The sequence below is a fragment of the Miscanthus floridulus genome, chromosome 12 (assembly GCF_019320115.1).
Source record: "Miscanthus floridulus cultivar M001 chromosome 12, ASM1932011v1, whole genome shotgun sequence".
In the NCBI taxonomy this organism is placed as follows: domain Eukaryota; kingdom Viridiplantae; phylum Streptophyta; class Magnoliopsida; order Poales; family Poaceae; genus Miscanthus; species Miscanthus floridulus.
This window is the reverse complement of record NC_089591.1, coordinates 50,498,057-50,639,390: the sequence shown is the minus strand read 5'-3', so window position 1 is coordinate 50,639,390 and position 141,334 is coordinate 50,498,057. Positions and strand designations below refer to the sequence as shown.

The following is a 141,334-nucleotide window of genomic DNA, read 5'->3' as shown; positions in this document are numbered from 1 at the left end:
CTTATACGCATGGATGGCGCTGAGGTTTCCACTGGATTAGGCAGCAGCTTGTGCCTCAACAAAACCAACATCCTCTTTAGTCAATCATGCTGAGCAAAGCAGGTGATTTAGGTGGCTTTGACAATTAATCGTAGGCACCAACTAAAGCTCCGCTGCGCATTGGTTGACCCTGCAACTGCTCTCGCTCAAATGAAATTCAGAAGTTGCAAATACTTTTATGTCGATCTCAACAGGGCACGATCTTTAGCACGTTGCTGAACCCAAACTTGAATGTCTCGAATCCTGGTCCATTCCTACTAGTGGTAGTACAGAGCTAGCACTGCTCTTTGAACTTTGTTGGGTTTCCATTCCATCCCAGCTGGTCTGGCTTCATCCGCGTTGAATTATGCAGTCTTTTGGTTTGATTAAAGAATGTTTGTAGTCATGTAGTGTGATGGGTTTTTTTTTTTTTTTTGACAACAAACATCTTTATTTCAACAGCAGGCAGCTGATAGAAGCCTTACAGAGTTTAAGGCTACAGAATGAAGTGCCTCCTGAAGCGGGCACTGGGTTACATGTGCTACATTAGAGCAATTACAAGGCAAGTCTGAAGATGTAGGCTGAGAATATAGAATTGCTTGCCTAGCTAGCTCATCAGCCGTCTGATTTTGTGATCTTTGTATACTGAGAATTCTTGCATCTCTGTGCTTTGTAAAGTTTGTGAACATCTGAGGTGTTTGATCCTCCACTCCGGTGGATTTGTTTGATCCGGTGCATTGAGGAAATGCACAAGCAGTTGATTGTCTGAAAGAAATATGATTGGCTGCATGTTGAGGCGGTGAGTAATAATAGCAGCAAGCGTCAATGCCGTCGCCTCAGCCATTAGCACCGATGTGGTTCCTGTCATCCTTGCCTTGATGTAGATGGTTTGCGCCGGTTGAACTTGGGTATTGATGATGAACACACCAATTCCTGCATTCCTAGGTATAAGAGAGGGGCTATCGGGAGTTGTAGATGCGTCGGTGTAGCACCTGACGCCCTGAAGAAGACCTGGCAGCCGGACCAGGTATCTGTCTTGCAGATGAGTCCGGGATCTGTACATCTGGTGCATTGGTGTGGTACTATTTCCTGCATTGGAGACAGACATACCTGACTGCCGCTGTAGTTGACTTTCATCTGCTCATGTTGTGGTCGTTGTACTTGTACCTGAAATGTGATTTGCATAGAAGGGAGACATACCTTGCATTCCTGTGTCGACGGCTGTTGAAGTTGCGGTGAGAGGCGTAGCCCCAGGCCCCCAACTTCAGGGTCATCTCCCAACACACAGTCCTGTTCACCCATTTGGAAGGTAGCTAAGTTTGATGTGGTAATATATGCTGCCACAGCATGGTGTACCTGCCATGTAGTCCATGTTTCCCTTCCAAATCTTTGCTCATTTCGAGTTTTCCATAGGTACCACAAAGTTGTTAGGATTTTTTGCATTAAAGAATTGTGAACTGAATCGCTAATTACTAAAGGAAGGAAACCTGTACCCCATCATCCTCGAGTGGAAGAGTATCTGTTCGAAGCGGCGGCGTGGCTAAAAACCAAACTGCACGTGCAAAATCACAGTGAAAAAATAAGTGTGCATTAGTTTCAATTAGACCAAAGTAGCTGCAATGTTCATCAATGTGGGTTGAGTATCTTGCAGCTCTGCAACCAGTGGCTAGCGCCCTTCGGATGAGACGCCAGGTGAAAGTCTTGATGAGAGGAGGCGGAGTTTTGAGTTTCCACATTCGTTGAAGGATTTGGTTGGCCTGTTGTTGAATGCTTCTTGATCCAGTCGTCGGTAATTGTACCTGAACCTACGAACTTAAAGATCTATATATATTCTTAGTTGTGCAGTCTCCTTTTTTTGCCGAAGTCCACTGCAGGATGTCCTGGTGCTGGCTGTCCACCGTTGTGACTTGGGAAATGATTTGAACAGCGTCAGGGTCAAAGATGGAGGAGAGGAGATCCAGGTTCCAATTGCAGGTATTGGGAGACCAAAGATCAGAGACCACACTCGGCAAAGGGGAGTGGGTAATAGCAGGGAAAAAATTATTGGCCGAAATCTCCTGATATTTCCGATATATCCTTTTTATTCGTAGGTGCCGATAAGAAAATATATATCTTTTTTTACAAATTTTGTTTAAATTTATTTAAATTTACTTAAATTCAAATTAAATTTTAATTGAATTTGGTCTGATATTTCCGATATATCATGTTTATCCTCTTTACCTGTGACCCCGATAAATTTTAATGAGACTTTTCCCTATGTGCCCTTATAAAAGATCGTAATCCCCTGTGTGCCCCTGAAAAAATTCAGCGGTCTTCAGCGCCACTACTCCAACTTTTTCGTGTCATCTATGCCACTTCCGTCAGTTTGGGCTCTAACGCCGTTAAACTGCAGATGTGAAAAGACGAAAATGCCCTTAAGTTCAAATATGTTATTAATTTTTTTGAGCATCTTAACGACTTCAAATGAAAAAACTCAAAACTAGAAAGTTGTAGATCTCGTCGAGATCTATAATTTTCATATAAATTTTTTTTCATTTAATTTCGCAAAAAAAATAATATGATTTTTCTAAGATATATTAATCATATCAAATCATATTTTTTTGCGAAATTAAATGAAAAAAATTTTATATGAAAATTATAGATCTCGACGAGATCTACAACTTTCTAGTTTTGAGTTTTTTCATTTGAAGTCGTTAAGATGCTCAAAAAAAATTAATAACATATTTGAACTTAAGGGCATTTTCGTCTTTTCACACCTGCAGTTTAACGGCGTTAGAGCCTAAACTGACGGAAGTGGCATGGATGACACGAAAAAGTTGGAGTAGTGGCGCTGAAGACCGCTGAATTTTTTCAGGGGCACACAGGGGATTACGATCTTTTATAAGGGCACACAGGGAAAAGTCTCAATTTTAATTTCCGAAAATGAAAACCTTGGGTAATAGGCAAAAGAAGGTGGTTGTGAATCGAATCCCAGATAGGGCACCAAGGAGAAGACCAAATGGAGGTGTTGCCATTATGAATTTGATAGATGACATTATGGACAAGTTCTTTTTAACCTGAAGGATAGAAGACCAGAAGATGAAGTGAGGGCCATCTGGCTTGGCCGTCCAGAAAGAGGTGCTGTGAAAATATTTGGCCTTAATAATGCTAGTCAAGAAAGGATTTTTGCTAGTGGCAATATTCCAGGCAGCATGGATGATAAGACTTTTGTTGACAGTGTAAAGGTCTCTGATTCCAAGACCCCATTCTCTTTGGATTGACAGATATCCTCCCAGAAACGAAAGGCAATGGGATTAGTGGGGTTATCATCCTGAACACATGTCCACCAAAATCTACGGATGATAGCATTGATCTTCTCCACAAAAGTTTTGGAGAAAAGAACCGTAGACATGTAGTAGACAGGAATTGGAGGCAAGGACAGATTTGATGTAAGTAAGTCTGCCAGCGTGGTTCAGTTTGTTGGCCCTGACAGTGGTAAGCTTAGAACGAAATTTGTTGAGGATGAAATCATAAGCTTTGTTCCTGTCCCTGTGATTGAAAATAATGGGGTGACCGAGGTGCATGGTATTAGGAAGCAGACCAGCGACAGGAAAGATAGCTTTAATTTGGGTTTTGGTGGCACTGTCAACATTCTTATTGAAAAGAATGGAAGATTTCTGGAAATTCGGAATTTGACCCGAGAGCTGGGAGAAGTGGTGGAAGATGGAATTGATGGTCGTGGCCTCAGCCACAGAGGATCAAATCATCTGCAAAAAGGAGGGAGTGAATTGGTGGACAGCCGGGCCCAGATTGACACCGGTAAGGTTCCCGTTCTCCAACTCAGATTGCAACCGGATGGATAGTTCATTTATAGCGATAACAAAAAGATACGGCGACAGAGGGCAGCCCTGCCGAATACCACGCTGGTAACGAAAAGTGGCAGAGGGCTCGCCGTTAACCAAAATAGAAAAGGTAGGAGAGGAGATGCATGCATGGGTGGGGTTAATAAAATGACCACGATACCTTTGACGTCGGAGGGCGGACTCAATAAAACCCCATTCTAGTCTATCAAAAGCTTTAGCTAAGTCTAATTTAAGAAGGAAAGCCTTCTGGTTCCAGGTTTTAAGGTTGAAGGAGTGAATAATTTTCTGAGTAATGATTACATTAGAAGAAATATGTCTGTTAGTAATAAAAGCAGCTTGAGCATGATTAATGTAATTGGGAAGGTGAGGCTTAATCCTATTAGCAATAGACTTGGCTATGATTTTGTAAATAACATTGCAAAGACTGATAGGCCTAAAGTCCTGAGGAATTAGGGGCTGATCTTTTTTAGGTATTAGAGCTATGAAGGTTTTGTTAATGTCATCACTGAAATGAGCAGAGGAATAAAATTATGTCCCCAGTTTGCTGACATCTTGTTTGATCCACGGCCACGCCGATTTATATAAGGCAGCATTGAGGCCATCAGGTCCCGGGCTAGCGTTGTTCCTTATGTAGTGTGATGGTTGGATGATGTCCTTGAAGATGTCATCATCTGTTGAAGCAGTTCAGCATCACACCAATGCAATGTGCTGTATTTGATGACGAAGGCACTTTCCGGGAGTAGGGCATCAATTCCTGCTTTCCTGGGCTTTCTGCCATCGCATCTCATTCTGACATTCTTGGACCTGCACCGTACCGTACTGGGCTGCAACAAAATTCCAAGTTCCAACCCGCGTACTCCGACTTGATATAATGATATGGAGAAAGCCCGGTCAATCTTTCTCCAAGGCCGTCAGGATCCTAAATAAGAGACGCAGGAATTTCATAGGAATTACACAAGAATTTTACAGGAATCAATTCAATGGCCTTGTTCGCTGGTCTGAAACTTGACTGAAACTGACTGGTTCTGTGAGAGAAACACTGTAGCGACGGGTTGATGAACAGTGTTTTGTGAGGGGAGTCAGCCAGCCCAGCGAACGCACCAATTTCACACGAAAAACGCAGGAACAGAGAAAAAATCCCACGTTCCAAACATGAAGCCTTTTTTAGATAGCAAATAAACCCTGAATTAAGAAAAACTTCAATCCTTTGATCTTCTCTAATGAATTTTTAAAAATCGGTAATGCTACGTGTCTTACATCCGACATGAGCAAAGCGTCCGACGCTCCCGCAAGCCCACGTCTTGTTACTTGCGCTTTTACCCTGTCGCTCGCTCTACCCACGAGTTTATTAAAAAAATCACCCATCCTTATCCCTTCCGCTCCCTCCTCTCCTGTCACGTGTGCTGCTCACTCCCTTTCGTCGCACGCACGGTGCTGATCCGGCCGACCCAAGGCCGGTGCTGGTGGTGCTCGCGTGCGCTGCAACTCGCCACCGGCTCCCACCCCGACGGCAGGAATTTACTGGCGCATGCGCTCCCCCTCCCCTATGTTGCAAATATATATTTCAAGTGTTTTCGATGTTTTAGAGGTATATTGCAGTTGTTTGATATGGATGTTGCAAAAGTAGATCATGGGATGTTGCATATATTGCAAGTATTTCATAGACATGTTGCAATGTTCAAAATGTTTCATCTGTTCAAAACGTATGTTGCAAGCGTTTTAACCTAGATGTTGCATATGTTTCACACATATGTTGCAACAATATGTTCCAAATGTTTCATCTGTTCCAGTCTTCCGTTTCAGCAAGTGTTTTCATGTTGCAAGTTGCAAGTGTTCTATCTGGATGTTGCATATGTTTTCACACATGCATTGCAAGTGTATTTTTCAAATGTTTCATCTATTTTAGACGCATGTTGCATTGATGTGTTTTATGTTGCATGTGTTTCATGTTGTTCGGAGAGTCAGAGGCGCGAAGGAGTGATGGTGGCACGGCACGGGCGCCGAGGAATGGGGCGCGGCAAGCTAGTGGCGCGCGGCGCGCTTGGGACCGGTGGTCTGGGGCACAACAAGGCGGGTGCACTTGCCAGGCGGGGTGCGCATGTGGGTGGGTCGAATCGAGGCGGACGGGACGGATTGCGAGCGAGTCGTACGTACGCGACGTCGGCACGATGCGCATGCGGGCAGGGTGAATTAGCGGACAGGGGGCATGCTGAGCAGACACGTGGGAAACGGCTATCCAATCCGACGTCTAGGTGCTAGCACGTCCAGGGGCGGAGCTACCCTGCAGATCCAGCATGTATTAGAGTATATATACTGTATTTGAAAAAAAAACAAAAACAAAAGAACACTTACATATAGGCTAGAGAACTGAAAATGAACGCAACGCTAGCAACCCAGCTTTGTCGAGATGGCCTTTGCGGATTTGCTGCTTTTGTCTAGGTCTAGGCCCATGCGCCCACAGTCACACGGATGGGAGATCCAAGAGTCCAGGTCCTGTCGTGGTGACACCTAAGCAAGTCCTGACAACTAACGCGGTGACGCCTTGGCTTCTAGGATCCGACGCACCATCTTCCCTCATCTATTCTTCTACCGCAAGATTGTAGCTAGGGAGTTCGGTTGTTGCCTGCGTGCATGGCTAACAAGCAAAGCCGACTGTCCTTACTCTTTTCTCTTTTTTTTCATGTAGAAAAATCTTGTCTACTTTCATTGTTAACGACATTGAGTCATCCCTACGTTGCAAATTTTATCACTGCTATTGAATTACTGTTACCAAATTATGTTGCAAATTTCACTATTGTTACCGAATTACTTTGCCAATTTTACTACCGTTATCAAATTGCTAAATGATTTGCCGAATTGGATAGAAAGTTTTTTAGGCGGCATACCTGAGGCAAAATCCTAGATTCTAAAAAAAAATTCTCTACTTTCAGACACGGAACAGAACCAAAACTCTGAATCTTAATATAACATGATACGACTCTTGCTGGTATAAACAACCCGTTTCCTCGATGAACATTGAAACGGATTTTTCGCCATGAATCTTAATATATGTTCAGATTGACCATCTGAATGTCTCAAGAGCAAGTTCTGCTCAGAAAGAAATTGTCAAGTGACCTCTCATCCCGAACCGACACTTCCCAAACTTGAAAACAGCACCCCGACCTTCCGAGCCCTTCATAAGCTGACTCCGTGGCCCCTCACCGGCGCTACAGCCGTTGACTTTTCTGCTTTAATTCCCCATCCCCAGCCCCCAAATCTTTCATCTCGTCTCCACACGCAACAGCATCCATCCAAGTAGAGAAGCCAGAGAGCAATCGGCAAAGAGGACAGGAGGCAAGAAGCGGCGGCGGCATGGACCGGAACCTGAGCGGGTTCCTGATCGGGTGCGTGGGCACCGCCGTGACGCTGCTGGCGTACCAGCAGACGGTGGTGACCAGCACGCAGTGCGTCGCCGCGGGCTTCATCGTCCTCCTCTTCGCCCTCTTCGTCAAGGAAGGATTCATCTCCCTCTGAATCTCTGGTGCGCCTCAGTCATGAGCCCAGGAGGCATCATCGCCCCTTCGTCTCCGCTAGCTGCTTGTATTTTTGCTTGCTTGCTAGTTCAGTCCCGCAGCTGCGGCTGTGCTCCTCAGGTTCTTGGAAAAACACTGTAACTTTTATGTAGTGCTTGGTTCAGTCATGTGACACGGATGATTGTTGCTGGTTTCAAGGGTCTACTCTGTCGGAATCGATGTACTATCTTACTAGTATGTACTTGATCGAAGAACAGCAGACTGCAGACCAGCATAGTTCTTGCTTGCCTTTGGCTAATTATTGGTACACGAATCCTGATTGTATTGAGCCTGGTGTTGCCGTTGTTCGTTTCCTACTGATACACTTTGGCTTGCCAATTCATCTATATATGTTTACTTTATATAGGAGTACAAGTATAATAACTGCTTGTAAGTGAGAATTTTTCCTCCTTTGTTGGCATGAATTCCCCAAAAAGATCGATGTTGTTTCCCACAGTTTTTAGCCTCAGCTACAGGAACCAGGAAGCGACTGCAGTTCTTCTCACAACTACAATGAAACAAAGTTCCTCAGTTTACCTACTCACCTGTCGCAGCAGATTCGTTTAAAGTGTCCTACGCAAAATGAATACAGCCTTCTGTATTTGGTTTAATGTTTATGGAACGAGAAATTCTATTATCATCTAACTTCTCAGTTTTTATAGTCCGTGGAATGGAATAAGTTGATCTATCACAGCTTCATTTCTCGTAAGCTAATAATTAGTACTAGCAGGAGTAACAAAGTCATTCCACTAAATCTAAGAGATGGATTCATGATGCATTACCTTATCTAGAATAAGTTGATTCCCTAAACCAAACACTCTATTACAAAAGAAGTCAATGGATAATGCTCAGCCATACATGCCTCAAGATGAAATAGTAGTACACTGCCGTACACGCCCATATATAAACAGATCACCCTATTATCTTTGTCAGCACAGCACTGTTTCCTCCATCTCCTTGCCTCGTCTACAAACATTACCTTCTACTTGGTTCAAACTAATCTGCTGATGTTGAGATATGGTTCTGCTGATCACGGCAAAAGAATGCCGACTCTGACACTGGCACCGACATTTTCAGACGTGCATCTCTTCTTCAGTAGTCGAGAACAATCTTTTTCACAAAAGCGTACGTCCCAGCTGCCGCAACCACATAACCCAGAACAATAATGGTGGCGATGAGCGCGACCTCCGCCCTGCTGCAGTGCGCCACACCGAAGATCTTGAGGTAGAAGATGCAGGGGAGCAGCATCACGGCCATGACGCTGAGAAGCGAGCCGACGAGCGCCATGAGGTGGCCGAAGAAGGGCACGGCGAGCGCGACGACGACCGTGCAGACGACCAGCAGGGTCCTGACCAGCACGTTGCTTGTGTTTATTTGTTGTGCTGTGACACATATCTTTTCTTCTTCCTTTCCTCCTTTCAGTCTTCTTCTGAATAATGGCTCACGGCAAGCGTCCAAAGGGAGGAAACTCCACAAGCCATGGATCCACCTCCGCGCCTTCGTGTCCCACTTCGTCGCCAAGGGTGAGAGGGAAGGATTTCTTATCCCTATGGCTGACTTGCATTAACCCTTTGAATATGCAGGGCTATCTCTCATGTTGTGGTACATCGACCAACTCCGACGGAGGTTGGACAACAATCGATTGTGCGTGCTATCGAAGCACATCTCGCTGGGTCATCTTCATCCTCCGAGTCACATGGTAGTCAGGATGTCCAGAATCTTATCTGTGAAAGGAGGGAGGTCGGAAACCTGTATTCTGAAGCCACGTGTGAGGTAGGTTGGCTCGAGCTATGTCTCGATGCCATTAAAACAACCCTCTCTGCATCTGAAGAAGGGACCAATGTTGCTCGGATGAGAGCTAATGAAGCTCATGCTAGGGTAGCAGGTAAAATTTCTTTGAATAGTCTTTGCTTTTATATTCATGACTTTATCCGATAACCCTTCATTTTCATTAGATCTTGAGGAACAACTAGCTACTTCTCGTCGTGAGATCGAGGAGGCTCATCGCCGGGAGATTGACCTAGAGAATCGCCACGAGATCCTCCAACGGGCAGCACTTGGCACAGTTGCAGCAGTCAACGCCAGGGGTGTTTTTCTTAAAGATCGCCTATAGGATATCCCGGTTCGTGCCAGGGAAGTGGCAACTCATGGGGTCCGCTATGGTGCCGGTGCCGCTCTGGCTGCAGCGCAACTGCATTCAGGGTACGAGCTCCGTCACCTGGAACCTAGTTTTCCGGACACTGATCGACTAGAAGATCAAGAGGACCTGATTGAAGACTTCACTGATGCTGTCGAGGCTATCGCAGTGATCATCCATACAGAAAATGTTGTAAACAATGTTTTCTTAGGACCCTCATTATATCTAGGGTCTTATATGTAAAGAATCTACTGCTTGAATGTCTCTTTTGATCCTATGTCTTTTACTGTTATTTTCTGTTCTAAAGACGATACTCTAGGTGTCAGCTATTTTGAGCCGATAAGACTCAACTATCAAGCATCGACCCAAATACTTGGGTAGTACTTCTTTACATATTTTCCATTGAGGTCTACGTGATAACAATCCGTATCATACAGCGGTTTGCACATACAAAGCAACATATCTGAGGCGCTGCCATAATCTTGCTACCTCTGAGGATCAAGGGATGCAGATTTGCATCTTGATCCTCCGAGGTACAAAGATTATGAAATCTAAAGAACGACACAGCACATCGCAAAACTTCACCCTCTGTGAGGTGCTCTACCATCTATCTTGCAACCCTCACTGTGGATGCGATCTGCTTCTTGACCGTGAGAGCTACAAGATGGAATATAAAGCACCCAATCTTGAAGAACGAGCACCTTTTAAACTTGAAGCACCCTCAATCCGTTTATGTTTTGTGTAATCTTTTATTAACTTATTTTTTATGTAAATTATTTATTTTATATATTTTCTTGGACTAAAATGGTTTGATAATTATAATAGTATGAATATTTTTAAAATATTAGGACTAACCATCAATGTGGTGTGATGGTGGGGGATGAATTTTTTGCTTCTACTCCCTTCATCCCAAATTACAAGTCATTCTAACTTTTTTGGATATTAAAAAAAGTTTAACTAAATTTATAGAATAAAACAATAACATTTATGATACCAAATAAGTATTATTAGATTCATTATTAATTATATTTTTGTAGTATAGCTATTTGATGTCATAAATCTTTGTAATTTTCTCTATGATTTTTTTTCTTAAACTTAAGATGCTTTGACTCTAAAAAGAGTTTAAACGTGATGGACAATGACTAAATGCTTTCACCTGCGTCAGGCATTGTATAAATGTTAATCGTTGGCACAATGTGTACTACTCTTTTCTGAATGCACATGCGAGAAAGTCTGATACTATTTGATTGTAACGTGCCGAACAATATCTATTACTCTTTTTTTGACTGCACCCGCTGCAACCTGTTGCTTGGAAATCCACAGCAATTAAATTTGTATTAAATTTGCACGAAACCCGGAGAGCCCAGTGTGCCTGGTTTATCCATAAATCTACGAGAAAGGTAAGAGCGAGGCAACCGCTCTTCTCTGTCTTCCTATGGTACTCCTTCGCCTTCTCTCTAGCGTCAAGTGATTCATGTCTTCGGCTAGAGTGATGGACCACGGGAAGCACCTGGTGGAGAACCCTCTAGAGGGGAGCAGGCCTCTGCCGCATCTCTGCTCCCATCTACGGCGCCTTGGGTAAGGCGGTCTTGTTCTTAGTTGTCGAAGTCAGTTCCATTCTGATCTCCTTAATCTTTTTAGGGACATTTCTCACACCGCGACCCTAGAGGTCGGGGTTATCCGGTACCACCCGCTCTCTAGACGTCTACCCTGTGGAACCGAAGGGGTCTTCTCCCCATGGTCGTCGGGAAGTCCATGAGCCCCTCCATAATCGGGATGCGGCTCAGGACCCATGCTCCGACCCTTGTGGCAAGGTTAGTCGGGTTACGCTCTGCCTCAATGCAGTCCAGACTACCCTTGCCACCTCAGACCAGGAGACTGCTGATGCCCTAGCGGCGGCTGCTGATGCTTAGGCCAAGATGATTGGTAAGGTTTTCTTCATCGAGAAGCTCTGTACAAATGTTCACAGCCTTGTTTTGACGATTTTTAGTGTTGTCAACCCTAAAGGAGGAGTTGGCCGCTCTTCAAGAGGCGGCCCTCATCATCGTCAACAATGTGAACGTAGGGGTGTCCTTTTTTAGGACCATCTATGAGCCATGCAAGCTCGGGTTAGGACGGTGGCCCTTAGCGGGGTGCGCCATGGGGCTACCTTAGCCCTAGACGCGGTGCAACTTTGTTTCGGCAATGATCTCCGCCTGCTTGAACCTGGCTTTCTAGTTGGCGCCGATGAGTAGGAGATGCAGGAGCTCACTAGCGACTTTACCGCCACCACGGAGGCCATCGTGGTGGCCATGCATGCAGCAGATGTCATCCTCGCTACCTTCTTTGAGCTATAGATTGTATCTAGGGTCATTTCAATCTTAATGAAAGCTTAGTTTGTTACTTTAATTCGAAGAGCAATTTATGCATGTCGCTTTGTCTTTCATGGTGTTTGCTTCTTGTGCTTGGATGCGATCGGCTTGTGCGGCCAACTCGGATGAGGTGATTTGGATCCTGCCTTCCCTCTAGAAAGGGGGTTGGAGTAGGTTTTAGGGAAGCTTCCTTCCCTCTTATGAAACACCGTAGGTAACTTAGTAACTTCGCATATTTCTATTCTGAATGCTTCCACCTGCGTCAGGCATTGTAAATGTTAATCGTCGGCACAATGTGTATTACTCTTTTCTGAATGCACAAACAAGAAAGTCCAACACTATGCGATTGTAACATGTCGGACAATATCTATTACTCTTTTCTGAATGCGCACGCAAGATTTGATTGCGCATGAAAGAAAGTCCCCTACTCTATGATTGTAACACATTGGATAATAGATTTCGTGTCCAGGTGACTCCTCGATTAGCAATGGGGTTGTTCAACCCTATAGTTCTCTCTTAAGAGGAACGACTCGAGTTGCAATGAGGTAGTCAGACTAGATAGATGTGGCTCATATCGCACTTAGATGTTAGGTTTATTTTACAGTGGCAACATAGTAATAAAAATGGTTCAACATGTACAACTTATTACAGAACCATAAAATAGACATTGTGTCATAAGCAAGACTTCAATTATTACACCAAGAATCATTTTAAATCCAAATTTTGATGCCTACGTGGCAACATAGTGATAAAAAGGGTTCAATATGTACAACTTATTACAGAACCATAAAATAGACATTGTGTCATAAGCAAGACTTCAATCATTACATCAAGAGTCATTCAAAATCCAAATTTCAATGCCTCCGTTCCCTCACCTTCTACCGCATCCCTCCCTTTGATGTTGAACTATCACCAATCTCTTGTACGTCCCTTTCTTGGCAAGGAATCAAGGTGACTATGCATTTAAAGGATGTGGTGATGATAATGAAGTAGGCATCGAAGTCATGATGGTGCTGTTGAGGTCAAACTCGCCTGGTGAGTGCATCTTGTCTGGTGAGTACGCTAAAATCTCATCGTCTAAATCCGATGTCTCATCATGCTTAGTGAAGTGGTTACCTAGACAAATGGTGGACTCTCTGGTCTGCTGAACTGAAGTAGTAGTGTCAGACCCTAGGGTCGACTTAGCTCTATTAATGGTAGGATTAGTAGGCTCGGTGGTCGCATTAGGCTCCGCGATTGTTGGGGAAGCCCTGGGAGGCTCTGTATGTGCCCTTGTGGCATTGCACACAGTATCTGGCCCCTCGACCTAATTGGACAGAGAAGGTCGATTATCCGCTTCATGAGCTGAATCTAAACTCTGCTTATGTTCAACTGTAGTAATACTAGCATTAGCAGGTTCAGGCATCTCGTTCGTTGGAGAAGCCCCGAGAGGCTCTAAATGTGTCCCTGTGGCAGCTTACACCTCGACCTGAGGGGGCAAAGAAGGTGGATCACCTGCCTTATCATAACCTAAAGCTGGCTCAGGTATCTCAGGCATTGGAGAAGCCCTGAGAGGCTCTATATGTGCCCCCATGGTGACTTGCACCTCGACCTGAGGGGGTGAAGAAGGTGGATCACCGTCCTGATCTAGACCTGAAGCTGAACTCTGCTTATGTAGCGTCATCATAATGGGTAACTCTATATGGACAGTTGTATTATCAAGACCAGTCAGATAACCAGGAATGGGGTTAACCTGACTACCACATTGGAACAGAAGCATCTAAAAGTCAGGGGCCTTAACCCCTGTGGCACTGTAAAGTTGATTAAAGCAACCGGTGAACACATTGTACATTAGGTCGATTTTTTGGCCTTATTGGTTGATGGCCTCACAAAAAGCAGATGATTATGGTTCATCTACTCTTTGAGAAGGACCACACTCTCTGCTTGCTTATCAATACTTGCTCTCAAGCACCTCTCTTGTCATTCCATATGCTTCTAGTTTTCTTCCTGGCCGATAACTAGCCTAGCAAGTATCTGTCCAAGCTCCAACGGTTGCTGAACGGACACTAGAGGTGATGCCTACTTGGCTAACGTCTTGGTAGTAGGTGGAACATCGTCCATCTCTTTGTTAGCCACACCACCGGAGGACAACCCTCCCTCGTAGTGGTCATCTGACGTAGGGTCATGGTAGTCACTGTCATCGGAGTCTGAATCTTGCATTCGTATATTCAAGATTCCTCGAATCCTAGACTGGTGCTTTGCCTGCTCTAGGGTTGCATCCACCGTTTCGTGTCTTTCTCTGTCCTGTATGGATAACATCTCTTGAACGGACCTAAGGGCACGCTGTCCACGACGACGATGGTCTAGACTTGCTGGCATGTAGGTCATAACGTCGTAGGTCGACTCGTTGTATAGTGGCCCATTCCTTTTAGAGTTAATTGAGTGTAGCTGATAGCTGATGATGTGAGGGTACATGTGTTGTCATCCAGTACTGATGGCGTCAGCTATCACATCCTCGAACTTAGACAGGAAAAATTATAAGAAGTCAAACTGCTCGCTTCTCCATATTGATAGTACTAGCCAATGTTGCAAGCTGGTCAACGACTCCCTTTTGCTACCACGAGGCAGGACTGTCTTCCTCAGAGCCATGTGTAGAATGTAAGCCTCGGGACGTAGTCTGTCCGGTGTATGCAAGGAGCCATCGGCGAAGGGCTCCATGAAGAGCGGTCGAATCTCCTAGTATGTAGGAAAAGTACCTCCAGCCCTGCTATGACACAGAGGAAGATCTCTGTAGACTATCTGGTGGAGCTTCTTATCTGAAGTGTCAACCCTGAGGAGTTGTTGTAGGCAGTTATAGGACATTCGCTCTGGCCGACCATCGAGCATAAAACCAATGAAGTCATGCTCCGGATGAATCCACACTATTGCATAGAACTAATGCACCCAACTTATCATAATTTGATCAACCTCGCTGAAAAGGTGAACGAAGCCCGGGAACGGCTCAAAGAGGGGCTGAATGGGTATACTAGCTGCTCTCTCAAGCTCATCCCAACCAAGTATCCTTTGGTCTGCTAGTACCGTCTGTCTAGCATGGTAGCTCCTAAAGAAACTCTCCTGAGTCACAGTCCAGAACTGTGATTTTGTGCTAGGCTCTTTGAGGAGTGAAAACCAGAACTCAATATCACAGAACCTGATGCTCCATATCTTCTTTGAGCTATAATACCGAAAGTCATAGAACTGAAGCATCTCTTTCTTTCTGTCAATATTATTGCTCCTCATAGCACCATTGGCAGACACCAAACCTCCTCGACTGCTCCTCGTACCACTATTGGTAGATATCAAATTACCTCCTCAACTGCTCCTCGTACCACCAATGGTGCCACACATCAAATTACCTCCTCGACTGCTTCTCGTACCACCAATTGTGGCACACATCAAACCTCCATGAGTGCGAGCGCCCGCGCCCCCATGAGTAGCTGCAGATTTGATCCAGGAAGGTGCAAAGCAACTGGTCTGGTTTTTGGAGTGGAACTCGGTCATTTGCTGTGCTACTAACATATTAATACTATGAGTACAAGTCTTGTAGCACTAACATATAATTATAAATATTTGCAGTGTGGGCCAATTGTTGACAGGTTCTACCATGGGCACCATGTGTGTCCATGCACTTCATAGACATGATAAAAGTGTAATAAACCTCTGTGCTACTGAAAGTATATACTTTACATGTTAAAAAATACTAGTCCTTGTGTTTATATAATATCATGTTTGCAGATCGAGGATAAATTTGATGTCCTCTCTATTATCACTGGAGCTATATGCATGCACAGAATACATGTGGACCTGTAACATGTGTATCATGGATCCCTATGGTGAGTTTTTTTATTGTTGCTTCATCCTAGAAGTAAGCAATATTGGTTCCTCCTAGAAGCATTTACCTTAAGCTATTTTCCATGCAGAACCGTCGTTCACTGTTGGCATTAGCTGGCAATGATGGCGTAGTAATTGTATGGGAACTCTTGGACCCTGAGGTACCAAACCTTCATGATCAAAACTACATCAAGGAAATCAATTATTTTCACCCTAAGCGAAGAAGCTTCGTGGGTGAGGCAGCTCAAGAATTTGATGTGGCTTTAATCGAATCAATCATGGCCACCCAGAGCGATGCTAAAGGTGAGGGCACATCTGGTGCCAATGAGGATGGGGATGAGGATGAGGCAGAGCAGGATGTTTCAACTCCTGTGAATTCTAGAGTTCAGAAAGTTCTAGAGACGCAAGCAGACTTGCAATCTATGGTGTCTGAAGTGGTTGACAATGTCCAAGATGCTATAGTAAGGTTGTCTGTTCTAGCTATAATTGCTGATGAAGCTAACGATAAGATATCTAATTTGACTATTGCTAGCAATTATGCTAAGGAGAAGCTTGAAAGCAATGAAGAATTAGTGGAGCAGTTTTTAGAGAAACTGCAGGCCATCGAAGCAGCAATAAAGACTAATAGAACTGAATTGGATTTTGTTGTTAAATAAGTTATTCTTCCTAGATTGACTAGTCTTGAGGCAGCAGTGACACAAGGTGTCTAGAAACTAGTGGACAATGCAGAGATGACACAGAAGGAGAAGCTTGAATTGCTGCTTTTCCAAAGCTGATGCCATTGACAATCAGTTAAAGTTCATCGTATCTCAGTATTACAAGGTGGACACAACATTGCTCCAGAACAAAAATCATTTGCAACGGAGTGTCATAGATAGGGTAACGAAGATGGACAACGCTATGCATTCGAAGCAAAATGATGTGGAACAGACTCTCATAGATAGGACGAGGTAGGCAAAGGAATGTATGCAATCACGCCTAAACGCAATTGAGAAGGAGAATCAAGAAAGACATACTGAGATGATCTCGAGGTTTGATACATTGACGAAGCTCTTGTAGAATTTGGGAAACAAAGCATGACATCCATAATGAGGTATGGAAATTTGTGAGTCAAATTGCTTGTTACGGGTCATCGCATGCTGCTCAGTTTTGTGTGCTAGCCGAGGACTGTGACCACCTAATTATGTCAAGCTGGTTAAGGCTCTCTATGCAGAGCACAATACTTGGTTACTGTTTCTAGTGCTAAAACTCATGGGGAGTGGGCTTGGGTGAGTTAGAGAATGTTTCCTTAGAAAGGAACCTTGTTTTATTTTGTGTTAATCCCCAAGTAGATTATTTGGATAATGATACATTGTTATGCATAATGTTGACTGTAGAGAATATAACATGGCTTTTCAAAGTTCATATGCCTATTTATTCTATTTTAGTTGTACTACGAGTAACATATAAATTTGCTGAGCATGCCTTGCTTTTGCACTACTCAGTGCATTTCATTGTATGTAAAGTGAGTCTTAAATCTAATAGTTTTCATTTGTTGCATTTCATTGTATGTAAAGTGAGTCTTAAATCTAATAGTTTTCATTTGTTGCCTTTCATTGTATGTAAAGTGAGTCTTAAATCTAACAGTTTTCATTTGTGGTCCTTTGTAGCTATGCAAGACGTGGAGGCCGCAAGGAAGGCCACAGGCCATGGATTTTCTTTCACTGTAGTATACTCCAAGCAACCATATTTATATATAATATATTGTAGGCAAAAACATGGTGATTTTTTTGTAAAGTAATCTGCTCCTCCCCTGTATGTGTGGTAGGGATAGGCATCAAAAGGGCTCCCCTGCTGCTGCACTATAGCTGCGACAGGGGCAGGCGTCAAAAGGCTCCCTGGCACACTGTAGCCACAACAGGGGCAGGCACTAAAGTCAGCCCTGCTATCACATCTAGCCACTGTAGCAGTATGGCAGCCTGACATGTCTGTATCCTAGGATTAGATGGGTAGAGCTGTATGAAAGCATCTAGGCCCCTAGTTGGATTTCGGTGATTAATGTCAATACAAGATTACTATGACTAACGTGTGTTTTGCAGAGACAATTAAGTTAGGTCATGGTAATGGAGATCGATTGGGCAATCGAGGTTGTCATGCCCCTACGATGGAAATTGTTTTGGTTTTCAAAGGATGGACGACAAGGTTAAGGATAACTAGTTCTAAGTGTCAATTGGAGTTGGAGAGACACTTAGAGTAGTTTAGGACTTTGTTTTTCCTTTGGCCGTACTATGAAGGGGGGTATGAACGGGTAGCTTGACCTAGTTAAGTCTAGTGAGTTAGGTGTGGTGCACACTTGTTAAAACTAGCTCTAGGTAGCTCCTATGAATGCCTAAGATCTTTTGGAGCAAACTTCATTCACATATGTTCGGAAGATGGAAGTGAATGGAGGGTCAAACACTGACCGGACGCTGGCTCCGGTGCGATCGGACGCTGGCCGCAGGGTCCGATCAGTTCATTTGACCAAGGGGATCAAGTCTGGTGTGACCGGATGCTGGGAGGTCATGTGACGCTGAGGGCCAGCGTCCGGTTGACTCCAGTAAGGGTCCAGACTTGGGAAAGAGTGACCGGACGCGTTCGGTCAGTGTGATCGGACCCTGAGTATCCAGCGTCCGGTCGTTTACAGTAAGCATCCAAGAGCGACTGGACGCGTCTGGTCGGTACTGACCGGACCCTGACAGCGTCCGGTCATCACTTGAAAACTGGTTCATGGGTTGAACTGACCGGAGCGTCTGGTCATCACGACCGGAGCGTCCGGTCATCCCGCAGAGGCTCATAACGGTTCGTTTTTCAGGCTGGCTTATAAATAGAGGCTCCACTCGTGAGTGGAGCATCTTTTGCTCATTCCAACAGCTGAGAAACACGTTAGTGAGTGCCAAGAAGAGCAAGGTCCTAGTGAGGTGTTTGTGATTTGAGAATCCAAGAGAGTAGCCTCACTAGCAAATCAAGAGTAGCAAAGTGTGCATCCATCTTCTCATTAGGCTTCGCGTGGTCAAGTGAGAGTTCGTGCTTGTTACTCTTGGTGATCGCCATCACCTAGACGGCTTGGTGGTGATTGGGAGTTTGGTGTTCACCCGGCGGAGCTTGTGGGTGACCCAACTCAAGTTGTGAGCGGTTTTGGGTGATTCGCCACGACGGAGTGTCGAAGAATCAACCCGTAGAGAGCACTTGATCCTTGCGCGGATCAAGGGGGAGCTACACCCTTGCGCGGGTGCTCCAACGAGGACTAGTGGGGAGTGGCGACTCTCCGATACCTCGGCAAAACATCGCCGCGTTCCTTTCTCTCTCTATTTACTTTGAGCACTTACTTTGAGCATTTACTTTGAGCAATTCAATACTTGTTTTTACATCCATAAGATTGCTTGCTAGAGTAAGTTTGGAACTTAGGTTGCGAGGTTGTTGTGCATTAGTTTGATATAAACACTTTTCTAGGCACAAGGGGTTAATTGGGCTATCCGTAGGATTTGATTATTGCAAGAGGATTTAGAATTAGCCCAATTCACCCCCCTCTTGGGCATCTTGATCCTTTCAATTGGTATCAGAGCCTCGTGCTCACGTTTTTAAGCTTAATCGCTTAGAGCAAGATGTCTCACGGGGATGGTCCTCCTCCTATCTTTGAGGGAGATGATTTTCCATATTGGAAAATCCGCATGGAGGCTTACTTAGAAGCTCTAGATGTTGGAATTCTTAAAGCCGCCTCTCAAGGGTTCCCAGCACCTAGGAATGCCGCACAACTTCAAGGCGATGAAGTGAATTATGAAAAATGGAATGCAAAGGCTCGCAACACCATCTTTAGAGGCCTTTGCAAAGATGTGTTTAATCGTGTAAGGAACCACAAAGACGCCCATGCACTATGGTCGGACGTTTGTGCACTCCATGAGGGAACCAAGAGTGAGCGTGAGGAACGCTATCATCTTGTGATTAAAAAGCTAAATTCTTTTGAGATGTTTCCCAAAGAAAGTGCTAATGAGATGTATTCTCGATTAAATGTTCTTATAGAGGAAGTCAATGGGCTTGGACTCACTCAAATGTCACCATCCGACATTGTGAGAAAAATCTTGAGTGTCCTCCCTATTGACAAATATGGGCACATTGTGACCGTGCTACATCAAGGTGATCTTTCCGCCGCTACACCGACACAAATCTTGGGAAAGATAAATGCTCATGAGATGTACATGCACATCACACCACAAGATGGCTCATCCTCTACAAAGAAGAAAGAGAAAGACTTAGCATTCAAAGCTAGTCAAGACAAGGGCAAAGCAAGACTTGAGTATGAGAGCTCAAGTGATGAAGATGATGAAGAAAGCCTTGCCCTCATGGTGAAAAAGACCACCAAGATGCTAAAAAGGCTAAACAAGAGTGGCATCAAGTTTGATGGCAAGAAGAAGAAGTTCTTCACTAGCTCAAGAAGAAAGCCAATCTCCGAGATGGATTGCTACAATTGTGGCGAACTTGGTCATCTAGCTCATCAATGCACAAAGCCCAAGAAGAACAAGTTCAAGAACAAGGGCAAGAAAGATGATTCAAGTGATGAAGATGAAAAGAAGAAGAATAAGCCATACAAGAAGAGAGATGGCAAAAAGAGGGAGTTCTACAAGAAGAAGAAGAGTGGCAAGGCCTATATTGTCGGTGATTGGCTTACGGACATTGATTCATCAAGTGGATCATCCGATGATGATAGTGATGATGAAAAGGTGGCCGCCATTGCTATTGATCTTGCATCTTCACCGCCATCATCGCCATCATCCTCTACACACCTATGCCTTATGGCCAAAGGTGAACGCAAGGTAACTAAGAGTGATGATGAACATGCTAGTGATGATGATAGTGATAGTGATGATGATGACTCACCTACATATGATGATCTTGTCAAAATACTAAGAAAATATACTAAGATCATTAGAAAAAGTAGAGCTACAAATGAAAAACTTGATGCTAAAAATGATTCACTCTTAGCTAAGTGTGATACATTAGAAAAGGCTAATGATGAGCTCAAGGAAACAAATGATTCTATATCATCCAAACTCAAGGAGCTCAAATCTTCTAAGAAAGAACTTAAAGATAAAAATGATAAACTTGAGTGGGTGCACAATGAGCTTATCACTAGTCACAATAAGCTAAAAGATGAATATGCAAATCTAAAGATCAATTATGATACTCTTATCATTGCTCAAGAATTCTTACCAAACGAGCCACATGATGCTACTAACCATGTTGTTAAGATTGATATAGCTACCTCATGTGATGATTTAATTGATGAAAGCATTGAGCATGGACCTAGTAGCAAGGGCAAGCAAGTGGTTGAGTGCAATGACTATGATGAGTATGTCAAGCTCAAGAGTGAAAATGAGAAGCTCATGAAAGATCTTGAAGAAATGAAAAGTCACAACACCATTGTGCTAGAAACTCTTGATCATGACAAAGAGATGATCCTTGAGAATGAGAAGTTAAAAGAAGAAATCAAGAAACTCAAGGAGGAGAAGAACAATGATATTCTCAAGGAAGAGAACAAGAAGCTCAAGATGGAGAAAGAGCATCTCAAGGTGGGATTGAGCAAGTTTGCTAGAGGCAAGCATCTCCAAAGTGAGCTACTCATGAATACCGTCATGAAGATGGATAGAAGTGGCATTGGATATATAGCAAGTGTAGAGAAGAAGAAGGCTCAAGCTCAACACCAACAATCAAAGCCAAAGCTAAAGCCAAAGAGATGTTTTGAGTGTGGACAAGAAGGCCACTTTGCTCATGAGTGTCAAACTCCACCACCACAACCCTTGCCCAAGCATGCTAGACCCTTTGCTTTCAATGCTCACTACATGCTTAGAAAAGATTCGAGTGGAAAGATGAAAGTCATGTTCTTAGGTCCCCCCAACAAGAGTAGGCCTAAGAAAATTTGGGTGGCTAAGTCACTTGTTGAGAAGGTGAAGGGCCCTCAACAAGCTTGGATCCCTAAAGCTTGAATCTATTGTGTGTAGGTGAACTACAAGACCGGTGGAAGTCATTGGGTTATTGATAGTGGTTGCACTCAACATATGACCGGTGATCCTCGTATGTTCACCTCACTAGATGAAGAGGTAGATGGACAAGAGAAAATAACATTTGGAGATAATTCAAAGGGCAAGGTCAAAGGATTGGGCAAAGTGGCAATATCAAATGATCATTCCATCTCAAATGTGCTCTATGTTGCTTCATTGAGTTTCAACTTGCTATCCGTTGGACAATTGTGTGATCTTGGCTTCCAATGCTTGTTCACCGAGAAGGAGGTGGTTGTATCTAAGGTAGATGACAATCAAGTGATATTCAATGGATTTAGATACAACAATTTATATCTAGTTGACTTTACCTCTGAAGATGCAAACTTGAAGACTTGCCTATTCACCAAAACAACACTTGGGTGGCTATGGCATAGAAGGCTTGCTCATGTTGGGATGAGCTCACTCAAGAAGCTTATGAAGAATGATTTGGTGAGAGGATTGAAGGATGTGAAGTTTGAGAAGGACAAACTTTGTAGTGCATGTCAAGCCGGCAAGCAAGTTGCAAACACTCATCCAACGAAAGCTTTCATGTCAACCACAAGAGTGCTAGAACTCCTACACATGGATTTATTTGGACCAACAATATACAAGAGTTTTGGAGGAAATCTCTATTGTCTTGTGATTGTGGATGACTATTCAAGATATACATGGGTGTTCTTCCTTCATGACAAATCCAAAGTTGCATCTTGTTTCAAGAAGTTTGCCAAGAGAGCTCAAAATGAATTTGAAGTGAAGCTCAAGAAGATAAGAAGTGACAATGGCAAAGAGTTTGACAACACAAATATAGAAGCTTATTGTGATGAAGTTGGAATCAAACATGAAGTCTCCGCAACCTATACTCCTCAATAAAATGGTGTAGTTGAGAGAAAGAACCGGACTTTGATCACTCTTGCAAGGACAATGCTAGATGAGTACAATACCCCCGAAGCTCTATGGGCGGAAGCAATCAACACCGCATGTTATGCATCCAACCACCTATTTCTTCAAAAGTTCCTTGTCAAGACACCATATGAGTTGCTCAATGGGAAGAAGTTGGACGTCTCCTTCTTTAGGGTGTTTGGTTGCAAGTGCTACATCTACAAGAAGCGGCAACACCTAGGGAAGTTTCAAAGGCGTTGTGATATAGGTTTTCTTGTTGGTTACTCATTGAAGTCCAAAGCATATAGAGTATTTAATCATGCCACCGGCTTGGTTGAAGAAACATATGATGTGGAATTTGATGAATCTAACGGCTCCCAAGGAGCACATGAGAATCTTGATGATGTAGGTGATGAACCATTGAGGGAGGCTATGAAGAATATTCCGGTGGGAGACATCAAGCCAAAAGATGATGAAGATGATGTACAAGTCATTAACCAACCTTCTTCATCAAATGTACCACAAGATGGTGAAAAAGTTGGGAGAGTAGAAAATGAAGATACTCATATCTCCCATGAGCAAATGGTGGTACAAGCACAAGATGTTGATGCTCTACAACCTCCTCCTCAAGTGGTCAATAGAAGAAATACACCTCTCCTACAAGATCATCCACAAGATCTCATCATAGGGAGTCCAACAAAGGGGGTGATGACTAGATCTCAAAAACTTACCTCATTTATTGCTCATCACTCTTTTGTCTCTTGCTATGAGCCTACCAAGGTAGAAGAAGCTCTAAAAGATCCGGATTAGATCAATGCCATGCATGAAGAGTTGAACAACTTCACTCGAAATGAAGTTTGGAATCTTAAAGAGCGACCAAAAGGTGCAAGAGTGATTGGAACAAAGTGGGTGTTCCGCAACAAGCAAGATGATCAAGGTGTTGTTGTGAGGAACAAGGCAAGACTAGTGGCAAAGGGGTTCTCTCAAGTTGAAGGTTTAGATTTTGGAGAAACCTTTGCACCGGTTGCAAGATTAGAAGCCATCCGTATCCTTCTTGCATATGCATCACATCATGAAATGAAACTATATCAAATGGATGTGAAAAGTGCATTCTTAAATGTCTTTATTAATGAACTAGTCTATGTTGATCAACCTCCCGGGTTTGAAGACCCTAGATATCCTAATCATGTTTATAGGTTGTCCAAGGCACTATATGGGCTTAAGCAAGCCCCAAGAGCTTGGTATGAGCGCCTTCGGGATTTTCTTATTGAGAAGGGCTTCACCATTGGGAAGGTCGACACCACACTATTCACCAAGAAGCTTGATGGGCATATCTTCATTTGTCAAGTATATGTTGATGATATTATCTTTGGATCATCAAATAAAGACTCATGCAAAGAATTTGGTGAATTGATGTCTAAGGAGTTCGAGATGTTAATGATTGGTGAGCTTACATTCTTTCTTGGTTTTCAAGTCAAGCAAATGAAAGAAGGCATCTTCATCTCTCAAGAGAAATACACAAACGATCTTCTTAAGAGATTCAAGATGGATGAATGTAAGCCAATCAAGACCCCAATGCCTACCAATGGACATCTCGACCTAGATGAGGGAGGTAACTCGGTTGATCAAACTCTCTATCGTTCTATGATTGGTAGCTTGTTATATTTAACCGCATCTAGGCCCGACATCATGTTTAGTGTGTGTATGTGTGCTAGGTTTCAAGCTAGTCTTAAGGAAACACATTTAATTGCTGTAAAAAGAATCCTTAGGTATCTTAAGCACACGCCAAGCATTGGCCTTTGGTATCCCAAAGGAGCTTTATTTGAATTAATTGGCTATTCCGATTCGGATTACGCTGGATGCAAAGTTGATAGAAAAAGCACATCCGGAGGGTGCCATTTGCTTGGTAGATCACTTGTGTCTTGGTCCTCCAAGAAACAAAATAGTGTGGCTTTGTCCACCGCCGAAGCGGAATACATTGCCGCGGGTGCTTGTTGTGCACAAATATTATACATGAAACAAACTTTACTAGACTATGGAGTAGTTCTAGAGAAAGTACCTCTTTTGTGCGACAATGAAAGTGCGGTAAAACTTGCTAATAATCCGGTTCAACACTCTCGCACCAAGCATATAGATATCCGCCATCACTTTCTAAGAGATCATGTAGCTAAAAATGATATATCACTAGAAGGTGTAAGATCCGAAGATCAATTAGCGGACATCTTCACTAAACCGCTAGATGAGGCTACATTTTGTAGATTGCGGAACGAGCTCAATGTACTTGATTTTAGTAACTTCACTAAAAATTGAGCTTGTGTTGTCCCTTGCATTCATTGTAATATACAACATGTTTAATTTGTGGAAATGCATATAGGGCTTGTCTAACATGGTTAAGATAACCACCGAAAAGCGTGTGAAGAAGCTTAACCTTGGATCAAACTTGACAAGCAACTAGATTTACTTTCAAGTATTACATATGCATGAATGTTGTTTTGTCGTTTTGTTCCATTTGCTCTCTTGTTGCCTATTTTCTTAAAAAGAATTATAGCCTAAGGCAAAATATTTTGAAAAATATGAGGGTTTGAGAGAGGTCACTCACATCAGTCCCAATTGGTGTTTATTTGGATCTTTTTCAAGTTGGGACTTGATTGGGAACAGGCAGCGCGAAGGAAGTTTAAAGATTTGCTGGAAAAGGTGCACCGGACGCTACATCGGACGCTGCTGTCCAGCGTCCGGTCAGTTCACAGGAGGTGAACTGCTGTTGAAGGAGTGACCGGACGCTGCGTCTATGCGTCTGGTCAGAAAGGGTTCAGCGTCCGGTCGATCGGAGGAAGATCAAGTTGTACTGATCGGACCCTGCCTGCGTCCAATCATGGACCACCGGATGCGTCCGGTCCCGATTCCAGAGGATTTGGACCTCTCTGGAATCGACCGGACGCTGGGTGGTAGCGTCCGGTCGCTACCACCGGAGCGTCCGGTCAGTGGATCTCGCGCGACTTCAGAACTCTTTTCGATTTCCTTTTCTGTCGCGTTTGGGGGGTTATTTATCCGAACCTTTCCTCTTCCTTAACCTAACCAGCGCCGCCGTGACCTAGCCCAAGCCGCCAAGCCACGCCACCGCAGCCTCGCCGAGTTGCCGCCATCCCTTGCGCCACCACGCTCGGCCCCCTCGCCAGCCACGCGCCACCGCGCGCCTCTGCAGTGCCCCCGAGCCCGCAGCCGAGCTAGGCGCCCCGGCCTCGCGCGCCACTGAGCCCCGCGCCAGCTCATCTCGGAGCACCGCCGTCCCGCGTGCCACCACGCCTGCTCTGCACCTCGCCGGCCTCCTCGCGCCCAAGCTCGTCACTCCACCGTTGCTAGGGCTGCCAATCTTCGCCAAGTGCTCTTGCCCTATCCTCCCATTGATTGGTAAGGCAAATCTTGTGTTTCACTCTTGATCTCCACAATTGTGACCTAGATCATATTCTAAATGCACTGATTCCCAATTGCATTCAGGGCGTTTGACCTAACCCTAGCCCGGTTCTGAGGATCCCCCGCGTGATATCTTATCTCTTCTCGGATCGCTGATCGTCAGGTAGAAAGCCACTCGATTCAAGTTTGCATCTACATTGCTTTCTCTATTAGGATTTCGCATCTATTAGATATATGGTATTTATTTGTATATCCATCTATTCTATCGTGCAGCGAGTCGGTTCCGTTGTGTTTCATCTGGCAGTTGGCAGTTAACTCGGAGCCAAGCTCGCGAGTAAGGATCGAGGCCAAGCCTCGAAAGCGGCAGTTTAACAGTTGATCTTCATCAGCGGCAGTTCACCATCTTGTCAGTTCAGATGGCTCGCACCAAGAATGTTGGTGGTGGCCCAGGTGATGATGATAGGAGGCCCCCGCCTCGCCAGCCAGCCGGATCTAAAGGCAAGTCAACCAAACAGGTAACATCCAAGAAGCGGAAGTACCTCGACGCAGAGATAGCGAGAGCAGCAGCTGTTGCAGAGGCCGCAGAGCATGCCGAGAGAGGTGGTACCCGCAGCGGAGTTGTCATTGCAGATCAGCCAGTTTCACCCGCAGTCAGAGCTGCAATTGAGGACGTTGAGCGTCGTCACGGTAGTCCAGCCGGGACTGCCATGCTTGCAGGACGACGGGTTGCCATTGAGGAGGGTCCGTCAGCACAGCAGCAGCCCCCACCAGCAGAGCCTCAGCCAGCCCAGGAGACTCAGGAGAGTCAGGAGACCGAGTCGGCACCTCAGCTACGCCGCTCAAGTCGTACCAGTGCTGCAGTTCCACCGAGGCCAGTTACACAGCGCAGGGATTCACGCCCTCCGCCCAGACCACATGGTCTGCCTCTAGTGGTTCACCTCGACTTGAGGGCCGCTACAGCTAGGCAGGTTCAGCAGCTGTGGTTTGTTGAGTTTGAGGTTTGGTTTCCTCCGAGGAGGGATGAGAGAGCAGCTGAGGGGTTCTACACGCCACTGCAGGAGGATTTCTACAATGCATATCTTAACAGTGGGGCAGTGTTTAGATCACAGAGGGTCTATCAGATAGAGTCCATTGTGGCAGCAGCCGGAGAGGGCATTCGGCAATACTTGTCATATTTGCCAGGACTGTCGGATCGAATTGGATGGACAGGAATATATGTACCTTCTTGGGTCCGTCAGTTTTATGCCTCACTCTTCATCGATCCACATCATAGATTCATTCACTTTGCTTTCAACGACAAAGACTATAGAGTGACGAGTAGCAGGGCCAGAGAGATACTGAGACTACAGGAGCAGCCTGTAAAGATGCATGAGGTTTGCTATGGACATCAGGAGCCTCCCAGGCGTCCTCATGGAGGGCAGGTGCCCCCTACAGATTTAGTGCGGCATTGCTTCAAGGAGCCTTTTGGTGAGGGGTCGAGCAGGAACCCCAGTGACTTGACTCCTACAGCGAGGATACTAGAGGCCATCATCAGGAGGACACTGCTTCCCAGGTTGGGATATAGGGAGGGCCTGACTCGCTTATAGCTCTGGCTTCTCAATGCCATCATGCAGATGATAGTGTTTGACATCTGGGACCTCCTTCTTTCAGAGATGGAGGATACTATAGCTGAGGGATTCAAGGGTCGCAGGCAGCTTCCCTATGCTCACTGGATCACGTTCCTCATCCGCAGAGTTGTGATTGATAAGCCCCCTGGCATGATGGATGAGTATACAGGTGCCACTACAGAGTTCCCAGCTTACAACCTGTCACAGAGGATCAGACACGCCACTCCTCAGGCACCCAGACAGCTTAGCCGTCGTCCCGACGTGCCAGAGTCCGCAGCTCAGCAGGATGAGATCATCAGAGGGATTGCAGCCACTGAGGAGGAGGAGCTAGAGGCACAGTAGGAGGTGAGCGAGTACAGTGACAGCTCTGACGACGACTACCAGCCTGTACCTTAGATGCCTCCACGCAGACACGATGCAGAGGCAGGTAGCTCCAGTTCTGCTCCACCTGCTCCATAGACAGACCCCGCTCTCATTGCTATTCTTGAGTGGATGCAGCAGGATCAGACACGACAGGCACAGGAGACAGCTACAAACTTCGCACAGTTTCAGGCTCGTCAGGACGAGTTTCAGCGGCAGCAGCAGCTCCTTCAGCACCAGCAGTTACTTATGCAGCAGCAGCTCATGGGATTCATGCAGCATGTAGTGACAGCCATTAGGATCCCACTGCCATAGACTTCGCCCCAGCTTGCACAGCCTCCTACCACTTTGACGACTCCAGCAGTATAGCCCATCGGGCTTCAGAGTCAGGGACAGCCTCTAGCTCAGTTTCCTTCACCTCCTGTACAGGTGTCCCAGTGGTTAGCCTCACCTGGTGTAGCCCCGCAGTTCACTCCTTATCACACGGGTTTCTCACCAGAGCAGACTTCCTCACTATTCGTGCCTGAGTCGTCAGTCTCTAGAGTCTTGGAGCATCATTCAGTGAGTTGACCGGCATGCCTACTCCGCCTCACATGCATACTGCCGGTCCGTCTACAGCAGCTATAGCTATCATGACTACTCAGAGGCTCCCCTCGTCTGTCGCCTCGTCAGATCCTACGACAGACATACTTGTAGCTTCACAGGCAGCACTAGCTCAGACCCAGACCGCTTCAGCGACACTTCCTGCTTCAGAGGGTCAGTCAGTTCAGAGCTCAGGGTCAGATGATGATGGCGCCCAGTTCCATCTTGCTCCACGTACTTCAGCGCCCGACTCGTCCGCTGCAGCCCCACCATCCGACCCCTAGGTTTTGGTGTTTGACGCCAAAGGGGGAGAGGGTTTGAGTATGTAGACTTAGGGGGAGCGAGTTTCAGGGGGAGCTAGTTATCTAGTATTAGCTTATTATATACATTTGGAGTTTTATTTGTGTGATACACTATTACTTATGCATTCGTGTGTTTACTTTCATGCATACTATTATATATATGTGATAGTGCTATCTATGTGATTGTGATATTTGACATGTGTGACTTCTACTTTGCTTTATCTATATGTCATATCACTTGTGTAATGCTCATTTGTTTTTGCTTCCGTGTTTATACTTCGAAGCAAATGAGCTTTATTTATTTGTACTCATGCTTAATTCATATTCTTTGAGTACATTGTGTTGGCTTGGGTCATATAAGCGTGACTAACTCTTTTGTTCTTATTGACAAAAGCTTATATGAACCAAGCCCGTCAAAAACCTCACTCCATAACATACTCGAGGTGGTATTGTCATCAATCACCAAAAAGGGGGAGATTGAAAGCATCTAGGCCCCTAGTTGGATTTCGGTGATTAATGTCAATACAAGATTACTATGACTAATGTGTGTTTTGCAGAGACAATTAAGTTAGGTCATGGTAATGGAGATCGATTGGGCAATCGAGGTTGTCATGCCCCTACGATGAAATCATTTTGGTTTTTAAAGGATGGACAACAAGGTTAAGGATAACTAGTTCTAAGTGTCAATTGGAGTTGGAGAGACACTTAGAGTAGTTTAGGACTTTGTTTTTCCTTTGGCCGTACTATGAAGGGGGGTATGAACGGGTAGCTTGACCTAGTTAAGTCTAGTGAGTTAGGTGTGGTGCACACTTGTTAAAACTAGCTCTAGGTAGCTCCTATGAATGCCTAAGATCTTTTGGAGCAAACTTCATTCACATATGTTCGGAAGATGGAAGTGAATGGAGGGTCAAACACTGACCGGACGCTGGCTTCGGTGCGACCGGGCGCTGGCCACAGGGTCTGGTCAGTTCATTTGACCAAGGGGATCAAGTCTGGTGTGACCGGACGCTGGGAGGTCATGTGACCGGATGCTGAGGGCCAGCGTCCGGTCGACTCCAATAAGGGTCCAGACTTGGGAAAGAGTGATCGGACGCATCCGGTCAGTGTGACCGGACCCTGAGTATCCAGCGTCTGGTCGTTTACAGTAAGCATCCAAGAGCGACCGGACACGTCCGGTTGGTACTGACTGGACCCTGACAGCGTCCGGTCATCACTTGAAAACTGGTTCACGGGTTGAACTGACCGGAGCGTCCGGTCATTACGACCGGAGCGTCCGGTCATCCCGCAGAGGCTCATAACGGTTCATTTTTCAGGCTGGCTTATAAATAGAGGCTCCACTCGTGAGTGGAGCATCTTTTGCTCATTCCAACAGCTGAGAAACACGTTAGTGAGTGCCAAGAAGAGCAAGGTCCTAGTGAGGTGTTTGTGATTTGAGAATCCAAGAGAGTAGCCTCACTAGCAAATCAAGAGTAGCAAAGTGTGCATCCATCTTCTCATTAGGCTTCGCGTGGTCAAGTGAGAGTTCGTGCTTGTTACTCTTGGTGATCGCCATCACCTAGACGGCTTAGTGGTGATTGGGAGTTTGGTGTTCACCCGGCGGAGCTTGTGGGTGACCCAACTCAAGTTGTGAGCGGTTTTGGGTGATTCGCCACGACGGAGTGTCGAAGAATCAACCCATAGAGAGCACTTGATCCTTGCGCGGATCAAGGGGGAGCTACACCCTTGCGCGGGTGCTCCAACGAGGACTAGTGGGGAGTGGCGACTCTCCGATACCTCGACAAAACATCGCCGCGTTCCTTTCTCTCTCTATTTACTTTGAGCACTTACTTTGAGCATTTACTTTGAGCAATTCAATACTTGTTTTTACATCCATAAGATTGCTTGCTAGAGTAAGTTTGGAACTTAGGTTGCGAGGTTGTTGTGCATTAGTTTGATATAAACACTTTTCTAGGCACAAGGGGTTAATTGGGCTATCCGTAGGATTTGATTATTGCAAGAGGATTTAGAATTAGCCCAATTCACCCCCCCTCTTGGGCATCTTGATCCTTTCACTGTATATATAGCTTCTCACTACAACTCAGTAAAGTAAGAGAGTTTAGTTTTGCCATCTCCTCTGCAGAGCTCCGGCCAATGCTGGTGCTTGTGCTGTGTGTGCGTGCTCTGTTCTCCCTCCCTCTTCAACCTCAAGCCGTAGTGTGTGGGCGGCAACGACGGTGAGCGGTCGGCTCACCCGTGCAGGAAATCTCAGGACCAACAAGTGGTATCGGAGCCGTACAAGCGCCATCACTAAACTAACCACTGGCGATGACGGATGGTTTGGAGATGGGCGACAACATCGGCGCTGCTGTGGCTACCCAGACATGACAGGGGTCATCGTGCACACGGTGCGGGAGGCCAGCGACACTAGTTGGCTGATGCTCACTCGCACCAACTATGGCGAGTGGACAATGACCATGAAGGTCAAGCTCAGAGCCCGACGGCTCTAGATGCCATTGACAAGGGTACCGACAATGAAGAATACAACATGTCAGCGTTGGAGGCTATCGTCGCTATTGTGCCAGCAGAGTACAGAGAGCCGTTGGGGGGCGACGAAGTCTACTAAGGAGGAATGGGAGGCCATTGCAGTGATGTGCGTCGGCTCCGACCATGCAAAGAAGGCGACGGCCCAGCTGCTGAAGCAGGAGTATGCCAACCTCAAGTTGAAGGATGGTGAGTCGGTGGAGGACTTCTCTCTCCGCCTACAGTCGCTCATCAGCAAGCTAAGGAGCCATGGCATCACCATCGACGAAGAAGAGGTGGTCTCCAAGTACCTCCACTTCATGCCGGTTAAGTACATCTAAATTCTCTATCCATAGAGACGATGCTAGACTTGTCCACCCTCACCATTGAGGATGTGATAGGCCGTCTATAGGCGGTGGATGAGCACATGGAGCAGTCCATAGCAACGATGGATAGCGGCAAACTGCTGCTGACAGAGGAGGAGTGGGCTGCCTAGATGAAGAAGTCTAGGGAAGCCTCCTCCAGCCACGGTGTTGATGGCAAGCGCCGCAGTAAGGCTTCTTCAGAGAAGAAGAAGAAGGTCGATCCCAACGTCTGCTGGCGCTATGAGAAGAGGGGCCATTGGGCAAAGGAGTGCCCAAATCACAAGCAGGAGAAGAAGGCTGAGGCTCATTTAGCACAGGCTGATGAGGATGATGAGGCCACTCTTCTGATGGTGACATTCTATGCACTGCATGGCATTGAGGCCAAGGAGAAGGGAGAGGTGATGGCGGTGGAAGAGCATGAAAAGGCTCTAAAGGCTATCAACCTTAATGAACCGTGTGCCCAAGTCCACCTCGGAAGTGTGGGCGGCAAGCAGGAGCAGCGGTGGTACTTGGACTCCGGTGCCAGCAACCACATGACGAGCTCCAAGGAAGCCTTCTCTGAGCTTGACGGCAACATGACCGGCATGGTGAAGTTCGGTGATGGCTCAAGGGTGGTGATCCGAGGGCACAGCACCATCATGTTCAGGTGCCAGAACGATGAGCACCGTGTGCTAACGGATGTGTACTACATCCCATAGCTATGTTCAAGCATCATCAGCATCAGGCAGCTGGACGAGCGCAAATGTGAGGTACTAATAGAGAGCGGGATCATGAAGATTTGGGATCGGGAGCGATGTCTTCTTGCAAAGGTAAAATGCTCATGTAATCGATTATACCTACTCGACTTGAAGGTGGAGCAGCCAGTGTGCCTAATAGCATGACACACTGAGGAGCCATGGATGTGGCATGCCTGGTTTGTCCATCTTAGCTTTGATGCGCTCGGTCGGCTAGAGAAGATGATCCGAGGACTACCCCACATCAAGCATGTAGATGAGTTGTGTGACAACTACCTGGCCAGGAGGCAGAGGAGGCCGTCATTCCCAAAGGCGACCAAGTATCGCGCAGCGAATGCTCTTGAGCTCATCCACGGTAATCTATGTGGGCCAATCACGCCAGCCACAAACAATGGTCGATGGTACTTCCTCTTGCTCATGGATGATTACAATCGCTATATGTGGCTGCAACTCCTGACGAGCAAGGACAAGGTGACGGACGTGATCAAGAAGTTCAAGGCGCACGCAGAGGCAGAGAGTGGCAAGAAGCTACATGTGCTATGGACTGATCACGGTGGCAAATTCACTTCGGTGGAGTTCGCTACGTACAGCGCGGATCAGGGTGTGGTGCAACACCACACCATGCCGTACTCGTCACAGCAGATTGGCATGGTGGAGCAGCGGAACCAGACAATGGTCGACATGGCTCAATCCATGATGAAGGCCAACAGTATGCCGACAAGGTTCTGGGGTGAGGCAGTGACCATGGCGGTGTTCATCCTCAACCGCGTGCCCACCAAGGCCCTAAAGGGCAAGACACCATTTGAAGCTTGGTATGGGCGCAAGCCAAGCATGTCCTTCCTCTAGACATTCGGATGCATCGGCCACGTCAGGAAGACGAAGTCGGTCCACACCAAGCTAGAGGATAGGGGCTACGAGGAAGGTACCAAGGCATACCAGCTCTATGACCCATGCAGAGGCAAGGTGGTTGTCTCACACGATGTTGTGTTCGGCGAGAAAGCGGCCTAGGACTAGGACAGTCCAAGCATGGGGGAGCTGGCGGCTTTACCAGCACCTTCGTCGTCGAGCACTTGGTCATCCATGGTGGTGGAGACACTGGAGAGGAGGTGTCGACCACTCCAGTAATAGAGCCAAGCACTCTTGGGGCAGTGCTGAGCACTCTGGGAGGGGTGCTAAGCACTCCAAGAGTGGTGCTAAGCAGTCCTACAGTGATGGCGACCACTCTAGGACAGGTGCCGAATGCTCTCGTAGCGGAGCCAAGAGGTCTTGCAGTGGTGTCGACCACTCAAGACTGGTGCCGAGCACTCTTAGGGCGGTGCCAAACACTCTAGGAGTAGTGCCGAGCACTGCAATCGTGGTGCCGAGTACTCTAGGTGTTGTGTCAACCACTCCGGCGGAATAGGGGACTCGACGCCGATCAAGTTTGCCTCACCTCCAAGCGACATCACTGAGTTCGTGGATGCCTTCCACGATGGTGAGGAGGTGCGGTTCCACAGGTTGGACGACCTCATCGGCGACACAGGGTCCTCAGGCCTAGTTGGTCGGCTGCTCAATGACCCAGAGCCACTTCTCATCAGTGTAGAGGAACCACCCACATTCGCGCTGGCCGAGCGTGATGCAAATTGGTGACGGGCGATGCTGGAGGAGATGAAGGCGATCGAGGAAAACAAGACTTGAGAGCTCGTCGATTCACCTCTAGGATGTTGTCCGATCGGCCTGAAGTGGGTGTACAAGGTCAAGCGGGACGAACACGATGCCATTGTCAAGCACAAGGCGTGCCTCGTCGCCCGAGGCTTTGTCCAACGCGAGGGCAACGACTTCGAGGAAGTCTTTGCACCGGTAGCGTGCATAGAGTCTATCCAACTGCTGCTGGCTTTAGTAGCAGCGAAGGACTGACGCGTCCATCATCTGGACGTAAAATTAGCCTTTCTTAATGGCGAGCTGGCAAAGACAGTCTTTGTCAGGCAACCTCTAGGTTTCGTCATCAAGGGAGCGGAGCACAGGGTGCTCCGACTGTGCAAGGCACTCTAGGGCTGCGGTAGGCTCTGTGAGCGTGGAACGTCAAGCTTGACGCCACGCTGGGTGAGCTTGGGTTCACCCAGTGCGCAACCGAGCACGCGCTCTACACGCGGCAACGAGGGAAGGAGGAGCTCGTCGTCGACGTGTATGTGGATGACTTGATCGTCACCAGCACACGTGTGGAGGACATTGATAGCTTCAAGCGCGAGATGGCGGCTCATTTTCAAATGAGCGATCTTGGCGCACTCTCCTACTACCTCGGCATCTAGATGAGACAAGGGAAGGAGGTGCTCACACTCGGTCAGAGCGTGTACGCTTCGAAGCTGTTGGAGTGGAGCGGCATGGCTGAGTGCAAGCCGTGCGTGACTCTGATGGAGGAGCGGCTGAAGCTAACGAAGGCCAGTACCATGGCGAAGGTAGATACAACACTCTACTGGAGCATCGTCGATGGTCTACGCTACCTAGTCCACACGAGGACGGACATTATGTTTGTCGTGGGCTACGTCAGCCGCTTCATGGAGGATCCCCGAGAGGATCATTGGGTCACGGTGAAGCGGCTGCTATGCTACGTCAACGGGACGGTGGATCAGGGGATCGTCTTTCTAAGACCGGCGGAAGTGGGTTGTAGCTCACTGTGTTCAGCGATGTAGATACGACGGGGGACATCGACAGACGGCAGAGCACCTCTAGCGTGCTCGTCTTCCTTGGGTCGGCTCCAATCTTGTGGCGATCGCAGAAATAGAAGGTGGTGGCGATGTCCACGTACGAGGCAGAGTATGTGGTGGCGGCCACAGCGGCGTGCCAAGCTGTGTGGCTACGTCGGATGCTGGGCAAGCTGACTGGTGTGGAAGCTCACCCACCAGCACTGATGGTGGACAACCAGCCCGCCATCGCCATCGCGAAGAATCCGGTTTTCCACGACCAGAGCAAGCACATCGATGTCAAGTTTTACTTCCTCAGGGACTGTGTCGGTGGAGGACAAATCATCATCGAGTTCGTCGAAACTGGTTGGCAGCTCACGAACGTCCTCACCAAGCCATTTGCCCGTTTTCGGTTCACGAAGCTGAAGAAGATGATCGACGTGGAGGTTTTAGGGTTAGCAGCAGGATTATGGGAAGAATTGTAAAGTAATCTGCTGCTCCCCTGTACGCGCGGCAGGGGCAGGCGGCGAAAGGGCTCCCCTGCTGCTGCACTGTAGCCGCGGTAGAGACAGGCGTTGAAAGGCTCCCCTGCCACACTGTAGCCACAGCAAGGGCAGGCACCAAAGTCAGCCCTGCTGTCACATCTAGTAACTGTAGCAGCATGGCAGTCTGGTATATTTGTATACTATGATTAGATGGGTAGAGTTGTATATATAGCTTTCCGCTGCAATTCAGTAAAGTGAGAGAGTTCAGTTTTGTCATCTCCTTTGCAGAGCCCCGACCAAGGCTAGTGCTGGTGCTGTGTGCGCGCGCTCTGTTCTTCCTTCCTCTTCTACCTTGAGCCGTAGTGTGAGGTCGACAACGACGATGAGCGGTCGGCTCACCCGTATGGAAGATCTCGGGACCAACATTTTTTTGGCAGCTGTTTGAGTCGGCAGGACTATGGTGAAGAATATGAGGGCCTTAACATAATCTAGGAGTACGTCAATACACACAACATACATTATTTCAGCACGTGGAACATATGGCAATAAATTAGAACTGGGTTTAAAGTCGGGCATGATTCTGGGGCTTGCTAGGGAATTAGAATAATTCAAGTGCAAGCCAATGAGTGATGTGAACGATTTGGATATCTCAGCCCCTGTTTTTAAGTGCTGTCCTTTGGTTTTAATGCAAACCATCAAGAACTGGTATTCTGCTTTTTTGCCCTTGTTATTACATGCTGTTATGCTGATTCGTGTCACTGCCCATTGTCGTGGGTGGTTTCTGGTTTGATAAAAAAAAGTCGTGGGGGACTGGGGCCTCGTGATTTGGTTGATCGATCTTGTTTGGGCTAGTGACAGCTGCCGCCGGCATTTGACCACTGGCCGCACAAGTGAAATCGTTGTAGATCGTCAAAGTTACAGAGTTTTTCAACTCCAAATTCTGCTCCGTTTCTGTGTTTGCAGGATTTGTACAAACTACGACAATTGACCATCTGAATGTCTCAAGAGCAAGTCGAGAGCAGTAAGCAAGTTCAGAAGTTCTGCTCGGAAATTGTCATCCCGAACCGACGCTTCCCAAACTTGAAAACAGCACCCCGACCTTCCGAACCCTTCCCCCTCATCAGCGCCGCAGCCGTTGACTTTTCTGCTTTAATTCCCCATCCCCAGCTCCCAAATCCTTCATCTCGTCGTCTGCACACGCAACAGCATCCAAGCAGAGAAGCCAGAGAGCAACTGGCAGCGAGGACAGGAGGCAAGAAGCGGCGGCGGCGGCATGGACCGGAACCTGAGCGGGTTCCTGATCGGGTGCGTGGGCACCGCCGTGACGCTGCTGGCGTACCAGCAGACGGTGGTGACCAGCACGCAGTGCGTCGCCGCGGGCTTCGTCGTCCTCCTCTTCGCCCTCTTCGTCAAGGAAGGATTCCTCTCCCTCTGAATCTCTGGTGCGCCTGAGGCCTGAGCCATGCGTGAGGCATCATCGCCCCTTCGTCTCCGCTGCTTGTATTTCTGCTGCTTGCTAGTTCAGTCCCGCAGCTGCCGCTGTGTGTGCTGCTCAGGTTCTTGGAAAACACTGTAATAAGTACTGTAGTAACTTTTATGTAGTGCAGGGTTGAGTCATGTGACACGGATGATTGTTGCTGGTTGAAGGGTCTACTCTGTCGGAATCGATGTACTATCTTACTAGTATGTACCCGAAGAACAGCAGACTGCAGACCAGCGTAGTTCTTGCTTGCCTTCTTTAGCTAATTATTGAAGAAAAGTTCAAAGTTACACGAATCCTGATGGTGTTGAGCCTTGTGTTGCCTTGTGTTAAGCCTTGTGTTGCCTTTCGTTTCTCTTATAATCCGTACTTTTCGACCTATCTTTTTAGTCGGAACAGTGTTTTTCTCTCCCAACGAATTAACGGGAACAGTGTTTCAGCTTGTTTTTTCAGCGAAGCGAACGGGTATATATGTTTACTTTATATAGGAGTACAAGTATTAGTAACTGCTTGTAAGTCAGTGAGTTTGTTCTCCCTTGTTGAACTAATAAAATTGGCATGAATTCAACCAAAAAGATTGATGTTGTTTCCCACAAGCTTTTAGACAGCTACAGGAACCAGGGAGCGACTGCAATTCTTCTCACAACTCCAATGAAACAAAGTTTCTCAGTTTTTTTTTAAGGTCGTTTCTCAGTTTACCTACTTACCTGTCGCAGCTAGCAGCAGATTCGTTTGAAGTGTCCTACGCAAAATGACTGCATCCTTCTCTTAGAGGGTGGTTGGTTCATGAAATGAGAGTCTATCATACAACTCAGTTTTTATTAGATTTATGGAATAGAATGAGTTGATCTACGATGACTTCATTCCTCGTAAGCTAATAATTAGTACTGATGGTGGTGCTGCTAGCAGGTTGGCTGGCTATCGGGTTTGGTTTTAGGTGAGGAGGGTCCTGATATGGTTAAATGGGGTTTGGAAAAGAATGGGCTCTTCTCTACCAAATCTTTGTATAGATTCATTACTGATGGTGGTGCTGCTAGCAGGTTGGCTGGCTATCTCTGGAAATGTAAAATCCCCTTGAAGATTAAGTTTTTCCTTTGGCAAATTTTCAACAATAAATTGCAATGTGCTTAAAGTCTTTGTAAGAGAGGTTGGAAAGGGGACGATAAATGCTGTCTGTGTGGGTGCACTGAGTCAGTAAATCATATTCTTTTTTACTGCATAGTTGCTAGGATGATCTGGGGCTTTTTAAGAGAGATTTTTAAATGGCACGATCATCCTACTTCTGTGAAGAAGCTGTCTGAAATGTGGCTGATGGGCAAGGGGCCCCTTCCTGTGAACTTAATTCTCTATACTTTTGCAGGTTTTGCTTGGGCCATGTGGAACAATAGACACAAGATGGCTATTGAGCACAAGTATCCAAAGACCCCATCTGACATCATCTATGTTGCATTATCATATCTGCAGAAATGGAGGGTGCTTCTCAAGGAAGATGATCGCCAGCAGATCGCGCAAGTGAAGGATGAAATTCTACGTTGGATGAAGGAGTTCAAGCCTAGCTCTGTGACCTCTTCGGACGTCTATGAAATTTAGCTCAGTCTAGGCTTTCGTTCTATTTTGTTTCTGCTGTTTTACTGAGAAACTGGCTTCCCCAGTCTTGTATCAAACTTTGCTTTCTTAAAAGCTGAGGTAAAACTCTCGTTTAAAAAAAAAAAAAGTCAATTGCTAATGCTCAGTCATACATGCCTCATGATAAAATTGTAGCACACGCCCATATATAAACAGAACCCCCTATGATCTTGTCAGTACAACACTGCTTCCTCCATCTCCTTGCCTCGTCTACCAACATCAAATGGTTCAAACTAATCTGCTGATGTTGAGACATAGTTCTGTGGAGATGCTCCACTCGAGCCCCCGCGTCGTCCCTCCTGTGGTGACTTGGGGGGTATCCGCCGCCGCCACCGAGGGAACCTCCCGGGCCGCCCTTCCGGCCGTCGTCGCCGCCCCGTCCTGCGTGCGGTGGCAGCGGCCCACGGTACTGCTGCTCAACAAGGCCGCAACCGTACCTTCCTTCTGTAACACCTCTAGTGTTATGAGCTCGTTTAGCACCGTGATTTAGGCCTAAGAAAAATTTTTGAAACGATTTTCTCGGATTTTAAAATTTAAAATATTTGAGCTTATGTTTAAAATATCATTTTTGGCAAACTATATTGAGCAAAGTAATTAAATAGTGCTTAAATATTTTATCTCTATGGGTTAGTGCGAAGTACGAACTTTGCGTGAAATAATTATTGGTGGAAGTTAATTGGGTTAAAACTTAAAGTAAAATAAATAGGAATGAGAGTGGTAGGTGGAGGAAATATTTTTGTTCGTAAGGTGGGGGCCCGCTTCTTGGCTTTTTGCTCGGCACAGGAACGCTTGGCAGCCCACACCCTGCTGCTGTCCTTGTCTCACTGTCGGTCCTGGCCGCTTGAATACGGTGGTGCGTTTCTCCTGCTCAGAATCAATTATCGGAGTTATTAGCGTCGCGCCGCGCTGTCGAGTCGTTGTTTGCTCTTTCTTTTTCTCTGCTTGCCTGCGTCGGCTTGTCTCTTCCCTGTGTACTGGACGAGCGCAGTAGCTTCATTTACTTTTCCTGGCGCGGCGTGAAGCGTACTCGTCCAGCATTGCAATTATGCACCGTCCTCCCGTCGTGGCTCTGCATTGCAAAGCCTCCCCATCCACCCGCATCTGAACTGGTCCACTGCATCGGGCGTCTGTAACAGGAGCATGTGGTTCTGCCCCTGCCCTCGCCATGTCCTTTCACGTTCTGTGCACGCGCAGCTGACGGCCATGCTGCGTTGTCTTTCCCTGTCCCCTCATCGTGCTTGAAATTGGTGGAGAGTTCGCACTAGTTTCCTTGCTCTTAGGCTATCTCCAACATCAACAACATATAAAATACAAGACTCATTCGTCCTTTGGATAGCGCTACAGGCAAAAGGTTCAATCCTTATTCGGTATCTTCTCCAACAACAAGACCCAGAAGATAATCCTTTCTGTAAATGAGTTTCCAAGAGAGAGGATACTCATATTTAGGTTGTGCCTCTCAGGCAACCCAAAATAGGTCTCCCGTATAGGTACTCTGTTGGAGGCTGATTTTGGGTCTCTTGCTACCCATTTTGGATTTGGGTCTCCTTATTGGAGACAGTCTTACTCTCGCGCCGATTTTCCCAGTCTCTGTCCGCTCTCTCTCTCTGTTGCCAATCCCCGGCGCCGCTCCATCTCCGCTGTCGCGTCCACAGCGCCCCACCGTGGTCGCGCCTTCGTCGCCGAGCCACTGCTTGCCCATTTCCTCCCTCTGCTTGCCTCCTGCCGTCTGACGCCGGTTTTCCCCTCCCGCGCGAACGCGCGCCTAGGCCCATGTTGCCCCGGGCCGCTCCCCTTCCGGGACGGCCGTAGCACCTTGCCGCCTCCAGTAGCGCCTGCTACGCCGTCACCCATCTCCTCGCGTGCGCGCGTGACCCCCCATGGCCCGTTCTGGACTGCTGCCTCTTTCGCGTGCCCGCGGCACCACGGCCGCCACCCGCGTCCCGAGGCTGTCTGGGCGGCGCCCGTCTTGCCGCTACCCTGCAGTACCCGCCGTTGCGCCCTGCTGCTTTCTCTCCCCGCGCTCATTCGTCTACGCGCCGCAGCTCAACGGCGTCCGCGCGCGGCTCTGCCTCGCCTCGCTCTTCCCCGCAACCGTGGCTCCTTCCATCGCCCCTTCCCTTTTCCCCTTGCGAGCGCGCGCATACCCCCGGTCCCGCATTGGACCCGCTGCTTCTCGGCACGCCATGGCCGCTCCGCACCGCGACCGCTTCCTCCGTCGCTGCGCAGCGACCCGTGCCGTGCTCCGCCCCGGTCGTGGCCCCGCACCTCCCTGCGCCCGACCAAACCGCCACAGTGGGTCGCCTCCAGCAAAGTTGCACCCTACCTGGAGCGCGTACGAGGCTGCCGTGGCCCCCGCGATAGCACCGCGCCGACGAGCCGCCGCATCGGCCGGTGCTCTGCTCCCTCGGTTCGTGCTCTGCTTTTTATGGAGGGAGAAAAGGTGAGAAAAGTGAATAGAAGCTAATACAGGGTTCTCGGTGTAAAATACGTGACCCAGGTGAATAGTGATGTTGTACTGCAGGGTGAATTGTTAGAAGCTCAGGGGCCTCTTCGCAAATGTGCCGACGCCCGGACCGCGTGGGCTGCGGCCTGCTGGGCTACGGCCTGCCTGTTGCTTGGGCTGTCCACGCCGTTTGCTGATTGCCGCCTGGGCCGCTAGTTGAGCGTGCCTATGGGCTCGCCCGCGCTGGGCGTCTACGGGCCGAGCCGCACTCGTTGGTAGTGGGCCATGCTGAGGCCACGTAAGGGATGCTGGGCCGAAAGGGGTGGCCACCGGCCCTTTCCATTTCCTAAATGCTTTTTTAATATAGGTTTCTAGTTTAACTTGTAAAATCAATATAAAATAGTATAGGGATCCAAAAATTAGGAAACCAGTTTTGTTGAGTTTCCAAAATCACGATCTATCTAATAGTGTATTTTGTTCGTATAGATTCGGTATGTTTTTAGGGTTGCTTTAATTATTTTAACATGCTTAATATTGTTAAAAGGTGAACTTGTTGGGATTTTCGTGAAAAATCAGTGATAGTGTTGACTCTAAAAATTTTATAGTAAATTACTAATATTATTATCTGCTCACTGTAATTTTTGTAGCCCCAGAATAATTAGTTTGCTAGATACATAATGATGCTATAGTTCAAATAAAGATTAAATCTATAGAACAGAATAACGAAGCAACTTGAGTTTGTATAACTAAAACACTCGTTGAGAAATGACATCTTTCTCGATGATGTTGATACATAGATTAGTATGGTCGTCGTTAGAATTAGCTTGTTAACTTGAGAGGCATAAATCGTATTTTTACGAGTCACGATTGCAGTCGATTAATTACGTCTTTGCATTGCATCGCATTACATATCATATAGGTACGATGATGGATCAACGGATTCAATTGAAGGATGATTGGAAATTCGAAGATGGTGTAATGGTATTCTCTCTAGGAGATGATGCAATGGGCTTTCTATTCAGTTGATGGTGGATGATCTGAAGATGCAAATACTAAATTTTGGTTATATTTTACCCAGGCAAGCCCCGGTGCATAACCCCTACTTTTCTGCACTTTAAAGTATATTTGTGCATTAAGTTTTAAGGAGTTGAATGAAACCCACTTGCATATATAAATCTTTATCCTATGGGCCTTACTAGTATGACAGGATCATGTAGATTGCTATGCTATAGGACTCTGATAGAAGTCGAGTGATTGTCTGTCACTCGCGAGAGATAGAAAATATATTACTATATTATTATCACTTGGAATATATAAAATGATGGAAATGAAAATGGTCACCAAGCAGGAATATGGTTTAGGTATTGGTGGGTGTAAGAGGTTGTGTCCTGCGGCCACAGGGCATAACTTGGTTACACTGCTTTCCTGTCTGTGTCAGTTAAGGATCGACCGTTGCATTGGACGCTAGGCAAGTCATAGACTTATTATCCCGAGTACATACTTGGGTATGGGCGCTTGGAAGACTTGTTACTCTCTTATCATGGGTTTCGTCTCTTTCCGGACCGACTATCATGGTGGTTTTTGGGTTAGGAGGTCCTTACACCGCACTGAGTCCGGGACTCAGGGGCAGGGGCTTAGAGTCCCAGTTTAGACAGGGACCTGGACCCCGTGATTGGAGGGTAGTGGGTTGGTCCTGCTTGTGCCGGGGGTACAAGCGGGGCGTGTGTTTTCAGGATACCCAGCTGGGGCATTGATTCGTGAATCGTCGGCGTTCTGGTACGACTTATCTAAACTCTAGCACCGTAGTAAAAACTGAAAGATGAAAAATGGAAAAAGATAATTTAATTGCTTACCACCTGCTTGAAAGTAGCACAGGTGCTTACATAGAATGGTTAGTTAATGAACTAATGCACTGCTAATAAAAATCGAATATAAGGACACACATTTAGTAATGCTTCCTGCAGATGCAATAAACCATCAAGCCAAATAGCCTTGCATATCCTTGAACTCTTTTTCTTTCCTCCTGTCGGGTAAGTCTTGTTGAGTACAATTGAGTACTCAGGGTTTTATTTTCCCTTGTTGTAGGTGACAGGTGGATGCTAGAGCTGACTCTTGTGTATGGATTTCTCCTGGTGGGCTCAGAGAGGATTTTCTTTACGTTGCAATCATAGATTTTATTTATAACTCTCACTAAATATTTTATTAAATGAAATATTTATAATTTGTTGTCATAGTTTATTTATTAATATTTCACCACGTCATAAATAGCTGTTAATTTTCGTTGTAACTCTATTCACATGTTTATATTCCGCTGTTCAATTAAATTATTCATAACTCTGATAACATGATAATATTCTACTATTATCTACAGTAAAAAATTATACTCTGATGTTGTATTAAAAGTGATGTAAGAAATGGTTAATTATGATGTAAGCTTTATTCTCTCATTTGTGATCCTGATGGAAAATATGGATTTTTGGGTTCTCCCTCAGGGTGTGCCCGACGGAACTACGTAATTTGGTGTCCTCCCTTGAGTACTTAGTGTCTAATGGAAGACAAGTACTCCTAGGAGATATTAGATTAGGCGGTTCTGCCCCACCTCCCCACCCCACCACTTCCTCTCCTCCCCCTCGCCCTTCCCGACATCTTCCTCATCCGACGGTAGGACCTCAGTGGCCAGCGGTGCTCCTAGGTCTAGGCATCGAATCTGGCTTGTTGCGGCTGTGTGGTGGCGGCGCCCCCTCTCTTGTGGCTGGATTTGGCTTGGGCTAGGCCATGGCGAGCCGGTGGCCGTGCCTCCAAGCACGTGGCGGCCGGATCTGGCGGCCAGGTCGCCAGGAGGCCACATCCCGCGCACACTCATGGCCGGAGGCGGCAGAGGGATGCGGTGGCGGCGGCCTGCCGAACCAGCCCATGGGCGCACCCTAGGTCCACGCCTCCGAGGTCTCCGTTGCCTGCGGCCTGCTCCTCGTGGCACACCACGGCAACGTCGAAACGATGGGGGTGCGTCGGGACCGGATCTGGTGGACGGCAGGCGCTGCAGCCAGTGCTGCACGCCAGCCACAACTTCTTGGCCTCCGCACCGGTGATGGGCTTCTTGGCCTCCGCACCGGCGGCGGGCTTCTTGGCGGCCAGGGGCAGCGGCCTTCTGTGGCTGGTCGGCTCGCGCTCACGGCGGTCGGCGTCGGAACCGCGAAATGGAGTCGGTGCCCCTGCTGCTGCTCTTGGGTGCCAGTGGGATATGCATGGAGTTCTGGGTGAAAGCTCAGCTCGGCTTTGGCCAGGGCGGTGACGGTGACGCTTCGGGCTCCACATACCTTCTTGGAGGCGTCGTTGATGAACCCATGCTCCCTGACGGCGGCGATGGATTCTGGGCGAAAGCCACGCCTTACATGTTGTATGTCCAGCGGCGATGGCATCCACGTTTCTACCCTTGGGTGTCACCACCTTCCTGAAGGCGTTGCTGAAGAATCTGTCGCTTGGCTCCATGTGGTCGCCGGCTTCCGTGGCTCCTTCTGTCGGTTTGTGGTGGAGCTCCTCGCTGTGCCTGCGCCTTTGTTCTACTCGTGATGGTTTGTCCTGTAGCTATTGACCTTGCCTTCATCGCTGGGCTTTCATAGCGGATGCTTTGCCGCTACTGGTCGCTGGCCTCCCTCTGGCAGATGCTTTGCTGCCGAGTGTATCATGGTCGCCCCCCTACGGATGCTTTGTCGCAGTGGGCATCTTCTTCGTTGGCGGATGCTTTGCCGCCGTTGCTGTCGTTGGCCTCCACTCTAGCAGATGCTTTGCTGCCGAGTGTGTCATGGGCGTTCCCTGCGGATGCTTTGCCGCAGTGGGTGTCGTCGCTTCTTCCCTGGCAGATGCTTGGCCGCCGTGGAATCCCGGACAGATGCTTTGCCGCCGTTGCTACTTGCGGTGGATACTTTGCCACTATAGCATTGTCTTGTTTGTAGGCGACCATTGCGTTGTTGTATCTTGTTTGCAGGCTCAGTTAGTAGGTTTCGGGTTTTGAGGGCAGTCACTCTTTCTTTTCTTCTTTATTATTGTTCTTATAAGTATTCCAAGTCACTTACCAGTTGTTTGATGGTTTGTAATCTATGTTACGAGGGCTCTCTCGTAGCTGCATCATGTAATTCTCTCCGTCTTAACGATAAATGGGCTATATTCTCCGGTCGCGAAAAAAAAGACATAGTTCTGCTGATCGTGGCAAAAGAACGCCGACTCTGACACTGGCACCGACATTTTCAGACGTGCTTGTCTTCTTCAGTAGTCGAGAACAATCTTCTTCACAGAAGCGTACGTGCCAGTCGCAGCAACCACGGAACCCAGAACAATAATGGTGGCGATGAGCGCGACCTCCGCCCTGCTGCAGCGCGCCACGCCGAAAGATCTTGAGGTAGAAGATGCAGGGGAGCAGCATCGCGGCCATGACGCTGAGGAGCGAGCCGACGAACGCCATGAGGTGTCCAAAGAAGGGCACCGCGAGCGCGACGACGACCGTGCTGACGACCAGCAGGGTCCTGACCAGCACGTTGATGGACCTCTTGCTGCTGCCGCGGCCGGAGCCGGAGCCGGCGGTGAGCAGCAGCCTCTCCTCCACCGCCGTCGCGAGCGGCGTCACCATCAGGGCGTACTTGGAGAAGGGGTTGATCAGCGTGGTGTAGATCGCTAGCTTCGAGCCTATCTTGCCCTCGGGCAGGTTCAGCGTCACCTGGGACTTGACGTCGTCGCCGTACATGAGGTAGCCGAGGATCGCCATGGATCCGTAGTTGAAAGTGCACAAGACGAAGCATATGACAAGCACCTATATGCAAGCAAAAGAGACACGTACAAACTTCAGTCTAGTCTTGCATACTGTAATGTATAACTGCATATGCATAGGGATAAAGTATACTACTGTCCAGTCACTATCATATATTTTTACGCCTCCTATTGTTGAATAGTGAACCATTGTGGTAGAAGACAAAGCATTTGACGCATCAGTTTGGAACCACACACTGAGATGGCAGCGCAGGTGACTCCGAGGCACCAGATGCAGTATCATACTCGGCCAGTCACTGAGATGGCTGCTACTGAAGGCAATTTGTTTTTCTAAGGAAACCTATACTGATTGTTACTCCTACTTCACAGCCAGTCAGTCAGGCATTGAGTTCCCTCTTTTGGTATCTGGAACTTTTGCTCAGGACAAATATTACTTTGACTTTCAACACAAAAAATGCAGTGGTGGAAGACTGGAAGTAGAATGAACTAAGGAAGCAAGCATTCTGTTTTCAGTATGTCTTACTCTTTGGGGCCATGACCATGAGAATAATGCACAGCTACTCACCCTGGAGAACCTTTTCTTCTCCTTCATGGAGTTGCAGAGCGTCGGGAAAATGGCGTGGCCGCAGTAGCAGAAGGTGTAGAGGCCCAGAGCAGTGGGGAGGCCACTGACGTTGAGCATCTTCCCCTTCGCGCGGAACCCGACGCCGTCAGCCACCGCGGTCCACAGCACGCAGACGACGACGACGGCCGAGGCGAGCACGCCGCTGGCGGACACGTAGGCGAGCACGCCGAGGCTCCGGAGCCACGTGGTGGGCAGGATGACGAGGGCGACGAGCACGACGAAGAGCTGCTTCCCGGAGACCACGAGGGTTGCGGCGCCACCGCCGTCGCCACCGCGGCCGAGGCCGAGGCTGATGCTGGTGCCCGGGAACAGCTTGTCCAGGTTGTCCCCTTCCAGGATAAGGAAGCCGATGGCGACGAGGTAGAGCTCAGCGTAGAGGAACGCGGACGCGGCGAGGCGGCGGCCGCGCCCGAACGCGAGCGCGCCGATGTCCGGGTAGCCCCGCACGGCCGGGGACGCGTCCATGCACCGCTGCAGGAGCAGGCCCGTGTAGCAGCACGCCGCCGCGACGACGAGCAGCAGCGCCAGGCTCAGCCACCCGCCCTCCGACAGCGCGTACGGGATGGACAGCAGCCCGACGCCTGAGAGAAACCAAGAACAACCAACGTTGGCATGGCAACGCCCTGTATAACTCCAGTAGAAACGAAGCTGGCAACGCAGGCCGCAAACGCGACGTGTACACACTCACCGGAGAGGCCGTTGAGGCCATTGAAGCAGGTCCGCACGAAGCTCGCGCCGCCGTCGGGCTCCGCCGGGCCGAAGCCGTGCGCCTCCGGGTCCTTGCGCTCCTCGTAGGCGTGGAGGAGGGGCTGCTGCACCAGGCCCCGCAGCGCGGCCGGAGAGCCGTCGGGCGGGCCACGCGACGCCGCTCCACCATTGGCCATATCTTATCCGCCCGCTTCCGTTGCAGCGAGCGACTCGTTTTTTTCTGCCCGTGGCCGTGGGCACGGTGCCACGGTGACGACTGACGAGACGGGCACGGCCATGAGTTAGCTGGGTTTTTTTCTGCTCGCGGCCCGTGCGGCCGAACTGGCGAGTGGCGACCCACCGAGGTTGCGATGCGAGCTACCATGCAGCTGCACTCGAATCGGCCACGTGAGATACACAAGGGGCTTCCTCTGTCTCCCCTGCCTCACTCTTTTCCCCCTACAACGGATGTTGTTGCCGACTTGGCTGGTCTGGTAACAACACAATCTCCCCTAATACGTCTTCTATTGTTGCTTCTCATATCATCACCGTGACTTTGCTACCAACTTTACCATCCTCCTGCTGCTAATAGCTCTGCAGGCGCGACCTCACCGTCTCATAGGCACCACCCATCGAACCATCGTTGTGCCGCGACCTCTAGGCTTTGCCAGGTGACACGAAGGCACTAGAAACTCTTGAACCCTAGTCATAGACCTAACCCAACGCCCTCTCACCTTCTTCTCCGATGCCCCTCAAACTCTTCTTTGATGCGGTGAAGAGGGGATAGCAGGTGGTACGCAAACACGATTCATGTCAGAATAAATTTCTCAGTTTTCACCATACTAGATCGTTCATTTTATCCTATGGGAGAACTAGCTAGCTACATGAGTATCGCCCTGCTGATGTTAACGTGGTATGTTGAATGATGTGATAGGTTCATGACGAAACGGCAGAACGGTCGGATGAGGATGGTAACAAGCTATGGATCATCTACATACGGTTGATACAACCGCAAGCTTGAGCTTGATTATTCGACAACCTGGTTGTGACTGTCGATGTTTCACCACCGATAGCCTGCCACGGGGGTACCCGGGGCAGTATGTTCGGGCTTCGGCGTATGCTGAACTCGATGGTTAACGCAAGAGACAGTCGATTTATCCTGGTTCAGGCCCTCGATCGTAGATCGAGTAATAACCTTACGTCCAGTCGGCGTTAGCCTTTGCGTTGGATTGATTGTGATATGTTGTGTTGTACAATTGTCGTCCTCCTCTCTCAGGAGCCCTGCCCTCCTTTATATAGTCAGGAGGTCAGAGTCGTAGTCGGTTTACAATGAGATTTCCTAGTAGGATTACTTAATAGTTTTACTACTAAGATTACATGGGAAGAATCCTAGTTGGACTAGATCTTCTCTCTCCCTTGCGGGGTATCCTGTGGGTCCCGCATCGACAAGCCCCCGAGCACTTCATGGTTGAGCTCTGAAAGTCTCGCTTTGCTCCTTCAAGTCTTGTTGAGTAGGAACAAAATGTCATCCGAGTGTTTTTCTAGAGTGAAATCTTGTAGCGCTTCTTGGGATCTTCGAGTGGTGAGTGCTTTTTGAAGAAAAAGTACATCCATCTTGTTGTAGCCCCCGAGCCTCTTGCTATTTGGAACAAGGAGCTGGAGGATCTTGTCTTGAAGTTGCTCTGATTGTTCGTTGAAGTTTTATCAAAAAGAACTCGAATATGGCTCGTTCCGAGTTCTTTTTGTCGTAATGTCTTGAAGTGGTCTGCGTTGAGGAAGTCTTTTGGTGACGTGCGCTTTTTCGAAAAAAGTGCACTCACTGAGTGCAGCCCCCAAGCCTCTTGCTATTTGGAACAAAAAGTTGGAGGGTCTTGATCCTTTATGTTGTTTGAAAATTTGTGTTCTGAAGTAGTCCTCGAGACTTGGATTATGTCATCATCCTAGTAGTTTTGCGGCATCTTTCCGAAGCGGCCCTTTAGTCTTGGATTAAACCATCATCCGAGTAGTTTTGCGGCATGCAGCCTCCGAGCTTATGTCCGGGTTCTTTTTGGGTGGGTGCAATTTTTCGTAAAAGTTGCACTCACTGAGTGTTGCCCCCGAGCCTCTTGCTTTTGCTTGCAAAAGTTGGAGGGTCCAGATTCATGTCTTCAAAAAATTCTGGGGCTATGTATCCTACAGCCCCGTGCTTTCTCCGAGTTCTTCTCTTTAGAAAAGAAGTCGGATGAAGAGTCTTGATGTGTCGTCGTCGTTGTAGTCTTGAGTTTCTTGTATTCTTGGTCCTTTGTCTTTGGTTCCGAGCCTCCGGGAGTAGTTGAAATGAAGGCCGAGCTCCCTAGCTTAGTGTTGATTAAGCTATGATGCTGGTCGAGCCCCCGAGCGTATATCCGTGTTGTTTTGTTCAGGAAGAACTCGGATGCGAGGTCTTGGCGTATTCTTTGATAGTCTGCTGTTGTCAGATGTAGTTGTATGGTGGTGGTTGAGTGTAAATGCCTTTTGTTCACGGGTTGTACTATGCTGGTATATTCTTCCGAATATGCACGTCTTCGAGTACTGTTTCCTCTCGCCTGAGTCATCCATTATTGAGTCCTGTCTTTTTACTGTGTCCTTTGTTAGGCTTATTTTGTTGGTACTCCTAGTCCATGTGCGCCGCTCCTTTGGTCTATAAATACTGTCCCGGAGTGCTTGTTTTCATCTATTGGACATTCTGTTGAAATCTTCGTGGTCATGAACATGGTAGTTTGTGAAGTAGAGCAGCCCCCGGGCATATTTTGTAGTTCCTGTGTGTCTTGTCGTAGCTGAAGGAAGTCTTGTGATAGGGATTAGAGGTAGGCTAATCCCGCGATAGCATTGTGCCAGGATGTACGTGACGGTAGTTGGAGGAAGTCTTGTGATGTGGGCTTCGTTTCTTCATCGGGCAGTTCTGGGTTGATCCTCATCGCCTGTCCTGAGACTGTCCGGTGCAGATCAACATCATATCCAGCATCACATCGGTCTTGGGTAGACAGATGCCCGCCGGCCTTCTCTGCTCCATGTTGTCTTGTCATGCTGCCGATTTCCGCCTTGGATGCACTGCGTCCGTCTTTTGAAGAAAACAGTGTAGCTGATGGCGGTTTGTCTTTCCGAGTAGCAATTTGGGACACGTAGTCGTTCCAGAGCCTAGTCGTGTCCGTGTTCCTCTTTGCTACTTTGCTTTTTGTGGTGCCGAGTTCGTTGGGTCTTGTAAGATTTGTAATCTTCTATTTTTGAAGTCGCTTGTAACGTAACGAATCTTATCTTCTGAGTTGTCTTTTACTTTTCTGCTGTGATCCCTGTCGTTCATGAGATTACCGGGTTCTTTCTTTAAATAACCGGGTTCCTTTGTTCCTTGCAAGGTAGCCCTTTCTTTCTTCTTGGTTTGACGAGTTGTTCTTGTAGCGATCTGATAACCCTACCGTGGTGCTGGATGGACAAGTCTGAAATCTGCCTATTGGTTTGTACCGTTGTGTGGATTCGTGCCCTCCGTCGTTTTAGCTGCGTCGGTAAATGGACCGTTGCGTTCTCACACTATGTTTTAACGGGCCTAGTGGGCCGTTTTTATTACTGAAAAATCTATTTAAAGACCTTTCATCTTCCTTTCCTTTGTTGCTCAGCTCCTGCCTTTAAACCCTAGCTTTCAGAAATCCACCGCCGTCATCGTCGTCGTCACCCGAGCACCACCATCCTAGCTTCATCTTCCCCAATGCCTTTTTGCTTCCGCTAGTTCATGGGAAAGAAGAAAACCGCAAGCAAGTCTCAGGCGACCTTCGTGGACGAGGAGACATCCCTTTCTTTGATCGAAAACCAGGAGTTCGTGGCCATGAGGGCTGCTCAGAAGGTTTGGCCAGCTCCAACAACAAGCGAAGACCAGCTGTGCGAGCTCGTTAGCGATGGCTTGATCCAAAGCAAAGTCATCGCTGAATGGAGAGTTCCGGGTGAGCATCGGGTTCCAGCTCCGGGTCCTGGTGAGATTGTCCTCTTCATTTCCTTTGTCCGCGCCAGACTTTGCCTTCCTGCTTCCGCCTTCCTTCATCAGTTTCTTGGTTATTTTAGGGTTAGTCTGAACCATCTAACTCCCAATGTCGTTCTCCATCTTTCTGTTTTCGTTCATCTTTGTGAAGCTTTCCTTGGAATCCCTCCTTCTCTATCTCTTTTTCGCTTTTTCTTTCATCTGAAACCTCAACCCCGCCGTAGAGAAACCAGCATTCTTGGCGGTTGCGGGATTCAGTTTTGCCAGGGTTTCAAGATTAAGTTTTTTGACTATGACCTGGTCGATTCTGTGAAAGATTGGCGTGCCAAGTGGTTTTACGCTGCCAATTTGATCCCTTCCCTTGTCGTCCACTCTGGATCTGGTCCTGTGGTGAATGACCGATGGGACAAGAAGCTTGAGTCACCTGCTGAGATTCAAGTGATCCAGCCACTCCTTGATAGGATTAGCATGCTGAAATAGCAGGGTTTGACCGGCTTCGGTATTGTTTCGAGCTTTCTTCGTCGCCGGGTTCAGCCTTTGAAAGAGCGGGAGCATCTTGGCTTTGAGTATTCTGGGGCCGAGGATCCTTCACGCATGGTCCCAGCTCTTGAGCTGACCGGTGAGGAGGTACTCGAGCGTCTCCAGAAGATGCTGAAAGGAGTGAGCGTCATTCCTCCTGCTGTCTCCGAGTTCTCAGCCAATAACCCGCCCCCAGCTGTGAGTTGTCTATCTTTTTGTTTGAGTACTTTATGTAATCTTGCTGCATCCGTTCTTGCTTAGTTTTTCTTTGTCTCGGTGTTTTATCCTTTTTCGTAGGAGCTTGGGCGGAACTTTGTCGACCCGATCCCTCTTGATGTTCTCCCCGTCGTGGCGGAGACTGGGGATAAACTTGCTGGAACTTCTACAATTAGTAAGTCCCAAACCTCTACCGCCCTTCCTGGGGTTTCTTTCGGATTTGTTGATGTATATGAAGAATATGTTCCTCGTCTAGTCCCTCGCGGTCCTCGCAGTGTCCCGAAGAGGGGGCGAACGGATGGGTCTTCATCTAGCCTGCCTGTCTCCAAGAAGCCTCGCAAACCAAGTACTCCCTTAGGTACTCTAGTTGTTGCTAGCATGCTCTTAGGTGAGCACATTTAATACTCTTTGTTCCTTTATTTTCCTGTTTCTCTCTTGAACCAAGTACTTTTTATCCTCTTTTTAGCAGGTGCTCTGGTTTCCTTGGCTGAGGAAGAAGAGGATGATGAAGTACCCCTCATCATGCGGCGGTGAGTTGTTTTTCATATTCCTGTTGTATTGAATTTCTCTTCTTTGTCTTGACTTTTAGTCTTGAACTTTTTGAAGTAATCGGAGGTCGGGTGTGAGTTCTTCCGAGGCTCCCGTGCTGACTTCTTCTGAAGCTCCGGTGCTGAGTTCTTTGGTAGCCTCGGTACCGAGCTCTACCGCTCTTTCAGTGCAGAGTTCTTCCACGGCTCCAGCCCCGACTTCTTCCGCGGCTCCATTGTCGGCTATCCCGCTCCTGTCGCCGGGTGGCGGGGACAGTTTTTGCCGTCGTGGTTCCCCCTGCGAGGCCTTCTTTTGGCTTCGCGAAGAAGAAAGTGGTCGGGTGAGTAGATTCTAGCTTTTATCTTTTTTGGCTTCTATCTTCCTTCTTCTGGTTCTTATCGGTGCTTCCTTTTATCACTTTTTAGTGTTTCGTCTTCTCTTGTTTCTTCATCGACTTCTTCTTTGCCTCCCGCCGTGCCAACGAGTTCCGAGCCTCAGGACTCACAACATTCTGTTGATGAGGTTGCTACGGGGGCTTCAGAGGTACCTGGCGAAGTTGCGGACTTGGCCGCTCCGGAGGTGACTGTGGCCGTCGTGCCGGGTCCTTCTAAGGGTTTGGCTCCGGCCTCCCTGGAGGTTGCTTTGGTTGCTCCTTCTTTGCCCCAGCCGGCCTCTCCTTCCCCTTCTCTTGTTTCCGGCGGTCCCTCTTTTTCCGGTGATGTGGTGCAACAGTTCGACGCCACCCATCGGTTATCAGAGCTGACCATAGACTGGGGGAGCTTGTCGACCCTCGCGACTTCTTTTGGTGAAAAGCTCTAGGTAGGTTTTACTGCCACTCCTTTTTTGCGTGCTTGTTTTTCTTCTGTCCTTACGCCTTGTTTCTCTTTGCCTCTTTTTGCTCAGTCTTTTTCTCGTGATCATTCTGGCTTCTTTTTCTCATCTGAAAATGAGAGAAAGTTGTCTTCTGAGGTGGACGCTCTGAAAGCCGATCTCGACCTTCTCCGGGCTGAGTTGGAGACAGAGCATCAAATGCACCAAAAGGAGGAGAAGACCCTTCGTGCCCGGGTAGTGGAGACGGAGAAGCAGAGAGATGCCGCGGTGGAGTCTACGAAGAATGAATGCAAAGGTGCCATGGGTTCTGCCTGTTTCTTCTTGTATTTTGACTTCTTTTTTCGCTGACTTGTTCTTGGGTGTCTTGTCTAGTTCTCTGAGTTGAGAAGCAGAAGCTCTCAGAGAGTATCGATGAAATGAAGGCTCTTGTCCACTCTAGTCATAACAAGGCTGAGGAGGTAATTACTCGTGCTGAGGAAGAACTCGCCCTTGCTAAGCTGATTAGGTGTGGAACTGACAGAGATCTTGTGTAGGCCCAAAAAACTATTGAAGGCTTGTCTAGGAAACTGGCGACGGCTACTGAAAATTGGAACGTTTTGTGGAAATCTTTTCGTTCAGTAGCTGATGTTCTCCGGACTCCAGCGGATGACGGGCAATCTTGGGCTCAGTTCATTCCTCGGATTCCAACTCATTTCCAAGAGTTCGCGAAGAAGTGCGCTCAAGTATGTACCAAGAATGTGCTGGCCCAGGCCCGGGTCCTTGCTCCAGAGGCGCCTCTATCCAAGATAGCGGAGGAAGCTGATAGCCAAGAATACCTTTATGCTGTTGAGAGGATGGAGTCTGAGGTCGAAGGTTTAGCCAGTAGGGTTGTAGACAGTCTTAACATTGATATTTCCCTTCCTGATGACAATGCCTGATCCAATTGACCAGCCTCTTGTAATATTACACTCCTCTTTAAATGAAGATTCTTTATTTTCGTTGATGTATTCTTTGCCCGGGTGTGGTCGGATTTACTTGACTTGCTGAGTACTTTGTCCTGTTTTTGTCTCTGCTCAACTCTGTGTGTTATCCTAACGAAATCCCTCGATTTGTCGAGTACTTTTTCTTCTTCCTCTTTTGTGATCCGCCGAGTACCTTGTCCGTGCTTGGCAAACTTCGGCAGACTTGTTAGGTGTAGATCTTTGCATTGACAACCTTTCGTCTACGCTATGTAAAACGACTTGGCATTGAATGTTGCCTTGACAAACTTCGGCATCCGAGTGCTTTCTTGAGTGGTGCTTGTGCTTTTCTGAGGAAAAGAGTATTCCTATCTAGATGTAGCCCTCGAGCCTCTTGCTTTTCGAAACGAAGAGCTGGAGGATCTTTTTAAGCTTAATTTTGGTTGACTGGTTTTGGGTGTTAGTTTTTAGCTACCCTCATCAGCGGGTTCAAGCGTCTTTTCAGCTATTTTGTTCTCGGCCGGGATGCTCATGTAACACCCCTGGTGTTTGCCTTACATTGGTGCATCACATAAGCACATTCATATCATTACCACATGTGCATCATTCTATGTTTCCATGTTGCAACACGGTGTTCTTTATTGCTCATGTATGTTTGTACCTTCTGTGGTGTCTGTGTGTTATGCCTAGTACCCTAGAGGGGTTGTACATGTCCCATGTACTAGGGTCCAGTGTTTCAACGAATTGTTTCGCTTGTTTCGAGTTAACATTCCATGTGTTGCAAATGCATGTTTAAATTGATTTGAGAAGCTAGAGCAATTGCATCACATGCAAATGAATGTGGTGACCCACCAAAACACCCTAGCTACATTTATACTGTCATTAGGAACAATGTTCATAAAGGTCATTAGTCCAAATTAGGTTTCTAAGCCCTAGTTGACTCATGTTGACCCTAGAACTAGTTTTGTTTGACTATTTAAAAAGTGTAGCTTGGAGTGTTTGCATGGAGGAGCACCCTTAAGCAAAGTTGTAGTAAACTTGCTAAGGAACGAAAGTTGCTTTATGGTCATCTCATGAAAATGATCAGAACACCCTCAAAAGTGGCCCACATGGCAGAATTGGGGCTGTTTTAGACTTAGCAAATTTTGCTAAGTGTTAAGTTGTTTTACAGTTTCGGGGTTCATACTTTGGAACAATGTAACTCCCAATCTAGGTCGATCCAGCTCTAACTCATGTTGACAAAGTTGTAGTTCCCATGTAGCTCTACATCTTGTATTACTGAAATTGTGGCAAAGGACGAACAGATTTGGAGTTATGGATCGTTGAAAATGGAGTTTCAGTCGTAATTTTGCGGTAGTATTAGTTCCTTCAGTTTTTTGGAACGTCTGAAGCTCGTCATGGCCGACCGGCCACAGCACTTCGCTGCCGCGTGGCCTTCAGTGCTCGTGCCCGTTCGCCAACTCGCCCAAGCTCGCGACGTGTTGATGCCGAGCTGCCCAGATGCCCCTCACTTGCCTCCCCACTCCCTCTCCATTCTCCTCCTTCGCTCAGCTGCCAGCGCCATGGCGGGCGCGCCCATGGCTGCCACGGCAATGCCCTGCCCCATCCACCCTCGTAGCTCGTCACCTCCACCATCTGAGCACCCAGTTCCATGCCCCTCCAGCGTCTCCTCGCGCCGTCCTCAACCAGCAAAGCCATAAAGCATTGCCGCCGAGACCGTGCCCGTCAGCCGCCGCATCCCGCAGCTGCCGGCCAGGCTGCCGGCCAGGCCGAGCCGGCTGAGCCTCTGGCTGCCACTGGCTGCGCCAAGCTGGCCGCCGTGGCCCTTCCCCTTGGCCGCTGGAGCCCCTCCCCAGCCGGCCAAAGCCCTCGCTGGCCGGCCCGACGACGGCCCCAACGCCCAGCTGGCGGCCTGTCCTCGTACCGCTCGGTCTTTGGAGAAGAAGGGGTGAAATGCGAATAGAAACTCTTTACCATGTTCACTTTGCAAAATAGCCAGACACATACATTTACAAATCCGGGCTTGGTTGATTTGTGGAAACTCCTGGGTTCCCGATGCAAAATGTTTTTGTTTTTTTTTTCGGTTTAATCTATTAATTGCAGATTTCTATGCTCAACTTTGAAAATTCATAGCAATTTGTAGAAAAATCGTCAAATAGTAAATGAGGACTTTTTGGAATCCTTGTGAAATTCTCTATACACTAGATCTATAATATTATATGTTTTACTTTAAAGTTTTAGCTGTAAAAATATATTTATGCAGCTAGGTTTGTAATGCTAGTGGTATTTGTCTTTTTTATAACTGTAGATCTAGGGCTCCAAATGAAGTGAAATTTTTGTGGCATGCTACTCATGTGATAGTTGATGTGTGGTAAAAATTTCATGAGTATTGGATGAAGTATGAGTGAGTTATTGGTTTATCTTGCTCTCACATGATTTCTTGCTTTAGCAACTTGTCTTTTTCATAGAGGTTGCTATACATATTCAAATGGAGTGAAATTTGTACAGTAGACTATTGAGAGGATATGTGAGCCACTGTAATTTTTGTAGAATTTATTGTATACTTTTAGTATATGTTCATTAAGTCACCTTGTTATCTAAAATAAATTAAGAAAGGCATTAAAAGAATTTATTTGGTCATGGACACTAGGTTTTCTGGTGTTCTTTAGTCATGTGTGACATGTTGATAAAGTTGGTTTTGCCTAATTATGTGTTTGCAACATAAGTTAATATTTATTTTCTTGCCGATGTGGTTTATGGACAGATCTGGGAACTTAGCAAAGTTCTTCATGACAATGTGCTTTGTTGTGAAACTTGTTTATACAAAAGTTGTAGATAATTTATGTATCTAGCTGCTGTTAAAATTTGGTATCATTTGGCCAAGTAGTTTGTGAGTTATGCCTATTTAAAGTTGGGTTTCAGAAATGGCTGCTCTCTGTCAATTGTGGACTAGTTTCTGTAAATGTATAATTTCGACCTACTTAACTTGGGAATCATGCTGAGATGATTAAAGATGAAATGTAGATAATTTCCTAAGCTTTCCAGAATGTCTTGTTTCATATCATTTGGATTTATAAAACTCCAGATATGATTGATTTATGAAGCCGCTGTTTGCAAGTCTAGAAATTGGCATATTCCGGTTATAGTTGTTGCTTCACCTTGACTTGCTTTGCATGTTGCTAGGTGTGGTTCACGTCCTTAGTAATTAAGTTAAATACACCTGAGATCTTGTGAGACTTATGTGCCATGTATAATATTCTTTGTTATCTTAGCATGATAGATTGTGTGATGTTAAGTTAAGCATCGCGAAGTACTTAAGTGTGTTAGTGTAAACTATGCTTGTCTTGCTTGCTATTTTGTGATGCGTCTCATGGTACTATTCTTCATATTCATGCACTTGCATCTTGCATCTCATCTAGGTACGCTAGATGCACCACGTGAAGGACAAGATGTTGGAGCCAAACCTGAAGATGGTGTTGGTGGATCCATCTCGAGAATGGAAGGACCCTGGAGTGCATGCCTAGAGTGGAGACGTCGTCAAGACGGAGCAAGCTAACTTGACTGATTCGTGTCGGATCCCAGGCAAGCCCCGGAGCATTCTAAGTCTCCAATGTTTTTACAAATATCTTGAGTCTTTTTTATTGTTGATGATGCATTAAGTATAGGAACTGGTTGGAACCAATTGTTGCATTATATCCTTACCTTGTCCTGATAAAATCCTATGAACCCTAATTAAGTGTAGGATCGAATGATGCTTAGCTATGCTTAGACCGGTAGAAGTCGGGTGATTTCCTGTCGCCTGCGAGATGTAGGATGAGCTCCGATCACGGTTGGCTATAATTGCTATCATGGAAAAGAACCATGTGTTAATAATGAAAAGAGACCGGACGGGATGATGGTAGTGCAGCAACAAGGCATGGAGGTCTTGGGTGTGAATCTATCCCCGTCTGTGTCATTTAAGGACCGATTCGCTGTACGTCCTCAGGTCATGTTGAACGCAGCCTAACACTTAGCTGGCCGGATAAGTCGTTCCGACCGCGAAGACGAGTAGCTCAACTCAGGCCAGGAACGCGAGCAGTGGCGGCATTCTAGAGGTAGTAAGGATGTGCGGAGAGCCATTGGCATAAGCCCAAGGCGGGTTAGAGTCCCGAACAACCTTGGCAGAGTGGTTCTCTGAGAATGCCGATCTGTTCGGACTCGCGACTCCTGAATTGTGCCAAAGGTGACTTGTTTGCGACCCTGACGGGGGAAGCAGGGTTTGTGTTAGGAATACCCCTCCAGCTGGATAGGAATCGATTCGAATCACCGTCTCTCCCGGATAGTGAGAACTTGACTTGAGCAGCGGCAACGTAGATTCACTAAATATAAAGATATGGTTAAATGATGATGATAATGATGATGAGAATGATGATGAGCCATGAAATACCTGATATGGTTATTATTGTTTGCAACTAAATCAAATGATTGATTAGTATAGGTGCTAATATAGATGGTAGGAAATGGCTAAAAGTCACTGCTAGTATAGGCGGATAATGATTATGATTACTCAAGCTTTTATGCAAAAAGGTTGTCAGCTCAGCTCCATCAAATAAAGCCTTGCATAATCCTTGGTGTCACTTTATTTCTGGTTTACGATGGGTAAGTCTGGCTGAGTACATTCTCGTACTCAGGGTTTATCCCACCATGTTGCAGGTGAAGTTCTCGGCCTATTGAAGATGGTGGCTAACCACCGGTGGGCTCGGTGATTCTATACTTACTTCTCATCTATATGCTTTTGTCGGATGATGTCACTTATGCTAGCAATATATTTGGAACTTATAGTAATGTAATCATTGGAAAGCTGTGTTGTTTTCGCTAAGCGGTTTTAAAACCAAACTTGTACTATTATTTGTAAATCCATTTGTAATATTATTTTCTGCTGCAACCCTGTGTATGTGATGTGTATTTGCTTAATCCCGCGATCTTGGTTGTGACGTTGATTTACCGAGGTCTTTCGGGACACTCGGCGGACTACCGGGTTTATATGAGTGAAAGTATGCGCGTGTCAACGTGTTAGCGGGGACAGCCGTACTTGATCTTGTATAAATTGGGCGGTTCCGTTACAGCTTAGGCATGTCTTCAGCCATCTTGCTTCTTGTTTCGGGTGTTAGCTTTTAGCTACCCTCATCGGCGGGCTCAAGTGTCTTTTTAGCTATTTTGCTCTCGGCCGGGATGCTCAGGCATGTTTTCAGCCATTTTGCTTTTTGTTTCGGGTGTTAGCTTTTAGCTACCCTCATCGGCGGGCTCAAGCATCTTTTCAGCTATTTTGCTCTCGGCCGGGATGCTCAGGCATGTTTTTAGCCATTTTGCTTTTTGTTTCGGGTGTTAGCTTTTAGCTACCCTCATCGGCGGGCTCAAGCGTCTTTTTAGCTATTTTGCTTTCAGCCGGGATGCTTAGGCATGTTTTTAGCCATTTTGCTTTTTGTTTCGGGTGTTCGCTTTTAGCTACCCTCATCGGCGGGCTCAAGCGTCTTTTTAGCTATTTTGCTCTCGGCCGGGATGCTTAGGCATGTTTTCAGCCATTTTGCTTTTTGTTTTGGGTGTTAGCTTTTAGCTACCCTCATCGGCGGGCTCAAGCGTCTTTTCAGCTATTTTGCTCTCGGCCGGGATGCTTAGGCATGTTTTCAGCCATTTTGCTTTTTGTTTCGGGTGTTAGCTTTTAGCTACCCTCATCGGCGGGCTCAAGCGTCTTTTCAGCTATTTTGCTCTCGGCCGGGATGCTCAGGCATGTTTTCAGCCATTTTGCTTTTTGTTTCGGGTGTTCGCTTTTAGCTACCCTCATCGGCGGGCTCAAGCATCTTTTCCGCTATTTTGCTCTCGGCCGGGATGCTCAGGCATGTTTTCAGCCATTTTGCTTTTTGTTTCGGGTGTTAGCTTTTAGCTACCCTCATCGGCGGGCTCAAGCGTCTTTTCAGCTATTTTGCTCTCGGCCGGGATGCTCAGGCATGTTTTTAGCCATTTTGCCTTTTGTTTCGGATGTTAGCTTTTAACTACCCTCATCAGTGGGCTCAAGCGTCTTTTCAGCTATTTTGCTCTCGGTCGGGATGCTCAGGTATGTTTTCAGCCATTTTGCTTTTCGTTACAACAACTCGTTGAAAGTCATGACAAAAGATGCTGTGGATGAATATCATCTTTATTGATCATGAATATAAACTAATACATATGTTGTCAAAGAATATTGTCCTTCGTCGATTGTGAACATTGGTCCCTTGTGACTTGCATATCCGTTTTCTCTTGAGTTGTTTTTACGCGTAGAATCTTCTTAGCTGGCTGATGTGCCATGTATTGCTGATTTCTCTTCCATCTTCGGTTATTAACTTGTATGTGCCTGGTCTGGTGATTTTTGTGACAATGAACGGACCTTCCCATGGACTGAGTAGCTTATGTCGTCCATCAGTCTTTTGTATCCTTCTTAGCACTAAGTCTCCGACTTGTAATGATCAAGGATGGGTACTCTTGTTGTAGTGTCGTCTTAAACCTTGTAGGTATCTGGCTGATTGGAGGGTAGTGTTTATTCTGACTTCTTCTGAGCTGTCGAGTTCTAATCTTCTTGTGTGTTCTGCTTCTCCTTCATCGTATTGTTCTATCTTTGGTGATGTCCAGATCAAGTCGACAGGTAGTACGGCCTCTGTCCCGTAAACTAGGAAGAAGGGTGAGTAGCCTGTTGCTCTGCTCATTTGAGTTCGTAGCCCCCATACTGCTTTAGGCAATTCTTCAATCCAATTGGCTCCATAGTCCACTAGTTCTTCGTATAATCTTGGTTTTAATTCGGCTAGTATGAGTCCATTAGCCCTTTCTACTTGTCCGTTGGCTTCTGGATGTGCAACAGACGCGTAGTCTATACTGAAACCACAGTCTTGTGCCCAGCTTTTGAATTCTGTAGCCGTGAAGGGGGAACCTAGATCTGTGATGATTCGATTAGGAATCCCAAAGCGGTGTATAATGTCTTTGATGAACTCGACTGCTTTTGCTGCGCTGTATTTTGCGAGTGGTTTGTATTCAATCCACTTGGTGAACTTGTCGATTGCTACAAAGATGTACTCGAAGCCGCCTTTTGCTTTCTTCAGAGGTCCTACTTGATCCAGCCCCCAGTAGGAAAAAGGCCAAGCGGGTGGGATGCAGATAAGATTGTGAGCTGGCACATGGGCTTGTCTTGCAAACATTTGGCAACCTTTGCATTTTCTGACAAGTTCTTCTGCGTCTTTCAAAGCGGTTGGCTAGTAGAATCCGGTGTGAAATGCTTTGCCAACTAGTGTTCTTGAAGCGGCATGATTTCCATAGCAACCTGAGTGTATTTTGTCTAGGATCTCTTTTCCTTCTTCAAATGAGACACATTTTAGGAGTACTCCTGATGATGCTGCTCTTCTGTAAAGTCTATCTCCTACTAGAACATAGTTTTTGCTTTTGCGAACAACTTGGGTGGCTTCTGCTTTATCTACTGGCAATTTATTTTCTTTGATGTAGTCGATGAAAACTTGGCTCCATGAAGTGTTGATTACTAAGATCTGAACTCCTTTAGCCTGAATTTCATGGGTTGTTTCATCGGGTTGTTTGATAGAGGGAACTGATAGCTCTTCTATGAATACGCCGGGTGGAACCTTCGCTCTATCTGATCCGAGCTTGGCGAGGACGTCTGCTGCAATGTTGGAATCGCGCAGGATGTATAGAATTTCTAATCCTTGAAAATGTTTTTCAAGTTTCTGTATTTTAGCACAGTAAGCACTCATGTTTTCTTTGGTGCAATCCCAATCTTTGTTGACTTGGTTGATGACTACTGCTGAATCGCCGTATACGAGTAATCTCTTTATTCCGAGAGTAATTGCCACTCATAACCCGTGGATGAGGGCTTCATATTCTGCTTCGTTATTTGTAGCTTGCCATAATATCTGAAGGACGTACTTGAGTTGTTTTCCTTCTGGAGAAATGAGGAGAACGCCTGCACCGGCCCCGCTTAGTTTGAGTGATCCATCAAAGTACATCTTCCAGTGGCCAAGGATTGTATCTGATAAAGGCTGTTGAATCTCTATCCACTCAGCCACAAAATCGGCGAGGGCTTGAGATTTGTTTGCTTTCCGCGGGGTGAAATCGATGTTAAGAGCTCCGATTTCAACTGCCCACTTGGATATGCGCCCTGTGGCATCTTTATTGTGTAGGATGTCTCCGAGTGGAAAATCTGTCACCACGGTAATCTTATGGCTTTCGAAATAGTGGCGAAGCTTGCGTGAGGTGATGAGTAGAGCGTAGAGTAGTTTTTGTACATGCGGGTACCGGATTTTGGATTCTGACAGTACTTCGCTGATATAGTATACGGGACGTTGCACTTTATACACGCGCCCTTGTTCTTCTCTTTCTATGACTATTGCCGTGCTGATTACGGTAGAAGTCACCACAATATATAGCATCATATCTTCGTCTTTCTTTGGAGGTGTCAGGACAGGCGACGAGGTGAGGTATTCTTTAAGTTTTTTGAAAGCTTCGTCGGCCTCTATTGTCCACTCAAACTTGTCTGTCTTCTTTATTAGTTTAAAGAAAGGTAACCCCTTTTCGCCGAGTCTTGATATGAAACGGTTGAGGGCCGCCATGCATCCTGTTAGTTTCTGCACATCTTTGATACTTCTAGGTGGGCCCATTTTTGTTATAGCTCGAATTTGCTTGGTGCTGGCTTCGATCCCGCGCTGACTGACCAAAAATCCGAGTAGTTGTCCTGAGGGAACTCCAAATACACATTTGTTTGGGTTCAATCTCCATCTCCATCTCTTCAAGTTTTCGAAGGTTTGCTTTAAATCTTCAATCAGAGTGTCTGGGTTCTTTGTTTTCACCACTACATCATCCATGTATGCTTCCACATTTTCACCGATTTGATTCCCAAGGCAAGTTTGGATAGCTCTTTGGTATGTGGCGCCAGCATTCTTTAGTCCAAACGACATGGTCTTGTAGCAGTAGGCACCAAACGGGGTGATGAAAGATGTCTTGCTCTGGTCTTGTTCTTTTAGTGTGATCTGGTGATACCCTGAATAGCAATCAAGAAAAGATAATAGTGCAGATCCTGCTGTTGAGTCAACTATCTGGTCAATGTGTGGTAGCCCGAATGGATCTTTTGGGCAATGTTTGTTGAGATCTGTGTAGTCGACGCACATGCGCCACTCGTCTGTGTTTTTCTTCTGCACAAGGACCAAGTTTGCTAGCCAGTCTAGATGAAGGATTTCCCTGATGAATCCGGCTGCCATCAGTTTTGTTATTTCCTTTTTAATTGCTGCCTTTTTGTCGGGTGAGAATCACCGTAGCCGTTGCTTTACAGGCTTGGAGCTTTCATTAACATCAATTCTGTGCTCAGCCAACTCCCTTGGGACTCCTAGCATGTCGGCCGGCTTCCAAGCGAAGATATCTTTGTTGTCCCGAAGAAAGTTGGTGAGCGCGAGTTCCTATTTTGCCGAGAGGTGAGCACTGATGGTTGCTGTCTTGGAGGTATCGCCTGTGCCTAAGTCGATTTGCTTGACGTCGGCTTCTTTTGGTGGTGTGATGATGCTGGGCTTTTTAGCCGGTATTTCTAATTCTTCTTGGCTTGTCTCTGCAGCGATTGCGGCTATTTCTTTTCTTCCATTGTTGGCTTGTGCTTTAGCTGCAATTTTGATCGTCTGAACGTCGCAGTCAAAAGCACGCTTCAAATCGCTTCGAAGAGAAAGGATACCGTTGGGTCCTGGCATCTTAAGCAGTAAGTACGGATAATGTGGTATTGTCATGAATTTAGCCAGTGCTGGGCGTCCGAGGATTGCATGATATGACGAATCGAAGTCAGCGACCTCAAATTTGATAAACTCTATTCGGTAGTTTGAAGGAGTTCCAAAAGTAACGGGTAAAGTAATTTGTCCAAGTGGCATGGCTGCTTTGCCGGGTACTATTTCGTAAAAAGGTGTGCTTGTTGGCGTGATTATCCCGGCGAGTTGTAGTCCCATTTTCCTTAGAGTTTCTGAAAAGATGATGTTGAGTCCAGCCCCCCCATCGATTAGTACTTTGGTGATGGTCATACCAGCAATAGTTGGATCTAGAACCAGTGGATAGTGGCCTGTGTTTCTCACGCTAGTCCATTGGTCTTCTCTAGTAAATTGGATAGGATACTGTGACCAATTGAGATATCTTGGGGTAGCCGGTTCTGCTGTCATAATGGTCCGTAGTGCTAGTTTTTCTTGATGTTTGCTTCTGCAATCCGGAGCCCCTGAGAAGATCACTGCTATCGTTCCCCTGGGTTTTTGGAATCCTTTGTCCTCGTGGTTGTCTTCATCTCTTTTCTGATTGTCCTCTTTGGTGTTTTTCTTACTATCTTTTCTTGTGTATCGATCATTGAAAGTGTAGCAATTTTCGATGGTGTGCCTCCCATTAGGGTGCAATGGGCAACGTATGTTTTCAATGTCATCATATCTTCTGGGTTTGGAAAACTTCTTTGATTTGTCGGCCATTGCCATAGTATTGTCTGGTCTACGTTTTCTTTCTTGATGTCTGCTATTTCGGTGATTTTGCTTGTCCGAGTTGTCCTGGTTGCTTCTGTCCGGGAACCTCTCTCGTGTTTTTTCTTCTGCAGTAATCATCTTTTCTACTGTTCGTCTGAATTCTTCATTGTTTCTCGGATTTTCTTTGCAGAAGTCTTGAAATTGCCACCTAGCCATGATTCCATGAGAGAAAGCTTCAATTACTTCTCGTTCGGTTATGTTATGCACTTGAGCTCGTAGTTCGCCGAATCATCGATAGTAATTTCTAAGACTTTCACCTCTCTTTTGCTTGAGTCCTTCTAGTTCTGCATGAGTGATTGGGTGTGTAATGATTCCTGCGAAATTCTTACAAAAAGCTCTTTGCAAATCCTCCCAATTTCTGATAGATCCTGGATTCAGTTTGTCGAACCATTGGAGGGGCATGGCTTCCAGTGCCATGGGAAAGAACAGGGTTTTGATATCGTCATCTCCTCCAGCTAGTTCAATTGATTGTGAATATATTCTGAGCCATTGCCTTGGTTTAGTTTTGTCATCATACTTGGAGTGGTTAGACGGTTTGAATTTGTGAGGTAATCGTACCAATGCAAGCCTATTCGCGAAATAGGGGAATATGTCGTGTGTTCTGGTTTCTTTGAATTCAGATTCGGCACCTTCTTCTGGCCAACTGTCGTTTTGATGGGAATAATCTTGTGAGGTTGTCTGGGTAGGCACCCTACTCCTGGTCTTCCTTGGTCGTTCAAATCGGTGGCCTTGATTATGTTCCTTCCTACTTCCTCCGTCATGGCTTCCACCCGGCCCAAGTCTTTCGAAAGCAGATTTCCTTTGATTTTGATCTTCTTGCCTGTGGGTTGTTGATCTGGCGGGTAGTCTTGATCGAGCTCTCTCTTCATGCGTTCTCGGGATCATCGATCGGAGCAAGTCCTGGAGATGTTCATACTTCTCACCGGGATGTGAAGTTGCTCCGAGTTCTTCTAATGCTTCTCGAATCTTATCGTAAGGCGTATTTGCCGTGCGTCTTCCTTCGACTTCTCGCTACGATTTTCTTTTGTCGTACTCAACCAACTCTGACTCATATCTGATCCAAGCTTCCCTGCGCTGCCTAGCACGGTGTTGGCGCCCTTGCTTCAACTTGTTTTTTCTTTCTCTAGCTTGTTTCTGACTCTCGGTTTCTCCCTCGTAGCCCTGGGCAAAGGGTGATATGTTGGATTCTGATTCATCTGATGACCTGACATCGGGTGCTTCCGGGGGATTTAATGGTGACCGAGGACGTCGAACCATGAGCACTTCTCGTGCGTGAGCCGTTCTGTTATTGGCGTTAGTTCTCATGCTGTCAGAGTCGCTGATAACTTTAGTAGATGCCTCGATGTCGTAGATCGAGTCTCCTTCTTGGTAAGGTAGAATAGCTGTTGTTGTTGTGCCGACTAGTTGGGTTCCGCTATCTTCAGGAACGGAACCTGGCCAGTGGATGATACAGTCTTGCGATGTTATCGTTAGCACGAGACCCTCCTGGGCTCCTGTCAGTGGTATCCCGAACATTGGATTAAAGGATCTTTCGAACTGTCCCTGATAGGATTTTGCCATGTTGTCGAGCCCAAATGGAAAAGAACTCGACTTCTTGAAAGAACTCTGAGGGTAATCCAAGTTGTTTTGGGTTGTGCTCTGGAATCTTGCCAAAAAAGAACTCGGTTTCTTGAAAGCACTCGGATAAAACTTCACCTTGGAACTTGAATTCGAATCGGATACGCGTGGCCGTGAAATCTGATTTGAATCGGATACTATGAGCTGCGCGAATCTTCTGGTGAGCTGATTTGTCGTAGTTGATGAAATAGGAAATTCTTTATGATGATCTGGATCTTTGAGGAGATGGCCCTGAAGCTTGCCGTTGTTGTCTGCCTCGTAGATCTATGAGCCGAAGATGAAAGTTGATCCCGTCGGGAAGATTATGTTGTCGAGGTCCATCGAGCTCTCGGATGCAAAGTCGCCGAAAGCCCCTACCTGGCGCGCCAGCTGTCGATGTTTCACCACCGATAGCCTGCCACGGGGGTACCCGGGGCAGTATGTTCGGGCTTCGGCGTATGCTGAACTCGATGGTTAACGCAAGAGACCGTCGATTTATTCTGGTTCAAGCCCTCGATCGTAGATCGAGTAATAACCTTACGTCCAGTCGGCGTTAGCCTTTGCGTTGGATTGATTGTGATATGTTGTGTTGTATAATTGTCGTCCTCCTCTCTCAGGAGCCCTGCCCTCCTTTATATAGTCAGGAGGTCAGAGTCGTAGTCGGTTTACAATGAGATTTTCTAGTAGGATTACTTAATAGTTCTAGTACTAAGATTACATGGAAAGAATTCTAGTTGGACTAGATCTTCTCTCTCCTTGCGGGGTATCCTGTGGGTACCGCATCAACAGTGACTAAGATATACTACAATACTACAACGATGAACGATCATGGTGGAGACTGGAGAGTGGGCGTCCTTGCCTTTGAGTTTGCGGGCGGCCATGTGCTCGGCGAGAGGCCGAGAGAGAGAGAGAGACATGCCAACCAGAGTCAATCCAGATCCCCTGGTCGGATTGGCTGTTCCACGAATCATACTGTTTCGTCGCGATCGCCCCACATAACGCAGATGTTTTGTCTGCGAACGAGATCCATGTGGTATACTGGTAGTTTTTATACCTATCTACTGCAGAAAAAAATGTTTATTCACGACGCACGGAGCTCGACGGAGACTTGAGAAGAACCCAAGTGTACGTGAATGAAGACACTGCTGCCTGCTGGAGAGCGTAGGGCGGCGACCTCACGTGGTGCCACTGCCACCTCAGTCCTCATCCAATCCACGTGGTACATAGAGAGCCAGGAAGAAAAGACGGAAGCTGCTTCGCGTACAAACCATGCATGCCTATCGGTTGTAAATTGTAGCCGTAGCCCCTGATGAATGTCTTGAGCCCAAGACACCTGTCCCTGTTCGTTCTGCTTCGGTGAGCTCGGCCCGAAGGCCCAACCGCCAAAGCATTGCAACCCGGCCGACCTGTTACGCCAACAGAGAGGAGTCGATCGACCAGGCGCGCCCAGTCGAGATCACCGGCTAGTCCCGTACTCCCGTTAGCCGCCGCCAGGTCAAAGAGGTCAGAGGTGTGGCGGCCCAATTTTTGACAATTTGACTCTTTTTTTAAAAAAAAAAATTACGTTTGACTCTCTAAAAGACTTAAACTCATCTTTGGACCCTGGGGGTTGGCGCCAAAACTCATGGCGCTAAGGCAACACGTATTGACGCCACAGATCTTGGCTCCGAGATGCCTAGCTGTGCATAGCAGGTCATCCTAGGTGGGGTTGACGTGGCCGGTACGCCGGGGCCAGAATACATGGTGCCGAGCTCGGCGCCACAGATCTTGACGCCGAGCATGGATTCAGAGCGCGGTGGAGGTCGTTGAGGTTGACTGCTCACTAGTCACTGCTCATACGTTGCATTCATGTTGCTCACTGGTCACTGCTCACACGTTGCAGCAATAACGACCCCCATAAGTACCACTACCATGGTACCAGTTCTGCCGACCAGAAGCACCGATTGGCCGCTTTACCTTCTGCGAAGCAGCACAGAGCAAACATCAGAGAAGCAACAAGAACAAATTACTGTGCTACTTAACTACACTAATTAACTAGCAGCTTAAAAAAACAATTAACTAGCAGCTGATACTGTGCTACTTGAAACTTGAAATTTTGACTAAGCTTTCAGGTTGATGTACATGCCCGGGGATCGGTGACAGGTGGCCACTGCATTTTCTCGACAAATTAATGATCTATCTCATCAGTTTTTAATTCTACTGTGATTAGATTGAGATACCCTAGTTGGTTCTCTTGGAGCATGGCGTCACGACTGATGAGATAACATTAAAAACTGACCACAACGTATACCCAATAATTTTATCAGAATGGAATGAAATGCTAGAAACAGTATGTGTCATTTTCGATTAGTATATGCGTATTGTACCGTGGCAGCTTGGCAGGGCTGTAAGTTGCATTGCTTATGTGTTAAGGAATATTAAAGAGCATCGGTGAAATTTTTTTAGGGTAATAATAAAAAGCATCAGTGATAGTGTGCCAGCTAGTACTAGATCACGCATGTGGTACCCGGTATTACTTTCATGTCGTGCGTGAGCAAAGATTGTAGCGAAAAGTGCTTGTTATTTAATCATATTATTGCGGCACAGTGTGTTTGCCTCTAATCGTAGTTTTTGTTGATGCTAGTGCTGGCTAGCTAGCAAATACTTGTATGAGCTACGCATAACCGGGGAAAAAATGAGCTAAGCAAACCTCTCCAAAGTTCAATAAATGTATGCCACCGAACACTCTGGTCGGTGCGCCTGTAAATGCATGCCACCAAACACTCTAGCCGGTGAGCAACATGAATGCAATGTGCGAGCAGTGACTAGTGAGCAGTCAACCTCAGCGACCTCCACCGCCCGCTCCACCGCGCTCTGAATCCATGCTCGGCGCCGAGATCTATGGTGCCGAGCTCGGCGCCATGTATTCTGGCACCGAGGTACCGGCCACATCAATGCCACCTAGGATGTCCTGCTATGCACGGCTAGGCACCTCGGAGCTAAGGTCTGTGGTGCCAAGACGTGTTACCTTGGCGCCGACCCCAGGGTCTAAAGATGAGTTTAAGTCTCCCAGAGAGCCAAACGTATTTTTTTTAAAAAAGGGCCAAATTGTAAAAAATTAGGGTGTGGCGGCCAGCTAGAGCCTAGCGTCAGCCAACACCCGAGGCCACGTCGATCGTACGATGAGACTGAATCCTTGGTTCTTGTGGAGTTGTATATAGTAGATGACACCACCAAAAGTTTTATTTCAAGCCTCTTAGCAATCAGCAAACCGATAATGCTAACACGGTTGCCGCCGAGCTGATAGCATCAGATACAAAACTCAATTTGGCCGCCATTATTAAGTAATCTGCTGCTCCCCTTATGTGAACGCACGGCAGGGACAGACGACGCCGAAAATGGCTCCCTACTGTTGCTACGTAGCAGCTGTAGGGGCAGGCATCGAATGGCTCTCCTGTCGCACTGTAGCCACAGTAGGGGCCGGCGCCAAAGTCAGTCCTGCTCTCACATCTAGCACTGTAGCAGTATGGTAGCTTGACATATCTGTGTACTAGGATTAGATGGGTAGAGTTATATATATAGTTTGCCACTACAACTCAGTAAAGAGAGCGAGTTCAGTTTTGCCATCTCCACTGTAGAGCTCTGGCCAACGCTGGTGCTTGTGCTGGGTGTGTGTGCTTTGTTCTTCCTCCCTTCTTCTACCTCTAGGCATAGTATGTGGTCGGCAACGACAGTGCGTGGCCGCCAACGGTGGTGAGTGGTTGACTCACCCGTGCCGAAGATCTTAGGGGCTAACAAGTGATATCAGAGACGTACAAGTGTCGTCGTTGGACTAACCGCTGGCGATGACGCACGGTTTGGAGATGGGCGATAGCAGTGGTGCTGCTGTGGCTGCCCAGCTACGACAGGAGGTCATTGTGCTCACGGTGCAAGAGGTCAGCGGCACCAGTTGACCAACGTTGACTCGCACCAACTATGGCGAGTGGTCAGTGACCATGAAGGTCAAGCTTAGAGCCCGACGGCTCTAGAATGCTATTGATAAGGGCACCGGTAACGAAGAAGACAACATGTCAGCGTTGGAGGCTATCCTCGCTGTTGTGCCAGCGGAGTACAGAGAGCCGTTGGGGGCAAAGAGCTCTGCTAAGGAGGCGTAGGAGGCCATTACAACGATGCGCATTGGGTCCGACCACACAAAGAAGGTGACGGCCTAGCTTCTGAAGCAGGAGTACACCAACCTCAAGTTCAAGGATGGTGAAGCGGTGGAGGATTTCTCCCTCCACTTGCAGACGCTCATCAACAAGCTGAGGAGCTATGTCGTCACCATCAACGAAGAAGAGACAGTCTCCAAGTACCTCCACTCTATGTCGATGAAGTGCATCCAGATTGCTCTCTCCATAGAGACGATGTTGGACTTATCCATCCTCACCATTGAGGATGTGATAGGTCGTCTGTGGGCGGTGGACGAGCGCATGGAGCAAGCCACAGCAACAAAGAACAGTGGTAAGCTGCTGCTGACAGAGGAGGAGTGAGCTACCCACAGGAACTCCAGGGAAGCCTCCTCCAGCCGTGGTGGCGATGGCAAGCGCCACGGAAAGTCTTCTTCAGAGAAGAAGAAGAAGAAGGTTGACCCTAACACCTATCGACGCTGTGGGAAGACGGGCCATTGGGCAAAGGAGTGCCCAAATCATAAGCAGGAGAAGAAGGCTGAGGCTCATCTGGCGCAGGCTGATGATGATGATGAGGCCACTCTCCTGATGGCGACATTCTGTGCACTGCACGACGTTGAGGCCAAAGAGAAGAGAGAGGTGATGGCGGTGAAAGAGCCTGGGAAGGCTCTGAAAGCTATCTACCTTGACGAACCACACGCCCAAGTCCACCTCGGATGTGTGGGTGGCGAGCAGGAGCAGCGGTGGTACCTAGACTCCGGCACCAGCAACCACATGACATGCTTCAAGGCAGCCTTCTCTGAGCTCGACGACGACGTGACCGACACAGTGTAGTTTGGTGATGACTCAAGGGTGGCGATCCGAGGGTGCGGCACCATCATCTTCAAGTGCAAGAACAGCGAGCACCACGCGCTAACGGATGTATATTACATCCCGCAGATGCATTCAAGCATCATCAGCATTGGCCAGCTGGATGAGCGCGGTAGCGAGGTACTGATCAAGGACGGCGTCCTCAGGATCAGGGACTAGGAGCAGCGCCTTCTTGCCAAGGTGAAGAGGTCTCAAAACCGGCTGTACCTACTTGACTTTGAAGGTGGAGCAGCCGGTGTGCCTGGCAGCACGGCACACCGAGGAGCCATGGCTGTGGCATGCCCGGTTCGGCCATCTCAGCTTCGACGTGCTCGGTCGGCAGGAGAAGATGTTCTGAGGGCTGCCCCACATCAAGCACAGAGGCGAGCTGTGTGACAGCTTCCTAGCCGAGAAGCAGAGGAGACTATCGTTCCCAAAGGCGGCCAAGTATCATGCGGTGGACGCTCTCGAGCTCATCCACGGCGATCTCTACGGGCCAATCATGCCAGCCACAAATGGTGGTTGGCAGTACTTCCTCCTACTCATGAATGATTATAGTCGCTATATGTGGCTGCAACTCCTAACGAGCAAGGATGAGGCGATGGAGGCGATCAAGAAGTCAAGGCCTGCGTGGAGGCGGAGAGCGGCAAGAAGCTACGCGTGCTGCGAACTGATCGGGGCGGTGAATTCACTTCGGTGGAGTTCGCTGCGTACTACGTGGATCAGGGTGTGGTGCAACACCACACTACGCCGTACTCACCACAGCAGAATGGCATGGTGGAGCGGCGAAACCATACAGTGGTCGGCATGGCTCGATCCATGATGAAGGCCAAGGGCATGCCGGCAAGGTTCTGAGGTGAGGCGGTGACCACGATGGTGTTCATCCTCAACCGCACGTCCACCAAGGCCCTGAAGGGCAACACGTCGTTCGAAGCTTAGTATGGGCGCAAGCCGAGCATGTGAAAGGGTCGAGATGGCGACTAGAGGGGGGATGAATAGTCCTTTTTAAAACTTAATTGCGTCGGCTAACCGAAACAAGTGCGGAATTAAAACTATCGGTCTAGCCAAGACTACACTCCTCTATCTATGTTCACTAGCACCTTGCAAAGATACTAATCAAGCAACAAAGGTGCCGGGCTAGCTAGAGCTCACCTAACCAATTCTAGTAGCAAGGTCACACAAACCTATGCCACTAGTACTTTAAGCAACAAGGGAGCTCCTACACATGCTAGTAAGCAAAAGCATAAAGCTAAATAAGCTCACTAGCAATGCTCAATAACAAGGCAACCAATGCCAAATTAGAGAGCGCAATTACTTAGCTACACAAACTAAGCAATGTGACTAACAAAGTTACACAAACCAAATTAGCCACGCAAGGGAGCTACTTATATGCTACACAAGCAAGAAGGTAATTAGCAAGCTACACAAGCTAACTAATTATTAAAGCAACAACACAAGCTCAATGTATATAAAAGTAATTGCAAGCTTGTGTAACGGGAATGCAAACCAACGGGAAGAACAAGGTTGACACGATGATTTTTCTCCCGAGGTTCACGTGTTTGCCAACACGCTAGTCCCCGTTGTGTCGACCGCTCACTTGGTGGTTCGGTGGCTAATTGGCATCACCCACCAAGCTTGCACGTCGGGTGCCACAAGAACCTACCCCGGAAGTGAGGGTAGCTCAATGACACGCTTTACTAGAGTTGCTCTTCGCGGCTCCCGCGGGGCGAGCACAATGCCCCTCACAAGCACTTCTCCGGAGCGCCGCACAAGCTTCTTGCGGGCTTCCACGGAGACCACCACCAAGCCGTCTAGGAGGTGGCAACCTCCAAGAGTAACAAGCACCACCGGCTTGCAACTCGATCACCTAGTGCCACTCGATGCAACCTCACGATGCAATCGCACTAGAATCGCTCACTCACACAATCGGATGATCACTATCAAGTATGTGTGAGATGGAGGGCTCCTAAGCACTCACAAGCATGGACACTAAGTCCCCTGAGGTGCTCCACACCAGCCATGGCCGAAGGCCACTTCTATTTATAGCCCCAAGGGCTAAACTAGCTGTTACCCCTTCACTGGGCAAAAGTCGGGCCGACCGGACGCTCCGGTCGTGTTGACCGAACGCAGGACCTCAGCATCCGGTCGTCCGCAGACGGCCACGTGTCCTGATTCCAACAGTCACTTGACCTGACCGGACGCTCCGGCTAAAACTGACCGGACGCAGAAGCTTCAAGTGACCAGAGGCTGGACCTCAACGTCCGGTCATTTACAGTAAGCTCCTCGAGGCGTATTTCTTCGACCGAACACGTCCAGTCCACCTTGACCGGACATAGACCAGCGTCCGGTGCAATACCCTTGGTATTGTGCCAACCGACCAGTTTGACCGGACGCATGCTGCCAGTGTCCGGTGCTTTCAGACCCAGCGTCCGGTCAGTTGACCGACGCCAGCGTCTTCGCGACTAACTCGTTTTCACTTCTAACTTCTTCACCCTTGCTCCAATGTGCCAACCACAAGAATTTGCATCCGGCGCAATAGAAAATAGGCATTCCATTTTCCCGAAAGCGCCAAATCCATCTCAACCCTGCAAACACCACCTCCTTTGTAGATGTGCCAACACCACCAAGTGTACACCACCATGTGTATGTGTGTTAGCTTTTCACAATCATTTCCCAAAGGATGTTAGCCACTCAACTTGTCACGCCACTCGATCCTAGCAACGATGCAAAGTTAGATCACTCGAGTGGCACTGGATGACCGATATGCAAACAAGTTTGCCCCTCTTGATAGTACGGCCATCTATCCTAAACCCGGTCATAAACTTCTCTACACACCTATGACCGGTGAAATGAAATGCCCTAGGTTATACCTTTGCCTTGCGCATTCCATTCCATCTCCTCCAATGTTGATGCAACACATGCACCAACATGATCAACAATGATATGATCCACTTCATATCATCACGTGATCATATTGGTTCATCGATCTTGACTTTACTTGCTCTTCACCGTTGCCATCGTCCATCGGCACCAAGTCTTGCTCAAGCTTCACCGCCACGTGGTCCATCACTCCAAAGCGTTCGACTTGCCCTTCACACTTGCAACTGGTCCATCAAGCCAAGTCTTGTCTTGATCTTCTCCACCTTAATCCCATGACTCAATATCACGTCTCATGTGCATTTAAGCTCCTTTATCATCATATGTGTGAGCTTTGCAACATTTTGAAGCCATTTTCACCTTCATGGCATATGTTGACTCACACACATGTACCTATGGACTAATCACCTGTGTATCTCACATAAACACAATTAGTCCACCTAGGTTGTCACTCAATTACCAAAACCAAACAAGGACCTTTCAGCGTGTCCTTCCTCCGGATATTTGGCTGCATCGGCCATGTCAGGAAGACAAAGCCGGTCCTCACCAAGCTGGAGGACAGGAGCACACCGATGGTGCTCCTAGGCTACGCGGAAGGTACCAAGGCATACTGGCTCTACAACCCATGTGGAGGCAAGGTGCTTGTCTCGTGCGATGTCGTGTTTGATGAGAAGGTGGCCTAGGACTGGAATAGTCCAGGCATGGGGGAATCTGGCGGTTTCACCAGCACCTTCGTCGTCGAGCACTTGATCATCCACGGTGGTGGAGATGCTAGAGAGGAGGTGCCGACCACTCCAGCAATAGAGCCGAGCACTCCTAGGGTGGTGCCAAGCACTCCGAGAGGGGTGCCGAGCACTCTAGGAGTGATGCTGAGAGGTCCTACAGTGGTGTCGACCACTCCAGGATGGGTGCCGAACACTCCCGTAGCAGAGCCGAGAAGTCTTGCAGTGATGCCGACCACTCCAAGACTAGGGCTGAGTACTCCTATAGTGGTGACAAACACTCTAGGAGTGGTGACGAGCGGTCTAGGAGTAGTGCCGAGCACTATAGCCGGGGTGTCGAGCACTCCATGTGCCATGCAGACCACTCTAGTGGAACAACGAACTCCATCAACGCCGATCGAGTTCGCCTCACCTACAAGCAACATCACTGAGTTTGTGGATGCTTTCTGAAAGCATCTAGGCCCCTAGTTGGGTTTTGATGATTAATGACAATACGTAATTACTATGACTAATATATGTTTTGCAAAGGCAATTAAATTAGGTCATGGTAATGGAGATTGATTAGGCAATCATGGTTGTCATGCCCCTACGATGGAAATTGTCTCGATTTTCAAAGGATGAACGACAAGGTTAAGGATGGACTAGTTCTAAGTGTCATTTGGAGTTGGAGAGACACTTAGAGTAGTTTAGGACTTTGTTTTTCCTTTGATCGTACTATTAAGGGGGTATGGACGGGTAGCTTGACCTAGGTGAGTCTAGTGGGTTAGGTGTGGTGCACACTTGCTAAATCTAGCACTAGGTAGCTCCTAAAAAGCCCTTAGATCAATTGGAGCAAACTTTATTCACATATGATTGAGAGTTGGAAGTGAATGGAGGGTCAAATGCTGACCGGACGCTGGTTCCAGTTTGACTAGACGCTGGCGTAGAGTTCGGTCAGTTCATTTGATCAAGGTGAAATCGTCTAGCGCGACCGGATGCTGGGTGCCAGCGTTCGGTCAACTCCAGTAAGGTTCCAGAGAGGGAAAATCATGATTGGACGTGTCCGGTCATAACTTAAACACTAGATTTTAGGGAGAACTGACCAGAGCGTCCGGTCACCCCATAGAGGCACATAACGGTTCATTTTGAACACGGGTGTATAAATACTTTCTCCATTCGTGTGAGGAGGTACTTTTGCTCATTTCAACAGCTGAGAACCACCTTTGAGAGTGCCAAGAAGAGCAAGGTCCTAGTGAGGTGATTGAGATTTGAGAATCCAAGAGTGAGACCTCATTAGTGAAAGCAAGAGTAGCAAAGTGTGCATCCACCCTTCTCATTAGGCTTGTCGTGGTCAAGTGAGAGTTCATGCTTGTTACTCTTGGTGATCGCCATCACCTAGACAACTTGGTGGTGATTGGGAGCTTGGTGATCATTTGGCGGAGCTTATGGATGACCCAACTCAAGTTGTGAGCGGTTGTGGGTGATTCACCATGATAGAGTGTCAAAGAATCAACCCGTAGAGAGCACTTGATCCTTGCGTGGATCAAGGGGGAGCTACACCCTTGCGTGGGTGCTCCAACGAGGACTAGTGAGGAGTGGTGACTCTCCGATACCTCGGTAAAACATCGCCGCGTTCCTCCTTCTCTCTTTACTTTGAGCAATTCAATTCTTGTCCTTACATTCATAGAATTGTCATGCTAGAGTAGGATTAGAACTTAGGTTGCAAGATTTTTTGTGCGGTAGAACATTAGAAACACTTTCTAGGCACAAGGGGTGAAGTTGGGCTAACCATAGGGTTTTATTATTGCAAAGAAATTTAGAATTAGCCCAATTTATCCTCCCTCTTGGGCATCTTGATCCTTTCACCTTCCACGATGGTGAGGAGGTGCGGTCCCATAGTCTAGACAACATCATTGGTGGCACAGGACCCTCAGGCCTAGCAGGTCGGCTGCTCAATGACCCAGAGCTACTTCTCATTAGTGCAGAGGAGCCACCCACGTTTGCGCTAGCCGAGCGCGATGCAAACTGGCAGCGGGTGATGCTGGAGGAGATGAAGGCGATCGAGGAAAAATAAGACTTGAGAGCTCGTCGATACACCTCTAGGATGCTGTCCGATCGGGCTGAAATGGGTGTATAAGGACAAGCAGGATGAGCACGACGCCATTGTCAAGCACAAGGCGCGCCTCGTCGCCCGAGGCTGTCCAGCGTGAGGGCATCGACTTTGAGGAAGTCTTTGCGCTGGTAGCGTGCATGTAAGGCAGGATAACGAGCCGGCTCGGCTCGTTCTGGCTCGTTAAGATAACGAGCTAGCTTGGCTCGGCTCGTTATCCTAACGAGCCAGAAAGCCAACTTGGCTCGGCTCGTTAAAAGCTCGAGCTAGCTCATTAAGCTCGCGAGCCAGGTATAAAAAATACACAAAATATAATATTTGCATTTATCAAAAGTTTGAGAATAATAATAATACAAAAAAATGCATCTAGATCAGTTACCAGTCAATTTATAGGGTCTAGACCAGTTACCAGTCAATTGTAAAGTGCAAGACATGAAGTAATACAAAAACTAATATAAGTTTTGATACTTTTTTCCTAAAAGCTTGGCTCGTTTAGCTCGCGAGCGGCTCGCGAGCTGGCTTGAGTTAGCTCGTTATAGCTAACGAGCTAAAAGCTTCGCTCGGCTCGGCTCGTTATCATAACGAGCCGAGCCGAGCCGAGCCAGCCACGAGCCGAGCGAGCTAACGAGCTTTAAGTTTTTCGTCTAGCCTTACGCGCATGGAGTCTGTCCAACTGCTTCTGGCTTTGGCAGCAGCAAAGGACTGACGTGGCCATCAACTGAACGTAAAATCAGCCTTCCTCAACGGTGAGCTGGCGGAGACGGTCTTCGTCAGGCAACCTCCGGATTTCACCATCAAGGGAGCAGAGCATAGGGTGCTCTGACTGCGCAAGGCACTCTACGGGCTGCAGCATCCCCCACGAGCGTGGAATGCCAAGCTTGACGCCACGCTGGGCGAGCTTGGGTTCACGAGGTGCGCAATCGAGCACGCGCTCTACACGCGGCGACGGGGGAAAGATGAGCTCGTCGTCGGCGTGTATGTGGACGATTTGATCGTCACCGACGCGCGTGCAGAGGACATCGTAGCTTTAAGCGTAAGATGATGACTCATTTTTGAATGAGCGATCTCAACACGCTCTCCTACTATCTCGGCATCGAGATGAGACAGGGGAAGGAGGCGCTCATGCTCGGTCAAAGCGCGTACACCTTGAAGCTATTGGAGTAGAGCGGTATGGCTGAGTGCAAGTCGTGCGTGACTCCGATGAAGGAGCGGCTGAAGTTGACGAAGGCCAATACTACGGCAAAGGTAGATACAACACTCTACCGGAGCATCGTCGGTGGTCTACGCTATCTAGTCGACATGAGGCCGGACATTACGTCCGCCGTGGGCTACGTCAGCTGCTTCATGGAGGATCTCCAAGAGGATTACTAGGCTGTGGTGAAGCGGCTGCTGCGCTACGTCAAGGGGACGGTCGATCAGGGGATCGTCTTCCCTAAGACCGGCGGAAGTAGGCTGCAGCTCACTGTGTTCAGTGATGCAGACATGGTGGGGGACATCGACGGACGACGGAGCACCTCTGGCGTACTCGTTTTCCTCGGATCGGGCCCAATCTCATGGCTGTCACTGAATCAGAAGGTGGTAGCGTTGTCCACATGCGAGACAGAGTACGTGGCGGCGGCCACAACGGTGTGCCAAGCTGTGTGGCTACGCCGGCTGTTGGACGAGCTGACCGGTGTGGAAGCTCACCAACTAGGACTGATGGTGGACAACCAGCCCACCATCGTCCTCGTGAAGAATCCGGTTCTCCACGACCGGAGCAAGCACATCGACGTCAAGTTTCACTTTCTTAGGGACTGTATCGATGGAGGGCAGATCATCGAGTTCGTCGAAACTGATCGGCAACTCGCGGACATCCCCACCAAGCCGCTCGGCCGTCTTTGGCTCACGGAGCTGTAGAAGATGATCGGCATAGAGGAGGTTCAAGGGTTAGCAGTAGGATTATGGAAAGAATTATTAAGTAATCTGTTGCTCCCCTTGTGTGAACGCACAGTAGGGACAGACGACGTCGAAAAGGGCTTTGTCAGTTTGCATCGCGCTCGGCCAGCGCGAACGTAGGTGGTTCCTCTGCACTGACGAGAAGCAGTTCTGGGTCATCGAGCAGCCGACCCACCAGGCCTGAGGGCCCTGTGCCGCCGACGATGTCGTCCAGCCTACGAAACCGCACCTCCTCACCGTCGTGGAAGGCATCCACGAACTCAGTGATGTTGCTTGGAGGTGAAGCGAACTCGAATGGCGTCGATGGAGTTCCCTGTTCCGCCGGAGTGGTCTGCACGGCACCTAGAGTGCTCGGCACCCCGGCTGCAGTGCTCGACACTACTCCTGGACCGCTCGTCACCACTTCTGGAGTGTTCGGCACCACTGCATGAGTGCCGAGCCGAGGAAGATGATCAGCATGGAGCAGCGGCGGATCCAGGAAATATTTTAGGGGGGACTGAACAACACTGTTGCTCGATCTTAAGTCTCAGCCCCCCTACACTATAGAACTTTGCCTAAAAATTCATAAGGGCTCTACAGTAATTTGCACTGTTTCGGTTTGGGTAGGGGGGGCTTGAGCCCCCCCGCCCCACCGCTGGATCCGCCCCTAGCATGGAGGGTGTTTCAGGGTTAGCAACAGGATTAGGGAAAGAATTATTAAGTAATCTGCTGCTCTCCTTGTGTGAACGTACGGCAGGGACAAACGACGTCGAAAAAGGCTCCCTACTGTTGCTACGTAGTAGCTGTAGAGACTGGCACCGAAGGAGAGCAGCAAATTACTTAATAGCCATCGCCTGGTTTTCGTGGACGAGACGAGGAAATCACCAAGTCAAACAACGGGTTCTTGGAGCCGAGACTCGAGAGGGTCGCCGGACGAACCGCTCCGTTGATGTCTTGATGAGACGCCGTATAGCACGTCGATGAGCATGGCGATGGCAACGTCGCACTCGCACTATGCAAATAGGTCGATGTGATCACCTCCGGCGGCCGTCCTGAGTCCTGACAAGCTTAGGGAGTGGATGGAAGGGACCGCGTCGATTGGACGTGCGGCGGCGGCTAGCCCAAAAGATGAGAACAAGCATAGAAGATTTTAAATTTGTGGCGATATGATTGTATATATAGTTTGGGTGAACATGCGTGGTGTTATTGGAAGCTAGTAGCCAGTTTTTCTAGGGCAATAGGCCATACAAACGTTTGGCATGCAATAGGCGCTGGACATTCACATTCCTGTGGCGTAAGATGGGTTGAAGATGAGAGAGCCTGGATTGACCTCCCAAGAAAACAGGAAGCGGCCGGTGATTCGATGAGGAAATGTTTCGGGCTTCCTAATCTTTCTCGGTTGGCAGTGGCAACAGGCGATGTCACCGGAGATCGGTCAGTGAAGCAATGCAATGCAATAGGACTGGGGTAAATATGAACAATGGACCCTGACGGACGGTCCAAGTGCTGCTGCTGGTGGACTACACCCGTAGTATCTGGGAGTCCAGCTGCAGCAAAACGTGCCTTCTTCTTTCTTGCTTATGTGATGTGATCAAGCCCCTGAGTGGCTGAGTCTGTCGACCACCTTCTTCTTTCTTGCGCCTTCTTCAAGGAACCGTGGTTCTGCAATGGATTGGCCTGCTGAGCAATCTAGTGGATGGACGATGAGAAGGTCTACTGGCTGATTATTAATTGGTGGTTAGCCAAACACAAAGCTGTGCCAAAACAAATTCACAAAAGGATTCGATGTGCCGGTGCTTCTCATGGCTTGCTAATTTTTGTTTTACTAGTAAAGAGAGAGCTTTATTAACTAGGCATGAAGTTTATACAATCAGCATTGATCAGGGCTTCAACACCCGGCGGTGTATGGCTTGCCAAATTTGGAAGCAGTACAATGAAGGTCGTCAGCAGGAGGTTCGACCGGCGACCGGTCAAGTGTTCTAGTGTCTGGTCGAGGAGGGAAATGATTGGTTGCAAACGGGGTTTAGGCACATGGTCTCGCTGATTTTAGCTTCTTTTTTTATATATATAAAATGATTAAGTCAAAACTAAAATCAGTTCGACGGTCGATACGGTCAACCAACTGCCTAAGGCCCTGTCGCGCCACCAGCAGGTAGACGTGCTAACATGCCTATGTTGTGTGCCATGAACGATCATGGGCCAGAGAAGTAGAGTTAAACCATCTAAGTCATTAGCTTTGGTTTCTGATTGACCGTTGTTTGATGGCAGGTGACGGGACCAGTGAGATGGTGACATCCGCTTCGGCTAGAATAAGATCCTTCAGGCTCTTCTTCACCTTGACGGCTCTGTCTTTGTTGACGCCCGACAGCCTAATGAGCAAAGCAAGGGTTTTGCATATCTGAAGTTTCAGGCTCTTCAGTTTAATGAGCAAAGCAAGGGTTTTGGCAATGGTAGAAATCGATCAAGCCTCTGTTATTTGGGGTGAAACTCCAATTGATTCTCTTCCAGCAGTTGCAAGATCTTGTCGTCAACGGCATGTGGCTATTACGATCTTCATTTGAAGAGAAAATCTACATCTATTACCTCACCAGTATGCTTTTAAATCTCTAGTAAGCAACGTGTTTCTGAAAGAAAACAATTTCAGAAGGCCTCTTTGTATTTATTTTCTTTTTTATTATTGGTCGATGTTTGTCAAAATGTTCATTTTCCTTGATATTAATATATATCATATCCGAGACATTTTTAATTTTTTAGTCTCTTTTCAAAAAAAGAAAAAGTGTTTGACTAGAAAGAGTGTTTTTCGTGAGCTGCGTCAATGGTCCAGGCACCTCATGGGACGAGATGAGGGCAAACAGCCAACACTTGAAAACTGGTACGTGTTGAGTGCGCAAAAAATGGACTTCCGTCTGGACTTCCCACATTCTTTCAAAAAGAACGACCACATGATCCTTGTGGCTTGTGAGAACTGGCACAAAAAATACCAATGCTGAGTCCATTCCATCTTATCCCTTCGCATTTCAGAGAACAAATATACTAACAAAAGTGTCAAGCCAGGATTATCCTTGGTGTGCTGGTGGTACTGATAAGATCTGCCTATCTCGTTATCACTCTCTCCCATCCTGTCCATCTCTTACTTCCACCATTCTTCTTCCATCTCTCCATCCGACCACAATTCATTAGTCTTAAGCTTCAAAATTTCATTAGCTCCACATAGCTCAGCGCACAGGGAGACATATTCCACCTTTCTTAACCTCACAAGAGATGCACATAATAGCCACCTTAAGCCAATCTCCATTTCATTTCTCATAGAGACTAATCTTTTATTTTACCTAACATTTCTTATGGGCCTTAGAATTTATTCAACCTAATTGAAATATGGTTAACCACGTCATTAAATCTAACAAAGATAGCTAACTCATTATAATTAGCTCGGACAGATCCAAGTAACCACGTTACCACGCAATGAACTATGCAGGGCACGTTTGCTAGTGAGATACGGGCAACGGTTTGTACGTCGCTACTTCCACACTGAATCGCTGAGGAATCGGAGTGCAGGGACGCCTTTCACCTCCATGTCAAGGAGCTGAGCCTGGATCAGCTTCAGGCCACCAAGTTCACGGTCCTCCAGTATCGCACGGAAGGCACGTGCTTCTTCCTGAAATTGTAAGTTTTGCACTCAGACAGCTGCATCCTTATCCAAATTCAGAAAGCAGAGGCTACAAGGGATGTGAATAAGCCTTCGATAATAAATAATTAAATATATGCCGCACTAATATCCACTGAAAGGCAGTAGACAGTAGACTTGTGCTTGGAGCCATCCTGTCCAAACCAAGTGGCTACAAGCCATGGTCTCATGGGCAACGTTGAGTAGCCAGAACAGCAGAAGTTTGCTTACCCTCCGTTTTGCAGCACAGAATCTGCAGTCGGATGCAGATGGTGGCAACACCTGATTTACGATGAGCCTTCTTGCATCCACACCATCCTTCATTAATGACGCGTGAAATCTTGATGACTCACTAACTGCCATCATCTGAGGAAACAAGCACCCACAAGATTAAACTGGCTCCTAATCTGCAGTTAACCTTATATGACTTTCATGACCTGTTGATGGTTATTTTTTTCTTTCTTTCTTTCTTTCTTTCTTTCTTTCTTTCTTTCTTTCTTTCTTTCTTTCTTTCTTTCTTCTGAATCAGATTGTTAATATACCAAGCAGCATAATTTCTATTGCCCATGGAAGTCTATGAATACAATAATAAACACACCTCCAGATATCAACAGGGTAACACTACAGATAAAACAAGTAAATGTTGCCGCCATTGCAAAAATGGTGGTAGCTTTTACCGTTGGAATTGTCACAATGATGAATTCTGTTGATTGTGGATCAAACAAAATCTCACGCACTCTGGCAATCTGCTTCCTTAGTTCCTCTAGCCTGGCAGACTTGATGAAACAAGGAAGATGATAAGCTCGCAGTTTTCTTTCCAGCCCACATTAAAACAAATCAACTGGAAACTGTTGCACACTTACGATTACTTGCACGTTCTTAAGAGACATATTAGAGGATGGCATGGACAAAGCGACATTAATGCCCTGAAATAACAATGTGCAGCACCATGCATCACACATTTGCATAACCAAAAGACAGATTCCAAGGTTCTAGAAAAACTCAAAGGGAAGAATGCAGCAAGACAAATTTCCAAACTTGCAGTCTTGCAGAAGTTTTGTTGTACATGTAACTTGTAGCCTTTAATGCCTAGTACACCCTATCTGTTTTGTTTCTCTTTAACAATTAAATATCCCCAACTGCATTTGCAACAAAAGTATACTACAAAATGCTATATTGAAGCGTATTGTGATTTTTAGAGCACATGCTGCATGGAATTTACTGCCCTCTAGTACGCGGATAAAGAAATTCAGTGAAGCACAATTAAAAGCATTAACTCCATAACACAATAGAGTCAAAAGGACTCAAAACAGGGGAACCTAGACAAACAATTTGGTGCTACAGTCTACAGTGTCAAAGTGGCGCACTGTCCAAAACTCCAAATTGAAACAATGCGACAATTTTCGCACTGACAGTATCTCAAGTGCATCTGCGCATGATTGTAGAAACTCCCTAATCACGTTACTGAGACCACTTGTCCTTGCCACTATATCATAATAATTTATAATGTCACAAGGAAAAATAAGTATCAAGCTTAAACATATGCAAATGAAATTCATGAAGGTAGCATAGAAATAAAAACAGGTAAGCTCACTAGATATATTAAAGCTCTCACCTTGATGCTCAAAACGAGGAACTTTTCAATCCAATCAGAAGCTGACAGAAGCTTAAGTGTATGTCCCTATACAAGACGCATGTAGTCAAATAACTGTCAGTGGATGAAATGAAGAACATAGTCAGATTAAAACTATTGTGGTGAGAAGGGGACAAACAGTGGATGGAGCATCCAGCACTATACGCCTAAGTTTATCGGGCCCTTGCACTTCAATGGATTTTATCAGCTGAAAAGGATACACATTAACTGATAGGTAATTTTGGAAAATGCATAAGCAAACAGTAAAGCAGGTAAATTTCGATTGATACCTCTGATACTAAAAACGCTTCTTCAAGTCCAGGGGGCATTCCACTGCGAATCTCATTAAGCATAGACTTTGCAACCATGAAAGGACAAATGCATGCACAGGTAATGTGATCTATAAAGAATTTAAAAGAAAGAAAAGTTCTTTTCTCGAGCAACAGCAAATAAACACTTTATTTGGGACAATCTCCTTGGCATTAGACAGCATCAAACCAAAAGTGTAAGTGCCATGCTGGATCAACTGACCACTACACTACAATGCTGAAGAAATGATAAGGTGATACGTGCTAAAGAACAAAAACAAGGATATGAAACTAATAGCCCCGAGGAAAGTTCAAGCATCTCCATTTATCTCAGGTCACAATACCAATAAAAAAGAAGATCAGTGCAACAATCAATATACACTTAGCCAACAAAGAAATATAGCTTGAACTTTATAGTTGCTGCATTCACCTAGTGTGGAGATTAATAATTTATTGGAGGGCCATTCAAAAAGAAAATGAAGAAGGAAAATGCAAATTTCTAGGTGGTTTATACCATAATATCAGAATGTGTTCCAAGCCCCATCTTTCCAAGTACATTGTTGATAAAAGATCCAACATCTTCAGGTTTTCCCTTTAACTTCACATGGCCAATCTGCAAAAGAATGTGTTGCAGACAATGTAACAGATAGTTAAAGCCAAGCCAGCAGGACAAGAAAGAGATCTGTAACGTAAGAAAACACAATGCATCATCGCCCTTGGGAGCTGTCCAGCCAGGAGTGAAATGATTTGGATGATCTTTGACCATTTCTTACAAATTACAAAACCAAGCGTTTGTTTTATCATGTTACCTACCACCAAAGACAATCCAAGGCTTTCATTTCCCAACCGGGCAGCACCTGCTTAATCATGATAGCACAGAGAATAAAATTTGAAGTAGAATGGCAAAAGCTAGCATATCCTACCTCAACTGCAAAAAGAGAGTCAAATCTATCGACGCGTACAGTTTTGCCATCACTCATGTCCTATAAACAGCACAAGCAAGACATTCAACAACACTGTTTCGGCTGAATTGTTGTGAGAGAAAAATACTGTTTCGGCTGAATTGTTGTGAGAGAAAAACACTGTTCCGACTGAAACTGACTGAAAAACATTGTTTCGCTGGTCTGAAACTTGGCTGAAACTGGCTGAAAAACATTGTTTCGGCTGAATTGTTGTGAGAGAAAAACAATGTTTCGGTTGAAACTGGCTGAAAAACACTGTTTCGGCTGAATTGTTGTGAGAGAAAAACACTCTTCCGGCTGAAACTTGGCTAAAACTTGGCCCCATTCGCTGGTCTGAAACTTGGCTGAAAAAACACTGTTTTGGTTGAATTGTTGTGAGAGAAAAACACTGTTCCGGCTGAAAAAAGAAGCCGAACAAGCCGAATATGGGGTAAGCCGAACAGACGTTGTTTTAGGAGGGTCCGAGTATCCGAACTATTACTCGCACAGTCCTCTGTCTTGGTGGGATAGGCATACCAGGGTAATCTTTGTGCCTAATAATTTGTTTGCTTGTTCTATTTTCATGTTGGTTTGTGCTAACAGTGAATTTTTGTGATTTTTCAGAAGAAGCCAGAGTGTAGGAAATTTATGTATGGGTTGCCTAGATTCTTTCCTCAGATGGTTGAGCTCTTCCAGAACACTACTATGGATGGCTCAACTGCCACCATTCCTGGGCTGTCATGCCATGACCAAGACAGAGGGATAGATGAGGATGATGAAGATGGTGCTGCTACTCCAGACGACTGTGGCTTACAACCCAGTTCACCAAGTATCACAAACAGTCGTAAGAAGGCAAGCAACACAACTGACACAGCATCAAGTCCTAGCAAGAACAAAAAAGTTTCAGCGAATGTTATCATGCAGGGGCTGGTCACTCAATTGGAGATTGCTGCTGAGAAAGAAGTCAATGCATTGGAGCGAATAGCACAGAGCAAGAGAGGGGAAGCTACAAAAGCAAAGTAAGCCAGAGCTGATGATGTTGCTAGGTGCCTCAATTTGACTGTGGAGGCTGGGGCAGACAAAGCTTCAAATGAATACTATGTGGCTATCATGCTGTTTAGAAGTAGCTACAACAGGTTGGTCTTTAGTGGCCTTGATACAAATGAGCAAAGGATGGCATGGCTGAGGAGGGCTGCCCAAAATAAATGAGGAGAATAGGATAGAATGGTAGATGGAGTCTCCAGTTTGGCACCCTTAATTTTATTTTGCTTAAGACCTTAAATTTATGATGAACTATGTAATCGTAATGAACCATGGTTTATGTTTGGACCTTGTAATGCTTGTTGAACAATGTAATGAGTGTTGCTGTCATTGTTGTTGATGTTGGTGTAGGGGTTGCTGCTGCTGGCCAAGTATTTTTGTTCATGTCAACATTCAATGCTCTTTTAACATCTATTTCTTATGATGACCAGGGAGCATATGAAGTGGGATTTGCTGCTGGAGTGGATCATGCTACTGGAGTGGCTGATGCTGGTGTAGGGGCTGCTGCAGGAGGAGCTGCTGCTGGAGGGGCTGATGTTGGTGCAGGGGTTGATGTTGATGCTGGTGTAGGGGCTGCTATAGGAGGAGAAGCTGCTGGACTTTCTAATGATGATTGGTGGAGTACTATTGATGATGGTGCCCCTACTGAAGACTTAGATGACAAGTGGACTACTGATGATGATTGGTCAGATGTTGATGATGAAGGGGACTTCACTGATGATAAGGAAGCAGTTTTGATGATGCATGTTGCTAGGTGTCGGCAGAAGAGGAGAAGGATTGCTACTGTTGTCATGCTGCTAGGTATGTACCACTGTGACAAGTTTATGAACAAGGCTTGTTATAGAGTCCCACATGAAACTAGATATCAGTGGACTATGAGAACCCTAGGAAATAGGACATAATGCTATAACATGTTTAGGATGCACAGCGATGTTTTTTATAGCCTTCACACTTTGCTAGTTGAGAGATATGGTCTGCAGTCTACTACAAAAATGATTTCTATAGAGGCTCTAGCAATGTTTTTGTGGATGTGTGGTGCCCCTCAGTCCATGAGACAAGCTGATAATAGATTTGAGAGGTCACTAGGGACATGTAGCAACAAGTTTGATAAGGTACTCTCTAGTGTGATGAAGCTAGCAATTGATATCATTAGGCCAAACGATACATAATTTTTAACTATTCATAGAAGGTTACAATCTCCTTGGTTTGCTCCGTACTTTGATAAATGCATTGGAGCTATAGATGGGACACATGTACCTGTCACTGTGCCAACTGAGAAGGTAGTCCAGTACACAGGGAGGAAAGGAATCACCACACAGAATGTGTTAGCCGTATGCGACTTTGATATGAGATTTACTTTTGTTCTAGCCGGATGGCCAGGATCAGTTCATGATATGAGGGTGTTCAGTGATGCACTTGAGAAATTTGGTGACAAGTTTCCACATCCACCTCTAGGTATGTATAGGCTTTTACATTTTTTATTGTCTTTGTCATAATATTTGTCATGTTACTTACACAAATATTGTGTTGTGTAGACAAATTTTATCTTGTTGACTCGGGGTACCCAAATCGACTGGGTTTTCTTGCACTGTACAGAGGTACAAAATACCATGTGCCCGAACGGAGAGAAGGTCCTGCACCTAGAGGTAAAAAAGAGCTCTTCAATTACACACATTCTTCACTTAGAAATGTTATAGAAAGATCTTTTGGAGTCCTAAAGATGAAGTGGAGAATTTTGTTGGATTTGCCTAGTTTTCCCATGGCAAAGCAAAGCAAAATAATAATGGCATGCATGGCACTGCACAATTTCATTAGACAGAGTGGTATGATGAATGACCTCTTTGACTTGTGTGATCAAGATGAAAACTATATACCAACAGAGAAAGGAACTTCAACTCAAACAACTAGAGGCACCACACGTTTTGGAGACGAAGATGAAAACATGAATCAATTTCGTGATTGGATAGCGAACGGTTTGTTTACAAGGTCATAGCATCGCTATGGTTCGTAATAATGAAGTTTTTTGTAAACCATTTGAACATTATTTGTGAGAATGTACATTGCGGCAAACATCTTCCATAGCAGTCAAGCTAAGCTGCAAGGAATGGCGCTAGCGTGCAGCCAAGCTATTTTCCAAGCAACTAGCAGAGCATGCCAGGCAGAGCAGCAAGCCAGGCGTGGAATTGGCGCCAAGGCCGCACGCGAGAGGCAGCAGCGCTAGCAGGAGCCAGCAGCGCGGCACTGTTGGCACCAAATGCCAGGGACACCAAGTTAGCATTAATGAGGGGTGTTTTGGTCTTTACAAATATGTACATGTCAGGTTTAGTCAACTAACCAAACATGGCCTTACTAAAATTTAAGAGGTAGTTTAGCTGACTAGATTTAGAAGTTGGGAACCAAACATGACCTTATACTACAAGTTATTATATATAATCATTGTTTTAAATATAGACACAAGTGAAGACAGCCGAGTTGGTCTAAGGCAGTTTCAGGGACCGGTCCATAAGAGCATAGTTTTGAATCCCATTCTTTACAATATTTTGAAATTTTTTCTATTTTTTTCATTTTGATTTTGAAGCATTTCTCATTCTTGACAATATTTTTTTTATTTCTAAGTGTTTCCATATTGAAGCACTTATTTTGAAGTTTTTTCTATTTTTTCATTTTGATTTTGAAGCATTTCTCATTCTTGACAATATTTTTTTATTTCTAAGTGTTTCCATTTTGAAGCACTTTTATTATCTGCTAATGGTTTTGAAGTTTTTCTATTTTTTCATTTTGATTTTGAATCATTTATATATCATTCTTGACAATATTTTTTTTGTAAGTGTCTCCATTTTGAAGCATTTTTCATTATCTGCTCATGGTCTAATCGTCTCAGTTTTTCTTTGCCTTTATTGCGATTTAGTCCAACAATAGCAAATCGTGCAACAGAAGTTCTTCCAAGTATTCTTCCGTGTTATCGCATTTTACCTCTTTTGTTGCACATGAAACATGGATAGCGTACAACAATTATATACGGGGACGGAGATAAAAAAATATATGAGGACAAGAACCGGTTATCCATGTCTGTTTTTTTATTACATGGTATAATGTAGGGTCTACTTGGCTGGCTTCCAATTCTTGCCCAACCAAAATTATGGTAAGCTTTATTTTGTTTTATTAAAGCTTGTTGGTGAATTGGAACAAGAATTGGTTCTAACGTGAGCTTCTTTCACATTGTTGCATCATTCACTGAGTCAAGATAGGCTCCTAATGTTACCTGCAAAGCTGTAAATTTCTACAACTTTTCTGGCTACTATAATATGAAAATGTATCCTTAGGATGTTATTGAATTATGGTGAGAATTTGTTTCTTGCTATTTCCCGTTATCAATTACGTCCTCTATCCCAAAAGAATGCAATTATGGGAAATGTGTCGGTCAAACTAGTTCAACTTTGACCAAGTTTATAGTAAATAATATTAGCATTTATGTCTCTAACTAAATTTATTATAAAAATATATTCTATAGCTAATCTAATGATACTTATTTTGTTTCATGAGTATTATTAGTGCATTTTCATAATATGATTATCCACAATGGCGTCTTCAAGAACTTCCTTGGGGTGCAGAGTGACTGATCTGCAAGCTGCAAACGTATGTTTATGTACAACAAAGTATCTTCATTAATTTTATCATAGATTACCTTAGGCATGATGTTGACACTTGCTCTGAAGTCACAGATAGCTTCTTGAAAAATGTGAGGTCCAATGGCGATGGGGATAACAGGTCTTCCTGGATCGCTCTTCTTTTCCGGCAAGGTGTAATCTATCCACCTTACCATCGATGGTTGTATACAGTAATATGTTGCATTGTGAATATCGACAAGATTTACAATTTCTAGATCTTTCGATTGTCCCAGAATCTTACCTTTGTCGGTCGGAGGAATAGCAGTAGCCAGCTGAGTTATTTGCGATTCTATCATTTTATTAAAGCTATGCTGGTTTTTAATGGCAGAGGAGAAGCTATCAATTCTATTATTTATGTTTTCTAAAACTCTATCATTGGAAGCTAGTTTCCTAGATAAGTCCTCCATAATTTTAGCTTGGCCAGAAATTAATTCTCTTAAGGGTGGTTGATTGAAATTATTACCATAAGGGTTACCTTGGTAATTACCTTGGTGGTTTGACCTCTGTTGCTGATTTCATCCTTAATTCTGTTGAGGATGAAAGTAGTTGTTGTTGATAAAGTTCATATCCTTATAGGTTTCAGGACAGTTGTTTCCTGAATGCCCAGTGTTTCCACACTTTTCACAGTGTTTTCACACTTTTCATAGTGTTTCCACATTTTTCATATGTCATGCGGGAATCATGAATATGCATGACTTCTTGCTTCTTATTAGCTCAGACCTCAAGCTTCTTCATCAGTAGGTCTATCATGGCAGACAACATATTTACCTCCTTGAGTTGATGCATACCACCACCTCTCTTGCGGGTCTGAAGACGTTCTTCATTCTAACCTTGGTTGGAGGCTATTTTCTCCATAAGAGTTGTTGCAGCTGTGAGTGTGAGTGACAGGAATGCACCTCCAGCAGCGGCATCCATAGTCTCAAGGATACTGTTGATCAACCTGTGCTAGAAAGTCTGCAAGAGTAGCTAATTCTTCATCCCATGATGAAGACATTCTGCTATGTAATCTTGAAGGCATTCCCACGCTTCAGGGATAGATTCGTCATGTTGCTGTTAAAAACTTAAAATTCTTTTACGCAGAGCATTGGTCTTGCCTGTGGAAAAGAACTTTGCTAGGAAGGCAGTGGAACAATTATCCCATGTAGTATTTCTATCTTTGTTGGCATAGAACCATTGCTTTGCCTTCCCCAAGAGTGAGAATGGGAAGATGCGAAGTAGTATGGCATCTTGGGTCACTCCTTTGATGGTGAAAGTGCTACAGATCTTCAGGAAGTGTTGGAGATGTGCACTCGCATCTTCATGTGCCTTTCCATAAAACTGGCTTGCTTACACCATGTTGATGAGGGCTGACTTGAGCTCGAATCCATTGTCTCCAACATTGACTGTTGGTCCGATTTGGATGTTAGCTGTTGTTGGAGCAGAGAATTCTCGGAGAGTCTTGTTAGCTATGGCTTCAAATTCTGGTGTTAAGCTTCGCCTTATCTGGTTGTCTTTCGACTCTAAAGCTGAAACTTTTTTGAATTTAGCCTTAGTTCTCTTAAGTAATGCTTTTGGATAGTCAACGTAGATTATTGTCGGAAGGTCAAAACTAGTAATACATTATCCTACATAAGATACAAAAGTAGACAACACAAGGGTAAACCTGTTTGAGCAGAGGTCAATGGTTATCTCGATCACATCAATAAGTATAAGCTTATCAATACTTCCTTTGTCTAGCTACCTTCCTCGATAACAGCGCCAAAAATGCTTGTTCACGTGGTATACATGTGATGTTCTATAATGTATTTTTGTGATGTTCACGTAGTATAGATGTGATGTTCACATAGTATACAATGATGTTGATGTATTATGTGATGTTCACGTAGTATACATATGATGTTCTATGATGTTTTTTATGATGTTCATGCATTATACATGTGATGTTCTATAATTTATTTAGTGATGTTCATGTAATATATATGTGATGTTCTATAATGTTTTTAGTGGTGTTTTATTATGTATTTAGTGATGTTCACTCAGTATACATGTGATATTCTATAGTGTATTTTAGGATGTCTGAAAAATATCCATGTGATGTTCTTTTAAATTTTTCTCTATTACATGTTTTTATTTTTTTCTTATGGTTTGCTCTAGATTTTATTATTTTTTATTTATATTATATTGTTTGTTTATTTATTTATTTTTATGTATATTATAATACCAATTTCATGAATCTAAAACTAGAAAACTGTTATTCGATAATATTTCCTTACGGAGATGGAACATTTATTCGCTGAACCTAAAACATCGTCGGCTTAACACAAAAATGTTCTATCTTCGTAAGATAAATGATTGTTATTAAAATTTTATCTAAATATATGTATGTGAGATCTTGTTTTGAAGGATTTATTGCAAGAAATCCGATGTGTAATCGAAATTTAATTTGGATATTTAGTTTAGCCGTTATGATATTTTTTAGTTTGGTTGCAAGAAATTAAATCGCACCGGACCCACTGACCCACGCATGGCGTCCCCGCGCGCGCTACCCGTGCGCGGAAAAATTTCGCGCGCCCTATGGCCGGCGCAGGAATACGGTCCGATGATCGGACTGCAGCAGCTCCCGATACGCATGCGCTGCATGCAGCACGTCAGTAGGAACGAAGTTTCACAAGCGCGGAGTCGCGGACGGTGGCGGCGGCGGCCTCGCGACACGTACGGGAAGCATCGCGTTGAGGAGCCAGCCGAGCGAGACGGGGACGGGGAACGCTGCCCGGTATCGTTAGGCCGGGCAGGTTTCCACGATTAATCTGGGCCAAGATCCCCGCGAGACGGGCTTCCAAATAGATCGGCAACTTAGCCCGTGAAAGGTTTCCGCGGGGGCTTCCACCACAGGGAAAACTCATGCTGCCAAAGTAGCCCTTAGCGTTTTCCACGGACTGGACTATCACTCCCTATGGGCTACTAGGTCGATTGCAACTGCAACATCTCGGCTCGTCGCGCTTCCTACCGCACACCACCGCATCGCTCTGCCAAGTGCCAACCGCTTGACTCGCCGGTCGCCGCGGCCGCGAACAACCGGCTGCACTGTCCGCAACCCACCGTCCCGATCTTACCGATTTTGCGGCGCCGACCATCGCTCTGAATCGATTCGATCTCCAACGGGGAACGGGCCTGCTGTGCTGCACTGCTCCTGGACGACGACGCGCGCGGTAGCAAGCATTGCGCTGCGCACTCGGCCGGTCTTTGCTTGCTTCCCCTGTCACTCTCAACTAGTCAACTAGACGTATGTAGGGTACCCGGCCGGAACTGTCTATCATCAGATCAAATTGTTCATACCATGGCAAGCTCAAGTGCGGCCGGCAGGGTCAAAACTCGATCGTGTCTGATGAACTGATTAGTACACATTGTGCAGAGTGAGTAGCTCTGAGTTACACACAAGTTTACATACAGACGTACGTGGATCTCCACTCACTCGCGAGTTGCGGCAGCGTGTCCATTCGACATTCACCTTCCATTGGCATGCAAGATCATGCATCTCTGTACAAGTATTTCTGTAGCACAAAATCGTTCGCACCCTAGAACAGTAGGTAGCAGAACGTGCAGCTCAAACCTCAAAGAGAGAGAAGAAAAAGTGCTAACGAAAGAAATAAAGAAAAAAAAAAGCGCGAGAGGAGAAGATTAAAAATCGAGAGACGAAAACAAAGCAAGAGAATTGACACTTTCGATTGCACTGGAACGCCACGGATGTACTCCGGATGATCAGCACTTGTTGTGTATGGGGTCGGAGCCTCTCCGGACGCGGCGCTTGCTCATCCTGTCGGGGTGGAACACCGTGGACGGAGGGGAGGAGGAGCCGCCGAACGACGCGGCGGCCTTCCAGCTGGACGCGTCGAGCCTGCCGCTGCTTGCATCGGCGCCGGGGGCGGCGTTATCGCCCGCCGCTTTGTTTGGTTGCTCGTCGGCCAGTGATGATGACGAGGCGCCACGCCGGCTGCTGCTCGTCTGGTCCGCGAGAGGGGCCGCCGGGACTCTGACGGCAGAAACCTCGGGGGTGGAGCTCAGAAGAGCAGCAAGGACAAGAGCCGCCGCCGCCGCCGCCACCAGCACGAGGCCGAGGACTCTCATTCTCTCCTCCGATCCCTCTCTCGCGCTCTTGAAATGAGAGCCGGCGGGCCGGGGGTGGATACCGCCCGCTGGCTACGCGCCTATGCCACTACCAAGCTTAGCTTTGCGGCAGCGTGCGGGAGGCAGAAGCTTCGACGGCCATGTCTGTTGCTGGTTTGCAATGCCAATGGCCTGCTTGTGCGCCTTTGTTCCGGTAGATATAGGAGGCAGGAGCCCCCCTCGTCCTCGTCTCGTCTAGGCCGCATCTGTAACAGAGACGGGTGAGGCTGAGAGCGAGTGAGATCTCGCGCCTCGCGGTGGTCCAAAAGCAAAAGGACACAAAGAGAGGGACACCCAACAAGGCAACAAGTCACTTTTTGCATACTTGAGGTGTAGATTGGCATATATGTATGTAATCCCCGGGCGTGGGGTGGCTAGCTTGGTAATTACGGGAAGGTTTTCACTGACGAACGTACGCCAACATGAAGAAAAAGAACAGGCATAGAGGTGAGCGTGCCCCGCGAAGAAGAGAAGAGTAGAGTGCATGCGCTTGTATTTGTACTACTCGTATTACTGTGGGGGGTTACTGTTGAACGCTGTTTTGGAAGATTCTTCCAGGTGGAAAACAAAGCGGCCGGCGCTAGCTAGCCAGCCTCGGCTACGTACGCTTTTGGTCTTTCTAGGTTTGGATGCATCGACCGCAGATTATCCAATCCAAACTGTGGCTTTCGCACCTGCGTACTTTGGAACCTTCGCTCTCAAGGCGCCTCAAGCTGGCGAGCCGAGCGCGCGGCGTTCCCCATGCCGCGAGAGCTAGCAGCGCCGAGAGCGCGGACGACCGAGGGGAGGCGAGCTCATGCTGCTTCCTGCTTTATTGATTAGTAGTACGTTGCTTCCTCTCCCCGGATCGTTAAGTTGTTCCCCATCGACGTCGCGTGCCGCCGTTCTTGTGCATGTTCCGCCGGCCCTGGACTGGGGTGGTGGGACCGGTGCCAAAGCTCGCTCGCCTACGGGCTACCCCGTTCAAAGATCCAAAGCGAGCAGGAAGCCGAATCCCGCCCGCCAGCCACTGCCACTGCCACTGCCACGCCGCGCAGCGAGAAAAGCCGCGGGGGAGGCTCTGCCACTGTTGCCGCGCGCAGGGACATTCCCCTTCTTGCCTTCTCCTTCCTCCCTTTCGCTTTCTCTGGGTAAATCCCCTTCGTCCGGTTTTAACTTAAAGCGCGCCGGCGAAGCAAAAAGCACGAGCGAATCCACACTGCCCATTCGCCTAATCACCACCGTGACCGGGCGACGGCCGTGGCGTGCCATCGACCATCATGCACGCCCTTGCCCTCTGCGCGCGCTGGCCCTCCGCGGGCGCGCCACCTCCGGGCCAGAGCGCGACGTGAGCTAACGCACCGCGACGTCACCTCGGCTGCGGCCTGCGGGGCTTCGGCCACGGGCTCTCTCTCCGTTGCAGCCGGTGCGGACGAGCGGTCACCACAAAACACTGACTGACCGCGTGCACACCATCGCATGATCTTGCCAACCAAGAAAATGAGAACAATTCCAACCAAGAGTCAGAAGAACTGAAACTGATGAGAATCAGACGATAACAGTTTCAACCAACAGGTCAGACTTCCAGCGAGTTCTCTAACATCAGTCTGATTCAACAATAAATTTTAAGGCAAGGTTGGACAGCTCGGCCGATGCAATAAACTTACACTGCGACAGTATATATATATATATATATATATAGAACTACTATCCTATAGCTGGCTGCAGAATAACTTATTCTGTAGCCACTTTGAGTTACGATAATTACTATGTTAATTTACGATATTTACAGTAACTCCTTACTAAGTGGTTTACTATAACGTTACGGTAAATATTCCCATGTGTTATAGTAACCCAACTATCGTAAATATATATTGACATTATGGTAAATTAGTATATAAAATTATGGTAAATAGAGGTGGCTACAGAATAACTTATTTTGTAGCCGGCTGCTGAATAGCCTCTCCCTATATATATATATATATATATATATATATATATATATATATATATATATATATATATATATATATATATATATATATATATATATATATATATATATATATATACAGAACTACTATCCTGTAGCTGGCTACAGAATAACTTATTCTGTAGCCACTTTGAGTTACGATAATTACTATGTTATTTTACGAGATTATAGTAACTCCTTACTAAGTGATTTAATATAACGTTATGGTAAATATCCCCATGTGTTATAGTAACCCAACTATCGTAAATATGTATTTATATTATGGTAAATTAGTATATAAAATTATAGTAAATGGAGGTGGCTACAGAATAACTTATTTTGTAGCCGGCTACTGAATAGCCTCTCCCTATATATATATATATATATATATATATATATATATATATATATAGAACTACTATCCTGTAGCTGGCTACAGAATAACTTATTCTGTAGCCACTTTGAGTTACGATAATTACTATGTTAATTTACGAGATTTACAGTAACTCCTCACTAAGTGGTTTACTATAACATTATGGTAAATATTCCCATGTGTTATAGTAACCCAACTATCGTAAATATGTATTGACATTATGGTAAATTAGTATATAAAATTATGGTAAATAGAGGTGGCTACAGAATAACTTATTTTGTAGCCGGCTGCTGAATAGCCTCTCCCTATATATATATATATATAGGTTCTATTTCTCAGAAGTTGAATCAGATGTTTGCCTCTTCTAAAGGCAAGGTTGCCTCAAGGGTTTCAGAGCCTCGCCGGATTGTCAAGGTCACCTGATCTCCCACGCCATAGTCATCCAGAACCCTCAGCAGGTCAGATTTGCCCTTAACCTGTTCCCGAAACCATGACACGAGAAACAGGAGCAAGGTTCATAAGACTATCCGGATCTTAAATGCCTACACGAAGACGGCCACATTAACAAGATGGAACTCACGGGTTTGCCATCCACTGCAACGATGATATCACCGAGAACAATATTACCAGCGAAACCCCTGCCGGTCGGAGCAAGGCCTGCTTTGGCTGCAGCACTGCCCCCAGGTACCTACGGAGGAACAGCCGATAGGAAAAAATGGGGATGCAAGTGCAGGCAAACATCTACAGCATCCTGTTTGGATAACAAAATAGAAGGGTACCAGTGATTCAGTTTACCTTGAGTATAAGAGCTCCGTTGCGAACATTAAGCTGATATGCAATTGGATCTGGAGCAAAGTCCACATTCAAGCCAGCACGACGAACCTTAAGAAAGAAATGTTAACCTAACTTAGGATAGGATAAAATAAAATACAGAACGTAGACAGATGTATAAGAGTTGAACAAAGCGTAACATTAAATGAGAAAAGCAACCCAATTTGCTTATTTGTGCTATGAATTTTGTGAGAAAAAAAATCCTTCAAGAGACAGCAAAATATATAGTGGACGTGATCTCGAGGGAAGGATAGTTAGTCCTAGCTAGGCAAACCGAGACCAAAATAACTTCCATTTTCACTGAAAAAAGGTTAATATACCATTCAAAGAACCTGATCAGCTGAACCTTAACCTCCTCCTACAAATTTTCCATATCTTGCATTGAAAAAAAGGAAAAACGCCATATCTTACAAATAATTGCATGCTTGTTCAGTGCATCTGATCTACTGTTAGTATGTTATGCTAACCGTACGTACTAGGGACAACTGGAATTAAAAAAAAAACGAATAAAAGCATCTTAAACAGTAACAGTTCATTGATAAATATCTCTCAAGGCATTGTTTAGAAAACTTTGGAGTATGAAGTTGGTAATGAAAGACATCCATGCAACATACTTTTCCGAACTGAATTAACTGAGGAGTGATTTTAAGTACAGTTGATGATGGGATAGCAAAGCCAACACCAGCAGATGTTCCTGAAACACCGAAGAAACAGTCACATCTCAGACTAACTGTTGAAACTACATAAACTTAAGTCATATATTGGATATGAGGCAATCTGATTTATGCACTACCAGGACAACACAAACAGAATAAAATAAACTTATGGTCTGTACAGAAGCTAGGATCTAAAGAGTACACAACTATTACCAATCCATTTTAAAGAGAATAATGACATGTAAAAACTCTTAGCCTCTAGGAGACTAGGATGCAAGCCAATGTCAAACTAAATAAATGATTTTAAATACAGTAACACCAACTCAGCATTCCATCCTATATAGGAAGTCACTAAATGTCATCACTTGTCACAATAATACAATGAACAAAGAAATCTAGAAAATGAATCAGAAATATATGTAGTTATTAAACTTTGCGATAAGCTAGTTAAGATCAGGCGAGGGTAAGCGGTAGAGTCTTACCGCCTGTGACCGAAATCTAGAAAATGAATCAGAAAATGAATTAGAAAATGAAGGGCGGGCCTGGTACAAGCGGTAGAGTCTTACTGCCTGTGACCGGAAGGTCCCGGGTTCGAGTCGCGGTCTCCTCACATTGCACAGGCGAGGGTAAGGCTTGCCACTGACACCCTTCCCCAGACCCCGCACAGAGCGGGAGCTCTCTGCACTGGGTACGCCCTTTTTTTATTAAACTTTGCGATAAGCTAGTTAAGATCATGCCAACAACACTTGTGAAATATTGTTACATGTGTACTTTTCACTGATGATGGCCAGATAGCATAGATGTTGAGGTATGTGTAGCTGTTTATGCATAAAAAACAGAAACATCTGCAGCAACATCTTAGCATAAGGACTATTTTATGGATGGAGGTATCGAATCATATGTTTTGCTAGCACAGTTTTGAGAAATGGGATTAATCTTACCAGTCTGTGTGAAAATTGCTGTATTAATACCAATCATATGCCCCTTTGAGTCAAGCAAAGGACCACCACTGCATTGAGGTTCATAAAATACATGGTTAGCAAAGTGCTTTGTAGTACCTTTTCAGTTGAGGGAATCATAGTGCATGATATTTAATGAAAAAGATATGACACAGTAGAAATGCTTAACAAAGCAAGACCTAATGTATGTAAATCACTAGTTGCAATGTACTTAAGTAATCGGGTATGGATAGGATAAAGGTCGAGCTTGTATAATGAATGCAGTAGGCTAAACATCTAAGTGCAGAGAAATAGTTAACTCAAAACAGGTTATCAATTAAAGCTTGTCAGGCTCCCAACTTGACTATAGTGATCCCAAGTTCCAGAGTAGTAACATGCTAACCAGTAACCACTGATATAATCATTATGCAAACTGCTACAGCAGAAATTTATCTCCAAATTCGTGCATCATAATGTTCGATGCTAGTCACTTAAATAAAGTACCAATTAATAGTCTGTATACTGATCACTGATGTAAAATCTGATTCACTATTTTGCACTTTTACAATCGGCAATGATCCTCGTTATTCTACAATGTTTGAAGTGGTATTGAGTATAAAGTATAAACCATATATGGTACTCCATCCGTCCAAGAATGACAATCGTATTTTGATCGAGGAAAAATCAAAATTTACAAATTTTGGTCCACAGTTAGCCTATGAGATGATATTGATTCTCTCAACAATTGACAACATATTGTAAGAGAAATTAAGGGTCAAAATCTACTTTGTATGACATTTAAAGGGCGTACCCAGTGCAGAGAGCTCCCGCCCTGTGCCGGGTCTGGGGAAGGGTGTTAGTGGCAAGCCTTACCCTCGCCTGTGCAATGCGAGGAGACCGCGACTCGAACCCGGGACCTTCCGGTCACAGGCGGTAAGACTCTACCGCTTGCACCAGGCCCGCCCTTCTTTGTATGACATTTCCTTAGCCAAAATATTCTTAGGATTGTCTAAGTGCTAAGTTCAGTACAACAGAAGAATTAATGCTAGGTGATCTTAAGAAAAAACCATTAATGCTAAGGCGAATCCAGAATAGAGAACAATTGATGTCACTAGTGTTCAAAAGAATGATTATTGGTCTTGTTTTCTCTTAGATCAACAACAGTTTAGCCTTGTATTTAAAACTCATTGTTGTCAAGTGACAACATCAAAATAGCCTGGCTCCATCCCTGCTAGGTGCTAACAGTATCTTTGAAAGTAAGCCTGAAACCTAAGCTGCAAAATTTCGTTCGGATAAGATAATCAATGTAGAAAAGCATTTTGAGCCATATCTACAAACCTGTTACCAGGGTTAATAGCTGCATCTGTTTGAATTCCACCTCCAATTGTCACCCCAGCCTGACTGAAAATATCTCGATTTAAACCACTGATAACACCAACAGTTAGAGTATGGTCAAAACCAAAAGGATTTCCAATTGCTAAGCATTGCTGACCAACTCTTAGGGCCGAGGATTGTCCCACATTAATTGGCTTCAAGAGATCTGTAGGAGCATCAACCTATTGCATGTCAATGTATTAGGTACTAAAAGAAACTGATTGACCAGACCTTTTCAAATGCAAAGGATAGTGAAAGTTTATAAACACAACTACTGTACTCAGGTGAATACCAAAAACAGACTTTGATTAAATTGGTTGGCAAACATGAGATGAAATTTTCTAGTGACAATAAGGCTATCAAGCATTCCACCCTCTTTTCACTTTCTACCTTTTCTAAGATTGGCATTCCTTGGTCCATGCCATATGCCATGTAATTAATCTAAGTAACTAGACAGATAATTCAATGGTTAGTGATAAAAATAATAGATTGAGATGCATGTAGAAGACTGAGATGATATGCAAATATGAATAACAATCATGATGACATATATTGGAATGAGACAAAGGTGAACTATGTTGACATTGAAGACTGTTCGAGAAAAATGTTGACATTGTAGACTATCTTCAATTCTTCATATACGGCATTATGAATCAAGTGCTGATACTTGACTCAGAATCAGTCAAAATACATCTTACCTTAAGAACAGCAAGATCTTTAGCACGATCTGCACCAACCAATTTGCCTTCAAAATTTTTCTGTATCCTTTCAAGTAGATACAATAGGCCATTAGTTGGCTTGCATATACAAGAATGCTGGTATCTTCGTCATACTTAATTCATCAAAATGTATTACCCTTCGGCAGCAAGAATGTTGACGCGTGCAACAACATCACCAGGCTTCGGATTTTTTGAAAGAGCACTGCCAACAACTGTAAAGCACAGAAAAGATGTAAGGTAATGCTCATATACAGTAGAGATTTGATCATCTCAGATCAACATACCATGATAATTTGTAACAATATGTCCAGAATCATCCCACACTACACCAGAACCATTTCCTTCAGGGATCTAAAATGAATGAAAAGTTTCACTCAATCAAGTGCTTCTCACACCTTTATATTATTAAAAATCTGTCATTAAACGCTATCTGCAAAAGATACTGATGAGAACAGAATACTCTTGAGCCTGAACTTAGAGCATGTAATTCTTTACCTCCACAACACCAGTAACATTAAGCTGTGGCCGTAGTGTTGCATCAAAAATGTTGACGACTGAGTAAGTATTTGTTTCGAATAGCTCTGCGATCCGTTTCTGCCATTCAGGAGCATGACCCAAAGAAGCGTAAAGATATCTTGAGAACAAGCTTATAGGATAAACCAAGCAAGTAGGTCCAACTGAACACTGACCTCAGTTGGAAATAATGGCCCAGATGGAAAAATCTTGGGAGTCACATCCTCGATTTTGACAGATGTATCACCCAAAGCAAGTGCTGCAGTAAGAAAACGCCAAATTAAAAGAGACCATATACCATGGACAATTAAAAAGCAACCTATTGCAAAGAGGAAATTGTCTGGTCACTGTGAAAGGTAATGAGAGTATTTCTAAGAACACCTAAATTACCGATGTCACTTGGTCCGAACCTGGAAAGTACCTTGAAGAATGTAAGCTAAGACAAAAGGCTGACAAAGCAATAAGCTTCCTCTTTGACACAAGCAATAAGGCTTTGCTTGACATTGCACCAAGATCACATGTTGTCCTCATTGACCTGGAAGATTCAGAAACAAAAATAAAGAGAAGAATCCAGTGACCAGCTAACAAGTAAAATCAAATGATAATAAAACTGAAGTCTATGCAAACCGTTAGCAACTGCAGAGAGTGAGAAGAAGTAGAAATGGTATGTCGAGTATTATATATTATATAATATAACAGAACATGAACACGCTCTTATCTTGTAGCAACCACAACCACTTATCAGATGTCAAACTTAAGTACGGAACTAGTATATCCCAGGTGGCACAGCCCACAGCACACTTTACACGGAGACGAACAAAAAGAATGAGAATTAAAAGTTGGAATGCAAACACCAAGTACAAACACGAGCAAAGTATGTCACAACCCAGAACTGCTTGATTCTGCCGATCAAAATCTTGTCGCCCAAAAGAAGAAGAAAAAACATCCTGGTGGGTGGAAACAAGTTGTCAAACCTTGGAGGCGGTTCCTCGGTGTCGTCAGTGTCGTGGGTTGCCGAGGCGACGCCCTCGACAACAACCCTCCGGCGGCTGACGCTCCTGGCCGCGGCATGCGCAGCGGGCGCGTTGGTGGACGGTCCGCAGGGTAGGCACTGCATCCGAGGTGGGGGAGGATTCATGTCCGTGTGTGGCGCATGAGCTGCAATCTTTGGGAGTTTGGGGATAGAAGCTGGAGGGCGGCTTTTGGCACCTCTGTTCTCTTGCCTCCACGGCCCCACCGCTTGCACCTGTGGCTAATCCTGGGCCGTCCTGGGCCGCTCCCTGGGCCCCAATGGGCTTCTAGGCCGAGACCCCTCGCTCTGTTTACGTGGAATTATTTGCTACCGTCGGATGCAAAGGATAGCGTCGGACGTTCCTATGACGTAGGGAACTCAACTATGGATCCCATTTTTGCAGATCGCCCCTCGTTCTTCCCCCTCGCCCCCATGCCGCCGGCCTAACCGACCAACCCCATGGCCGCCGCCACCGCCATGGCCGCGGCGCTTCTCCGCCGCTCCACCTCCAACACGTACCACCGGCTCATACTCCCTCTCCTCTCTCACCTCCACCGCCCCTTGCCGCAACCCCCGTCCCCATGGCTCCCACCCCAGCACCGCTTCTTCTCCACCGGCGACACAGCCGGCGATCCCACCCAGAAACCGCCGCCGTCTCTTGACCCGAAGCAGCTATGGCGCGAGCTATCCGCCTCGAACCCCGCCGCTGGCTCCTCCCGCCTGCCGAAGGCCACGTGGGACGCCGTGGTGGGCCTCGTCCGCGGCTTCGCCAAAAGTCCGGTCATGTCCGACCAGGCGCTCGCGCTCTACGTCCCCTCATCCGCCTTCCCCTCCTACGTCCGCCGCTTCCGCGCGTTCCTCCTCCCGCGGCTCTCCCGGGAGTCCGCGGCGCACCTCCTCTCGCTCCCTGCGGAGGACGCGCACGAGCTCCTCCTCCCGGCCTTCGCGGAGTTCTGCGTCTCCAACTTCGCGGACGAGCTGAGGCAGCACAGGTCGGTCATGGCCGCGGCCGACCTCACGGCGCCGCACACCTGGTACCCCTTCGCGCGCGCCATGCGCCGCCGTATCGTGTACCACTGCGGGCCTACCAACAGCGGCAAGACGCACAACGCGCTCACCTGCTTCGCCGCAGCCAAGTCTGGGGTCTACTGCAGCCCGCTCCGTCTCCTCGCCATGGAGATCTTCGACAAGGTTAATGCCCTCGGTGTCTACTGCAGCCTGCGCACTGGACAGGAGGTTAAGGAAGTGCCTTTCGCCAACCATGTCGCCTGTACCATTGAAATGGTGTCCAATGAGGAGCTCTATGAAGTTGCCGTGGTTGATGAGATACAGATGATGGCTGACCCTGTCAGGGGCTTTGCATGGACGCGCGCTGTGCTTGGGCTCAAGGCAGATGAGATACACCTCTGCGGTGACCCTAGCGTGCTCAAGCTTGTCCGGAAGATTTGTGCAGATACTGGGGATGATTTGGTGGTGCATCAATATGAGCGATTCAAGCCTCTTGTTGTTGAGGCAAAGACGCTTCTTGGGGACCTCAAGAATATCCGCTCTGGTGACTGCGTTGTTGCTTTCTCACGCAAGGAGATATTCGAGGTGAAGCTGGCAATTGAGAAGTTTACAAAGCACAAGTGTTGTGTTATTTACGGAGCTCTGCCACCAGAGACACGGCGACAACAAGCAAAGCTGTTCAATGAGCAGGATAATGAGTATGATGTGCTTGTAGCAAGTGATGCAGTCGGTATGGGGCTGAACCTTAACATTAGGAGGGTTGTGTTCTATAGCTTGGCCAAATACAATGGGGAAAGAATAGTACCAGTTCCTGCCTCACAGGTAAAGCAGATTGCTGGTCGTGCTGGGCGGAGGGGCAGTGTTTACCCAGATGGACTCGCAACAACTTTCTTGAAGGATGATTTAGATTATTTGATTCAGTGCCTGCAGCAACCATTTGAGGAGGCACAGAAAGTTGGTCTTTTTCCTTGCTTTGAGCAAGTGGAAAAGTTTGCCAGCCAATTCCCTGACCTTGCTTTCAATGATCTGTTGGATAAATTCCGTGATACTTGCCGCATGGATAAGACATACTTCATGTGCCAGCAGGACGGTATCAAGAAGGTTGCTAATATGCTTGAGAGGGTGCAGGGGCTATCCCTCAAGGATCGCTACAATTTTTGCTTTGCTCCAGTAAATATAAGGGATCCAAAAGCCATGTACCATCTTCTAAGATTTGCCACTAACTATTGCCAAAGCCGTCGTGTTAGCATCGCAATGGGAGTGCCAAGGGGTTCTGCAAGAAATGACGCTGAGCTTCTGGACCTTGAGACAAAACATCAGGTCCTATCAATGTATCTATGGTTGTCACATCATTTTGAGGAAGATAACTTCCCTCATGTGGAGCAAGCTGAGAACATGGCAATAAATATTGCTGATTTACTTGGCAAGTCACTTGCGAAAGCATGCTGGAAGCCTGAATCAAGACAGCAAGCTAGGGGGCGACGAGAAGACAAGGATGAGTACAAGGAGGAACAGGCATCAAATGACAGTGCAAAAGATGTTTCTACAGATGGTTATGAACGGCCAAGAGCCCTTGCTAAAACAATCATAAGGTATCCAACCCATCCTAACCCCTAAATCCTGCATTAACAAGTGACTTGCCAAGTAATTCAATGTGGAAAATATACTCGTAAGTTCTCTTTCAGATATTCTGGATTTTGTTCTTCGCCTCTCCTTTGATTGGAAAATTATCTTTTGTGAACTTACCAAGTATGTTAAAACCTTTTAGCTGGAAATTGTCCTTTGCCTTGCAGTATGTTCAGAGCTTGTACCTTTTATGATCCCTTGCTTGTGAAGTTGCTCAGTGCTCCCAGAAAAACAAACACTTATAACAAATTTGAGTGCATCTTTAGGTAAACAAGTTAATTTGAAGCCCACGTATGTTTCTTGCCAATGCTCATGAGTTTTATTGTGGTATATAATACATATCTCTGAGCAAGCATTGATATATTTTATAACCATTTTTTCACACCTGCAAAATAATCACACCATGAACCACCAAGAGAAGTCCATATATCCTTGTCGTCTTGTTGCTACAAAATCTCACAAGGACAGACAATGTATTGATTTCATGAACCTGTATTTTTTTTAACGTAATGGCACGAGCTCTGCCTTTCAATTAAGATAGGAAAGAGAGGTTTATGTACAGAGCAAAAAGGGCATGGCCCCCAATAGGATTACAGAATGCCTCCCGTGATATTGCCCCCTCCCCAAGCTAAAGCCCTCTTTCTTTGCTCGATATCCTCTTTTACCCTTAAGGCCACCTGCAATGCCGACTCATGGGTGTTGTTAAAAATTCTCCTATTCCTCTCTTTCCATTTGTTCCACAGCGTGTAGATCACCATTCCGTTGAAACGCCTTTTTTCTTGTTTCGCTATCTTGGTTGTGAAGGGCAGGCCTGGTGCAGTGGTGAGAGCTATCTCACTGAGTCACCAGGTCGCAGGTTCGAAGCAGCCTCTCCGCAGATTTTGCGGGGGGAAGGCTTGCCTCGGTTTTCCCCTTCCCCAGACCCCACTCATGTGGGAGCCTCCGGAACTGGGTCTGCCCCTTTCGCTATCTTGGTTGCGGCTTCTTCCCACCATGACTTTAGGTGAAGTGGATCTTGAGTGGGTTGGATCAGCTGCACATCAAGCTCCCATGATAGAATCTGGCTTCACACCGCCTTGGTGAAAGGGCAAAGGAGTTATAGATGAAGGCATGTTTCCAAAGGTCCGTTACATAGGGCGCATTGCTCCTGATGAGGCCAACCTCTCTTCTGTAGACTGTAGATCATCCGCCGTTAGGATTTTTTCTTGCACCAGGACCCAAACAAATACTTTACCTTTGTTTTCCGTATGTGCTTTCCATATGAGGTCATTTCGGATTCCACTGTAGGAACCTTTGAACTGGATCCTATATGCTGAGCGGGTGGAGTAAGAAGCATCAGCTGTCCATCTCCAAATTATAGAGTCGCGAACGCCCGGCGTCAACTGGATGTTCTGGAGCCTTATCCAAAGGGAGACAAACTCCTCAACTTGGGCGGTGGTGGTGATTCTGCCACTTAGCGATCAGATCCAACTGTTGTTTCGGAGTTCCCGCTGAACTGACTTGTTTTCCTTCTAACCAGCTCGAACAAATGGGGTGCTAAATATTTGGGAGCCGCACCCTCCAGCCAGCTGCTGTGCCTGTGCCAGAAACGGGCCTTTGCGCCATGGCCAACTGTGACCTTGGTTGATAAGTTGAAGAGCAGCCGGTCTGTCTCATTACAAGGTAGTTCCGCGCCCGCCCAAGGTTTGGACTCCTCCACCCAATCTTGCCAAAGCCATCGTAGTCAAAGAGCTCTACCAAATTTTTCTATATCTGGTATCCCCAAGCCGCTAAGGTCTTTGGGCCTGGCCACTGTTGGCCAGTTCACGAGACAGTGGCCCCCATTTGCATTTTCCTCACCTTTCCATGGGAATGGTCTCCTGATTTTGTCGATTTTCTTCCTAGCCCAAGCCGCAAGGGGGAACACTGTGAGGTGGTAGGTCGGCATGGATGAGAGGACCGAGGAGACTAGAGTGAGGCGACCTGCTCTGTTTAGCCATCTCCCTTTCCACCCAGGTAGTCTTTGGCCAATATGCTCAATAAGAGGTTGCATGTGAATTTTGCGAAGTTTACAGATGTGCAGCTGCAGCCCCAAATACCGGCAAGGGAAAGCACCTCTGATTCCCGCAAAAGAAGACAGGACGTGTTCCAAGTCCCCTCACGGTGTCTTTAGATTTGTTCTGGATGGGTCATGAACTCATGATAACTGTGTATTATTATGTGACATTAATGAGCATGTCAATTCTGAAAACAGATTCAGTGGACAAGTTCAAACAGAAAAATCATGTGCCCATCTACTGTTGTCGAACTTCAAGTTGCTAGTGTGCTAGATTTTCTTAGTGGTACTTGTCTGTAGAATGGAGCTGATTGATGATTCAGTTATTTTTGTACAGTTGTCATGCTTGTAGTATCTTAGCCAATTTATATTAGCTAATAAATTTAGTTGCAATATGCCAAATTCCCTGTCCTATACACTTTACACTTTTCAGTGTGCACCATGCAGTGGAACAGCGAACAGTTAATAAACAGGGTTATGTTTTTTTATTATTTGAAAGCTGCTTGCGGTGATTAAGCTCACTTAAGTTCTCTGATCATATTTCCCCAAAAGGAGAACATTCATTAGCATTTCCTGTGATCGTAGTTCCCTGACTAGAATAAGGTGCCTCAATATTTTGTTGTGTCGATTGTGGATGTCTTGTAGTTCCATGAGTTTTCATTGAGATATCTCAGTTATCTATGTTTTGTTCCATTTTGCAGGAAATGGCAAGATAAGGTCAACCTCCTCCTTCCTTGAACTTTGCGGCGTGAAATTCTCATGGGGTGACCAAACCCAAATGGATGCTACGAAAACACCCTCTTGAGCCAAGTTAGGACAATTAGATCAACTGCAAACGCCTCGAAAGTTTAATGCTATGGCATGCCGTGGCCATTTTCTCAGATTTGACTTAGCGAATTTTGTCTGTTTGGAGCTTGGGTTTGGCATCCTGGAAAGACACTGAAGCCTGCAAGTTGTGCTGCAGCATTTGCATCAATGGACCCTATTCCAATGGCACTACGGGAGATTTATGTTAACTTGCTGTTGTGCAAGAGTAGATTGCACGCCAATGAACAACCTGACGCAGGCCAATAAGTTAACAACAGTTAAATTAGTTTTTGTCTGTGCTAGTACATTAGATTTGTGGTATACGACAGTTTTCATTGATTATTATCCAGGATGTTTGTGGTTATGCAGTGAGCCTCGATGCTTCTTATCCTGTAACATTTGGAGAGCACAATAGTCTTATATGCCTTGCAGCATTTTCACTTGGTGTGTGTTTTTTGGATTTTATAGACAGGGTTTTTGTAACTGTAGTTCTATATATATGGTTTTCTATAACCAATAAAACTATCAAACTGATGGGTTTGGATGGGGATCCTGCACTGTGTGCATCTAGTGGTTTGGCTGATGGTTTTTGCGGCTGATAAGCTGGTTGTTGTGAAAGAAAAATATTGTACCATGGCTGATAAGCCGAGCTGATGTTGTTTTGTTGTGAGATTTATTTTTCTTGTTTGTAAGGATAAATGGCATGTGTTAGGATATAATTAGTATGCATATGATGGTGTAAACCCTTGCCCATTGAGACTACAAGAAGTGATCTGACTGGAGTTTAAATTGTTTTTGTTGATCCGAGTTCAGTGTCTCATGGCAAGCCAATTTCTGTTTTGTTTGTGGAATTCTGCCCCAGGTCATTCGGGTTCAGTGTCTCATGACAAGCCAATTTCTGTTTTGTTTGTGGAATTCTGTCCCAGGTCATTCGAGTTCAGTGTCTCATGCCAAGCTAATTTCTGTTTTGTTTGTGGAATTCTGTCCCCAGGTCACTAATAGTAATACGGTAATGTTTTGAACCGAGCGTTCGTCCGTCTACGCTCTAATGCTGGTGCGCGACGCTAGCCCAACAACCCACGCTCCTTCATTTTTAAAAAAAATTGTTCATCCACTCGTTCCTATTCGTTCGCTCCTCTTCCTATCGTTTTTATCTGCTCGTGTGCTGCCTTCGAGCGCACGGTTGCTGGCCTCGCCAGGCGTTGCGTGCGACGGCCTCCGAGCCACAGCGCTCGCCCGCTGGCCTTGCCAGGCATGGTACGTGGCCACCTCCAAGTCATGGCGCTCGGCTACCGGCCTTACCAAGTGTGGCACATGGTTGCCCTCTCCAAGTCACGCAGTCACAGCCTCTTCGCCACTCGTGTGGCCGATGCCTCCCTTCCGCGACGTGCAGTCACTACCGTTGGCCTGCCGCCTACAAGCGCTACCGACTCGCTACCTCCGGTGAACACTACACATCGACGAGCCTCCATTCTACCGAAGAGCAAGGAGATGTTGCATTGAAAGCGTATGTTGCAAGAGTATGTTTGAATTTGTTTTAGAGGTATGTTGCAAGTGTTTTCATATGGATGTTGCAAAAAATAGATCGAGATGTTGCACATATTGCAATGGTTGTACATATATGTTGCAAGCGTCCGTTCCAAATGTTTAATCTACTTTTCCAGACATATGTTGTAAGTGTCTTTATTTGGATGTTGTATATGTTTCACACATATGTTACAAGTTTTATCCCGATGTTTTATATGTTTAGCAATGGCTTTTTCAAGTGTTTCATGTATTTTTTTTTCAAATGCTTCAGACGCATGTTTCAAATGTTTTATCTGTCTTTAGAAGCATATTGCAAATGTTTTATCTAGATGTTTCAAAAGTATATCGGGTGTTGCTGCTAGGGTGCCACCGAGCGGGTGCAGATGTCTGAGCGGGGGAAGCAGAGGAGGGCACCATGCCGCCAGCGGGGTGTTCGGACGGTGCAGGCCCTATGTGGGTGCGCAAAACGGAGTGCAGACACGAACGTTTATGTTTGTACGGACGTCCGGGCGCTAGCACTCTCGATAATAATATGTTGTACTATCTAGCTTTCGTGCCGTCTAAAGGGATGTTTTTTAAAGGGTTTTTGCTTGGTGCATTTTTATAGTTGAAACTTTGGTTTTCGAGCCTTTTTTTTAGCTGATGAAACACAATGAAATGATGGTACTTTTTTTTAGCAAAGATGAAATGATGGTACTTAAGTGGGCTGAATTTCTGAGTGGACAATACGGCCGTTTAAGCCTGCTCAAAGCATCGGAAAAAATACTACAACTCGCAGGCCCAATTCTAAAACCCGGCGGCAAGCGCGAATCTCCGCGCGGCCCCGTATTAAAAAAACCCGCAATTAACCAGTCCACCAATTGTCCACCTGACCCGCCTCCGCCCGCCCACCGCGCGTAGCCACGCACACCAGTGGCAGCAGACTTCCCTTTTCTCTCACAACTAAAAAAAAATTAAAGAGGAGACACCGTTTTGATGCGACAAAAACTTCGTCTCACTCTGTGCGAATTTTTTTTCCCACCACGACGCTCTGCTCGCCCCGTGCGAAATAGAAGGAAGGTCAATCACCGACAAATAGAAGGAAGGTAATCTTCGAGAACGTTAACGTCCACCCAGCAGAACGACGTCATGCCCCGATCAAAGTCCACCCGGCGCAATAGATGGAAGGAGATTGCAAGCAGGACCAACAAGGAAATAACCAATGGTGATTACCACTAAGGCGCAATAGATGAAAGGAGATTATATCCGTGTGGGGAGCAATTGCATGTAGGACCAAGAAGGACGTCATTTGTTGCCTGTAGGGCGTCATTTGTTGCCGGCGTGCCCATTCGTCTTCTTGCACAGTCGATCGAAACTCGGAAGACGCTGCGGCAGAAGGAGTTTGGAGATCCAAACCTACGCATGCTCGTCGTAGCCGCTGTGCACGCCGTCGCCCAACGCAGGCTCGTCGCCACCGTGCACGCCGTCGCCCAACGCAGGCTCGTCGCTGCCGCGCACGTCGTCGCCCAATGCAGGCTCCCTGTAGCCGCCGCACACACCGTTGCCCAACGCAGGCTCACCGCGGCCGCCGCGCACACAGACGCCCAACGCACATCGCCGGCAGCACTGCATACTTCTAGGTTTTTTTCCTCCCACTTATTGTTCATGATCCGACAACTTCAACTTTGATCCTGCAATTGAATCCTGCGGCCTTGGTCCTGCAATCGTTGAACGCCCGAAGGTTTCATAGTCTCATACTCAATTTTGTTTTAGATGGGAAGCTTCTCTATTTCAGGTCTCTGTCAATCTGAGTCAGATGTTCACCTGGGTTATTCATCTTCTGAAGTTCTCTGTACTTTATTGTCTTTTATTGGTCCTCAATCAATTGTTTTTAACACATCTCACACCATCATTTATTAGTTGTTTCTAAATTTCTGATTTCTGAATTACGACTGCCCAATTGCACATCTTTACAGTACAAAAAATAATGATCACATAATTAATAAGAGTATACGTTCCATTGTGTGGATCACTTCTCACAATTTGGCTTTTAAGATTTCACTCCTACTGCATAAATGGTTACAATGAGATGATAAACATTCAAAACTTTTTATTACCGTTGTGCACAAATGGTTACATATGCTTATTAAATGACCAAGACCATCTTAAGAAGAGGTCTGATTGTAGTGTCTACATAGAGATGTGTTTTGTCTCTGAAGTATTGATTAGGGACGACAAAATAATATATGAGCACCACAGAATTCTAGTTTTTTTCGTCCCACTTATTGTTCATGATCCGACAACGTTGATCCGATCCACTGCCATCACCGTGGAGTCACCATCTAGCAACCACTGCTGCAGAGACTACTCCATTTAAGTGGAGACACGAACTACATCGTCGCCATAGTGGTCCTCTACACCATGGCTAGAATGAAGGGACACCCTTGCGGGCTGTGGCTACGTCGTTGCTACAAAGGACGCCTTCATCGTCTTGCTCAGGGTGTGGCCGACGGCCTCTATACAAGGTACATACGCCTCCCAAATCTTGCATGGCCAATCCTCATTCTCAACATTCCTTGCTAGCTAATGTGCCTCCTGTGTAACTTCATGAACTGTAATTCAATGCTGGATGCTCTCATCTCATCCATTTCAAAATCTAAAAATATTCTGAATATATTATTTTAAGAACTAGACTAAAGGATCTTATTCACGGTATTAATTAGAACCTAACAATGTTTAACCCAATTTATTTAGAACCAGACTCGGCTAATCTACATGTATTTTCATAACTTTTCTGAACTGAAGACTGAATTCAGTATGAATTCTTTTTAGAGGTGCCTAAGTCATCACATAGGTGGCTGAACGAAATCTGACAATAACTGCACATAGCTTCAGAGTTCAGAGGTGCCTAAGTCATCACGTACTCTTAGGGGGTGTTTGATTTCCTGGACTAAATTTTAGTTCATGTCACATCGGACGTTCGGATGCTATTTAGGAGAATTAAATATGAGTTAATTATAAAAATAATTACACATATAGAGACTAATTTACGAGACGAATTTATTAAGCCTAATTAATCCGCCATTAGCACATATTTACTGTAGCACAACATTGTTAAATCATGGACTAATTAGGCTTAAAAAATTCGTCTCGCAAATTAGCTATAATCTGTACAATTAGTTATTTTTTTCGTCTATATTTAATACTTCATACATGTATCAAACATCCGAAGGAACAGGACTAACAAACACCCCCTTAGTCTTAGCAGTGATCAGACCAACCATATCGCGATCCAGTCGCAGTGGAGCGTCGCGATCCAGTCGCGAGGGCGGAAGCGGCTGTCGAGGCCGCTATGCGCGCGCGGGTCGTCGGTGCACGCGCGCCAGGGCTTGCACGCCGCGCGGAGGCGGAGATACTCGGCCACGTCGACGACGAGCAGCTGGCCGGCGACGTCCTGGACGATGCCGGGCGCCCGGGCTCCAGGTTGGCCCAGTCCCTCCTGCGAGAGGATTATCAGATTGAGCCGCCGTGGCGAAGAAGAAAAAAACGGAATCACCATTCGATCCCTCCTTGTGCTTGGTATAATCCGTCGGCGAGAGAAGTGTCATCGGTACAGGATCCCGTCGGATCGGCAGATCTCCGCCGCGCCCGCTTCTTCCAGCAGTCGGATTGGGCGCAGTAACCCATTGGATGGGGAAGACCAGAGGTCGGGCCTCGCTTTTCTCTCAGATTTGGGGCAAGACCTCGACGCATCGGAGCGGCGGCAGCGCCGGAGCCCGGAGAAAGCTCAGCGATGACCGCGTGAACGCGCACTCCCTCTTCACCCACACCCCATCCTCGTAGCGCCCGTTTTTGTATACAATCTGGGCCTCGGCCCGCCTACGTAACTCGGCCCACACAGCTCGCTTACCCGCCCGCCCGCCGCCCTGCCGCAACCGGCGACCGGAGCAAATGCGCCTAATCGAAAGCGGCCGCGGCGGAACACCTCGGCGTGCGTGCCTTCCACGCGGGGCCGTTGCTGCGGCGCTGCGTCAGATCGACGCGCGGCGCTTCCGCCCCCAACCTTCTCGCCGCATGCCTATAACTCGCGCCCGAATCGCTCCTCTCCGCGCACCTTCCACGGTTCCACCACGCTCTGGAAGCTGTTCTCCCTTCCTCGACTCTCGAGAGTTAGAAAGCTGGTGCAAAGATGGCCGCGGAGAGCTGCTTCCCTCGACCCCTGTTCGGCGGCGCCATCTCCACCACCTTCCCCGCCCGCTTCCAGGTACGAGGCTCCCTCCGCCTGCCCCCGCAACCTCCTTGCCCTTCGAGGTCTAGCTTCCTTTTTTCGTCGTGCGTGTGTGCTTACGCTTCGTTTGGACGGTCTGCTCGCATGCTCGGCACTCCTAAAGCCTGATGGCGCACAGGCACCGCGCGGGCGGCGGCGGCGGCAGCTCCCCCCTCCCGGCCTCTTGCTTCTGCTTCTCAGAGTCCCGGGGCAGCGGCCCGCGCGTCAAGCCAGCAGCGGCAGCCATCGCTACGGCCGATGGCTCTGCCTGGCTGGCGGCTGCCCGGTTTCGCCCGGCGCCCGGCAGGCCGGCAGCGGCAGCCGTGGTCTGTGGCTGCGCGCGGCGGCCTGCCGCCTTGCCTGGATGCCCCTGTGCGCTGCTGCCTCAGTGCTTGCTGCGCTCGGCGCCTCTGCATCAATGCCTTTGCTGACTGCTGTGATGATTTCTGATTCAGTGCCTTTGCTGACTGCTGCACCATTGCAAATTTTGGCTTTGATGAGTCGTCAATCGATTAAATAGATAGATATAATGTATTATGTCCTTGCAAATTTTCGCTTTGATGAGTTGTCAATCGATTAAATAGATAGATATCGGTTACTTATTAATCAATTCAACGATTATGCAGATCTGAAAAGTTTCCTTAGTACTAGTATACCTTTACCGTTCTACAATTGTTGTTCTTGATGATGTTGTCAGTTTTAGCTTAAATTTTTGTGATCTAAATTCGCCCACCCTACCTCAATTTTTGGGCTGGATCCTCCACTGACCCTCGTGTTCTGATTTGTGCAGGACGTGAGCAACATCCGGGAGGTCCCCGACCATCAGGTTCATAAGATCCTCGCTTCCAAGTTCTTATCTACATGGATGTGTTTGCGTGTTGTTTAGATAATTTGTTTGAATTTACTCTGATGGGCTGTGCTGCGCAGGAGGTTCTCTTTGATCCATCCCGCGACGAGAGCCTCTTCTTCGAGCTACTTGACCTCAAGGGCGAGGTGGACGACGCCGACAGCGCGCTCTGGTTCCTGCGAGACATCGCCAACGAGCAAGATGCCGGGGACAACTTGGTTGGCAACAATACTCAATACTCCCTTGACTTGCCTGTATACTGTTTAATGACTGATCAGCTACTGCCTGCTGGAGGCTGTCTGCTACTCTAGTTGCAATGTAACTGTCCATGCAATACAGCCAATACTAACTCATTTGGTGGATTAACAATCTGTTCCAAAACTATGTGTGTGCGTACTGTGCCTTGGATGGCAATGTTACCTGATTGTACTACATTGACGAACAAAAGAGGCCTGTTGGTAAAATTTTGCTGGTTTGTTTGCTAGGTGGTCGAGCATTCCGGGACACTTGAGCTAGCTGCTTTGCGGCTTGGAGAAGCCCCTGTAGTGGCTACAACAGCAGTTGGCCAGATGGTAAGCTCATTTACTGTTCAAATATGTTGTGCCACCCTGATGGTCAATCTATCTCCCACTGATTGGTGTTTTTCAGTGCTTCTTTGGATAGGATTGTGAAAAGTTTCTGATCTTGTAAAAATGTAATGTTATGTTGTTGTGATGCATAGAATAAACTAGTTTTTAGTAGCATTTTGACATCCTATTCTCTTAAAAAAATTTGACATCCTTGACAATGATAACTATGAATCTACATCAGTTAGTTTGCTCAAATATTCATATATGGTACCTGCATCTTCAGAAATTAGATATGATCAGGACATGTATAACTACATCATTCCCATCTCATGTATAAGTGGGAGAAAGAAACAATCTTTAGTCTTCATTTGGGAGAAGTGGTCATCCAGGAAACGCTGTGAGATATATATTTCAACTGTGTATGAATGATTATGTTAGCAGTTCTAATTCAATTTATCGATACGCATTTGAAATGATCTAGAATTAGCACTGAATAAGTAAGAGGTGTAAAAAATGCATTGTAGGATCTCATGCTACCTTTTCTTTGTTTACATAGGCCATCTCAAAAGGGAGGCAGGGCAGAGAAGCACAGAACAGTGTTCGAGTGAGTATACCCACCCTTGATGAGTAAAGTTAAGTGGTAAATTTAGTCACTCTTCGAACTGAATTCCGTGTTTCCCTTTACAGATTTACCTGGCAAACATACGCCTCAAGAATGCAGCAACCGATGTACTTATCATCGCATATGAGCCGCTGTTCATAAAGTAAGCCCTCTCGATCACTATCACAGCACTTTCCATTATTAATTGTACTTTATTCTAGAACAAAATATTTTCAACATTTCATACTTTCAACATTATTAAACGTATGCAACATTTCATATGAGCCGCTGGGATTCTTGCATGCGTTTAACGTTTTGATGCATCTTAAGATGTTAAAATGAGGATTAATGATGTCAAACGAGGCGTCCATTTAGTAATAGCAAATGACTAAATGTTGTTCTTGTTAAACATGCCATTTTGTTGCAAGTCACTATCAGCTTTGCAGTATGGAATACCCTTTTGTTCAGATACGTCAAAGGCACCTAGCTCAAATGGTTAGGTGACCCAGCGGCACTCCTCAGGTCCTGAGTTCGACTCCCCGTGGGAGCGAATTTCAGGCCGAGGTTAAAAAAATCCCTTCGCTCGTCCCCATGTGCCAAAGCGCAGTTATGGCCCGGCCCGGTTCTCACAGGGCAACGGATACCGCTGCGTTAGGATGGGGGCGGGGGTTCGGGGGTTTTCTCGATCTGTGTGAGAAGATCTTCTTCTTAAAGGGAAAACCCGGGGGCCATCATAAGTCATAACCCCCCGCAAGTCGAGTTTTTTTTTGTTCAGATACATGAAGTTCTTTCAACTTTGTACCTTGGCATGCCAAATTCTAGTGTACTAGGATTGTGGACGAACCAAAATATGAATTCACTAAGTATAATTTTAAGTATTGCAAGAAACATGATTGGTAGAGGTCCAAAACCTGAGTACGTCCAACATATCCAAGTTCTAGACATCATCCTACAATGTAAAGATTGGATGCTTTCTACAAAAGCAGTGTTTTCCTCCATAAAAATTTAAAAAAAAAAACACCATCCTACAATTACCAAGGCCTTGATATGTTTAGTAAATTAAGAGGTTGTTGTTTTCCAATGTTACAAGCAGCTGTAATTGATTTATGCTGTCTGATTCATTTCAGCCCCCTGAGTGAAAGTACTGTGGCAGTTGCAGCTGGTCCGGCAATACCTGCTGAACAAGCAGGATGCTTGCCAATGTCTGAGATCTTCAAACTTGCAGTGATGAATTTCAGTGTGCATGATTGGAACCTTTTCAATGGTGGCCCTTGAACCAGAGTGGATAGTATCTCCAAAATCCGATGGAGAGCATCTGATTGACATACAAAACACTGTTACCTGTTTTCTAGATCTACAATTCGTTAGGTCAGAAATTATACTATCCAGCTTAAGTAGTGTCTTCCAAAGACTACTGTTGAACTTACCTCTGGACATTAGTTGGGTTTGTCATGGTGATTGTAGTGGACTGTACACAGCACGGTCCGGTGGCTTCTTCAGTAAAGCCAAGTCTGTTCTTTCCTGTTAAACACGGGCCATTTAAATTTAGGAATCAGAGTTTAAGCTATCAAAATTCCAAATGCAACCATGCTTTCAGTTTTTTGAAATTTTTTATATGGGAAAGATACCAGCCTTACATTTCATTGTATGGCATGACAGTATTTGTCCTACGTGATACCATATATTCTTCATCACTCACTGCAACTGGCTTACTAGCACCAAGGATCCTGGATGACGAGCATGTGAACTATGGACTCTAAGGAAGATATGATGTAACAAAAGTTGGTTGTGACTCAGGATGTGGACCATCCCAGATTGCAATTGGACTCAGCGACGCAAAATAGTAACTATAATAGATGGATGAAGATGATATACTTCCTCTGATTCTAGCTGGTCAAACTTGTTTTAACTTGGTCCACCAATATGAACAAAGATTGATAAGGTATAATTGATGTTACTAAATTCATCATGGAAAGTAATTTCATATACTGTATAACCTTTTCTATTCAGATAATTAAGTCAGTGTGAGCGTTTCGATATTTTGAAGCGACTTATATTTAGATTCATAGGGAATCTCATACTAGAACTGCAACGTTTGAATTGAACGGTCATGGCATTCCAATTGAAGTTCTGCAACCGTAACAATGTCAGCACTCAGCACCTTGAAAGAAGTTGGGGGTCAAGACTTGGTTGAGTTGCAATTCAGGATTTCTGATTATATATATCTCGTGGACATGTTACCTAACTTACCTTAATGGAGAACAATTGAATGTTTTGTATCCTGAATTACCCTGGAAAAATAGGTCGGATCCAATTTTGGTAATTCTGTCATGCATCTCTGAATAAAGAGGTGCAATGTTGAGAACCTGCGACCAATAGTATATATTACAAATCCACAGTATACAACGTTGCCATGTCCTTTTGCCGGAAGTCCATTATAATCTGTCCCTCGACAATGAGTCAATGAATAATCAGATAAGGGAGAAAAAGAAAGATACGGCTACGTGACATTCAGTTGTTTTGGTTCCTCCTGTCAACTAAATTTTGTCTCTATACTTACACAGTCTTCTAGCTATATTTACATTGTCTTAATACTATATTTACAATGATTTTTTCAGTGCAATTTATTAGACAGAATTATATAAGTTGGGAATAACACAAATATATACCAAATTTTTCAAAAAAATTTACAAATTATTTATATGGATTCTAGACATTAGATAAATATATGTCAAATTGTTCACAAATTCTTCACAAATTTCAAAAAATACAAAATCTTCACAAAATTTTGAAATGCCATGCCACGCTGCCACCACTGACGCCGAGGAAGGCGTAGCGTCCGGCCTCGGCTGGTACTCCGAGACATGTTACTGCCACATGTGTTGTTGCTGCTGCTGCGTCGACATGAGTTGCTACAGTGCTTCTTCATCATCGGCGGGGAGGCCGGCGCGCGGGCCGTACCCCGGGCTGCACACGTACCGTGGCATCTGCAAGCAGCAAGTCCACCCAGAGATGAGAAACGCAATCGATCAGATCCAACGCTCGAAGGACTGGGGCGGCGTGACGCTGTATCGAGCGGCAGCTCTCGGGCCGGAGTCAAGATCCAACGCTGGAAAATTCGGTTGACAGTGGCAAGTAAATCATGCGGTTGACGTATAGCGTTTCCGAAAAAGAAAGAAACAAAAAAAGAAAGAAAAGGAACTGTTTGGAGTTTGAGGCCTCGATTTTTCATTATTACAAATTATCACCATCATCAGAGAAGAGCCTGGGGAAAATTTTTCGGAAACGCTATACGTCAACCGTATGATTTATTTGCCACTGTCAACCGAATTTTCCAGCGTTAGATCTGACTCCGGCCCGAGAGCTGCCACCCGATCTACCGCCTGCGTCACGCCGCCCCCGCCCTTCGAGCGTTGGATCTGATCGATCATGTTTGTCTCATCTCTGGGTGGACTCGGAGATGCCACAGCACGTGTGCAGCCTGGGTTACGGCCCGTGCGTCGGCCTCCCCGCTGCGACCTCGTCGGCGATGATGATAAAGCAGCTGCAGCAACTCATGCCGACGCAGCCGCAGTAGCAGCAGCAACAGCAGATGTGGCAGTACCATATCTCGCAGAGCCAAGGCTGGACGCTACGCCTTCCCCGGTGTCAGCGTCGGTGGCGGCAGCGTGGCACGGCATTTCGAAATTTTGTGAAGATTTTGTATTTTTTTGAAATTTGTGAATAATTTGACATATATTTCTTTTATGTCTTGAATCCATAGAAATAATTTGTATTTTTTTTTGAAATTTTGACATATATTTGTGGTATTCCTAACTTACATCACTCTGTCAAATAAATTACACTGAAGAAATCATTGTAAATATAGTAGTAAGACTATATAAATATAGCTAGAAAGACGATGTAAGTGTATAGAAAAAATTCAGTTGACAGGAGAGAAAAAAAAACAACTGAATGTCACCTAGACATATCCAAATTTTTAAGTCGAGGGTGAGCTACACATGATTACAATGGGGAGCAACGCCTCACTTCCACTTGATGGCGCAAATGGTAGCGAGGTCGACGACCCTCTGCGAGTACCCCCACTCGTTGTCGTACCAGGAGATGACCTTGACCATGTCGTCTCCCATGACCATGGTGAGGGATGCGTCGATGGTGGAGGAGACGTCGGAGCACCTGAAGTCGACGGACACGAGCGGCACGTCGCAGACCTCCAGGATGCCGCTGAGCTCGTTGGCGGCGGCGTCGCGGAACCCCTGGTTCACCTCCTCGGCGAGGGTCTTCTTGGAGACCTGCACAACGAGGTCGACGACGGAGACGTTCGGGGTGGGCACCCGGAGCGCGATCCCGTTGAGCTTGCCCTTGAGGTTGGGGAGCACCAGCGAGACGGCCTTGGCGGCGCCCGTGGACGTGGGCACGATGTTGAGCGCGGCTGCGCGGGCGCGGCGCAGGTCGCGGTGGCTCGCGTCCAGTAGCCTCTGGTCGCCGGTGTAGGAGTGGGTGGTGGTCATGGTGCCCTTGATGATGCCTGTGCGATGCATTATTCATGCATGAGTGCATGCGCCGTTATATATATAGTTTGCTTCGATTTGCAATACTAAGAACTTAAGAAGCATGCACCAAATTTGAGTACTGAAGAAGAGAAGATACGCACCAAACTTTTGGTCGAGCACCTTGACGAATGGCGCGAGGCAGTTGGTGGTGCAGGAGGCATTGCTGATGATGGGCTCGTCGGGGTTGTACTGGTCGGCATTGACGCCGACAACGTAGGTGGGGATGTCTCCCTTCCCCGGCGCCGTGATGAGCACCTTCTTGGCCCCCGCCTGGATGTGCTTCCCAGCGCCCTCGCGGTCGACGAAGACGCCCGTGCCCTCGATGACGAGGTCGACGCCGAGCTCCCCCCACGGCAGGTTGCTGGGGTTGCGGTCCGACACCACCTTGATGACCTTGCCGTCGACGGAGATGGCGTTGTCGCCGACGGGCTTGACGTCGGCGTCGAAGATTCCCAGCGTGGAGTCGTACTTGAGCAGGTGCGACGCCTGCTTGACGCCTCCCGTGTCGTTGATGGCGATGACGTCGAGCGGCGACGCGTCCCCGCGCCCGTGCCAGCACCGCAGGAAGTTGCGCCCGATCCGGCCGAACCCGTTGATCGCCACCTTCAGCTTCGCCTCCGTCGGCGCCCGCCTCGGCCCGCCGCCGCTCGTGCCGACCTGGTTGATGTGATGTGATGTGATGATGCACAAGCAAGCAAGCCGTACGTGCTACTACAAACCCACTAACACATTCCTACACGATGCGGCACGATTGCATACGGATCGATCGGATCGGAGCAGCTAGGCACGTACCGCGTGGGTCCTGAAGGAGACGGCGGACATGAAGTCGTCGGAGGTGGCATTCCGGCGCATCGGCAGCGACGCGGAGCTCCTGAGCCCGGAGAACTCGGACAGGCCGGCGGCCCCCTGGACACATCACAAAACCATCACTCGCTTGTCCGGTGGAGCTAGAAGCATCCTACGTCGCATGAGGCATACCTGGAGTGGCACGGTGGTGGCGGAGAGCATGGACGACGCCGCCATGGCCACGGACCAGCAGAGGATCCAGACAAGATGACTATGCTAGCCAACAAGCGGGCGCGTATATACGAATGAGTTGGCGGATTGGGGGGTGCGCGCGTTTGTGGTGCGCGGGGCCGCGAACGGAGATCGTGAGGTCCGCATTCGGGGAGGGATCAGATTTCGGATAGCACGCCCGACGAATGGCTGTCGATGGCCGCCCTCCTGCTCGATCGATTTGTGGCCATTTTTCCGGTCCCGCACCTCTCCTGTTACGACTTGTGACTTGTGCGTGCCCGTGGCTGGCTTCGCGCCCCACTCGTTCCACCGGCTCCTTGCGCGACCGACATTGTTGCGGCGTGGTGCTGGCAGCGGTAGCCGGTAGTGTTCTTGTTACAGACAGACAGGGAGCAGGGAGAGCCGCGCCGGAGCTTCCGGGCCTCAGGTGCTGTGAAAGCAATGTCGTGATGTTGATGGATGGATATCCACGGCTCGATTCCTGTAGAGGCCGCGCTGGTTGCACGTCGTTTCGGTAGCAGAGCGCCCTCGTGGCTGGGTGGCTCGCTTGCCCTACCTCCCCGGCCTCCCAATTTTGTGAGGCGGTCGTGTTCGTGAACGGGATGGCACAGGATCTCTGGGCTGTGGTGTGCGGGCGTCCACTCCGAGTCCAGGACTCCGGGGTGAGCCTTCTGGCGCTGCAGCTCAGAGCTCACACTGACCGCTAGTTTTCTTGGGGAGACGATGCGGCAAAGCGTCGTTCTCCGCCTGCTCCGTGCCATTGTCGCACGGCTGGAACAGCTCGCCCTGTTGTTGCCGAGTCTAGCCAGCTCGTATGCTCTCGCCTTTGTCTCCACTGTAGCTGGTACCCAAGCCAATTCTGGTTGGTGTCTTCGGTATCTCCTAGCCTTCTCAACAATTCTTTCATCTTGGGACATTTTTCTGTCTACGCCATCCTCCCAACATATTCGCTGCAGTTCGCATCACCACCTTCACATCACGCCAACACCCTCCCTGAAAACAAACAGAATTTCGTGCTTTCCATAATAAGCTCCATATAAACTGGTAAAATTGCAAGTGTTGATCACTGCATTTTTATTATTAGAAATCCACCATCTGGCAACTGATTCAAAGTCACTACTAATCTATATCATACATTAAACACAAAATCTCAGTTGGTACACAACATTGAACAAACAGATGATGCACAGATTTAGCTTCCTCACAAAACATGTATTCTTTACTATTCAATTTTTTCCCCTCTTAGCCAAGTTGCCTCTCGTTAACAACTTGTTATTACACAAGAGCCATAGAAACTACTGCATTAGTGAAGCAGAGCACGGGCAGATCTATGTAGACTAGACAGGGTGCGGGTGCACCCACAAAAATATCAAAAAACAATGATCACGATCAAATTTTCACCATATTCGTACTCATATGGTAAAATTCTATGTATCCACAAGGCAAACGCACACGCACCCTCCTCATATTTGCTCTAGATCCGCCCCTGAAGCAAAGTCATACCTAACCTAGAACAATGAACAATGAGGTTGGAGCACATGTTTAGTTTCCTCAAAAAGCTCCTTACAATGGTCTAATCCATAGAAATTTCAAAGGAATTATTGGTAAACATTCCTTTGTTCCAAATGGTCTCATAGGAATTTTTCCTATAGGATTTATATCCTTCAAAATTCCTATATTTTTTCTCCATTCCAATAGAGACCTTACTAGAAAATGGAAAGTGATCAATTCTGAAAAATCGAGCATTTAGGTTTTTTAGTTATTTTGATTTAGTTTGGGTCCTAACTGAACTAACGGAACATTTAGCATAGGCTAAGACAACAAAACAAGGATGTTTGTAAGATAAATTTGGGCAACAATTCCTCTTTTTTTAATAATAGTAACCGATAAGAAAGCAATATATAGCAATATAAGAACATAATAAATACACAGCAATTCAACACATGCACATAAATCAAATATATAGTCTTATACAAAATTTAAATAAGTGAGTACAGTAATTTGGTTTTGGGTTAATCCAGAGTAGGAACTGAAAGAATTCGAGTTAATTATTATGTTAAATTGTTAATTATTATGCGCAGCCCTAGCATTGGGCCCTATCACCAGCGCAAGGCCGAGAATCCTTCCTCGTCCTCCGTCCCCACGATGGCCGCCGCCGCCATGGCCGCGGCCGCCTCCTCGCGGGCCTTCCCGCGCCCGCACCGTTGCCTCCTCCTCTCCCGCACCCACCCGCTTCGCCGCCGCCTCTCCACCAATGCCAGTGTCTCCGCTCCCGCCTCCACCGCCGCGTCGGCCGGCGTCGTGGACGTGCTCATGAAGCGAGGGCTCGTCGAGGCCACCACCTCGGAGGCGCTCGCCGCGGCGCGGCCCGGAGAACTCAAGGTTTACTGCGGCTTCGACCCTACCGCCGAGAGCCTGCATCTCGGCAACCTCCTCGGCCTGGTCGCGCTGTCCTGGTTCCGCCGATGCGGCCACACCGCCGTCGCGCTCATCGGTGGCGCCACGGGCCGCGTCGGCGACTGTGGGGGTATTAACCCCTATACCCTTACGGCTAAACTTGGGCTGGCCCGGATCGATGGGTTCAGTCCACGCGAAAGACGACGTGCGGCTCAGTCAACCTGATCGGAGTTCCGCACAAGGACTCAAGATGGATTTGGCGACCAAGCAGGATCCTGGTCGGTTAGAATAGGAATCCTTATCTGGCCACATATGGCAATTGTAACTGACTAGGATTAGTTTCCAGATCTGTAACCCTGCCCCCCGGACTATATAAGGCGGGCAGGGGACCCCTCTAAAAAACATCCCTCATTGACATACATCAATACAAATCAGACGTAGGACGTAGGTATTACGCCTTATTGGCGGCCGAACCTGGATAAAACCTCGTGTCTGTCTTGCGTCACCGTCTTGTTTGGGGCTTGCGCATCTGTCTGCCGATAATCTACTACCTTGGGCATACCCCTAGGTAGACTGCCGACCATATTTCGTCGACAGTGGCGCGCCAGGTAGGGGGTGTGCGTACTGCTCTCCAAGCAAACAAGATGGTCATCGACTCCGGCTCCATGGCTACGCCCAACGGCCTCACATTCACCGTCGGCCAGATCACCTGGACCACCGGCCCCGACGTCTCCATCGCCATGACCACGGAGGAGGCGTGGATTCAACCCGCGCCGACGACTACTTCACCTGCATCGGCTACGGCTCCGACCACGGGGAACACGACTCCGACCACGGTGAACACGGCTCCGACCACGACGAACGTGGCTCCGACCACGATGGATCTGGCTCCGACCACGGTACATCTGGCTCCGACCACGCTTACAGCCACGCCGACAACCCGTCGTCCGCTTCCCCGCTACAAAGGAAAGCAGATCGACGACACCGACTCGCTCGACTCCATCGATCGGGTCGGCATCAAACTCGCTGAAACCCTAGCTCTGGTAAGTACGATTCAAGTCCAACCTAACGAGCAGGTAACAGCTCTCCACAACAGATCTACCCGACCAGCTCGGACCAGTCGTCCTGTGCGACTCGGAACAGATCTTGTGGTCGTATCAACTCCTGAGGGGCGTTTCGCTCATCACCGGCCAGCCATCGCGACGGGTCTCCGACTCTGTGAGTACGAAGCCCCGACGGAAAACCACCAGGTCCATCCCTACGGCCTGCAAAACGCTGCCTCCAGCTACGCATACAACCTGCGACACCGCACGGATCTGTGTCCTATACGCCGATCTCAGCCAAAGCCATGCAACATCGTCAACATGGTCCGGATTGAAGATTATCAGGAAGGATCCGTCCACACAGTCCGAGAGGGCGACTCCAGCTCCTCATCCGGCATCGCGTCCAACGCATCTGTCCACACCGAGCTTCAGCGTCACGAAGATGAAGGCGTCCAATACGATCTGGATCTACCAGACCATGTCCCGGGATTCCCCCAATTTCCGTCTTTCCCGCCAAGACGAGGGGATTTAATCCATGTTGTCAGCAACGACGAGCCGCCAGCGGTTGGCGAAACAGAACAAGAAAAGACTGCACGCGAAGCACGCAATATTGACCGGTTTAATCGCCGGCAAACCGAAGCTGAAGCAGACCAGGAGGCACGACGCATAAGGGTCCAGCCACGTGACCTCAACAATGCTTTCGACAGGGTGGGGGACAAACAAGTCTTCAGGACCCCAAGCGCCAACGTAGCCGTCGCCATGGCGACGATGCAGCGGCTACCCAACACTCCCGAGACTCAAGTAATCCGTGATGACATACAAGCTTATCTGACGGCTGCTATGGCTCAGACCGCAGAGATGAACCAAGCCCGGGCTCCATCCGTTTCTGTCGAATCAAGCCACAGCCGCCAATACTCAAGTCGCTCACAGCCACTCAACCAACGTGGCTCGCGCAATAACGACCCATCAAACAATCGTCAAGGCGGAAACGGTGGTCGTGATGGTGGTCGGGACGACAACCGCCGCCGGGAGGATAACCGCCACGACGTTCGAGGCGACAATCGCCGTGATAACCACGGTCGCAGGGCTAACCCAGATGGCAATAACGATCTCCGCCATCACCTCGGTGGACGTGATCTACGTGCTCGCATCAACCAGAGAGCCGACGATCGTGCATCCCATGAAAGCTATCGCCGTATGGAGTATGACACCGCCCACGGTCCGCCGGGTCTGAAGCAGTTCACTCCACACCTGCGCCAAGTCATATGGCCCAAGAATTTCAAGCTCGAGAAGCTTCAGAAGTACGACGGCAAGGAAAACCCCGAATTATGGGTTATGCTCTACGAAACTGCGTGCCGCTCAGCCATGGCTGACGAGCACGTCATGTCTAACTACTTCCCAGTCGCTGTTGGTCATGCAGGTCACCAATGGCTGGTTAGCTTGCCAGCGAACTATTTTGACTCTTGGCGGGAGCTCAGGCAGGCCTTCATCGACAACTTCATCGCTACTTGTGAACAACCCGGCAACAAGTACGATTTGCAGCGGATCCGAGATCGAAAGGATGAACCACTGCGCGAGTACGTTCGGCGTTTCTCGGAGATGCGCATCAAAGTCCCATCAATATCCGACAACGAAGCAATCGAGGCTTTCGTCACCGGCCTCCGCTTCCACGACGCCCTAAGAGACAAGCTCCTCCGGAAGAGACCCGAATCGGTCACAGCGCTTTTAGCCACCGCTAAGAAATATGCGGACGCTGACGACGCTAAAAAGATAATCGTTGAAGAAGCAGCAAGGGTTCCACGCTCCGACCACCCCCCACACCGCGACGATTACCGTGGCAATCGTGGTCGGAACGACAATTTTGACCGCCGCAACCAGCGCAACGACTCCCGCGATCACCGTGATCAACGTAATCAGCGGCGCAACCGCCGCGACGATTACAGGAGCAAGCGCGCTCGGGAAGACGACGGCGAGGTCAATACCGTGAAAAAAGGCAGCGGACGTCGAAACTACGAGGACGACTACGCCAAAGCATTGAAGGGACCTTGCCAGCTCCATCCCAAATCGAACCACACCATGGAGAATTGCCGCGTCCTCAAGACTATCTACACGCGTCAACAGGCTCCGGATACGTCCGACAAGCCTAACGACGCGGGGGGACAGCGCAACGAGGACAACGACGACGACGATGCAGATCCTCGTCATAAATACGTCAAGCCGACTGATCGCGTGCACACCATCATCGGCGGCAAGGTGTCCATTGAGACCAAACGAGAACGCAAGCTGCTCGCCCGCGCTTGCTTGAACGTGGCGAACACCGATAACCTTCTCACCGATCCGCGGCTCCCTCCGTGGTCTCACCGTGAAATCTACTTCAGCAGGAAGGACCAATGGGCCGCCATACCCGAGCCAGGACGTTTTCCCCTGGTCCTCGATCCTTGTATCAACAAGGTTCAATTCGACAGGGTCCTGATCGACGGCGGCAGCTCCATCGATATTCTGTTTAAGAACAGCCTGCCCGCTCTGAAAATAGCCCAGGCGGACCTAAAGCCGTACGAAGCGCAGTTCTGGGGCGTTCTCCCCGGACAGAGCTCCACACCTCTCGGGCAGATCACGCTACCTGTGCAGTTTGGGACCCCGGACCACTTCCGCACCGACTACGTCAACTTCGTGGTCGCTGATTTCGACGGCACCTACCATGCTATTCTTGGTCGACCGTCGCTCACCAAGTTCATGGCCATACCTCATTACAGGTATCTGGTGCTCAAGATGCCTACTGAGAAAGGAGTTTTAACCCTCAGGGGCAACGTATACGCAGCTTATACCTGCGAAGACGACAGCTTCAAAATAGCAGAGGCCCACGACCTCTCTATTCGCATGGCCGAGACCATGCTCGACGCTAAGAAGACCCCGGCCGACCACCTAGAGATCCCAGAGCTCGAGGCTCCGCGCAAGAACATCAGATCCAAGGAGCACAAGACAATCCAGCTGGTCGAGGGCGATCCCAGCAAAACGGCCCTCATCGGGGCCAACCTGGATCCCAAATAGGAAGACGCGCTCGTCAGGTTCTTGAGGGGCAACGTGGATGTGTTTGCATGGAAACCTTCCGACATGCCCGGTGTACCTCGGGACTTGATTGAGCACTCCTTAAATGTCAACAGCAAAGCCAAACCAATCAAGCAGAAGCTACAACGGTTCGCTCGCGACAAAAAGGAGGCGATTAGGGTAGAAGTTACACGGCTTTTGGCAGCCGGATTTATCAAAGAAGTGTATCATCCGGAATGGTTAGCCAACCCGGTTCTTGTACGCAAAAAGAATAATGAATGGAGAATGTGCGTTGATTACACTGATCTCAACAAACACTGCCCTAAGGACCCCTTTGGCTTACCTCGCATAGACGAGGTCGTAGATTCAACCGCCGGTTGCGAGCTGCTTTCCTTTCTCGATTGCTACTCTGGTTATCACCAGATCGCTCTCAAAAAGGACGACCAGATCAAGACATCTTTCATCACGCCTTTCGGCGCCTACTGCTACACGACTATGTCGTTCGGGCTCAAAAACGCCGGTGCTACCTACCAACGCGCTATACAGGCCTGCCTCAACGACGAGATAAAAGACGGCCTCGTCGAGGCTTACGTCGACGATGTAGTTGTCAAAACCAAGGAAGCTCATACCCTTGTTGACAATCTGGAACGCACCTTCGCAGCCCTTAATACGTTCAAATGGAAATTAAACCCAAAGAAGTGCATCTTTGGTGTCCCTTCTGGCATATTGCTCGGCAACGTCGTCAGTTACGACGGCATACGCCCTAACCCGGAGAAAGTCAAAGCCGTCTTAGACATGAAGCCCCCAAAAAAGGTGAAGGATGTCCAGAAGCTTACCGGCTGCATGGCTGCTCTAAGCCGTTTCATATCAAGATTAGGGGAAAAAGGCCTACCGTTCTTCAAACTGCTCAAAGCGTCCGAGAAGTTTGAGTGGTCGGAGGAAGCAGACGCTGCCTTCACGCAGCTAAAACAATACCTCACGTCACCTCCGGTACTTACTGCTCCCGAAGAAGACGAAACTCTCCTACTTTACATTGCGGCAACCGATCGGGTGGTTTCCACTACAATGGTGGTCGAGCGCGACGAGCCGGGCCACTCCTACAAGGTACAGCGGCCAATTTATTTCATTAGTGAGGTACTCAACGAATCCAAGACCAGGTACCCACAGATTCAGAAACTGCTCTACGCCATACTGATAACATCCCGAAAGTTGAGACATTACTTCGACGGATATCGTGTGGTGGTCGTGACCGAGTATCCTTTGGGGGACATCATCCGCAATAAGGATGCGAACGGGCGCATCGTCAAATGGGCAATGGAGCTATGCCCCCTCTCCTTGGAATTTGCAAGCCGTACTACAATCAAGTCTTAGGCACTCGTCGATTTCATCGCCGAGTGGACAGACTTAAGCACGCCTGCCTCTCCGGGATCCGATGAATATTGGACGATGTACTTCGACGGTTCTCTCAACATCGACGGTGCGGGAGCAGGAGTTCTTTTCGTGTCACCATCCAAGGAACAGCTCCGGTACGTCCTCAGGATTTATTTCCCAGCGTCTAATAATGCCGCCGAGTATGAAGCATGCCTGCATGGTCTACGCATCGCGGTTGAGCTTGGAGTTAAACGTCTCTATGTCTACGGAGATTCGGCTCTGGTCATCAACCAGCTCAACAAGGACTGGGACACGACCAGTGAAAAGATGGACGCATATTGCAAATCGATAAGAAAGCTGGAAGGCAGGTTCTATGGCATCGAGTACATACACGTGGTCCGGGACAAGAACCAAGCAGCGGATGCGTTGTCAAAGTTAGGATCATCCCGAGCCAAAATCCCACATGGCGTATTCGTCCAAGACCTGCTCACGCCTTCCATTGAAGACGAAGATTCAACGACCAACAAAGTTTCAGACCAGCAATTAGTGGCTTCGGTTCCGGCGCCGAGCACAGCCGAGCCGCTCCTGACCACTCATGAGCCGGACTGGAGAACACCTTTCATCAAGTACTTGACAGATGGTAGCGGTTATATCGATCGAACAGAAAATGAGCGCTTGATGCGTCGTAGTAAGCAGTATCTGCTCGTCGATGGCAAGTTATGGCGCAAAAACGCTAAGGAGGAAATCTTGATGAAGTGTATAACCAAGGAGGAAGGCGAGCATCTCCTAGACCAAATCCACTCTGGCTCCTGCGGCAACCACGCGGCCTCAAGAACACTGGTCGGTAAGGCTTTCCGAGCAGGGTTCTATTGGCCGTCAGCAGTGGCCGACGCAGAGAAGCTAGTCCGCCGCTGTGAGGGTTGTCAGTTCTTCTCCAAGAGAATCCATGTACCAGCACATGAGATCCAGACGATTCCAGCCTCTTGGCCCTTCGCCTGCTGGGGACTGGACATGATTGGGCCCTTCAAACCAGCTCCTGGGAAATTTACATGTGTCTTCGTGCTAATTGATAAGTTTTCTAAGTGGATAGAATACATGCCTCTGGTACAGGCATCCTCAGAGAAAGCTGTCACATTCCTCGACCAGGTCATCCACCGTTTCGGCGTGCCCAACAGCATCATTACTGATCTAGGTACTCAGTTCACCGGGAACGCTTTTTGGGACTTCTGCGATGAAAGGAGCATAGTTGTAAAATACGTCTCGGTGGCGCATCCTAGAGCTAATGGACAAGTCGAGCGGGCAAATGGCATGATCTTGGACGCATTAAAGAAGAGGATGTACAGAGAAAACGATAAAGCTCCTGGAAGATGGCTCAAGGAGTTACCAGCCGTGGTCTGGGGCCTCCGAACTCAGCCCAGTCGTAACACCGGCGTCTCACCATACTTTATGGTTTACGGCGCTGAGGCAGTCCTCCCACCAGATATAGCTTTCAGATCAGCACGGATAGAGAACTTCGACGAAGGCAAGGTCGACGAAGTACGGGAGCTAGAAGTCAACAGCGCAGAAGAGAAAAGGCTTGATTCCTGCGTACGCACGGCCAAATACCTTGCTGTTTTGCGCAGGTACTACAACAAGAACGTTAAAGAGCGTTTCTTCGTGGTCGGGGACTTAGTCCTGAAGTGGAAGACGAACCAGGCTGGCGTCCACAAACTCGCAACCCCATGGGAGGGACCCTTCATGATCAAAGAAGTCACACGTCCAACGTCTTACAGGTTAGCTCACCTGGACGGCAGGGACGTACCAAACTCGTGGCACATCGACAAGCTTAGACGTTTCTATGCTTAACTACTGAGATATGTACTCTACTTACATTTTCGATTTACTTTAATAAAGCAATTATGATTTCTCCGACCACTCTAATGTGTCACTCCGAATTTTATGGCTATTCTAACTTAAGCCAGAACAAGCCGACCACCACTCCTTCTACGGTTTCCGGAGCAGGCCCTGTTTCCGTTTCCTCCCAACGCGTGCACGGGATCTGCTCTCTACGTTGCGGGTGATCGGCAGGTTCCCCCTGGTTTGACTTGTCTGCGTCCACGTATGCACAGGTCATAGTACCTCATACTCCGACCACATGCCAGACTAAGGGCCGCACAAACTTTTCAGGATGACGTGTCGAGCAAAACGGTACAACTAAACAGAACGTTAACACGTTTCCACTTAGTTACACCAGCAAAAATTTCAAGCTTAAAGTGCGTTTTGTATAAAACAAATAAGCTTATAATGATATACAGTTACGTTATTACAAGCTTGCCTGAAAAGGCTCAAGTTTACAATAACACAACTATGTCCTCCTTCTACAGCTCTAAGCCTATTACATTGGCTGGTCGGGGCGCATGGCATTTACTGCTCGCCGCCTTCGATACCCTACTCGATTCTCGGGGACTCTAGAGCTAGTCAAACTGAAGGGGATGGCCCCGCCGGTGCCTGGCTGGTCGAGACCGCAGGCTTCGTTGGTTGGCTTGAAGGTGATGGCATTTCCAGCTGGCTTGTCGATGGCATACCCTGCACAGGTGCTGTCCCACCTCCGCACAGGTTAATATCGCCAATTATCCTTGACGACAAGTCCAGCTGAGCCGTCCGAAGCTCTTCGGCCTTGTCTGGGTCTATCTCCTTCGGGTACCCAGCCTCCAAGCGTTTGAGATCGATCAGGGGGTAGTGAGCACGCACCATGCTTAGCACATGGGCGCCCGTGTACTCACCTGCCTCCTTCACGAAGTCTTGGAACCATCCCCATGCTTGCTTGCATCTCTCGACCAGTCCGAGCTGAGGCGTCCTTAGCTCTTCCTCTGTGAGCGCCGGGTCGATGAGGTCGAGGACGGGCACAATGCCAGTTGCCATTTCTTGGCACCGCTTGCTCCACGTGTCCCGCTCCTCGACGGCCTTAAGGCATTGTGCTTTCCAGTCGTCACGCTCCTTGATCACGGCCTCAAGGTGCCTCTTGGCATTGACTTTCAAAACTGAAAACATTACAAGACATCAAACGTGATGACACGACAAGGCAATGTGGGCAGTTGAATGAGCAAGGCGGTCTGGAATGCTTACTTTTCAGGTCGTCTTTCATTCTGTTAGTGTGGTCTTGGAGTTCCGACTGGCGGCGTGCCAATTTCTCGTTGTCCTCCTTCAGGCGACCACATTCTGCAAGCGCGCGGCTGTTCTCCCCCTGGAGGCGGGTCACTTCAGCTTCTAAACCTGCATTACAGCTATTATTGTCAGGAACAAAAAACACAAGTCCAGCACTTGCTATGATACGGTGAACACTTACATGTTTTCTCCTGCTCTTTGTTTTTGAGCTGGCCGACCAGGTTTTGGTTCTGTGTTTCTTGGTTTGTCCTCTCCTGGTCGGTGGCTTCAAGTTGGCGCCGTAGGCGTTCAACTTCAGCCGTCAGCTCCTTATTGGTCTTCATGACTACTTCTATCTGGTCGAAGCACCTTTTTCGGTACCTCGCAGTTTTCATCACGTCCTGTATACAGACAAGCTACGTCAGACAGCTTGATTACACAACATGTTTAAGGACTAAAGCCACATATACCTGGACTTCAGTCACCAGGCGTTTGGCTGCTCACTCAACTCTTAAGGTTTCCTCGGCCTCTGGGATCTCCTCGTGCATGACCCATTCGTCGTTCCGATAGCGCGACACATATACATGTTGTCGTCTATCTTGGGGACGGCCCAGGATTTCTTCCACTTCATCCTCTTCAGCCTCCTGTTCGGGAGGCGGCAGTGGTCCGGAGTTCGCAGACTCCACGACCACCAGGGCTTTCCCACGAGCCGTCGCGTCGGCACCCTTGTTCTGGGCAACTTCTGGCTGCTGCCCCTCGGCTAGATCCAGCTCCTGTGGTGCTGTGGTATCCGCCTCATCAGGGTTTGTGCTCGGAGCACTTGTATTCTGCTCGGGGACTGGCGTCTGGTCGTACGCCTGCTGAGGCCCAGGCAGAGTCCCTGCCATGGGCTCCTCCACGGCTTGTTGCTGAGCAGTTTGTCCCGCCATTTTTGGAGAGGACGTTCCGCACCCAGCTAGCTGGTCGGGGCCTTCGGTGGACGCCGATCTAATACATTCAGAGACAAATTCATAAGACAATAGCATCCAATGCAAAATGAAAAGCTTACATCAAAAATATATATACTTACAGTTTTGACTTGCGGAAGGATGTGGCGAAGGAACGTCTCCTCGACCGCCCCTGCTCTGCTTGCTCGGCAGTTTCCACCGGGACTTGTTCAAGCTCTGGTACGGGCGTCGGAGGACGATGCGGCATGTTCCTTTCGTCTGTGCTCTGTGTTGCCGTGGTCGGTGCTGTGACCACTGCTGGCACAGAGGAGCCACCCTGCTCTGACGGCTCCACCTGTCTTCTCCTCTTTCGGGGGACGAGCCGAAAGATGTCCGCATCCTCTGCTTCGTCGTCCGACTGGGAGATGATGGCTTGGCGTCGTTTGCTGGCAGCCGGACGCTTGCCGGCGGCTCTGGTCGAGGCGTCCTCAACGGTCTCGAGTACCGCCCAGTGAACGCCGTCACCCCTAGCGCTGGTCTGGGCGGTTGGTCCAGTAACTTGCGGCCACTCTACACCGGGGGGGGGTGACACAAACACTCCTGCCCGGTCACGGCCATTATACTGAGACGCAAAATGAAGGAAAAGACAGTTATTTTCTTGATGAAACATGACTTTACAGTTAAAAGGAGGCGTCATTTACCTTTGGGGGAGGACGAGCCAGCTTGAAGGCGTGTTCAATGGCGTTCAATGCAACATAACTGGGATCGGCCAGGTTGAATAGCTCTCCAATCCTGGCCTTGATCTCCAGCTTGTCGAGCGGCTCCTTTCTGGTCCTCGTCGGATCAGCGCCTCCTTGGTACTCGAAGCCGGGGTGAATCCTTTTCTGGCACGGCTGAATTCTACGGCTGATGAAGTTGCCGACAACGCTCGGGCCGTCAAGCCTCCCCCACGGAATCAACCCGAGTAGTTCGGCGATCTGCTCCAAGTTGTCGGGCTTCTCCGACCAGCTGCTTTTCTTCTCTGGAACCAGTCCCACATCGCACAGAGTGATGGTGTTCGGCTCTTCACGGATGTAGAACCACTTCTTATACCACTCGTCCAATGAGGTGTTCCAGGGACAGTGCAGGTATTGAGCTTTCATTCCGTCCCGCAGGTTCAGGTAGACGCCTCCGGCGATCTTCGAGCCGCCGCTTCCCTTTTTCCGAAGGCAAAACAGGTGGCGAAAGAGGTCGAAATGGGGCTGGAAGCCACCATACGCCTCGCAGAGATGGATGAAGGTAGAGACGAGAAGAATCGAGTTGGGATGCAGATTGCAAATCCCAATCTCGTAGTACAAGCAGAGCCCCTGAAGGAAAGGGTGCACTGGAATCCCAAAACCCCGTTTGAAAAAATCTTCAAAGACCACAATTTCACCTGGTTGTGGATCGGGGAAGCTTTCTCCTTCGGGTGCACGCCATCCCGCAAGTGCCTTGTTGTGGAGCACTCCCATGGCGACGAGGTCCTCGATGGTTTGCTCGTTGCTCCGCGACTTCCACCATTCCTTCGCCATGACCCCTCCTTTCTTCTGGGCGTCTCTCTTCGCCATTGGTTCGTCCTTACTAAGTGGGTGAATGCGGGAGACCGAGGGGATTGGTGCTGATTTTTGGGGAATAGGGTTTGGCAGGAGGAAGAAGAAGGTTGCGGCGGCGGATGACAATGGGGAATGGTGAGGGTAACTTACCAGACCTACATTATATAAAGCAAAAGGGCACCGTCGTTTCGTCCGCCCGAGAATATTGGGAGTCGTGCGCACGCGCCGCGAACGGTTGTTCACACAACCCCGAAATCTGCGCCAATAAACGCGCTCCTTCGTTAACAGTGTACGCGCCTCTTCGTTGATGGTGTAAGGGGGCCCACACTGACACACCTCAATACAGGTGTCAACCGACTGTTTGCCAGAAAACAATAAGAAGACAGAATGACGTACTATATCTATTTGCTTTTTTGACCAGACGTGTCAGACTGGACAGACTAGACTTGGCAGAGAGTAGAGAAAAATAAATACACCAAATAATAGTACAAGCAGTGCACGCGATCGTGGATTTGCCTTGACTACTACTGTGCTCAGGGACTGCCCAGACCACTACGGTGCTCGGGGACTGCCCAGACCACTACGGTGCTCGGGTACTGTCCAGACCACCTTTTTGCTCGAAGACTGCTCCGACCACGGTTGTGCCCGTGGACTGCTCTGACCATTACTATATTCAGGAACTGCTATGACCACCGCTGTGCTCGGGGACACTCCTGACCACTTTTTGGAGTTTTGCTCTCCTCGGCTACATGTGATTTATACTCACATACAGTTAAGAGACATTTCTTTAGAACTTGCTACAAGGCTCATACCTCGCCTTCCAGCAAGCGCGGGGACTACATCGGTACGATGCACCTGCCGGTGCATCTCGTATCGTCTGTACGACGATTGGATTCTTAACTTCAGCTGAATTTCTTTTTTAGACCCTGGCACCACGTGCCTGAGTCACCTACTACCAGGCTCGGGGACTAAGTGGGCACACTTCACCTTGCGGTGAATGTGTTTGTGCTTTGAATGATTATAAGGATTATTAATATGCTCGGGGACTGCCCCGACCACTGCTTGAATAGTGTTTTTTCTTGGCTACATGTGATTTGTACTCACATACAGTTAAGAGACATTTCTTTAGACCTTGCTACAAGGCTCATACCTCGCCTTCCAGCAAGCTCGGGGACTACATCGGTACGATGCACCTGCCGGTGCATCTCGTATCGCCTGTACGACGATTGGGTTCTCAACTTAACTGGGAATTCTTTTTAGACCCTGGCACCACGTGCCTACGTCACCTACTACCAGGCTCGGGGACTAAGTGGGCACACTTCACCTTGCGGTGAATGTGTTTGTTTTTCGACCCCTACGCTTCTGATATTCAAGGGCGCTATGCTTCAAGACCACTTACATTTCTTTTCAGAAATACAAGTGGGCACACTTCTCAGGACAGAAATCTTTTTCTTTTTTCTTAAGAGCACCATACATTCTTCGGACAACCTACTTCTCCGGTGATGACGGTGGTCGGAGGCGTCAAGGATTCAAGCCTCGCTTGTCGGAGAAGGTTAAAATGGCGTGTCGCAGCATAATACATGATGCTCGGGGACTAGCTGTGGGGGTATTAACCCCTATACCCTTACGGCTAAACTTGGGCTGGCCCGGATCGATGGGTTCAGTCCACGCGAAAGACGACGTGCGGCTCAGTCAACCTGATCGGAGTTCCGCACAAGGACTCAAGATGGATTTGGCGACCAAGCAGGATCCTGGTCGGTTAGAATAGGAATCCTTATCTGGCCACATATGGCAATTGTAACTGACTAGGAATTAGTTTCCAGATCTGTAACCCTGCCCCCCGGACTATATAAGGCGGGCAGGGGACCCCTCTAAAAAACATCCCTCATTGACATACAGCAATACAAATCAGACGCAGGACGTAGGTATTACGCCTTATTGGCGGCCGAACCTGGATAAAACCTCGTGTCTGTCTTGCGTCACCGTCTTGTTTGGGGCTTGCGCATCTGTCTGCCGATAATCTACTACCTTGGGCATACCCCTAGGTAGACTGCCGACCATATTTCGTCGACAGCGACCCCTCGGGGAAGAGTTCCGAGCGCCCCGAGCTCGACATCGTTGCCGTCGAAGCCAACTCCGACGCCATTAAGTCCCTCGTGGCCCAGATCCTCGGCCGCGTTCCCGAGCCTGCCCACCATTCCCACAGCGGTCAAAAAGAGCAGCCTTCGCCCAATTCAGTGGATTCGTCACAGAGAATGGGTTCTTTCGTGATCCTGGACAACTACGACTGGTGGAAGGACATCACGCTGCTGGATTTCCTGAGAGAGGTGGGCCGTTTTGCACGCGTGGGTACAATGATCGCCAAGGAGAGCGTCAAGAAGCGTCTCGCGTCAGAAGACGGCATGAGCTACACCGAGTTCACCTACCAGCTGCTGCAGGGCTACGACTTCCTTTATATGTTCAAGAATATGGGTGTCAATGTGCAGATTGGGGGCAGCGATCAGTGGGGGAACATCACAGCGGGAACTGAGTTGATCAGGAAAATCTTGCAGGTTGAGGGGGCGCATGGACTCACATTCCCGCTCCTGCTGAAGAGCGATGGGACCAAGTTTGGGAAGACAGAGGATGGGGCAATCTGGCTCTCTTCGAAGATGCTTTCTCCTTACAAGTTCTATCAGTACTTCTTTGCGGTGCCAGACATCGATGTCATCAGGTTTATGAAGATCCTGACGTTCCTGAGCTTGGATGAGATTCAGGAGCTAGAAGACTCGATGAAGAAGCCTGGCTATGTGCCAAACACTGTTCAGAAGAGGCTTGCAGAAGAGGTGACACGATTTGTTCATGGCAAGGAGGGATTGGAGGAGGCATTGAAGGCAACTGAGGCCTTGAGACCTGGCGCTCAGACACAATTGGATGCACAAACAATTGAGGGGATAGCAGATGATGTGCCTTCATGCTCTTTAGCTTATGATCAAGTGTTCAAGTCTCCACTTGTTGATTTGGCTGTTTCCACAGGTTTGCTCACTAGTAAGTCAGCGGTTAAGAGGCTTATTAAGCAAAGTGGTCTGTACTTGAATAACGTTAGGATTGATAGTGAGGATAAGCTGGTTGACGAAGGTGATATAGTTGATGGGAAGGTGCTCTTGTTGTCTGCTGGAAAGAAGAACAAGATGGTTGTGAGGATATCTTGACTACTCTTATTTGTTCTTTATGTTTAATTTTGGCCATTGAGGAGAAAAGTAACAGTGCTGAGTGTTCGAACTCATATGAGCTGTCTACGAGCATACAGATTGTTATATTGGAGAGGTTGAACATACATTCTTTTTTTCTCTGCTCATTTTGTCCATGAGAACTTTTTGTGCGCTATCTACCAGCTTTGAGAATGGCATATGTTTTCTCATATCATGTTATAGTAACAATCCTTTAGAGGATTCTTTGACCATCATCAATATCATATCAGGTTACATCACTCTGTTGTTTGACAAGTTGAATATTTTTTTCTGTAACTTGTATGCTATCGTTTCATTCCCCGGAGTCTCTAGCCATTTACCATGTGTTTGGATCAGGGGATGGTTGGGGACAGGACGATCCTCGAAGTGGGGCTGTTGTTGGGACTTGGAGGGGACGGGGTCATTCTCTCACCCCCCTAGAGTAATATTCCTAAGATGTGGGGTGAGCCTGTCCCTCCGATTCAAGCGGACTGACTCATTCCCCTTCTTCCCGTGCGTGGGTGCAGGTGAGGAGGAGGAGCAAGAGTGCTTGCTCCAAGCGCAGGTGTTCAGACGAGCTTTGAGTTCGGCACCGACGCGCGTAGGCAATACGAGCTCCGGCTTTGGCACTACCACACACAAGCGTGAGACGACCTCCTGTCCCGGTGAGTGGCCCAGTGTCAAGGGAACGAGGTGCAAGCCGAGCCACAAGCGGGCGAGCTCCATCCTGCTTGAACCGCGAGTGGGTTGGTGAGCTCTGGCTGAGCTGCTGTGCATGTGGGGGAGCAGCGCTAGTGAGGGGCGCCGGTGAGGAGGAAGGGAGAGGAGGGCGTGCGTCTGTGAGTGGGAAGGAAGAGGAGGGTGCGCATCAGCAAGGGTCCTAGGGCGAGCTTCGGTGGGTGAGAGTAAGCAGCGTGTGGCTTGAACGAGTTCTTGGTGCAAGGAAGAAGAAAAAAAGGGGAGGCTGACATGTGGACCTCAGATGACAGATGCATTGTCCCACCTATTGATGTCCCTGAACCAAACACGGAACAAGGATGGTCCCGTCTCCCTAAACCAAACACGAAACTGGATCATCCCATCTTAAAGATCAGGGACAAAACCATGCCATCCCACTATGTCCCACATCAAACATATGGTTAATCAGTTTTGGGAAGAGGCTAATGGTTGGTTTGTTATTGGTGCACAGAAGATTGCTTACTGTTTCAGTGCTTGCTGATCGACACAATTTATAATTTATTTATACAGGTGATTGTTAAGTGCTTTGCCATGTCATGATACTAATTTCCCATTGCAAGTACAAAGTATGCATATTGCCAAAACATTGATCATGAAGAAATACGAAACATTTTGCTTAGGTTTTGATTTAACACTGGTTCATGTTAAATTGTGGTCAAACTTATCTGGTTTTAGTATACTATAGTAGCATTGTCCATTTTTTAAATTTCAAATTGGATAAACTGTACATATACCATTGACATGCTAATGTTCATATATAAGTAGTTCAGGTGGGATTTCTTTTTTGATCTCATAACTCAGTCAGAAAGTTGCATGCCAGTATCCAAAGTCTTCAAACTTATCATATCATTAGAACGAATAAAAAGAGAGAATGAACAAAAAAAAGTAATTATGATTTTTTTAGCCTTTAGGTCTATAGTTATGCTCCCTCTGTTCTAAATTCTAAATTGTAAGTGTTTTTCTGGATATATTGTAAGTCCTCTTAGTCGAGTATTTCCTCCCCCAATTCATAATTCTATATACAAAGAGAAATCTCTCTCTCCCATAAATTTCATTCCAGTCCATTCTAGCCCAAGATCACAATCACATAGGCACATAGCCCACTTGCTTGCTCACCGCTCATTTTCCTCGGCCCACACGGCTGCTCGCCGTCTCTCCCGCCGCAAATACTGACGTAGATCCAAACTACCTGCAAGAGCCAATACAGTTGAAACGCGCCATTGAACGCTCACAGCAATTTTTGTTCGAAGTGCTCGCAAGCACGTGTATATCTATAGGCTACAGCTTTGGCATCACCAGCAGCATGTGGTCTCAAAAATTTTAAGCACGGAATCTTTCTGGAACTGAGAATTCGAACGAGTCTGGCGCCACGTCCGACAGAGACCACATTCCTCGCCGGACTCCGAATGCGCCGCCGTGCGTGTGAACCGGGCAACCCGCGGTGAACAAGGTTGCGGCGGGTGCGGTCGCTGCACCTGCTGTCATGCACGCATAGCATGCAGACTGCAGAGCTGAGAATCTGCGATCCGAGCGCATGGATTCATGCCCGCCTACCGGCTGCCGCTGCAATGCCACATCCCACATGCCAGCCGAGTGGACGCACGCCATCGCTCCAGCAAGCTTGCTCAGCTCAGCTGCTTCAGTGAGTCGTCCCACTCCCCTGGACCCTGGTACGCCATGCGCGGCTGCCGCGGGAGCCGGAGCGCGCTGCGCGGTACGGCGCCCCCACGTGACTGCGCGCAGGGCTGGCTGGAGGAGCAAAGCAACGGCCCGCGCGGCACATGTGAGGGCCTGCCAGCACGGGGCTTTTGCTGGCAACTGCCATCGTCGTGGCAGCTATCATGACTCGAGCAAGCGTGCGTGCATGCCCGGCCACGGCCAGCTCCATGCATGTATGCAGCGGCAGATGCTCAGCCTCAGCTCAACTCCGTACTTGTCACTGGCTCATTTTTATCAACACTGCCAACCATCAACCCCGTGTCCTTAGGGATTTTAAGAATCAGGATAAAAAAAAATCTAATACGTTTTATTGGATTGGATTTCGTGTTTGTGTGATAAAGTCTACTAAAATCTAAATTGTTTGGAAGTGATTTTAGGATTCTGAAATTATTTTTATCCGCATTGTTAAAATCCGTATGCATCCAAACGGGACATTAAGGGCACGTGCCCTACGATGCTTTACACTGTGCTCCCTCCGCCTCCATCCCAAAAAGTACTATCGGAGGACTCAACCGTTTTAAACTTTGACCCATC

The 141,334-nt window shown here is 47.4% G+C and overlaps 7 protein-coding genes, 1 long non-coding RNA gene, 1 other non-coding gene and 2 pseudogenes across 9 annotated transcripts; 5 read left to right on the top strand and 6 right to left on the bottom strand.

Moving 5' to 3' along the window:
- The first annotated feature begins 34,825 nt into the window (after positions 1-34,825).
- Positions 34,826-35,206, top strand: LOC136495852 (uncharacterized mitochondrial protein AtMg00810-like). The gene has a single exon (XM_066491663.1). It carries the CDS (start codon positions 34,826-34,828, stop codon positions 35,204-35,206), a length of 381 nt encoding a protein of 126 aa, XP_066347760.1.
- Positions 35,207-45,359: 10,153 nt separating this feature from the next.
- LOC136497250 (amino acid transporter AVT1I-like) lies at positions 45,360-47,765 on the bottom strand (annotated as a pseudogene).
- A 34,809-nt stretch (positions 47,766-82,574) lies between these two features.
- LOC136495851 (ATPase GET3B-like) lies at positions 82,575-85,642 on the bottom strand. Its single transcript, XM_066491662.1, has 9 exons — positions 85,586-85,642; positions 85,177-85,275; positions 84,645-84,710; positions 84,494-84,562; positions 84,337-84,402; positions 83,585-83,647; positions 83,399-83,497; positions 82,953-83,087; positions 82,575-82,712 (listed from the first exon to the last, which is right to left on the bottom strand). Exons 1-9 carry the CDS (start codon positions 85,640-85,642, stop codon positions 82,575-82,577), a joined length of 792 nt encoding a protein of 263 aa, XP_066347759.1.
- Positions 85,643-91,288: 5,646 nt separating this feature from the next.
- LOC136498680 (small nucleolar RNA R71) lies at positions 91,289-91,395 on the top strand. The gene has a single exon (XR_010769690.1). It is a non-coding gene; the product is annotated as a small nucleolar RNA R71 (small nucleolar RNA).
- A 2,406-nt stretch (positions 91,396-93,801) lies between these two features.
- Positions 93,802-94,622, bottom strand: LOC136495193 (uncharacterized). Its single transcript, XM_066491176.1, has one exon. The coding sequence runs from the start codon at positions 94,414-94,416 to the stop codon at positions 94,051-94,053; it is 366 nt and encodes a 121-aa protein (XP_066347273.1). The 5' UTR covers positions 94,417-94,622; the 3' UTR covers positions 93,802-94,050.
- Positions 94,623-96,918: 2,296 nt separating this feature from the next.
- On the bottom strand, positions 96,919-103,198 carry LOC136495440 (protease Do-like 8, chloroplastic). Its single transcript, XM_066491379.1, has 13 exons — positions 102,785-103,198; positions 102,221-102,345; positions 101,987-102,069; positions 101,793-101,891; positions 101,582-101,648; positions 101,434-101,509; positions 101,277-101,343; positions 100,543-100,760; positions 99,208-99,275; positions 98,225-98,304; positions 97,575-97,661; positions 97,360-97,467; positions 96,919-97,255 (listed from the first exon to the last, which is right to left on the bottom strand). The coding sequence occupies exons 1-13, from the start codon at positions 102,946-102,948 to the stop codon at positions 97,127-97,129; spliced, it is 1,371 nt and encodes a 456-aa protein (XP_066347476.1). The 5' UTR covers positions 102,949-103,198; the 3' UTR covers positions 96,919-97,126.
- LOC136495439 (ATP-dependent RNA helicase SUV3L, mitochondrial-like) lies at positions 103,190-109,251 on the top strand (annotated as a pseudogene).
- A 3,562-nt stretch (positions 109,252-112,813) lies between these two features.
- LOC136495438 (uncharacterized) lies at positions 112,814-113,495 on the bottom strand. Its single transcript, XR_010769000.1, has 2 exons — positions 113,361-113,495; positions 112,814-113,303 (listed from the first exon to the last, which is right to left on the bottom strand). It is a non-coding gene; the product is annotated as an uncharacterized lncRNA (long non-coding RNA).
- A 237-nt stretch (positions 113,496-113,732) lies between these two features.
- LOC136495437 (uncharacterized) lies at positions 113,733-117,687 on the top strand. The gene is made up of 7 exons (XM_066491378.1): positions 113,733-114,068; positions 114,862-114,897; positions 114,999-115,136; positions 115,404-115,490; positions 116,044-116,091; positions 116,175-116,251; positions 117,216-117,687. Exons 1-7 carry the CDS (start codon positions 113,994-113,996, stop codon positions 117,361-117,363), a joined length of 609 nt encoding a protein of 202 aa, XP_066347475.1. The 5' UTR covers positions 113,733-113,993; the 3' UTR covers positions 117,364-117,687.
- Positions 117,688-119,975: 2,288 nt separating this feature from the next.
- LOC136495436 (glyceraldehyde-3-phosphate dehydrogenase A, chloroplastic) lies at positions 119,976-121,862 on the bottom strand. Its single transcript, XM_066491376.1, has 4 exons — positions 121,620-121,862; positions 121,434-121,547; positions 120,743-121,298; positions 119,976-120,616 (listed from the first exon to the last, which is right to left on the bottom strand). Exons 1-4 carry the CDS (start codon positions 121,662-121,664, stop codon positions 120,114-120,116), a joined length of 1,218 nt encoding a protein of 405 aa, XP_066347473.1. The 5' UTR covers positions 121,665-121,862; the 3' UTR covers positions 119,976-120,113.
- Positions 121,863-137,389: 15,527 nt separating this feature from the next.
- LOC136495850 (tyrosine--tRNA ligase, chloroplastic/mitochondrial) lies at positions 137,390-138,325 on the top strand. Its single transcript, XM_066491661.1, has one exon. It carries the CDS (start codon positions 137,390-137,392, stop codon positions 138,323-138,325), a length of 936 nt encoding a protein of 311 aa, XP_066347758.1.
- Positions 138,326-141,334: the final 3,009 nt, after the last annotated feature.

Excerpts from the sequence above, each read along its gene's own strand:
- LOC136495852 (XM_066491663.1), top strand. The coding sequence starts at position 34,826 with ATGAGACAAGGGAAGGAGGTGCTCACACTCGGTCAGAGCGTGTACGCT.
- LOC136495851 (XM_066491662.1), bottom strand. The coding sequence starts at position 85,642 with ATGAGTGATGGCAAAACTGTACGCGTCGATAGATTTGACTCTCTTTTT. Across the intron at positions 85,276-85,585 it reads ACTCTCTTTTTGCAGTTGAG|ATTGGCCATGTGAAGTTAAA; the intron begins GTAGGATATGCT and ends ATTCTTTTGCAG. Across the intron at positions 84,563-84,644 it reads AAGCGTTTTTAGTATCAGAG|CTGATAAAATCCATTGAAGT; the intron begins GTATCAATCGAA and ends TATCCTTTTCAG.
- LOC136495193 (XM_066491176.1), bottom strand. The coding sequence starts at position 94,416 with ATGAGAGTCCTCGGCCTCGTGCTGGTGGCGGCGGCGGCGGCGGCTCTT.
- LOC136495440 (XM_066491379.1), bottom strand. The coding sequence starts at position 102,948 with ATGAATCCTCCCCCACCTCGGATGCAGTGCCTACCCTGCGGACCGTCC. Across the intron at positions 101,649-101,792 it reads ATGTTACTGGTGTTGTGGAG|ATCCCTGAAGGAAATGGTTC; the intron begins GTAAAGAATTAC and ends CATTCATTTTAG. Across the intron at positions 97,468-97,574 it reads ACGGAGCTCTTATACTCAAG|GTACCTGGGGGCAGTGCTGC; the intron begins GTAAACTGAATC and ends GTTCCTCCGTAG.
- LOC136495437 (XM_066491378.1), top strand. The coding sequence starts at position 113,994 with ATGGCCGCGGAGAGCTGCTTCCCTCGACCCCTGTTCGGCGGCGCCATC. Across the intron at positions 115,491-116,043 it reads CAACAGCAGTTGGCCAGATG|GCCATCTCAAAAGGGAGGCA; the intron begins GTAAGCTCATTT and ends TTGTTTACATAG. Across the intron at positions 116,092-116,174 it reads AAGCACAGAACAGTGTTCGA|ATTTACCTGGCAAACATACG; the intron begins GTGAGTATACCC and ends TTCCCTTTACAG.
- LOC136495436 (XM_066491376.1), bottom strand. The coding sequence starts at position 121,664 with ATGGCGGCGTCGTCCATGCTCTCCGCCACCACCGTGCCACTCCAG. Across the intron at positions 121,548-121,619 it reads CCACCACCGTGCCACTCCAG|GGGGCCGCCGGCCTGTCCGA; the intron begins GTATGCCTCATG and ends TGATGTGTCCAG. Across the intron at positions 121,299-121,433 it reads TCTCCTTCAGGACCCACGCG|GTCGGCACGAGCGGCGGCGG; the intron begins GTACGTGCCTAG and ends CACATCAACCAG.
- LOC136495850 (XM_066491661.1), top strand. The coding sequence starts at position 137,390 with ATGGGTTCTTTCGTGATCCTGGACAACTACGACTGGTGGAAGGACATC.